The 144,179-nt window shown below is 39.5% G+C and overlaps 1 long non-coding RNA gene across 1 annotated transcript; it reads left to right on the top strand.

Moving 5' to 3' along the window:
- The first annotated feature begins 29,147 nt into the window (after window positions 1-29,147).
- Window positions 29,148-134,621, top strand: LOC308068756. The gene is made up of 4 exons (XR_013930120.1): window positions 29,148-38,547; window positions 38,597-88,349; window positions 97,822-121,410; window positions 132,459-134,621. It is a non-coding gene; the product is annotated as an uncharacterized lncRNA (long non-coding RNA).
- Window positions 134,622-144,179: the final 9,558 nt, after the last annotated feature.

Genomic DNA, 144,179 nt, shown 5'->3' with positions numbered 1-144,179 from the left:
CAAGAACTAGTATTTAGAAGAGCTGAAGACTGGTGGCAGACTAAATACTGAAAAAAGTAATGCATATTGCAATGCATTCAATAAGCACTGCTCTGCTTTCCAAGTATTTCACTGGTAAAAAGACTAGAGCTGTTAAATCCTACAACATTTTAGGACAGAAAAGATGAAAAAGCCAGCAGTTGCCTAAGAATTACTAACCAGAAGCTGGAAATAGGACCTAAAATTCACAGGGTTCACAATTATACTAGTTTGGTTAGACATTTCCCCCCCGGCCTCTGTGTAATGTCCCTCAATGCCCCACGGCTACCTCCCTCCCTGAGAAAAAAACTTGCTATTCATCTTTTTATTCCAAAAACCAAATCTCTTTATTTGTTGATGTTGTTGCCTGAGTAACATTTCAGCAGGATCAGTTCCATGACCTGGCCGACGAGTACACCCCAAACACCGGCGCTGGCATGGAAAAGGGAGCAGCAGCTCAACCAATCACCCACACCACACAGCTCTGCCAGACCTACTTATTTCTACACCCAGTCAGCTGCCTTGTCACAGCTGAAGGAGTAGGACAAGGCTGAACCAGCTGGTGAAGTAGGAGCAAGTGGAAGGACATGGACAGAAGGAATCTCCAGCTAGCACTGCCACCAAAAGCTGTGCCACGACTGGGGCCTTTGGTGTTACTACTCTTTAAAGTGCAATCAGAGCAGAAAGAACAAATTGAAGAAGGCTTGTGAAAGCTTGCCTGTTTTTCCTGCTTTATCAGTTATCTACAAAAAAGTTATTACCTCCCCCTAAAGCCTTGTCTAACAAATAATATGTTCCATCTGCCAAGTTTTCTCCCCCCTCCTCCCTTCCCGCCCCCCCTTTTTTTAAATGCCTCAGTCATCCAGGGATAAAGGAATGGCAACTGTATTTATTTTATCTCCCTAAGTGTAATCTCTCTCCACAGCAGATGTGACAATTTACTGCCAAAGTAAGTTCATCACACAATTAGCGGTGTGAAAGGAAAGCCTATTGTGTACCATAATGGTTTTTCTCGCCATTAGCAGTTAATAATTACCGACACTGCTTCGGGGAGGGCTGAGCCCCCACCCCCACCCCCCCACCCCCCAGGCTTGGGCTCTGCATCCCCATCTCTCTGCAGCACTGACAGCGCTGTTCTGCAAACCCGGGGGACAGAGGCAGGAGAAGATACCTTGTGATGAATCCTGGTAAAGCCATCATTTTATTTCACCCAGACCTACAGAGCCCCCTTTTCTCAGGCGGCGTGCATGGCTGTGTCTGCTATAAGTCCCCTGAAGTCACTTGAGTCATCTGATGCAGATTACTTTTCCATCAGTGGTATTTTGGGTGAGCCGTTGCTTTATGGTTACAGTAATGACTTTCCTATAAACCTTTATCGCATTTTCTAATGCCATTTCGTAAATATTACTAGCACAATACTAAGTTCAACATTTTATGTAAAGCCCCATAAAGTCATAATAAAGATTGTCAAAGCTGGACCTTTAAACTATGCAACATATTTTCATACAAATCACATTCTAGCAACTGACCCTGCCTTGCTGTTTTGGTGTTATCAGCATTTCCTATGACAGGTACACTGGATCCCTGGTGAACAGCTGTCTCTTCTACCATTGCTAACTTTACTGTCTTTTTTTTTTTTTAATATTCTAATTTGATGCTGTTTATATTTTTGGAATAGGGGTAAGGGTTGGATTTTCACTGAGAAATCACAGAGATTGTTGTTTTCCAGCAAAACTACAACAAAGAACTAAAATAAACCCAACAGAACTCCCAACAGAGTCAATACATCAGAAATTTATGAAGAGTCAACTAAGAGTGTAAAGTTAATGAGCATATATCGAAGCCTGTTAATCCACCATGTACATACTTCTCATCTGGGAGTAAGGCAACCTTCAAACTACATTAACCTAAGAGTACTTTACCCCAAACAAGGGCATGCACACTGTAGATTAAAGGCTTTTATTTATGCCCATTAACTTTACTCGAGCTGTTTGCATTTGCCTGCTCCTCTCTAGGCAAGCCTGAAGTTGCTGTCTGTCTCTCTGCAGCTTTACACCAACTTCCATCCAAAGCAGCAGTTTTGCTTTTCCAACCAGAGCACCGCAGTTATCCCTAAGCCCTCACCACCAATTCACACTGTCCCTAGATCACTGCTTAATAGGGGACGGGGCACTCACTCTGGGTAGCCTGCCACAGCAAAGTCCCAATTCTGTATTCTGCTGTGGAATGGGCTCTCTCTTTCCATTCACTGTAGTGAGAAATAAGACATGTAGTTTTGCTATCTAATTCATATGCGTAAAGTGGGCGTACAAATAGCATCTCCTATCTCTTGGGACATGCTAGGGAACTGAGAGAAAAAGAAAGCAATAACGTATTGTTCAGTGAGATGGGTTGAGTGCCCTGGTTGATGTTCCAGGATAGTTGATAAGAACTCTATATTACCCAGTTTAGAAATGAGTAACATTTATTCTGGCAGCATTATTGACATAATGGGAAATTGTTTCTGTAGTTAGATCAGGAAATGGAAAGTAGTTTTTTAATGCTTGAAAATACATGGACAGTGTAAACCAGATGCTGGATACAAAGCAATCTGAATTCACAACAGTCAGCTTGTCACAACCATATAACTGGCAAATCTCTGGGAAGATTTTACTCGGATGCACTGTTTCTCAGACCAAGTCTGGATACGTCATGGTCACATATGAAGTTCTTTGCTGGTTCTGCGTTCCCACACCACTCTGCTCCAGTGGCGCCTCCACTCCTCGCTGGACTCTCAGCCTACGTGACTACGTGTCACCTTCCCTTGGAAGAGTTGTTGCAGAGCTCAGTCGTGTCCCTTTTCACTTACACCTTCCATGAACCAGCACGCCTACCGAACACATCTGGCGTGTTTATCCAGCCGTTATACCTCCACCTGGACCCTGCTGAGACCTTGGACTGCCTTACCAGCTGGGGAGAGGCAGTGCATAAGCAACGTGGTCCAAACATGCACGTGCATTTATACACATCCCAGGCCTAAATTCTCACTGCCAGCAAGCGTTCCCTTCGAGAACATTTTGTGGGCTGCCAAGAAAGACTGCAGAAAAACTTCATAAGAACTGCTGTATTTGCTGTAATATTAATGAGATTGTGTGATATCACAGGTGACTGATCATTCCCCTCTGATCAATGTAACTGTTGTGCTGAGTGGATGTGAGGAAAGAGCCTCCCAAATTCTGCCTCTGAGTCTTCCAACGGTCAATCCTATTCTGTGCTCAGAAAGGCGATTGCAGCTGGTGAGAAGGGAATGGTTAATCCCCTCACTTTGTAGTGGTTCAGAACAAATCCACTCTTTTGCCCTGTATCACTTCCCATACGAAGCTGCACCCACAACATAGCTGTCTTCATCAGCTGTCTCTCTGGTCCCTGCACTTTGCCTGCCAAGCTGGCAATACGCTGTGTTCACAGAAAAGGCTGGAAGACGTGGAACAGGACTGGGAATAACATTTCATCAAGAAGATTCATTCATCGTAGGCTATTTAGGATTTGAAATTGGCACCAGCTATTCTTCAAAAGATAGATTGCAGAGCTGCAGAAAACAGGGTGAAAAGAAAATGAGAGGTCATCTAATCTACCCCATCTCAAAAGGGCCATCTGTGGCACATTTGTCTGACCTGTTCTCAAAAGTCTTCAAAGATGAAGTGCCTGTGATCTGTCTCTGGGAGCTTTTAGAGTGACAATCTCTGGGATGTAGAAACAGGTGTCTCTAGCTCCTTTCAGCCGGCTAGCAGCGCAGTTGCCGTGCACAGCTCCCACTTGTGTTTCCACATGCTGGGAAGCACTATCTGACGGTATGGGAAAGTTGGCTGCTACATTTCTCCATGCCGGGTTGTATGAAGCAGTTGCAGCAAAGAATACCCCTTCAGAGCAAATCCTCTCTCACACACAAGCCCTTAGAAGATTTTTTTCTGGCTCACAAGAGTCACTGCGGAGCCTGGAGCATATTGCATCATGTGGGAGGATTTCGCCCCATTCTAAGCTTCCTCATAATTTCTGTGTCAATTTCAATACATCGAATTAGGGATTTCTAGCAAAGCTAGATGAAAGAAAAAGAGCTAATTTATACTTTTCAGAACAAGGGGTTATTGGCCAAGAGTTATACATTAAAGTATCATCTTTTAAAAAAATTGTTCTGTAGGTTCTTCCTCCCTCACACCAAACCACCAATACCTGTGCAAGGAGCCTTCCATACCTTTTCCAGCCTTTGCTCGCTGCATTATTACCTGCACATCTCATCCGTTTGGGTATTTAAAAATGATTTTTCTGTGAAAGCAAATTGCTGCTTAATGTTTTCACTCTTCTTACTTTGCAGGACATCAGCTCATGACCAGGCCGCATTTTGCTACCCTGAGCACTGAACTTCATGGTCACTCAGAAGTAAATTTTTCTGTAACACTTCTGTACCCTTCTGTTATTCTAGGTTTTTCATCAAACTGAATTAGCTTGTACATGGTGATCTATTTCCTTTTAAATGATACTGATTAAAAAAAAATCACAATCTGATACCACGCCACTTGGCAATGGCAAAGGGTAGCTATGTTCTTCTGAATGTGGACTTGAACAGAAGTGAGAAACAGAAGCATTTCCCCCCTTCATTGTTGTGTCTCAGTTTTATACAAATAAATTTACATATTTATCTATTTATCTATAAAAACCAGGCTTCTCAGTACCCCTCCTGAATAGCTTCTTGACTCTTGAAGAAACAGAACAAACCTCCTTGCAGACTCTCCGCTATTAGTTGTTTATAATGCATCTATCTGAACAAAACACTTACAATGATATCTCAGCAAACATTTCTTATTACTTATAGCAGTAGGTGCTCTAGGAAGTTTGCATGAGCTGTTCCCTCATGGCTGAAATAAGCCTACTTCATACTTTTTAATACTGTACTGCCTTGGGACTTAGTGTGGTAGACTTACATTTTAAAGTTACATAAGATTAATTTTTTATGCCATTGAAGTGAATTAGCTTTGTAATTAAATTTACTTTCAGTTGTCTTTGGTTTGTTGTTTTTGTTTTGTTTTGTTAATCCAGAATGCTACTTAGCTTACATTTGCATTTGGAAGCTGAAATATTAAAGGACTTTATAATATGGGATGTGAGAGCTGTGTTCAAATTTATTTTCTAAGAAAACTAAATTCTTATAATTTATTGGTAATTATGTAAAATGTTTTATAATCAAGAGAATTTAAGAGAGGAGGAATTCCCTGTCTCCTGAATTTTTATCTGTTGACGGAAAGAGAATTCATTAACATAGAAATAATATCCATAAGTAAGGAATAGATATGTCTCTATCTCTTTTGAGTGTGAGCGTTGAATATCATATGAATTCAGTAATATTAAAAGAACAGACGATGTGATGGCTACATTATGCATGAACCTGGTGTAGCTTGCTCCTTCAGACTTTGTCAGCTTACTTGTGCTTTTTCATTCCTTTTACAGCAGAGATCAGAGAGCAAAAGATTCCCTTGGCAGGGGAGCTAAAATGGATAATAATATATTAAGGGTAATAGGAAGGGGGAAGGGAAGAGGGAGGGTTTCACTCAAAAGCCTTCAAAGATCATTAGTGGAAAGTTAACACTGAAATAGCAGTGAGTTCACAGTTCTGCAAATTCCAGTTTGCTTTCCCAATTTTATTTTTTAAGTGTACCAATGGAGCGAACAACACAAGAAAATCTCTGGGGTCAATGAAGTGATTTCCCTGCCAAGCTGGAATTATTCCCAAGAATATGTTTACATTATCATAATTTGTTACTTTAGAATGTCCCAAGAAATTGTTCACTTGAAATAGCAAAAATCGTATTCTGAACAGATGAAATGTAGCTTTTTAATGTTTACATCTTCCCGAGTTATTCCTGCCCTACATCAGGGACAAGGTGCTAGATACATAGACTGCTACCAGTTCCTTTGCTTTCAACTCAGGAAAGCATTCTTATTCTGAGCAGCACTTAAGTAAATGTTTAAGTGTTTTCTTGAATCAGAAACAAAATGGTCACTTTTTAGGTGGTATATATTTGGCTGTTTTAAACTTTACCTTTTTTTCTTCCAACTCTTCTTTCCCCCTTCCCCCCTTTTTTTTTTTTTTTTTTCCTCTATTGCTCCTCACTGAGATGTCTCAATCTCTTTATTATAAGCATTCTGGTGAGTGCATTCCCAGAACCACTTGTATTGTGGTTGCTACTCTCATATCCACCCACTTTACTAAAAAATGTGGAGCTATTTAATTTTGCACTTTTATCCACTTAATTATGAAAAAATTAGTGTGTGAATTTGGATCAGATCTCAGCAGTCACTGTTCATGTCAGTGCAGCCCATGCTGACTCTCCTTCCTGTTCTGTCAGACACAGGACTGTCAGAAACATCACCCAGGTGCTCTCACAAGTGGTGAAGGAGATTTCAGAGCCTTTGGTGTGAGAATAAGTGGAATGACAAAGAGGATTGCCTCATGCTTATGGAAAGCACAAAGCAGAATAACAGAACATCCACCAACTTTCCCTTCCATCATGTACATTAACTGAGGCTAATCGTTATTCACAGAACAAAGCCAAACCTGTTCATTCCCACCTCATAGCTTATGTGAAGGGTAAACTTGGTCTTTGCCACCTCCTACTCTGCATCTCTAATGCAACACTGGATTCTGTTCTTCTCCACAATTTCAAGTATCCATTTTCGATTTGAGTCAGGATCATCTGGATAACAACCCCTCTGTTGTATACACTTTGGTTTTTGTAAGCTTTTTACCTGAGCGAGTGCTACCACAGCCATGATCTCAGTTTTCTAATGATATTCTACTATTTCATTTGCAAGGCATAAAGTGATTGCAGAGTTAGCTTAAAATAATGACTGTGAGAAGGTGGAGCAGGCCTGCAGTCCTGTGACTCACTACCTTATGATTATTTAAAAGTTCTTGACTTACTCTATGTATTGACATGCAATGCTAAGCTCCTGAAAAATTAAAATTTTAGAAGGAGAGTGATTTCACATTATATTATTGCTTAATGAAATGACAGAACCTTCAAATTCAATTACATAGCTTCTTGCTTTTAGCCAAAAATCAGGCCAATAAGAGAAACAGCATGACTTTGAAACATCGCTTGTTGATGCATTTCATCCTCTAAAACTATACAAATTAAATGAATGAGAATCTCTTTGTCTCCTTAGGGTTGGTTATGTAGAAATATAGAGATATGAAGCAAGGACAACTTTTACAAGCCTTTTTCCTGGGCATTTAGAGTTCTGAAATTCTCACTTCCAGCATCCAAATCGCCTTTCCCAAGTGTGTTCCTCGACAGGAGCAAGAATCTCAAAACCATCCAGAATTCAGAATAGTTTACAAAGATTGTATCCTTGAAAGGAGGAAGTCACTCACACATTTGACACAGTTTGGAAAACCTGTCTCAAGAGGCATACGTAATAGACTATTGATGATCTGTTCATTTTCCACCTGAAACCAGGCTCTGCTATGGTTTCCTGACTGTAGCGTTAGAGCAGTGTAATTATAGTGCACATATATCTTCAATAACATGGATTATTCACCAGCCTCCAACGTACAGCTTTTACAAACAGTATATAGAAATCATTAAGGATTATACATATATAAAGATACTAATTACTAAAAATGCCTGCTGAGTTCTTATGACAAAACTTCAGTTGCAATCACTCAGAAACAAGGTTTTAGAAATGGTATCACCACCTCACTACATACAGGCTTCTGTTAGCAGAAGCTGGGTATTACACAAAAGCATTAATCCTTGCTGAGAAAAGGAGACGAGGATTCTGCATTGACCTCCTGACTGCTGCTCCTGGTGCTGAGCAGCAGGTTTGCAGCGACAAACCCAAAGTTATCTATTCAACGGCGAATCTAAGTCAAATTAACACAGCACACAAAAATAACCCCAACTGTCACTTCAGAAATAATGCCTTTGAAATGAGAAGTGGACACTTCAAATCAATTTGGCTTGCATGAATAAGTGTCTTTTTAGATAGTAATAGGGTGTCTAGACTCTCATTTCAGCTATGGAAGTTCAGGAGTATAGCGAGTTCGTAAATCTATAATATGCATGCAGACTGCATTGGAAGATTCATGGGGGAAAAAAAGATGACCAAATTGTGTGTTTTCTTGTTTCAAAAGAAAGCCAAAGCATATATCTGCTATGCATTGCCTCAGAGCTAGGGACAGCTTATCATCACACACCAGATAACAGGCTGGTATACTTACTATAACGCATTTAACTCCCTATCCAACAAAAACCTTTGTACGTGGTGTTTTGAGGGAGGAACTCAACATTTTCAGCCCTGTGCCTGCTCCCTTCAGAAGCAGGGGGCACCTTCTCCTCAGCTGTGGGGCTGGGCCCCGAGCAGCCACCCGCGCCGTGCGATGGCCAGCACAGCTCATGTTGGAAACTTGTGTCCATCACGGGTTATAGGAACGGGGCAAATGACCAAAACTCTGAGCTTGTGTCAAAACTCTAAACCTCCACCTCACCATCTGCTCCAAGGGTTTTGGCTTCAGCTCCACGCTGTATCTGTACACCGGCCTGGGCTCAGTACTGCTCCTGCACAGTAATGGCGCCCTGCGGCCCCTGAGGGGAGAGGGGCACAGCTGGCTTCATTAAAGCCCATGGGGCCTTTCATTTACACACAGTATTTACCTTTATAAAAGCCATGGTGGGGGTGCCGGCCGCCTGCCACTCTCGGGCTGCCTGTGGGGAGGGAAGGACTGATGGGCAGTGGGGTCAGGCCACCCCCCTGCCTGCCCTGGGGCTGCACAGCCAACCCAACAGCTTGAGGGCTGCAGGGTGACATCCCTCAAAAGAATTCCTGTTTTGTGAGTCAGTTGGGGTTTGTGGGTTTTGGTGGTGGTTTCTTTTTCTTGAGGAGACTGTGCGCTCCTGACAGAAAATGGTGCCTGCCCACCACAGCTACAAGGCTAAGGCAGGAACCCAAGGAGAAGCACTGCAGCTGCTGCCCAGGAGGCCTCCCAAGGGCTGAAATAGCTCTCCAGGCCCTGGGCTCCATGGGCCTCCAGCACCTGGAAGCGCCCTAGCACCTCAAGGTCACGGTGGATATTGTAGCTGCAAGTGTGGCGGGCTAGAGCAACCCTTAAAAGAAGTAGCCATATTATGAGGGGATCCCGAGAGGTGGTGGGGTGGCTGGGAATGTGAGCAGGAGATGGCTAAGGCCACACTGTGTGGCCTCACAGCCCTTCTTAAGGAGAATGTAAGCCTGAATTCAGAAGGAGAGTGGACCCTTGTCTATTCTTAGGGCAGGAGGAAAAACCTTCCTGTAAAGCGCCTCTGCATAAGAGGTAGATGCTCCAGGGCTGGGCAATGTGGAGCACCTGGGTAATGACCAGGACCCAGGGGAAGCCCACCATGCAAAGCTGGTCCGGCCACCCACTTGCATGACAACCAGTGCCACCAGCAAAGCACAGAAAGTATCATTTATTAGAGACTGCTGACTGAGAGGGACTGAAGCACCCATTTACCATCCAGACAATTCCTCTAGAGAAGTTTGCTGCCTCCCAGGAGCTCACATTTGCGATGTTGCTGAGATGAGCCTGGTGGACCCTTATGGGACATCACCTGCTCCCACTGTACAGGTAGGGTCTAGTGATACTGCCACAACACAACTTGGAACCAGCAGAAGAGACTATGCATTCCTTGGAGCAATGTTAAAAGGATCGGGAACGCATGTGGTGGTCTCCTCTACCCTCCCAGTCAAGCCAAGTAGTGCAGTAGGTTCTCTAGAGGGAGGGGATGTCACCCAGGGTGACCTGGGCAGGCTTAGGAGTGTGCCCATGCAAACCTCCTCAAGTTCAACAAGGCCAGTGCAAGGTCTGGGTCCTGCACTGGGGGCAATCCCCAAGTTTGGTACAGGCTGGGGGATGAAGGGATTAGAGAGCTATGTTTCAAGTGTTAATAACAACTGGTAAGATCTTCTTTGAGTAGGGGCTGCCCAATAAATTGCACGTGTGTGTGTGTGTATGTGATTTGCTATATCTAAGATCAGTTCGTAATGAGTAGGAAACAAGGTTTTTGTTGTTTCTGACTAAAAGCTTTGTTAAAACAGTGATACACAATTCCTAATTACAATGATTATACAAAATAGTATAATAAATCCTATTAGACAAAAAAGTCAGGGTGTTCTGTTTTTAAAATCCAATTTAGTCTAGAGAATGAGAAAAGTTATATTTTGTCTGTAACAACTTGGGGAAAATAAACTGGATTTTAATTACGATAGAAGTTTGATGAAATTAAGGCTAAAACAAAACTGGCTAAAGAGTGTTCTTTGGGGGGGAGAAAAAAAAGTGGTGCCAATTTTTTTATTGTAAATTGAATTAAGGAGCCCACTGTTGTTATGTAAGAAAGATAATTACAGAAAAATGTTTGGCTTGAGGAGTGCTTTAGAAGCCAACTGGGATATATTCTTCAAGTTTAGTTTATTCCATGGAAAGCATCCCCAGTTGCCTGTGTGTGTACCGAGGAATGATCCATGCCTGAGCTCTAGCATGGGCAGCTCCTGCCAAATGCCTCCTGCATCATCGTCTCTCCCGTGGCTCAGCGGTGCTCAGCCTCCTTCCCCTGCCCGGCTGTTCCTCCTGCGCCTGTGCTTGGGGACAGGAGGTAAAGCCGGCTGGAAGAGGGGGACAGTGGTTTCAACAGCAGATATGACAAGTGGGGTGGGGTGGCACAGGAGGAAGTTCAGCAGGTTGGAATAGAGTTAGGCATGGTGTGACAGTTCGGCAAAGAGCTTCAGCGAGAGAAGATGAAAGGAAAGAAAGCCATTATGAGAGGTCACAGTGCCTGACCAGCAGCACAGGCTGATAAGGAGGGCGGCGGCCAGATAACGGTGCTTATTTGTGCATGCACATATACATGCCTGCAAAGCACAAATTCATGTGGCACCAATTTCAGCCTCTTCCCGCACTAGCATTTCTGCTAACACTAAAGCCTTGATCTGCCCAGAACAGGACAAGGCAGGCTTGGAGCCATGCATATAAATCTCCTTCTGCCTTTGCAGAGGAGGGGAGTGGGGGCAGAGAAATAATTGATTTAAGTTGTTTTAGAGAGGGGTCATTGGAGCAAGGACCATTTACCCTTAGGGCTTCAGAACTGCTTAGTCAGACAATCAAATAGAAGCAAAAGTCACATTTAAACTCTGTATCAAACAACTAAAAATATGGAGTTATATTTTCTTACATGTTTGACTTCTTCAGGAAATAAAACCAAACCCCACACCAAAAACCCCTCAGAGCTAGGAGTGCCTTTTGTCCTGCTTGCATGAGTGGAGGCCCCTTACCTGTGGATTTGCTGACTTTAATATTAATTTTACCATGAATGCTTACTTACAATTAATAGAAATCTTTCTGAGGGCCCAGTCCCATGATCTGCTTTTCTGTTGCCATACTGACAGGATTATACGTGCCCTTTAGCTTTCTTTCTGCTAAAATGTAAAGACTCCACGAGAACAGAGCTCCCCTGAAAACAGTAGTCACTGTCAGTTGTAACGTTCTTGCATGGATGATTTCTGCCAACGAACACAAACACTGTCCAGAAAAAAACCCTCCACAAAAACGAAGACCAGCCACAAAACTGACACATTCTAGCAGGGATGACATATACTTAGCACAGCAACCTGGCCTGCCAAGCTTCTGGTGCTAGGAGCTCAGCTAGCAGGTTTGCCTGCAGTACCAGCACAGGCATTTTTGCAGTTGGTATTTTATTGTTTTCCCAGCTGAAGCGTATAAATAGTTTTCTGCTTTTCTGTCTCTCCCTTACAAATCAGCCTGTGTTAATTTGCGCAATTCTGATTTTTTGTCGGTGGTTTGTCACCACGTTGTCATCAGAATACTTGAGAAACATTAATGAAAGACAAAAATGTGCTAGTTTGTGAAAATAACAAGCATGCTACTTAGAAGGAAAGGAATACATTTTTGCTGGTAGCGATGCAGACATCAGTCATCATCCTGCCTATGAGTACACCCAAACTGTGGTCTCCCAGTGTTAAAAAAGAATGGGACACTCACCATCAGATTCATTAAAACATGTCCAAAGATCTATTTTCATCTCTTCTGATGGGCCTTGCTCCATTTAACTTCTTGGTCAGCCATTCAGGAAAAAAGCATTAGTGCTAACTTCCACACTGCACAGAGTTTATAAGTTACAGCTCAGGGACATCAGCATGCTGCACTGCATATGGCCAGAGAAACTGCTGGTTCTGCCAGGAACCGCGAGCTTTGCTAAGTCATCAAAGTCTGCTGTCTTCAGTGTGCCACACCACTAGCACTCATCTTCCATTAAAAAAGCTGCACTTACTATGTTCCAGCAGACAAATATAACTGGGATTGACATTAGCTTTTGCATGGTCCATTAATGAGATGCAAGCCTTTGCCATCCATGCCACAAAACCGATGCATGCTCCAGTATGCTAACACCAGAGCTGATGCTGCGTAAGGGAGAATCTCAAAGTAGTTGCACATGGTGAAGCATCATTCTTGCTTAATTACAGCTCAACATTAAAAAAATTGTTGTGGAGAAGGGAAAGGGTTGTGACAGCTACCCAGACAGGGTAGCAGATGGGAAAGAACAGAGCCTGTACAAGGTCATGCAGAGCAGGTGGTTGCTTGTTTATAGATTCCTGTTTACAGGAGAAGACATATTTTACAACATGAATTATGGAATATCCTCTTTTTGTTGTAAAGGAGGACTGGAACCCCTGATCTCCCCTATTAGGTTTCATAGAGGAACCTGTAATTGGAGTTTTAGATAGAAAATGATTCTTTCAAGTTCCTGTATTCCTAAAGAGAAGTCTTAAAAGAAAGGCCTGTGACTCCCAAGACTAGAGGTCTGATACGTCTGTTATCACCGCTGTGTGGCTGGCCTTCTCTGTGTCTCAGATCCACACATATCCACTGCCAGAAGCCAAGCTATTCTGAACAATGCACCTACATACCTAAGCTGAAGGTCTTTTATCTGGATCGCAAAATTCATCTACAGCCTCATGTGCACAGAATAATTCCTTATTAGTGTTAATATCAGTACAGCACTAATGACTTAAGCAGAACAACCTGTATTGCCACTAGTTTAAACTTTTATCATTTTGAGGCTAGAAGGAGCCAATACGTAGGTCTAGTCTTATCTCTTCCGTAACGCAGGTAGATGAATTTCCCCCAGGAATCCCTCCACCAGGAATGAAGTGAATCAAGCAGAATATGTTTCAGCGCAGCTTGAAAAATTACTTCATGAAAACTAAAGCATCCTGATCCTAGTGATCAATCCAAACCCTGCTAAAACATCAAAACATCAACTGCTTTCACACAGAACCATCTTTTTTCTGAAAGGCAGTACAGAACCTTAACATGGAGCAGAAGTTGCTTATATATATATATATATATATATATATATATATATATTATATACAACGAATATGCACAATGACCAAAGGCAAAATATAGCTGCTGGATCATTGGACCTGTCTAATACATATCAATGCAACACAACAAAATAGGTTATTTTGCACTTTTCCTGATAAAATATTTAGTGCACAAGCAATACAGGAAAAAATTAAACTAGATGACAAACTGAGCTGCCAAAAGAAAAGAAGAATACAGGACATGTGCTACATAATTGCCCGTATGTACGCTGCTGCTGTTCTTCACAGCAATGGAGTTCCATTACCTGAACACAGCAATCCTCCCTCATCCTTCAGTAATTTAGAGCTAAGAGGGTTTGCTTTCTCAAAATACTTTTTCTTCAAAGGACTCCATAACCAAATACTATATATAAAAAATATAGATAAAATTTACATAGCAAGAGCACAAAATAGAATTTAATTCAGTGAGGTCCAAGCTCTGCATATAGGAGTGGGAGGCTTCCTTATAGCTGCTCTCAATGAAATATCCTCCCTTCTCTTCCATCAGCTCTTCTTTTCCCTCCTACTGCCCCCAAACTGGCATATCCTATCCACGGGCATTTCAGACCTTGCTTTACCTTCTCATTGGTATTGTCTTTCTCCATCCTCTTTAAGATAAGATTATCACTCATCTCTGTGCTTCCCCCCACCCCCCGCCTTGTTTGAAGGACAAATCCTCCCAGCCGACATAAATCCATACAACTTCACTGAAATCAGAGAACCTTAATCAGTTTAATCAGATGAGGAACTTATGCTTCTGTCTGCTTCTTCTGTCTTGTCCTGTTAATTCATGCTTTTTGAATGGACAGGTCCACCCTGTCTTCTCTCATGCTATTTCTGAAGGAGCTTACCAGTATTTCTGTTTCACTGGTATTTTTTCACCTACCTCAAAACCTCTTCTAAGCCTTTCATTTCATGCAATCCTCTATTCTGCAAAGACTTCATAAAAATATTCTGAATTATAATATCAATTTCTCTAACTTTTTTATTTCATTAAATTTATATCATTACAGAAATGCCTTGTAGGAATTGTATACACAAAAATTAGCTTTTAAACAAAATACAGTAATGGAGTATAGTACTATACTGAATTTTTCCTTTAAGATCCTAAGAAAAGAAGTGGTATGGGAGAAAGAAGCAGCCTTTCTCCATTGTTAATGTGGGTGGTAGAACTGAAAGAAAAAGAGAGCTTCACCAATCTGGAAGAAAAACTTGTTTGCCATCCTGAATGAACACACATGCTACCAGCAGTTATTTTTACCTAGCCCATCATTTTATGGCTAGGAGAGGCTGACAAAATCTACTGAGAATTTTGGTTTTAGGAGATAGTGGCTGCATACTGTAATGTTTCAATAAGCTGTATCTTACATAACTGACCGTACAATACAAATCATACCTTCTTCTGTGGCTTTGTCAGAGATAGAAAGCCAACATCTCAAATCAGCATGTTGCAGAACACTTTTACAACCACGAGTAAATTTAGTTGCATGTGCTGGTGCACCCCAGGTGGGAAGCCAATAAAGCATCCCCCGTCACACATGCATGCAGTCAAGGAGGGAAGCGTGGCATTCACACAGGGCTTAGTTTTACGTCTGTAAACATGTCCCAAAACTCGTGCTGGGTGCTAGCTCTGAAATACTTTTACGAACAGTTTCTGGAAATGCTGTTGTTTCAGTAAATAGCACGAATTGGGCACTGTTATTACCTAAACCACAGGAAACCATGCCTTTTCAAAGCTTGGAGCTTAAGCTGGCACAACTACTTTATGCAAAGACAGTATTTTTAAGGATGGGGGTTATTCACCTAAATGTTAAAAGACACCGTGAGTTTCCCATTGTAATGAAGGGTCTCTGTATCAGGGTCTACACCCCCATAAACAATAAAATAACCTCTGGAGGGAATTTCAGTACACTGCTCTTCAGCTGATGCCAAACATTCACAGGCTATGGATTTAAAATGTGACCTACCAGAAGAACTAGCAGAGGTCAACATTTTTATTCAGACAACTGTAGTGAGCAGTGGCTAGCACAGCAAGGCGTTAGGCAAGGATAAGGATAAAACGTAGTGCGCTCGGTCTTCTCTTCTCTGTGTGCCTGGAGGGAATGAAGACACCTACTTTTGCAGCTCCAATGTTGAAATCCTTTTTGCTTTCATGTGGTTACTGTGAATGTTCTCTGGAGTATTAAATGAGAGGAAGGCATTATAGTTTTTAACTTTGATGCCCCATTAAGATGAATATGCACCTAATGAGCTGAGAAATTACCATTGCTGCTTTTTTTTGTACTACTGTACAAGACTAGCTAATCAGGACGGGGGCATGCTCTTTGTGTTCTTAACCCAACAGCGATGAAAGTTAGACGATCATATTCAAACATATGTTTAATGCAGCAACAATAAAGGCAATAATAGCTCCCGCTATGAAAGAAGGACTAAAAGGGCATTTTTCCTTTTTTATTTTTTTTTATTTTAAGAGCTGCAGTAACTATCCCTTGCAGTTCAGATGTTGTTTGGCATAAAACTTAACAAATAAAGATATTATTTGTAAGCCAGCTGTCCCCATCAAAATTGTCAGCATTTGAATCTCTTAAGACAAACAGCAACAAAAATAACCATTGCCACTGAAACCACTGATTATTTTGGGGGAGATGAAAAAAAAAGGCAGTTTTACTTTAATAGCAACAATCGAATTCTATCAAAGCCCCTTAATATAGTGACTCAATCCCATTGGAATCTGAGATATGTCCTTGTTTCTCAGGTCAGGCTCCCTAAGAATGAAGCTGTATCTAGTGACACAACATGAGAAGCTAAAGCCAATTATATTCCAGCATTATTGACTAATATTCCCCACCTGCCAACTGGAGTGTGGCAAGTCTTATTCATTCTGTGATATGTGAGCATGGATATGAAGCTCTGTTTTCCCCTAAGGGAAATCTTCTAACAAACAGTTGACAGAGCAACACACAATTTTCAAAGTAACAAATTAAAAATCTAATAAATATGATGCAAATAATGAACATGGGAATTTAGGCGGGTTTTTTATGCCTAAAACAAAATGCAAGTTTGGTTTCCTTTCAGAGATACCCTAGTGGAAAAGTATTAATGAAGTAATGAAGAGAGCACCACCATGCTGATACTTTGCCAAGGTTCATGTCCTGGAAGGTTTCAGTCCCCTCTTAGCCCCACAAATATTTTATCACGTAGATTTACTCAGGTGGCAAAATGTTTGTGGGCCTGAGCCCAGTGACAGCTCTGCTGTCCTCACTCAGTTGCAAAACAGCAGTTTGCAAGATGCTGAGTAATTGTAGCTTCTTTGGTAGCTATGATAGGCCAGGAACTCTCTTGATCAAACTTATATAATAGTTACATTGTGTTTTTGTAAACAAAACCATAGAGAAGTACTCTAGTCTCAACAGACAGACGTTCCTTCTTCTCCTGCAAGCATTCATTTCCAATACTTACAAAAGGCAAGGTGTTTTATTTTTTGTGTTTAGTCAAGATGTTGCTCTTCTTTTGTACCACATTTAGCCTGTGGCAGAGGTGACATAAGAAGTTGTTTCCTAAAATTTCCCTTTAAAATATCATCAAAATCCCAGAAGATCTAGTAACCTCATGGGGAAAATAACAGTAGGGATGATTCATCCTTGCATTTCTTTTCCTTCTAAAAGATGTACTCCAACATTTTGCAAGAGTATTTCCCCTTTAATGCAAAATGTGGTCCAGAGAACTGTATTTTTAGCTACCTCTAGGCCACTGGTTCTTTTTTTTCACTTACATTTATGATAGCCCTGCAATTGTTCTTTGCCTTTTGGTCAGCCGCACCAAAGGACTCTGGCCATAGGACTAGTCCTCTGTATACATAGTCACAGCACATCATCTTGGTGGGTTTGCTTGGGCAGGGATTTTGAAGAACATTATTTTATCCCAGGTGTGCAATGGAGAAGAGAAAACCACTGCTGCTATTAATGATCAGCTGCTGATTTGCGCAGTCACTTTTCCCAGGTCAGGGTTTGCTCACAGCCTTGCTCTCTTGAGGTGCTCTGCAGCTGCACACTGATGCACATGGAAGAGAAAACCTTGGGAGATCTGCAAATGGTGGCAGAGGCAGAGGAAGCTCCTTGTCTGGAAATGCAGCACCGTGAGCTCTCCGTCTATGCAGCGGAGGAGCAAAAGCAAGCTCTGCTCATTCAGGGTTTCTGCATTCCTCGTCACACTAACTCCTGCTGCTACAGCAGCAATCAAAAGGAATCCCGCAGGGGAATCTGAACAGAGGAAAGTATTTTCTAGAGAGAAAATGTCACACAGAAGGAAAGGGAGAGGAGGAAGCAGCGTCTTCAGGGTTGTATTTAAGCTGTGATTCCACTTTGAAGATGAGAACTGGCAAAATCTCACTTTCACACAAGTAATTTGCATCCCGCACGCACTCAGTCACGTCAGCTGGCTGCACAGGAAAAATTAAGCATGATTATTGCTTAATTATCACACGATCTGTGCAGCCAGAGATCAGCAATAATCCCACCTGATGCATCAAAAATGCCAATTAAGGATTAGAGGGTCATGAATGATTTTAAGGGGAAAAACAATAAAAAATCTAGGTGCATTTTGGATAGTTAAAATATTTATTTTTTGCAGTTTTCTCACCTCTTTTCCTTTTCCTAATTAATGGCAAAGTAGAAAGGGGGAGAAAATGGTGGAAAAAGGAAAGAGAATTCAAAGTTTGAGATTCTTCAGTATGTATTTAGATGCAATAAGTTTCAAGTGAAAAAAGGGAGAATTTTCACAAAATTTCATCTTTTATCTGAGTTCATATTGTTTTAACTATAACATTTCAGCGAGCCTGAATTCAAGTTCCAACAAGCATAGCTGCTGATGAGCATGCCACAATCATGGCTATATTCTGTTTCATAAAACTATGACTGGTTTGCTACAAGTAACGCAGGAAAAAAGAGGAAAACCCTATTTTATCCCAATTTATTGGACTACTGTGGAGAAACAGAGCAGGAAAGGGGTCACTTAATTCAGAAAATGAACAGGATACCTGTGAAAGTCGCAAGATAAGTACAGAAGTTCTAGAGCCCATGTCAACCATTTCCAAAGCCATTCTTCTAAGTTACAGTATGCTTTATAAATCAGCTTAAGATTTATTAAAGTTGTTCAAGAATGTAAAAGAAGAAACAATGAACTTTGAAGAAAATTAAATAATTTCACATTGTCAGTGTTATGAACTTAGGAAGCGAGTTTGTTACTAGGGATTGAAGAAAACTGCTTTGTAGTAGTCAGCATGGGGAAATTCAGCAAATGCAATTTAATAAGCAAATCCACTGGAACATGATTATTTTACTATCCTGCTACAACATGATGAGTCAGAAGGCATAATTTCCTTGCACCACTTTATAACGGACATTAGATCAGAAACGCTGCTGCATGCATCTGTGTTAATGTGCAATGATTCTGCTAAGTACCTTTGTGAGCGAAGCCTTCAATGGCCACTAGCACTCTTCTCTCCCCAGTGGCTTGCTACAAATCATCTCCTGCACCACAGCACAAGGCTAGAAGCTAAAAAAATGAAGACACCAGTAATTTCTTTTCGACAGTGATTTGACACCCAGCTGATGGAAGGAGCTAACCATGTAACCTCTGCACCGTAAGTTCTGCTGAAAGAGATTCTCTCAAAACACCCATGGGGTTATGGATTCCTGCTAATAGCAGCAATAGGATAGATGATAAAATTATGGCAGTGTAGAAATGCTCTCTCAATTAATTTCCCATCATGTTAAGGCCATTATCATTGGATGTCATCTAGCGAAATGGAAAAGAAAAACACAAACCCAGAAGCCTTCAATACCTTTGAAAGTTTCACTCACTTAGCACATGATATAATTGCAGGGTAGAGCAGGCCAGCCTCTTGAAATAGTTTACCTTCAAATAGAGCTTTAATGATATTGATTTAAAGCACTGACAGGCAGATTTTCTTCAAGAACATAAGCATAGATGGAAGAAAAAAAAGAAACAAGTATGCAGCCGAGAAGGAAAGCAGGCAGAGATTCATCTCTCCCTCCCCCCAAAATAGGTTGATTCAAGATTTCTAGATGTCAACATGAGCTTTTTTCAACCAGCTTTCAACACAAAGCTCACAGATTATTGTTTTATGGATCTTTCTATTATATAATCACCTTGTATAACTCAGCTGTTTCTCCAAAGATGCTACTTCTAACTACAGCTCTTCTTAGCTGTCATCTGCAGTTTTTCTGTGGGAAGTCGAGAGAACTATGGACAGGAAGCAACACAACGTAAAGTCTATGGGAGGGCTCTCATTTATATCTACACACAAATATACATACACATATATATATATGACAGTATGTATGCATTCATGTATGTATGCAAATATATTCAAATATATACCAACACACAGCCATATATAGTAATTAACTAGAACCTCTTCTTATTTTGACAAAATGAAGACAGAGAACAAAACAGCCAGGTTTTGCTCTCTTTTCTTTGCAAGCTTGCTGTCTCCCCCTTGCTCACTACCTGCCAGTTTAGTCACTGCCTTCCCAACACAGACACTACTGTGCATCAGCATGAAGCGGAGATCTTGGCAATGGCGAGTGCAAGTGGTGGAGGGGCAGTGCTGTGGGGACAGTTGAGCCTTGCACAAAGAAGAGATCACTAGTGTGTGGAAGGTTCCTTCTGTGTGTCGATCTGGAGACATGATTTCCTCTACTATAATTAAGGTACAAGACATATGATTAAGAATTAAAACTCAGCCTAAGAGAAATTGTGTGCCAGAAAGAAGTGAGTAGAAGAACATTTACAGTAAGACAGGCAGCAGGAAAGCAATGAGCTGAAGCCAGCTGGAAGGGTTAAAGACTTTCTTTAACATAGCCAAAGAAACATCTACATCCATAAATGAGGAAGAGGATAGAATCCTCCGGGCTGTATTTCTGCCTTCTCCAGTTTTGAAAATGTACAGGATACGTATCTGGGAGGCATTTGTGCTTACCATGCAATTGCAACAGTCTTCTGGATATGCACATGCAACTACTCATTGATGCACAAAGCATCCAAGGCAATTTTTATTATAAAGGTCAAAATTCCTCTTAGCTGTATGAGAATCTGGTATGGGCCCTGACCTTCAGGGGAAAACTTAAAGGCTGATACAACATGAAAATGTATCACAGGGTGCCTCCGACTATGGTCCTGTGGCTTGATTTCAGCCAAATAACATCAAGAGATGACTACCTCTACCTACCCATCACCACCCCAGCAGAGTTTACAGCCTACCAGGCTTGTTGCGGCTCCCCTTCCCTTTCCATACTGTCACAACAATCTAGATGGCATTAATACTCAAAACAGGAGTTTTTAGCAACATAAAGTATTTTGACATGGTCGTATTAGGCAATCGCAACATACACAGGTCTAACAGGGTGGTGTTTCAGCAACAGCTGGAATAGGGCAGGACACAGCTTGGTGATATTCTGAGCATGAGAATGTCTTTCAATGTGGTTCAGAAGGCATTAACAAAGATGACTGAACTCTAATTCCAGATTTCATAGCTCTAAATAGAAGCAGGTGGCCAAATGAAAGAATGCCCTTTAGCAATGGTTTCTACTGCAAATAAATCACAAACCAAAGTCTACATCAAATTGCAAATAGCTACATTGATTTACTTTTTTTCCCCCCTCAAGCATTACAAGAAACAGCTCTAAGCACGGCTGGCATCTCAAGAAACTTCATGGAGAGAAAAGCACTGCTCTGTTTGTAGAGATTGTCGAATAACATTCAAAACAGGAGAAAATACCTCATCTTTTGAAAACATCTGCTTCTCAGCTCGCTCGGGCAGCAATTTTGCCTTTATTGACAGCTCAGCAACATAGGAGATAAATTGCTCTTTTATGTCCATTTGCACTCCCCAAAATGGAGCAACTGGCAAAGGGCCTGGACTGAAACCCCCGAGACTCAGGCTCCTTTCACCCACCATGGTCATGGCCTGGCATTACCACAGCAGTTGCCTCATTCCAGTCTTTACCCACCTGAAGGGGTTATACAATGGCAGCAAAATAGATGTCAACCTTACTCCTTGGGTAGATTCTTTGTTTCGGCTGCCAAAGTCTATAGCACCACTGCATTAAGGAATATCTGTTCTCATTTAAAGGGGCTGTTTTACACAGCAAAATGGAGAAATGTAGACTTTATGTCTACATCAGGGACATCTTTGGCTTTGAAGACTGTGTAAGTCTTTTAAGCATCTCTGGATGTCAGCCATGTGAAACTGTAAGTTACCATCTAGGGCATGAGAATACTTTTATTTTAAAAAATGTCACCTGTAACAGAAAAAAAGCACCTTTCTTCCTCAAATGAAAGCTATAAGAGCAAAGGCATTACAGAAATAAACACAACTAGGAATCACTGATAGTAGGGGTGGGGAAGCCCACAATTCCATGCGCAAAACCCCCTCTGGCCTTCATGTCATGCAGAAAGAAGACACAGTGAAATTTTCCCAACAGTGGATCAGCACTATGTTTTTTTGCCATAGCAATTGATGTTTAATTCCAGCTTTTTGAAAGTTAGATCATTGAAAATGCCTACAGCTGCTCTGTATCTGCTTCACTTCAATACCTATCTGGTTTGGAAATCTGCCTTTGTAGCTAGTTATCTAATGTATTTTTTTTTATTCTAATTGAAAAATACATAGCACTGAACCCACCACCTCTCAATACCTTGTACGTCCCTTTGTTTTGTGAGGCAATTTCAGCCACCTCCAGTAGCCCCAATTTTGACTTATAGTCTTCCTCTGAATATCTAAATCCTGTGAAGAAAGTGATGGCACTGACTTTTCAACATGACAGAGCTTTGGCTTGAGATACAGCTGCAATTCAAGTGCAGGCGGCAGTGTCAAGGATCTGAGTCACGTGAGTTAGCAGCTTCCCCCAGTTCTGCTGCAGCCCGAGGATCTGGAGAAGATTGCTCCTATACCGTCACTATAACAAAACATGGTGAGATTCCTGTTCAGTTAAGACTAGAAGGTTTTGGTGTTTCATCCCAGTTCTGAATGGGCACAGTTTCTGAAAGCTGAGAATGTAACTGAGTCAGAATCTGGTGTCCGAGCCAATGCACATAACATCATTTAAAATCAGCCTTCACTGAGTGGTCAAACCCAGTCAAAATAGAAGAAACAGACAAATACAGTAAGAATTTAACATTTATTAGAGGGTAGACTCCATCCCAATGACTCCCTGCTGTGGAACTGGCAGGCTTGTTACAACCTCATGAGATATGTGAGGTACAGAATTATACAAATTCCTTATAGGGTTTGACAAGTCCATTACACCTTTGATGTCTTTAACCTTGTACTAGTTTACTGTACTGAACTTACGTCAAAGCAAATATTCCAGAATAATTGCCTGATAATGTTTGACTGCTGTGGCAACACTACAGAGGACATAATACCATACTATTCCTCCAGCTTGCAGATGACAGTACTTTGCTCAGCCGTAGGTAGGAGACAAATTAAGTGAAAGCTGATGCTGACATTTTCCCAAAGCTAAACTGAACAATTTTTTTTCATGACTAATAGCTGAAATCACTTTTGATCTGCAAATTTTTAATTATTGCTTGCTTCTGTATTCTAGTCCTGTTGGGGAATGGAAACAAAGAGTACAAAATAGCAGAACGCAGTGCTTGTTATTTCTGCTGTCATTAGGGAAAGAAATTTCTGGAATTTTCTAGAGGCCAGTTTCTAACACTTCCTTTTCACCTTTCTGGATAAAAAAGGTCTGCAGTGCTCCCAGACAGGCCCAATAAGCAATAGCATGTTTATAGGCTTTCTTGATTGCCAAAAGACACTCGGCAAGAGCCTCAAGCTCACACAGGTACGTGGAAGAAAAGAACAACTTGTAATCATGTTGCCAATTTCTTGTTGCTCCCCACAAAGCTCCCCACAACAAAAAAGTGTTTCATTTGTGGAGCAGCTGTATTCAATTACTGCATAGAGCCTTTCACCCTGCATCCAGCTTCGAGTTGTTCCGATCAGCTTAGATGACTGCTGTCATAAACACAATATGGGTATGATAATAATAACAACAAGGTCCCGAATGCTCTAAGAGTAGAGTAGATGGTGTGGTGGGTGCTAAAAGCTGCTAGGAAGTGGCTGTATTAGAGGGCTGCTTAAAAAGCAAGAGGCATAGACAGGTAGTTATAAAGTGAGCCGTCTGCTACTGCAGATGAATCCCTAATCATCTGAAGTCACTGCCATGCACTGCGGACTGCTTGTTAAGTTAAAAAGGAGGAAGAATTACTCACTCTCTACAACTGCCTAATTTCTTTAATTAGCAGCAGGCTAACCTGGAGATGCTGAAGCTGAGTGCTCAGCACACCGAACTTGAGTTCTTATGCTATGTCCAACTTTTTTTCTCCCTAACATCCTGGATAATCAAAGTAGGATGAGCCTACCCATAAGCCTGCAAACATACCTTGAATAAAATCATAATATATACAATGTACAAATAACACGCTATATTCTAAGTCACGCAAACACTCATGGTTTAAATATTTAAGATGCTAAAAGACAATGACACTTTCCCTGAAAAAGACAGATTCAATAAAAATTGCTACCAGAGTATCTTATTTAAAGAAGTGCAATGAAATTATAGCTAGGTGACTGAATATTGCACCCCTAGGTACTCGTTAAGATCTTGGTCAGCTGTTTTATAGCAATATTGTCATTCTCGACTGAAGATCTCAAAGCCCTCTGTGCACTGGTTAATCACAGAAACACGAGACTGGAAAGACCTGCATTATGTTTTGAGGCAGAGAAGTATTAACATCCTCCGTACACAGAAGGGAACATTGCACAGTAAGGGAAGAGTGAAGATAGACTGAAATTGAAGCTGGAGTTCCACCTTCCTAGGTGCTTTTGAGAAATCCCATGTCCAGCCCCACATGATTTATTCAAGTCAGAGGAAGAGGAACATACAGCAAGCAGAGAGTCCTCCTGAATCCCAGTCCTCTGCTCTAATTAGTAACACATGTACCTCTGCTCTCCTCCAGCAACAATTTGCTCGCGTATAATTTAATCCATTTTTAAGCCTTGATTTAAAAAAAAAACCAAAACACCACCACACCAAACCTGAACAAAAAGCTCTGAATCACTCCTCCCCAACCTAGGCACATTACATCTAACATAGATCAAGACAGAATGTACCTTTTTTTCTGTTATCTGAACATGCAGCAATGCTTTCATATCTCTCAGATTATGCCACTGCTGAATTCAACTTTCTATATAAAAACCAAAGCCAAAGGCAAGCTTCTGGAACTGCACCTACCAGTCCTGGGTCGCAAAAACCTCAAATAATTTGCCTGACGATGCTGAAGAAGTGGTTAGCAAAAGGATTAAATGCAGCAACCAAATATAAAATAAACATCTGTATTCAATCTTGAAATGTTTCAAGTTACCATACATCGCCCCAGTTTCTGAAAACACTCCCTGCCAGAGACCTTCCTGATTAATAGCCTGGAATCCCTTTCCGTGGCTCCAGGGGAAGGGGGGTGGATGTACCAATCTATTACACACCTATCTTTGTATTATGTAATAATAACACTTATTTTATCCGGGAAGATTCATCACTATTGACACCATAATGATTGCAGCTTAAATTGCATACCAATGAACTCCTAATGCTAGCCCTAACTCGATCTGGTAACTAGAGTTGAATCAAATTTCTTTATCAAAAGCTAATCAGGAAATTTCTAATTCTTTCTTAAACAAAACAGCCTTGTTATAAATTCATATTGAACCTGAACAGTTATATTACAAATAACTAGCTAAAAAAACTTTCTGCTGTGCAACCGTGCACAATAAATACAAACAGACAGAATTTATTCATTCTTTGCAAACAAATTTTTAGTAGGGCCTGTAGCAATAGAACAAGGGGGAATGGTTCTGAACTCAAAGAGGGTAGATTTAAATTAGGTATCAGGAAGAAATACTTCACTGTGAGGGTGGCGAGGCGCTGGGGCAGGCTGCCCCGAGCAGCAGTGGCTGCCCCAGCCCTGGAAGGGCTCAGGGCCAGGTTGGACAGGGCTTGGAACAACCTACTCTAACGAAAGGTGTCCCTGCCCAGGGCCGGGGGCTGGAACTAGATGGTCTGTAAGGTCCCTTCCAACCCAAACCAGGCTGTGGTTCTGTGATTCTATGAAATACACTTCTATATAACCTAACTACATAGCTGGTTTTTGTAAGATGTGACTGTAGGCTTACATAGGTACAGAAACAGACATTCCACCTGCCACGAGTCCAATGCAAGTTGATGTAAAAGAATAGTGTGGCCAGAGTTATACCTTAAGGGCCATCTAGGGTTTGAATGACAATGAGCCTAACTCAAACTTTGGGATTTTTTAGACCATATAAAAGTCTCCAAAAATCTCTTTGTTACATGGGATTAAGGGGAAGGATTCCTGGCCTGTGTGGGAAACAGCATGGCCAGCAGGGCCGGGGCAGGGACCGTGCCCTGCGCTGGGCACCGGTGCAGCCGCCCCTTGAGCCCTGGGGGCATCTTCAGGCCCCTCACGTCAGGGGGGATGCGGAGAGGCTGGAGCGTGTCCAGAGCTGGGCTGAGGGCTGGGGAAGGGGCTGGAGCACAAGGCTGATGGGGGGCAGCGTTGGGCACATGGGGCTGTAGGCAGGGGGGGTTGGTCTCTTCTCCCAGGGAACAAGGACAAGGGGAAACAGCCCCAAGTTGTGCCAGGGGAGGTTTAGGTTGCATGTTAGGAAAAATTTCTTCACTGCAAAGGTGGTAAAGCATTGGAACAGGCTGCCCAGGGAGGTGGTGGCATCACCAACCCTGGAAGTGTCCAAAAACCGCGTAGATGCGGTGCTTAGGGACATGGTTCAGTTGTGGGCTTGGCGGTGCTGGGTTAATGGCTGCACTTGATCAACTTAAAGGTCTTCCCAAATTAAATGATTCTATGATTCGATGACATTTTACAATACCTCAGAGCATTTCTTCCACCCCCAGAAGGAGAAGAAATTTCTGTAATTGTGAGCTCTTTCTCTGTTATAAAGACCAATCTTTGAAGAAGTGGCTTCCAGTAGCACACATTTGAGGACCGTAAAGTCCTAGGTTCATGTGCTTTTCATTCATTTGTGGATAAGCACTGGCTACCTTTGGTTTCTGAAAGCAATGCTGTCATGGACTGACAACATTGAACTAAACTCCTGTCTTTCCTCTTATTTTAGACATTTTACTTTAAAGAAAAGGCGTATGCATATTTCGAAGAATATTTGTGCCATAACCAAGTTCCACTGCTGCAGGAACATATCTGTTCATGTTCAATTCATGCATAATTGGCAGCTTTTAACCATTTTTTTTCCAAGAAAAATTCCTCTAATACACACGTGGGCTAAGGAGAAAGTATCCCATCTGCTGACTGGCTCTGCAGGCATCTGGTGAATACTGTTTTTTCCTGTGCTTAATTAGCTGTAGAAGCTGGCATAGCCAGCAGGATGAAAAATAGTGTTAGTGCTCAAATAAATCCTCCTATTGTTCTTCCTCAATCACTTTCAACATCGGCAATGCTAGCATACCTGTCCTGTAGCGGTTTTACTTCAGGTGACTTCTGTCTAGCTGGAATATCCTATCTGGAAGTTCAGTATGGCGTGGCTTAACCGAGATACACATCGGGAGCACTGTAGAACAGAGCTTATCAAGCAAGCCTACCAAGAATATGAAGTTCTTTCTGATCGATTTGAGGCTTCAGTAATTTAATCTTCTCTTTCTTCTTTGAGCATTACTGCTTTTGATGAAGGTATCAACACTGCATGCTTCGGATGGGGCTCCACATTAGACTGATCTTCCAGATTAAACACAAGTAGGCCTGTTGTTGCACTGTACATTTGAGAAAGAACATATAGAACTTGCATTTCAAGAGATGAACTTGTTTCCTGGAGTTTGACCTCAGTATTCAGTGTGCATTAAGGGACTGTCAGAAGTCCCGTGCCCAACTTTGTATTTGGGAGCAGGAGGTGCAACTTCCCACTGAAATAAGAAGTCTAACTTCAGAAGAAGAAAATATTTCCATGACTCTGAAATAAGCCTTCTTCCTGGGTCTCCTAAAACCAGTTTTCAGCTATTGCAAAAAAAGTGAGCACTAAAACTAGTTGCTGCAAAATTTTATCAAGTTTTTATTATGTGAAACTGAAAGATGTTATTAGGTGGGATCTCAGACTAGGGAAAAAGTGCGTTAAAGCTTTATTAGTTAAAAGAATACATCATCATATCAATGATGTTTTGACAAATTTTAGATATTCTAAAGATACTCTTCAGATTCTGGGAAACACTCAATGCTCTGGAGAAAGGCCAGTGAAATAAAGTGATGTGATCAATAAGTAGTCAGAAAACATCTCAGTATGGTGTTAGCAGAGAAGCTTCCAGCATCAGCTATGTCCCTAATTACCAATGGGCCAGAAATACCTAGGTATCAGGCTGCTTCAGTAGGACTACATGCATCCACTGCCATCTGACATTCAAATTCTTAGTGAAGACTAAATGCATGGTACGTGTCTACACTTCATACTTGCAAACACCCCATTCCTTAAAGTGATATTTATATCCATGCCTATGTTTGCTCTGGCATTAAGGAGAGATTAAAAAACCACCCAAACAACAACCTGCCAAAATACTGTTTCTCTCTCTCTCCCCCAGCCTAGCAAGCACCTAAGTCGAACACCACAATGTTGGGGTTCCTCAGAAGACAATATCGCTTGCCACAGAAGTATGCCTGAGTGCCTGTCCCAGGCCAGTTTGCTTCTAATAGTCCCACGCAGAAGTCAACAAGAGCACCGTTCTCAAAGCATACATATGTCATGTGGGCAGAAATCACTGTGTAAACTGGGGGGGAGCGAGGGAAGAAGTCACAAGAGAGATATTTTTGCTCTAGAAGTAGGTTTCTGGTTTGTAGTAACATCCCACTCTAAAATGCACAAAAATTTGGATCATGAACTTTTATTTACCTTTCTGATTTTTACTTCCTTCTAGATTACTAAATTAACATTAATAATGTATATATATGCATATATATACATATTCATATACACATATAACATAACGTATATATGTGACTTTATGCCCAAAACAGCACTATTGGTACTGTTCTTCTGCTTTTAGCTATAGATATATGTATTTGCAGTACAGCATTTACATCATTATCTCAAATTATGTTATACTGGGAACAAATAATAGATTATGAATCAACAGAATCTTCATTTGTTTTATTGCACTTGTGGATAGAGGGACTTTCTCCCAAAGCAACAATAGTTCAGCAAACAGACCACCCAAGTGACAACTCAGAGCTTTAAATTCATCGTTTCTCTGAGATGGACCCAAGACTTGAACCTGCTTCTCCATTAACTTGCCAAGCGCCCCAGGCACAAGGCTACCCTAAGTGGGTCTGCTTCTGAATGGTGCTAGCTTTAACCAAAGCTAAAAAAGAATACTGAATTGTCAAAAACTTACCATGGCTGGTTTAGAGGAATCATTTCCCATCCTGTTCTCTTTTTTTGAGGCAATGGCAGGATGCCACCACCGAGTTAACTGCACAGTCACATGTCATTTTGCTAGGGATAACTAAATTAAAAAAATAATAGTAGTCTTACAGATAAGACTGAAACTCAGAGCTTAATCCAGTGTATAATAATAAATTAACTAGCTAAATTAATAAAAGGTGTTTCCTCTACCTGCAGACCTTACTTTGCCTATGAAAGCTCAAATAGTGACTTTTGATTACATCTGCAGCTGCAACCTGAAAAAACTAGTGTCATATTTTCCATGCAGAGTATGGTGTAGTTACTCGCCTTCAGTCTATTTTTTTGTAAGATCACAGAAGTAAGTATCAGGGAAGTAATTAGAGCAATTAGAGAGGTTATTTGATGTCTCTCTGTTACAGAGGCTGTCAAGCCTAGTCCTTTCTAGCTCAAAGAAAACATTCCCTGCATCCGTTACAAAATACAAAGATCCGCATTCTGTTTGAGTTTTCTAAAATCTATGCACAGCCTGCATGTGGTTTATAATCTCTCAACTTGTATTAATCACCTGGGCCTGAACGAGCATTCTGCAGTGTTTTAATGTCAAGTCCAAGACAAAACTGTCAACAAGGTAGTCAGAACATATTGCTCTTGCCATAAACAGTCACATCACACTTGATTTTTAGTATTACATCAGTAGAATATCATGTTTGCTTGATACAGGGATCATACAAATTCATATTGAACATAGCAGTTACACCTATCTGGAACAACATCACCTGATGCAAGAATGTCATTGCTAGTTGCATTAAAGGAACATAGCAAGTGCCCTCAGAATGAAAGAAAAGATGTTAATACCACTCATGAAACATTTATCAGTAATCGTAGATACTGTTATGTACAGGGAGGCTGCTTGGATACCATTTGCCTTTTTGGACACACTTCTCAAAAAATAATACAATTCAGCCAAGCATTTATAGTGTTCGGAAGTTTTCCAGGTGAGGGGTTTACACCTACCTGCAGCAAAGCACAAAGTTGTGGTGTGGTGTTCTGCTACCTGCCCTGTGTCCTTCCCCTGCATCACCTGGAGGTATGTGAAACTGCAGTTAATCTTAGGGAAAAGAACAGAAGTGGATGCTTACCAAAACCCCACTGCAGGAGGTCCGATCTCACACCACCTAATGAGGAGCTGCAGGAGAGCTCTGCAGCACAGGGCTTTCCCGAGACCTTTTAGCAAGAAGCATGCAGTACTGTACTTAGTATGAAGTTAAGAGATATCAAATAAGCTGAAAGCCTTCCCCCCACTTTCTAAAAGGAAAAGAAATTGTTGCTTTTCTCTGCTGGGAGCTTCCTGGTCACAATAAAGATTGCCATCAGAGGCAGTTTGCTCCTTTCCTTTGCCCAGCATCCCACCGCTGCCCAGAAGGTAGATAAAGCCTTATCTGTTGCTCTCGCTGCAAAAACTCCGTTTGGGAAAAGTAGTGCCAATAATGGGACCACACGTTTGCTGAGATGCATCAGCATTAACCTAAAGAGATACACGTTTGCTGAGATGCATCAGCATTAACTTAAAGAGATTTCTTGACAGTTTCCCTTCTAACCAAATAGTTCTAGACATGTGCCAGTATGTACACAAGGGCTTGTAAATGATATTCCCCCCCTGTCCTTCATTGGTCTGTTTAGCTGGTAAATACTATAGCACTAGTTACATGGCACGATTTTTTTTATTTTTTTTTTTTTCTGAAGAATTAGTAAGGCTTTTCACATTTCAAGCGTATTTCACATGTAGTCTTAAAGGCTGGAAACGTAATGTTAAATAAAATTAAACCAGAGAAATTTCTGCTGGATTTGCAACAGCAGCTCCATGGCTCAGCTCTTCTGTCTTCCCGGTCAGCCTTTGCCCAGGGTTTTTTTCACGTCTGCCATTCCAAAGCACATTTTGATCAGCCCTGTAGGGCTCCCCTGCCTCATCTCAGCACAGGGCAGCCCAATGAAAGCACTACCTTTGCCAAACTTCCCTCTGCCCAACCCCTCAAACACTCAAGCACAGCACACCAAATTACATCTGCTAGCTCAACCACTCTTAAATCTTTTTAACATTGTGCAAGAATGATGCACTGACTCTTCTGCTTTCATCACAAACCTTCCACTTAGTTTTGCTGTCTGGAACAGCTCAGGTATCTTGAAACATTTGTCCCTACACATTCACCCTTCAGTGAAGGAAAAGAAATAACATACTATAGAGCCTTACACGTTACCAGCCACTGCAGGGAAGTGAGTACCTTTTCTTCCCCAGAACCTGCCTCTTCAGATATGCCCTTCTCCAGAGTTAGAAACTGCTGAGCAGAGCTAGGTGTGTTTAACATAAAGAAAATGAAGGGCTCCTCTTCTGCTGTGGACAATATTTTCACTTTAAAAGATACAGCAAAATACATGCTATCACAGAAAGATGTAATCAAAGTGGGAAAAAATATAATATGCTTTCTATTTTAGAAGATGATCCTCAAAAGCTTCACATCTAAATTTACTTTACTTAGCTTTTGACCTTTCCTGCAGCAAAGCACCTGAATTCAGAGGCCAGTTCAGTAACTTGTGCACAAGTGGAAAGTTAACACACATACCCCCTGAGAACTTGACAATCAACTCTTTGGATCTTCAGAAAAAGGAATAGGCACCAGATGAAGCCTACAACACCACAAAGAAAACCCAAACCAGAATTAAGGTCTCAGATCTGACAGAATTTTTAAAAGGGTATAAAAAGGACTAAGCTGCAATGAGTATTTCAGTACAGTGTATCAGTTTTTTGGTTTTTTTCCTCCAGAGAATTATGGGAAGCTGTGCACATCGAAGTGCTGGCAAGACCTTTACACGCAGTGCTCCCTCAGACTGTTGGGACTGTGCTTATGCCAAGCTCTAGACAATGACAATGCACCAGACAACTCAAGGCACGTTATGGAAAAAGTTCCCAGACTTCATCTAAATTGCATTACGTTGTCGCCAAGCAGCTCAAAACGTTTGCCACAATTCAAACTGAGGCATGGTTTGGTAGGAAAACACACACAAACACACACACGCTCCTGTAATTTTGATGCTACAAGATACTCTGTACTCAGAATATTACATAGTCTGTAGTTTCAATAATTCAGAATGCTACATCATTTATGCAGGGTCATTTAAGCTATGTTTGATTAATGATAGAATATGGTTATAAATACAGTTATTTTAATTAAAACCTTTGGCTAGACCTTGAGAAGCAGGCGCCTGACCTCTTTACACCTGTGAAAATGGTAATTTTCAACGCATATATACACATAGATACACGCACACATAAATTTCTGTATCTATGGCCTAGGAAGTTCCTAATCGTGCATGGAAATAAAATATCTTGGAATACTACAGGTTCCACAGATTTGTCTAAATTCTGATACGTTTCTTGAAAAAAATTGAAATACTGGAGGAAAGAACTGATTTTACTGCACTCACAATGGATGTAGAGAGTCAGATCATCTAAGCATAAATCAGCATAAATCTATTGAAGATGGTGCTAATGGAAATAGTGATTTATACCAGCTGAGGTTCTACCCGTACTGTTTAGAATTGTTTGTAAAGACTTTCAGTACCAAACACTGTCTACATTTATTTGCTCAAGCAGTCCTGCTATTTCTAATTGAATCAATTCTTTAAATTGAGTAGGGTTTAGCCTGTCATCTTCTTGTATGACTTATGTACAAAGATATCGTTCTGCAAATACATCAAATAGCAAAACAAACACTGATCAATAGGAACAGAAGCATGTATTTGTTTAATTTTGGAGCCAGGTAGTTTGCATTACTTGTAGCTTGTAGTTTATATGATAGCACTTCTGTTTATACAAACTTCTGTTAATGTCTGAGAGAGTTGTTTGGGTGATTTAGGAAAGAGACTGTTTAAAAATACAAACATCCATAACTTCTCTGCATTCCTACATGTTTTCTTCTGAAATGATTCATACCTCCTTTTCTAAACCTATTTAGCTTATGCACGTTTCTTTAGCAGTGTTGAGCTCCTACAGCTACATTGCTTCTGAAGCTTTACATTCTTATTTCAGAAAAAGTCTCATTAAAATAAAAACTTACTACTCAGACAGAGACTGTTCCCAACAGCATCCACAGTTACAGGGCAATAGCTTAAATAGTCTTTTAAATACACGCCACCCTTGTCTCTCAGCTCCTCTCAAATTTGAATTGTGTTAAGCATTTTTGTTCTTGGGATGTTAACCTTGAATTGTATGCACAAACCAAAATAGAAGCACATCATAAATACTTTTCTTACTTTTCTTTAGACTTTTACATAGCTCATAAGAAATTAGAATTTAGTTGCCAGCTTCAAGCAGCATAGAACAAAACCTGAACACTTTGCCTGAACACAGGAACACAGTGTTAGTGTAGCTTTCACACCACAGCTCTACCAAGCAAAACTTGAATACCTCCCCAACCCCACTTCTCCCACCCAAACATCTGGAATTTGTCATGCATTTGGCAGAGCTATCTTCTACACCAGAAAACCCCAGAAGAGAAACTGTCTGGGATCATGTTTGTTCCATGCAGTTTCAGTGGCTAGCAGGAATTCACTCAAGATCACAAAGTCCATTGCTCCTCCAAAATTCAGAAACCTATTTTCAACAGAATGACTCAGCACTGCTTCCAAGGTCTGAGTTTTCAGTGCCTTTCCCTTATGGCATTGATGCAATTGATTTTTCTATCTTTTAATATGTAGTTGCAATGACAGCATGCAAAATTGAAGGTAATTAAAAAGCAGCACAATGCTCTGAAGTGTTTAAACAAAAAAAACCCAAACCCCTACTTCTGTGCAATAACTTCCAGGTGACTGACATACTACAAACTCGGGATAATTTCTTCACAAACATAGCTAGACTTTCTTAACATTTTTGTTCCACATCTACTCCATGTGCAAAGCACAACTTTCATTTTGTGTACTGAACGATGGAAAATGATTGCTCTATTATAAAGTGGGAGGGTCTGAATTGACTGCTGAAGCTGATGAAAAGTGTTTTAAAAGCACATTATATTTTATCATGTTAATGTCTTGATCACCTCCTGGAATTGCAATTTTAAGTGAGTACATTAGGAGTAGGTGGAGATTTTTAATAAGAAAATATGTTTACTGCTAGAGAGTCACAAAAGACAGCTTTAGCTATCCAGAAAATTAAGATATGTCTCAAAAGTTACAGCAAATTTATAAGCCCAAATTGACACCTTAATACTATTATTAGTTGTTCAACATGACAATAAACCAGACTGACTGAAACTCATACGAGTGAAACTAATAGAAGACAGACGAGTCAGAAACAGACATATTTATACACACATGGGGATTTACTTTCAAAATAAATTTTTAAAAGAGTCCCCAAAAGGCTTTTTTTCAGTGCATCACTGTTAGCCTCAATCTCTTTTTCCTACCCATTAGAACTGGAGTGGAGACCAAGTGAAATACCCTGTTCAATCACTCTGTCATCTCTTTCAGGGAGCATCCAGATCTACACAGCACACTAGCTGCAACCATGGCCCTCAATAGCGATCTATTCTCTTTGTTAAATTCTTATTTCTGGCCTTCACTGACAGTCCTTTGGAGACAGAGTTTCTCAGGCAGCTGTTATTGTAGGCACAGGAGTTGAAGAAATAGCACCTTATTCCCTTAAAGAGAAAATACCCGATAAAAATTCCAAGGCAAACTTTCTTTCCACTGTTTCAGCATAACACCACTTTAACTCCACTGATATTCTCAAATTATTCTCTCAATGTATATTAGCAGAAACCAAAACATTCTTCTTACATTATTGAGTGATTAAGTAATTAGACAGATCAATGCCCTGGGCTTAGGAAGGTGTTCTGTCCTCAGAGCTGCAACTGACCTTTTTGGTGACCTCAGCAAGGTCACTTCATTGCTGTCATCTTGTTCCTCCTCCTGCTTTTGTCTGTCTGTCCACACTGACGGTAAGGTCGGTGCAATAGGGGATGTCTCTTACCATACATTTATACAGTGCCTGCCTCACTGGTGTTTCTGGTTTTACTGGACATTAAAAAAAAATTACAAAACTGCCCCAAAAAAAAAAAAAAAAGAAGCTGTTACAAAGCCGACTTTTTCTCTGCTTAATCTAGTGTGTGTATTGTACCCTAGACTACACTGTTGTGATTTGGTCATGTGCATTAAGAATAAAACTTCCCAATTTGATACATGCAAGAACCATGGGCTCAGAAACACCATATTGATCAAGTCGTATTGTAACTGTAACATGACACGGAGTGCAGATCAATATACTGCTGCGCCTGCTACTAGAATGCACAGTACAATCAAATCATTATTTTTAGCTCTTAATAACTACAGGAGCTTAATTTCATCATTTTAAAGGTGAAAAGAAGTGTTTGAAAAACAATCTCATTACTGGCCGCTGTGTGAGCCTGTGTCAGCATGTGGAGGTGGCAGCCAGCCAGCCAGCCATGCACCCCATGAGCCCCTTTTCTGTTCTCCCCACACACAGCGGCTCTGCAAAGGCAGAACTGCCCTTTCTGCTGAGCTTTCTAGAGCCACAGAATGTTTGGGGAAAGTTTTGGGTGGAGATTTACCCTTGTCATCATGGCGCACGTCACCCTGTGAGGCAGGCCGAGTGCAGCTCCTGCCCTGACACCTTGCACTCAAGACGCCGAGCCTCGATGAATTTCTCCATGTAGCTGCAGCCAAGATGACACAGGGATGGATTACAGCGCAAAGAGACCAAAACTTGCACCAAACCGTTTTCTGCTCTTTCTCTGAATATCTCCTGTTTTCATCCTTCCCTTCCAAATCTGAGAAAACTCAGTTAAACTGAATGGGACTCAGGGAACTGCATTTCCTCTACTGAGGGCAACGAATCAAAGAAATGAACAAACCGACACTTTATGAAATGGGGAAAAAAAGTAGCAAAAGAGAAAGATAATGAAGATTAAAAAAAATAAAAATCAACGACTTCATAATACCTATGAAATGTTTTCTAAAGAGCAACTGCTAGGACAAGTTTATTCTCTCCCATGCTGTTTTCTCCCTTGAAGTCTGAGGTTGTCAAGGCCCAGGGCTCATGGCCAACCTTCTGACAACCAAGGTCTTACCTAGCCTGCTCCTGAACCCAACTGCACAAGCTGCCAGAACTTCATTCAAAGATTCATAGAAACAATCACCTGCAAATGTCCTTTCTGACACAGAAGGCACTGCTTTTACTTAGTTAAAACTGGCCTCAAGTAATTGTCTTTTCTGTTTTCCTAAACATCCATTTCTGGTGTTTGAACTTAATTTCCAATGTTCTAACTTCAGTAATTGCCGCTTTAATCTTTTGCAGCTTCACATGTTCTTGGTAATGGAGAATAATAAATGTAAATGTAACATTTAGGCCATCAGTAATTTATCCTGGGAGAGCAGTTCAAAGGGAGCATCAGCTTGAAACTATTGGTTCGTTTGTGAAGTTTGAGGCAGGAGACCCAACTGTCATCTGACTTCAAGGAGCTTTTGTACAGGACTAATTATAAAACAAAGCCACCGGACTGGTACTGATTAGTTATTTATATTTTTGATGAAGTAATCTGCAGTTATTTTTTGATCTCTAATTAGAGGTGACCTCTAAAGCAGGGTTTTACTTCATTTTCCAGAAGAGTGGTTCAGGAATCATTCAATCACTCACTTAAAATAAATACCACAGTGATCTTAACACTCCCTAGAGTTGATTCTTAGTTAACAAGAGAAGAAAAACATCTGATTAACTTCACAAAGCTGGCTTTCTGAGTGACTGAGGGCTTTTTTAAAATATGTCACACAGATGGAAAATGTTTTCTAGTAGTATCTACAGCGAGTCATGACACTCTCTTTTAAATCCTTCATAATTTGTGACACAGAATTAACAGCTGTTTTTAAAGTAAAATATAACCCATGGGGAATGGGAGGAGAGGATGAATCCTGACTCTTCACTTTCTGACATTCTCAGACCAGGAAAGGAAAGGTTCCATTTTAGTCATTTAAATGCTAATATAATTTCATGACCACCTGTCACTCCATAAAATGTTTTCTGTTGCCTTAATCATATTCTGCTCTCCTCAGCAGAAAATTAGCTGATGCTAAAATACCAAAAGGTTATTAGGAAAGTTTTATTTTCCCTGTATAGATCATTTGGTATATAAGAGTGATCTACTTAGGGCAATATCTTAATCAAATGCTGATGTATGCAGCAGTCACTTGCAAATACTAGGGAAGAGAAGACAACCTGATGTGTTAAAACATCTGCAACAGAAGGGTGTATATAGCTCTTTATTCCTAATTTCCAGTACTAAATGCCAAGTCCATGGGCTAGAACAATATCCCTTTAATCACAGTGTGTAACATGATTGACTGCACCTTAGAGAAGCTTCTCCAGAACTGGAGAAGCTTTCTTATATTTTAGGATAACAACATACATAAGCTGTCTTCTCAACCTGTTTCTTCTCATTACCAGTAAAGTGCATTTTCAGCTGTTTTGACTAGAAACTTTTCAAGTAGTTAAGCAGAAGAAGATATTAAGAAATTTAACAATATCTTTAAGAAAAATAGGAAGTAGCAAATACACCAAAGTGTATCTGGAAGGAGGCAAGTGATAAAAACCTGGAGGCAACAGTCCAGCAGATACTGGAGAGATCTGGTTTTGTAACACAGTAGAAAGGTTTTATCTGATAAACACTGATGGGTAGTTTTGTCCATGGAGGTTATCCAATTAAAACAGAAATGCTGTGCTACGTCTTATCATTTGCCTGAGCTCTTCCCGCATGACTGCCTTATTCAAAGAAATATTTGCCACCAAGTCCAATAACAGTAACTGTCAATAACATCCCCCAGCAACATGCTTTTTTGGAATTGTAGACTTCCATATATTACTTCCCACTCCTCTTATGTGTGGTTATAAAGCAGGAAAGTACCTTTACCTGAATCATCTCAGAAGATGACATATAGTTCTTAGCACAGTAGAAAAGTAATAAATATTATCCTTATTCTTAGCAAAAATAATCATAAATTCAACTGTAGAATTATAACCAAAAATGTAGTCATATTTTTCCAGTGAGCTCTCTGACTGGACAGGTCAAATATAATAAAATGGATTAAATAAATGCTATTAAATTTATTTTAGCATTGGGATTAACCATATAATGATTACATGGTTGACTTTAATCCGTTAATACATATAAAACGTTACTTTCCTAACGTATACTAAAAACAAAGTGATACTTAACCTTGTCTATTAGTATCATCTAAGATGATGCTATTTCCTGGTACAGAGAAACTCAAAGGCTGAAATCTAATTTTCAGATTGTCGTCCTCCTCAAATATTCTTCCTACAAATATTAGCTCAGAATGAGTCTTCAGTCTTCCAGGTACGTTTTCCTGCACACACAAGTAGCATTAATCAATCTCTATCAAGCACTGACAGCAGACCTGCCCAAATTCCTTCTGTCACCAGCCTTAAACAAACAGCATGGCTCAAGCAGTTGTGACCGCAGCTCGTGCAGGCAACACTCTGGTTTGGGCTTTGATCTGTAGCAATTCAATGACGTGCAGGCAACACTCTGGTTTGGGCTTTGATCTGTAGCAATTCAATGACGTGGCCTTATTACCCATGCAACTATTCTAGTTCTTGTTAAGCTCAAACCTGCTTCATTATATTTGAGTCAGTTATTATTTTCTCATATGAACTTTAAAGAAAGAGGACTTCAGAGGGACTGGATTTTTTCTAAAATCATACACTGGTGCTTAAAGATGTAAATTGTTCCCAGTTATTTCTGAACAACCCTATAGTTATAACTGCAACTGTTTTTTATGTCTACGTTTAAAAATGGCCTGTAAGATTTCTTTAGAGATTTTTCTTTATGTTTTAGAGGAACCATGCACTCAGTGTGCACAAAATAAGGTCATTTTCCAGTCTTCTTTGGACTTACATTACTAACAATTTGTCTCCATAATTATTACAATGAATCTGAATTTTCCAGTGAAAACTGCCCTATCAAAGCATTGCTAACCACCTTCATCAAAAAATCCTGACTATGCAAGTCAAGTAGGTTTTGGTGGGCTTTTTTGGTTTGTTTGGTAGTGTTGGGTTTTTTTTAATTTTTTTTTTTTTACATGCTACAAGTCTTGGATTGTAATAAGATTATTAGAAAAAGCTCATCGCTCAAACTTTTAACACAAAAGTGACTGTGCTCTTGAACAAAGCTACACAATTCTTGCAATAGAAGCTACTTCAGTTTTGGAGTTAATACTTGCTTGAAGACAACCTGACAGCATTTTGACAGTCCCTTTGACACCGTAGCTTCTCATTCTAAGATCTCAAAACGAAACGTAAGGAACCACTGAGTGCTGCAGAATCTTCTACTTACAGTTTTAGCAAATGCTGCAGACAGTTTCATCAGTGTCTTTCACACTACTGGGAAACAAACAAAGGCTCATAGTATCTTTTTCTTCCATTGGTAAAGAAAGCAGAAGTTAAGTTTCATGAGTGCCTGAGACCTTTGGGATCCTTTGGCAACGATTCTGCGAATGTAAGATGCTGTGATCGTGTAGTTGTATGACAACAGATTTTCTCAAGTGATAACACTGTTGTTCACAACATGTAACGTCTCAGTATCGAGGTGTACCTTCTGCTTTGTTATTTACCTTTGTTGCAGTGCTTCCCATCCTTAGGAATAAAGTGGTACCAACAGAACAGGCACATAAATCAGTTGGGTGTTACAGTGGTTGATATTAAAGAGTCAACGTTTGCCACTGCACTGGAGTAGTTATCTCCTATTTATAAAATGCTGGTGCCACTCTCCTCCCCTATGTGACTGCTGGAGTGTAACCTCTGGCTATTCTGGACTATAACTGTAATTGTAAATTTCCAACAATTTCTGCAGTATACTTTGAACAGGTCTTTATTATGCAGACCACACACACTCACGCTTATATAGGTGATGGTGTTGTACATAAAGTATTCATATCTGTGAGTGTCTGATGGCTGCAACATGAAGAGGCCCTCATATTCTCTTTGCGTATTATGTGGGAGAAAACAACATAACCTATCTTATAATAATCTAAAATAACTCTTCTGTCCCTTAAAATGAAGCTGTAGGACACGCTCCAGCTTCTAAGGCTCAGAGCTAGTGCTTGACTGCACCAAGGCAGCTACCATCTCCCTTTTCAGAGGTATCAGGCAGAAAACCCACGTCAAAACAAGCTTGAACTGAATATCTGAGTGGAGGTGAGCTGTAGCCTAATATTTCCCAGATCAAAATTGCAATCTGAGGACAACACAGGTTTACTATTTGCATACTAAACAGATGTTGGTATTAATTATTTGGTGAATCCTGAGAGATATCAGCAGCATACAAAAAAGTCAACATATTTATGCTGTCAGAAACACCTCTGAAAGAAAAGACAGTAAACATAAATTAAATTAATCTGGGAGGTCCATCCAGCGTAGTCAAATACAGCACACAATTTGAATGAGAATGCCTAATTGACTGGTATTGAAGACTTAAACTTTTGAATTTTTTTAAAAGGACTATCACATATACCCAAGTTTGCAGATTTAGAAAAACTAAAGCAGTGCTAGTCCAGGAGACCAGGACACAATAACCCAAGGTGATCAGGGAAGTGCAATCAAGGTTCAAAGTGAGGTAGTTTCTATCAGGACCTGGGGTTAGCTTTACTGAACGACATTTCCTGAGCTAAACCTTTTGTTGAACCTGTGCTGGGAGGTCCAGCAGACTTCTAATTGAGGCTGTAAGAAATTTTTCCTGGGTTAGCAATTAAAATAAGATTAATTAAAATAGAGCTCAAAGTTTGAATGGTAATGAGACTACAGGGAAAGAAGAAACAGGTACTTTTTTCACATAATCTCCAATAAGGGTTCATATTTTGCTTCCTCAGTGAACGCAGGGTATCTTTTAATTGATTTGACTGACCATCAGAGAAGTAGCCAAAATTAGAAATTGTGAGCAAAGCCTATTGCAAAATATGGAAAAAACCCAAGAGTAGCTGAAATGGTTCATAACCAAAGGTCCAACTAGCACAGTCTACTCTGTCTTTGACAGTATCCAAAAATGGATACCCAGAGGGGAAAAAAATTACACACATTTCCTCCAGCATTCAAACATTTTAATTCAGGGGCTTTCTTGGCCATAGATAGTTTCCAGGTATTGAGTAATCCTCAATGGATTTATCTTCCCTGAACTGTCTCAAAACCATGCAAACTTCCAGCACTCCTGAGTAACCTTTAGCAGTAGCTTCCTAAACTCAGCTGCTTTTTACAGGAAGAATTGTTTTCATTTGTTCTGAGAACGACTTCTCCCAGGTTCACTGGATAGCTCCATTCTGTATGGGAAGGGGAATGCCCTATCCTGCTTCTCCAAATGACTCATCAATCTGGAAACTTCTCCTGCTTCCCTAGGTGTTTCTTTCCCAGACTGAAAAACACTAGTCTAATCAGTCATTCTTTAGAAGAAGGCCACACATTCCCAGTATGTCTGACTCATACTTTTGATGTGCAAAGGAAGATCAGGGCACAGTTTGTCTATTCTAAATTCCTCAGAAAAACCTATTTTGAATCATTATATCCTAAGCTGCTCGTGTCTTGTGAGGCACTCACTATTCTTCTACATGATGCAAAGCATGCAGCCCTAATACCTGGGTTATTTTACCCTACTGAAACCACAAAAATAAAGTAATTCCCATGTAACTCCCAAAACCACTAATAAATCATTTGCCCTGGTAGAAGTGATTTGCAAACTGTCCTTGTTTGCTGTATTACCAAGCTGTGACAAATATATTTGCTATTACATTATAGAGTGTATTTCTATGTTCCGTGGAGCTGAATGTTTCTGCACAAAGATCTTCAGTCAATAGAGTACCAACATCAGCACGTTAACAGGTTTTTAACTCACGCTCTCACAAGGGTGTGTGCTCTGACAGGGTTTTACTGGCAATATCACACCCAGCTCTCGCTTTTGCCTCTGTCCAGATCACACCGGAGACTCAGAGAGGGGAACCGCCCTCTGATACACTGTCGGGGCTCGCATGGAGGGGAAGCAAGTACATCGGACCCATGGTGCTTCACTCCAAAGCGCATAAAAGGTGTCCATGCCCTGCCTTCGCCTACTGCCCTTCCCAGTGACATGGACCAATACACGGGGCCTTTGGAACAAATCCATATAACAACTATAAATATTCCAGGTGGTGACACAATTTCCCCTAAGTTCCAAATTTCTGTTCTGAACTCATAAAGGCTGTGCCGCATCTGCAACAAACAACTATGTATTTAGAAAAATGCTTCCACTGGAGAATACCTTGGATTCATTAGAGCATCTGTACGGGGTGCTATTAATGCATTGCTCTCCTCACATGTGGAATTCTACATTTCCAGCTGTTAATTAAATCACTGTATTCTCAATTTAAGCTATCTTAACATAACTGACTCATACTTTCAGTGTGCAAAGAAAGATCAGAGGACAGATTGCCTACTCTAAATTCCTTTGAAAAACTAATTCAAATCATAATATCCTAGACTGCTTCTCTCCTGTGAGGCACTCGCTTAACAATCTATTCTTTTACATAAGTCAAAGAGCAATTCAATTTTAAAATCACAGACCTTGAAATTTTACAACTAGCCCAATTATAATTTTAAAAACTCATGATTTAACCATTAAAGTATACCTAATTAGAAATGTCACATGTGCCTAATTTATATAAATGCTACTGAACTTGTAATGAAATGGATTAGTTTTCAAGATAATTATATGTAAAACATAACTTAATAATTTCAAATACTGAACTTTATCCCTGTAACTCCCCCTGTTTACTCTCCTTTCCTGGCTTGAGATGCATGTTGGCCACGTTCTTTTCTCTATCAATGACAGGTTGAAGAACAATATTTTGTGATTAATGGAGAATAAACCCAAAATTTCTGTAACATGGGGATGGGAAGGTGCTCTGGCTCCTGTGCATACTTGTCAGGAACGACAAATACTGTCAATACTGGTTTTAATACAAAAACAGAGGTTAAAGAGATACCATTTCAAAAAAGGCACTGTGAGGATAAACCCATGGAAGTCTGTGCATGTTATTTTTTTTGTTTGACAGCAAAAGAAACTGCCTGGCTTTTGCTCTGCACAGTTAGATGGCTCAACTGACTACATTAATAGCTTCACTTTTGTAGGTATTGCTGAATACTAAAACATATTACATCATTTTGCTGCCTTCAGAGTAACATTTATTACAGACAACATTGGAAAGCTCTTAATATTTTTGTGAACAAAAATGTTAAGATATTTTCACAATTACTGTATAATAAAATAGCATTTCTTCTGCTTTGGGTGATGATTTTCTTCTTTCATGTAATGAGCTGTCATGATTTTCTTTATTACTTCTTTTTTACTGAGCAGGAAGTTGCAATCTAGTAGGTGCCTAGGTTGGCTTGTCCCCAGAGCAGTATTTGATATGCAAAATATATCTTATTAGTTTTCAATTTGCCACTAGCTTAGTTAGGAGATGCAGTTAAAATTCCTTAGCAGCAGGTAATACTTTTGCATTATAAAATAGTGTTGTAAGTGATGTGTGAAGAAAAAACATGATGCAAACTTAGCTTCATCAGGTTTTAGCCAATTTGCAGTTTGTATCACTTGTGAAAGGCAGTAGAAAGAGGAATGTAATTTACCCACAACTCAGGCACCAAGTTAAAAAAGCACGGATAGTTTATTGTGAGTACATTTAACCTGTCCCAAAGGCTGGAGTGGGAGCCTGTAAGGAGATGAATTTATAGTACATTGGTCCCTTTTTTCTTTGACAGTAATCAAGAGGGAGAAGGTAAGGATGGCTACTAAGACAATGGTTGGGGCCGCAACACGGATATTCAGAAGCTGAAGCACGTTCACTATCCTCTGACTATATTACAGAAGCTATTTACCTGTGCAGTAGCAAATAAAATTGCTGGGAATTAAAATCAGACAGAGGCACAAAGATGTAATTTGAGAAACTGGGGCAAAAGAAGGATAAGGCAGAGGAAGAGATCTTCCAGTGGGTGAACAGTTTTGCAGTACTGCAGAGTAAAAAGGGGAAATGAAGATAACATGTAAAGACTCAGAAAACAGTTTTCTTCTGTAAGGTGTGGGCTCATCAATTAGAAGTCACAGTACAAAGATATGGGTTCCTATTTAGTAAATTATTCAAAAAATATAATGGCCCTTCAAAACTGGGGCAAATACTCTCCAGAAGTTACTCTGTCAAGATTTTTGTGATAAACAGAGGAGGTTTCATGCTACTGTGCTGGATACAAATTTCCTCTGGAATACTCTTTGCAGTTCTTGTCACACTAGAATAGATTAATTCAAACTGGGAAAAATACAGAATGCTTGCCAGGACAAAAGGAGAATGAAGAGGCTATTTTATGAGAACAGACTAAAAGAGCTTGCCTTTTTTAGCCAAGGAGAAAGCTGAGAAGGCTATGGTTATGCACTCTGAATAAATCAAGGGGGTAAAACCAAGGGAGCAAGAGGAGTTATTGAATCTAGAATGATAACAGTAGCTGGACAACAAATTATTAAAACAGGCCACAAAGGATCTTAAGTTAGAAGTTAGTGATAAAGAACCACCAACAAAGTATGGGTTTGAGAAAGGATATGTCAACAAAGGGGTCCACTGATACAGGAGCTCCTTTCTGGATCTAGATCTTACAACTCATCTTTGACAGGGGAGATACAGCTTGGCTGAATTCCTGAGAAAAATTTTCAAAGCATGATTTGATTTTATCAGGTGCCAACAGTCTAGTAACATCCACAAGATAACACTTTTCAATAATTACATGTTTTTCTATCCTCAAACCCAGAAAAATACCACTAAAAGCAAAGCCAAAACCACATTTGTGTGCAATCAAGCTCTTGGTCCCACCAACACTGTCAACAGAGAGACAGACTTCCATGAAGATCCCACTATGCTATATTTGTTTTTGCAGGGTCAGACACTGGTTTCCCCCATGCCCAGATGCTACCAGAAGCAACTTGATGACATCAGTGTCCTACCACCAGAATTTTGTCAGTTGTCTTGAGGTGAATAACTATTTCTAGTGCACAAAATACTTCCCCAGCCTTTGAGATTATACACAATATACCTGTTGGTCACAGAAATGTCCCATTCTGTGTGGCCTACTTTATATGCAGGTATATAGCATTATTTTTGTTTAAATGATGACACAATAAGCCATAACGGTACAATGAAATAATGCCAAGCATTGCATAAAGTCAATAGGCTTGAAAATGGAAAAAAATATTACTGGAGCAACTGACTCTAAGGCACAGGAAATACATTCCTTTTATTAGTTGTTTACAGTTGTGGCAATAACACGGGTGTGCTATAACATTGTATATATTTATTTGCTGCATGGAAGATGTATTGCTACAAGCTATTTGCAGCTGACAGTCCCAGCAAAACAACATTTGTAATGTGAAAACGGCATCTAAAGGGGCTCATCCTCATTAAGTATGCAACAAGGCATGACAACTCAATAAAATATAGGGACGCTCTCAGCAAATGTCAGATCTGTCTGCCTCTTGACTGATTATGATCTGTACTCTTACATGTTTGTGCACCTGTACGGGGTCATTTTTTTGATGGTATCACTCTAAGACTCGCGTTTGGTGGATGATTTGGCTCAGTAGGCTAAAGCCAAGAAGATTAGAAGGGACATGCTCAGGGGGACTGTTGCCTGTCCCTAGTTCATTTCTTTGCGAAAGAGACATTTGCCCCAACCTACAGTGTACCAGAAACAAAAGCCTATAACTGAACAACATATATCTTTCCACTAATACAACAGCATACTACTTAATAGGTGCTTTTTGACTTACTTTAGAATGTCTAGACTTTATAATCTCTGGAGGTGAAGAGTGAATGATTTGCATGAAGCGATTCAGTAAGTCAGCGCTGGAACCAGAAGGAGAATAAAGCAATCCTAATTAATAGGTCACAATTAGTCACTACACACCAGAAACTTAATAGGAACATTTTGCAGTGTGTGTAGTGAAGACAATGGATCTAAATTCTAAGCTGGCCACAGTGGGAATATTTGGTAGCTCCATCCTAAAAGAAGGATTCATATATTTGGTGTACCAAGGACAAAAGTTTTCAAGAAAATACTGGTTCAGAGTTGTCAGGTTTTGTTTAGTTTCTTGATTTCAGCTAATTCTTCTCTTCAGCCACATGACCAGTTACTGTAATTTTCAATAATTTATAGGCATTTGCAATACCACTTCCATTGCAAGTCTTACTCCCTCTGTTTTACCATTGGGCATCACAACTTACTATGGATCTTGCGAGACTCTGGAAAGAGAGTAGGTTACATGGATATGTCCTTCGACCTGAGGAATTCCCATCATGTCTACTCTTATGTTTTAGGTAAAAGCAGAGATGAAATTTGGCCTGACCATATTTACTTCTGACACATGCATTTCTATTTTTTCTGAGTGAAATTTCAATTAAAATTACTTTCTGACAGAGTAGATGGATTTTTTCATTTTGAGACTATCCTGTTTTCATTGAAATATACTGCCTTGCATAAGCTGCACACATAGCTCATAATTACTCATAACAAGCTATTTAACCTTTTGTTTGCTTCCTAAATACTTAGGTACCAAACACCTTGTGGTTGTGGCTTTGCTATAAAAGTCTGACACCTGTTATTTGGGTGACTATTGTCAAATATTGCTACACATTGAAAATTCGGCAGAGGACAACAGGTGCTTGGCGATCTGTCCTTAATCACTTTGCTTAGAAGTAAAGCCACGTGCTTAGCCTCATAGCCATCAAATTAGCGATAGCCATTCCTTCAAGTTTAGAGTTCCTATATAACTCCAGGTAGCAAAAAGTTAAAATAAAATGTATGTCCTTGCAGGGACAAATGGTCCCAAGTAATTTGCAGACACACATAGAAGCTTGCAATGCTCAGCTCTGTAGACAACAAAAGAAAAAATGCTAAATAATGAGTTCAATGATATGGTATAGGTCTCTTGATATATACCTCTTGATCCCAGCGTCTCTATTCACTGCATAAGAATAACAAGAACCAATTTAATGGCAAAAATCCTACTTCACAGTAGCAGTGGAATGGACTTGGATGAATAGGAAAAATATTGTGGTAGAAACTATTAGAGCAGATATATTCTCCAGCTGATCCTTAAGCGCGTCCAAAAGGAGACATCTGACAACAAAGACCTAATTCTAGAATTCAGATGCACAAACTTTGTTGCATAAAACAGCCAGCATACATTTGGAATGATAAAACATGAAATTAGTTTTAAAGACTACTTACCAATATTTGGTCCCTGAATAACTGATGGAATCATCTTTAAAATAACACTTTTATATGAGTCATTTAGAATGTAAGCTTTTGCTGAAAAAGCTTCGTGAGTTAAGGCTTCCAAAAGTTACCAAGATCTTTTTTTTTTTGTACTTATACACTCTTGTGAGATTGAAAGTAACACAGTCATGCCTGGCCATTAATTATTTTTTATTATACATCATACACTTTAAAACATTTTCTGATTCACTTTTCTTTGTAAGGAGATGTAGTTCTCAGAACATATTTTTTTATCTCACTGCAATTTTCTTTTACTTATTAATACTGGGAACTCTATGTAATATCCTGGCACTTATTATTTTTCTTTTTGGTATGGGAAATTAAATTGTGTATGAGATCATGTAAAAGCAAACGTGAATTTTAAAAGTAAGAGTACTACAATGACTACACGGAAAGTTGCATTTAGTTAATTAGGTAATTGGGAGTATTTTACTGATTTAGAGGTACATTGAAAAGTTCTTCCACACGTGTGCCTCTTCCATGGCACAGTGTATCAGTAGCAATACAAATCAGGGTTTCTAGTGCATAAAGAACCTGACAGAGACAACTTGCTAGTCAAGAGTATATTCTCTCCCAAATATTAACATTCAGGAAAAATCCCAGCTGTGAATATTTCTTCTTTGCATCTTAAATGGATTAAACTTGTCTAGCATTGCAGCCAGACTACCACCCTAATCCGAAGGGACAAATAGCAATTTCCTTTGTCAGTGGGCTGGGCACTGATTTTTGTGTAAGGGAACACACAAAAATTGGAGTGGTACAGAGTGACCTTCCAAAACCTGACAAAGATCGGAGTCCTCAGAAGGCAGAAATCTCCTTCCTCTGGGGTGTAATGCACACCCATTCCATGGGGGAACACTGCAGCTTGTCTCCCTGGATCTACATCAGAGCAAGCCCTAGTGAGGCAGCAAACTAGAGCACTGCCCAAAGGAGTGGACTAGAGCGGCAATGTGGGGTGCGTGTTGGGGGCTGAGCAGCTGACCCTCAGCCCCTCTTGCAGCCCCTGCTGCCAGGGGAGAAGCAGAGCCTTGGGCAGGTGGGAGCTCTCGCAGCCAGGTCTTTCCCAGAGGAACAAGGTGCCCTGTTCTTATATCTTGTTCCTGAATGCCCCTTCCACCTCCCAGGTGCTAAAGGACTCGCTGCAGAGGGGACTGAGTGCTTTTTGCCTGGCTGAGGTTAAACCTTCTTCGGAATTGGCAAGAAAGAGAAGGGAGGGAAAAGGTTGTTTCCCTTTATTTCAGTATCTTTTATAGCTTGGCAGGTTTTTCCCTAACAGCCAAGACAATGCTTCCTTCTTACCTTAGCAAGGACACAACACGTCTAAGAGCTTACAGTGGATGTCAAATAACAACATTCTCTAGAAAATTAGAGAGGTCAGTAATCAATCTGTGTTACTCTGTTCAAGTAAAGAACAGAGTACGATAGATAGCACACATGAATTACGCCACTTTTTGATGAAATGATTTAATATTTTCTCATTTTTATTGTCATATCTTTCAATTAAAGCAGTATCTTTCCATGAGGAATTAGAACGATTAGATATTTGGCTTGCGGTCTTATTTCTAACTCTTTTGTCTGCTTTTCTTATTAGCTGATATACTGATGAGCATTACACTTATAAAATTATATGACATGGATCCTACCATTCCATTACTTCAGCGGAACAGAACCTGAGCCAGCCTTGTTACAGCCAAAAGTAATAAGAAATGGCTTTCACATTTAATTCATTAAAGTGGTGTGACAAGCACCTATTTAACCAACTATGGTGGCTGACTGTAGCGTAAAAGCCTTTAAAATAGATAAGCTAAATGAGTTATATTTTATATAGACTCGTGTATGGCTAAAATTATCTATAATATAGCATTTGGAAAACGCTATACTCCACTGCGTCAGTGCTAATTTGAAAGACCCTCATAGCTAACACTCAAGATTCGTGTCTCCAAATATGCGTGAATGCCAGTATATTAAAATGAGATCAGGTTATGTTCGCTTCTGCAGAAGGGCTAATAGAAGGGCTTCCTAGCACAGGGAGGAGAGCGACCACAAGCAGACCCATACTACGACTACTCTCAAACAGCCATTAACTACTGCTCCCACATAAAAAGGATTGACAAGGATCATAAATTAGGACCAAAACTATTTCAGTCGTACTACCTGGCTTTTAAAATTGCACTTAAGAAAATGCCGGTGGGATGGCATTTACATGGTGAGGGCCATATCCAGAGTCTCCTAACCCTTGGAGGTCAAAATGCACTTCTGTTCTCAGCTTTTCCTAGTTAGGACAGAGCTTCACTTTGGCAGCTGAATAAGAGAGAAAGATTTAAAAAGCTCTTGCCTTCTGTCATGCCAAGCTGCTCATTTTTGTCTGTATAGAAAAGCTGAGATAATCTGCGATAACTTGAGTATCTGTGGGCTTCACTGCAAACACAAGATGTGAAATGACCCACGTTAAAAAAAAAAAAAAAAAGGAAAAGTAACCCTTCAAACAAACAACCCTTTGGTTTAACTCTTAACTTTTACCTGCATACATGTGCCACTTCACTAGCTATCAAATAATTACATACACCCCACTGCCCAGCAGTCTGGATTTTTAACCTGAATCAGAAAGATGCCTGTCCTTCACACAAAAGACAATAAGAAAAAACATTTAACTAAGGAAAACTGCCTAAAAACCTGCTAGGTGTCTTCTTGCCTACTTTTACAGCAGCTAATTACTTGCACAGTCAATAGCCCTTCCGACTATGTTAGCTCCCAGTTTGGAGGAGATGGCAGTGGTTAGCAAACACGTTTTGTAACAGTCGTTTATTGGATGCTAGCAAATGATCTGCGATATTCATGGCAATATCTGCATACTCTGAGTGTCTGAGGGGAGACAGCTGGGGCTACAAAGGGAAGACATGAGGCTTGTGTCATCGAACTTTTACTTTGACCTTGATCACACAGGAATAAATTTGAAGTTCTGCTTTCAACACTTTGATTCTTTAGGGAAATCAGCTACTAAAACATTTGAAATATGTAGAGAAACTCAAGCCAGAATGACATAGATGCATTAGATGGTAAAATATAAACATGCTAATTTCTGCATCTTCTGAAATTATGGACTAAATTACTTGATACAGTGGATGAGTGTTTTTGGAGAAACTATCCTCATATTTCCTGAAAATCGGGGAAAAGTCCACAATTAAAAATATGTCTGTGGTACACTAACTTCCACTGATAATTTAGAAAGGTTAACTGAGATCGACAAAATTTCAAGACTTTTTTTTCAACAATGCAGTAAGTACTGATGTTCCTGGATGTGCCAGGAACAGGCAACAAATCAAGACCAAGTTTACTATTTTATCTTGAGCTACACAAGAAGACAACTGCTGGTAGAGTAAATATATGGAGCTGGAAATGTAAAGTGTTAATCTCCTTGGTTTTTTCTCCATAAATAAGTATGGCCTGTGGAATACTAATCATTGGAGAACTTCTAGAAGTTTGAGAAGAACTAGAGAAGAACTTCAACTTCTAGAGAATTTAAAATGTCTCATGTTAAGCCATCACACTCAGACATCGTTTAATTGGAACTTCAAAAACTGTTATGGCTATTGACCTCGTTTGATTGCTTGTTCAAGTGTGCACTATCCAAGCAGGAACCATGAGTAGTATCGAACACCCCATTATTCTGTGCATGTCCTGTAGACCATGTGAGTAAGAGGAGGAGGAAAGGGCACCAGGTTACTCAGGAGAAATAGCTTCATCTGTCATAACCACCAGTATCGCTGGGGTTGTCTAGGGATGCTTAAAAGGGAGAAAAAAGAAAAAGAGGCCTGCAGCACAGAGGCCATCATCTAACATGGGTCAAAGGAAATAATACTGAGGCTACTGATATCTTCCAACACAGGGACATGGTCTCATGGGACAGGGAAATGTAAGAAGAGTCTGATGAAAAAACCTCAGTAGAACAGAAAGGGGTGGAGATGAGGAAAACCTAAACTCCCCAGGGAACTGATCAGGGGAATGAAAGAGAAAAACAAAATCTCAGGTTGTTACACATTGCTGAGAGATCAGAGGTAAAGAAAAACAGTAACTTGCAGAGGGTTCTGTGAGATGCAAAGAGAGACAAAAAAAGTAGAGAAATACAGATGTGAAAGATGTACCGTAAGTTTGTGTGAGAAAGGGGGGAAAAGAAAGCAAAAAAGACCACCAAAGGATTAAGGATTGAGAAGGCTTTATTAAGACAATGAGATGGGGGATGGCAGGCAGGGGGAAATAACAAAGAGCTCTACTGATCACCCACAAAGACAACAGAAGAGAAACAGGTGGCAAAACCAAACTGCTGGGAAGAAGCAGGGTGGCTATACAGTTTGCTTTGTGAAAGCCCATACTTTTTCCTCAAACTGTTACCACACTATTTCATTTCTCTTCTCTCCTTCTGTTTTAGCAGACTTCGGAAGCTCTTGAAAATAAACTTTTAAAGTACATATATGTTTATAATTCAACTTTAGAAACTCATTTTTCTAGGTACCATAGATTATTTCCACAGTATTTTGTTGAATGAAATTCTGTTTCTGCAGCAAACAATAGGCAGAATTCAAAAGAGTCATCCCAGACAGTTGGCTGCCACCGTATGGAGCATATCCTGGGCTTCCAGTGCTGGAGGAAACAGGACATCTCTGTGGCTGCCAGTCCTGGAGCTACAATAAATTATGCTGGCTCGTGTGTGACTCCAGGGCCAAAATTCACTGAAAGAAATCAATGATAAGATGCAGTTTTCTATTCTCACCTTAATCTATAAGAAAGAACACATGTAGGGCCACTCGGAAACCCCAAATGAAGCAAGAACACGTAGGTGATGCTACTGGGTTGATACCAGTTACAAAAGGTTCAAAATGAAGAAAAGAAATCGTGAAGAATTTCAGGAAACTAACACTGGTATTACAAGATAGTAAAACCCTAACAGAAGAAGCAAAGAGGGAGAAGAGAAAAGCTGCAGAAGACGGATTAGCCCCTTCCAAGAGGCCACAGGTTCCACTGGCCCTTTCCCATTGGGATGAAGGCTGCATGGCCAGCAGGTTATTCACCAGATGATGGCACCAAGAGTATGACAATATTAATACCCAACTGGACAACCGGTCTGGTTCAGGCCACGACTCTGTACTGTAGATAAATAACTGCGTGTTCAAAGGTTTTGTGTGTGTATGATCTTGCTCTGAAATCTCTGAGCCTGGTAAAATATTCCCAAATAGAGTGAGACAAAGATTTGAGGGCTACTGATGGGAGCCATGCATCAGTCTGGGATTTGCTCAAATTTGCTGATTTTGTAAAGAAGTAGGTTTTTTTATTATTATTTTGATATCTGAGAAAAAGCACTGATTTTTTAAATTCAATTTAATGTTGTTTAAATAAACCCTTTGTATCTGACTACAAAAAAATTAACTTGGCCAAGGTATATTTCCTCTGAAATTTTAGGAATAAATGTTTGTTGTTCTTTCACTTACATTTATCTACTATGTTTAACTGGAAATCTTCAGCAGACAGAACAATTTTTTCCATACATAGTCCTTGATTTGAAGATCTTTGCTGTATTCCACTATGTACATGCTTTTCTTCACATAAGAGTGCAATTTAGTTCTCCCTCCTTCCACCACCTATTCTATATCTAACCTATGCCTGTCATAGCCTAGAAATCTAAAGACGTTTTACTTCCCAGATGGACCCAGTAGGGCAACAGATTTTGTTGCCTCCTGTTCTGCTGTGTGATCATCACCTAAATGGTAGTTGGAGACCAAGAAACCTAACTGCCAACTGTGCACTCGACTCAGTGCTGTAAGAGGCACTAACACATTTGGGAAATGGCTCAGGTCTGAACCAAAAAATTAGAATACAATTCCCTCCTGCAAGAGTTTGGCCTTATGCTTGCATAAGGGTAGAGGGAAAACGTTTTGGCATTATTTTTTATCTATAGAATAAAAACACGTTGCTTTCCACCTAAATTTTTGTGTATATGAATGCTGTCTGATTTCCAACATTTTTGCATTTTTGTCAGGAAGGCTAAATGTCCAACTGTAATACTACAACATACAAATAACATCATTGAGCTGGATGTGTTGTCATCATGGGCAGACTGAAATTTGTGAGACTGCAAGTAAGGAACTTTTTAAATCACATGCCAGTCATTTGCTTACCAAGCAGATAGTTGTGATCTCACAGAAAAAGAGCAGTCACATGCAGAAAAGCACAATGTGTACACTGTGTTGGACTTGCAAAGAAAACAGCTTGATGTCTACAAGATGACATTAACCATAAACAAACATCAAAACCAAAGGAGAATTTTAAAAGCTCCAAGTGGTCAAAGAGTGACAGGGAAATATGACAGTTCTTTTCTGGTCCCCCAATTCTTATGAAAGCTTATTTATAAATACTAGATAAAAGGCAAATAGCCTGCCAGTATAATACTCACTCTTTTTTACAATATAGTTCTCAGGTACTTGGAAAGCTTTTTGAGCCATTGTCCTTTTCCCCCCTCCCTTTTACTTTCCTTTTGTACGATCTGCCCTTAGCTCAGATCATGAAAGATTTTGGTTCTACATGTCTATAGCCTTCTTGTAACAAGATATTTTTGGACTTAATCCCAAAAGCCGGGTATCCCAAACAATAATGTTCAAGAATAGTTTGAGCGAGATAACCTAGCCCAACAAAAAGGACTGTAACACTGCTGGGATTATGCTGTCCAGTGCCTTTTTAAAAATTGGAGGTACATCATGGAAAAGACTGATACTCCGTCTCAGTGAATAGTTTCGGGAGGGGAAGCTGGTTTGGTGTTTAAATGAAAACATGACCACAGGTACGCAGCTTCACTGTGCTTACTGGTGCATTGTTAAGAGAAGAAATAGAATTGCTGAGCACAAGTGGATTACCTCACCTCACCCAACAGTGACATCAGTAGAGGCTTTGCCATGGGCTTTAACGGGAGCAGGAAAAATGTGCTTTTGGAAAGGCCATGTGAGCTTGGTTCAAACCACCTGGTTACTGGGGATTGGTCTTAGCAAACTTGAGGAGGCACGAACCTCTTCCCTTTGTAAGAACTTTATTGGTTTATGCACTGGTTATAGTTAAGAATCATCAAGATTATATGATGCAAACTCATGCTTCTCATTAATTAAGGTGCTGAACTACTGCTGGTATGAGAACTGGGAGAAAACCAGCAAGTTAGAAGTAAAGGTGAATGGAGAACTCCAAGAAATACAAACTCTCCAGAAACGCAGCAAGCCACTGAAAGAAGTTCAGACAGGAATATTATTTAACTGATAATTGAGCTCCTGAAATGAAAGATGAGAAAAGAAATACCAGTTTATTTTTATCTTGCAAGTTAGGGGCACTGGCTTTACTTTGAGAAATCTGTATTTTAAAAGATAAGTGAGAAACACCAGTTCAGTTACCAGATGAAGGCTGACTTATCAGTTAAAGATCGAGTTATCGGTTACAAAAATTTGCAGAATGTTGCACTCCTAAAAATAATGTCTTCTGGAAGTTCTCATTTCATATGAAAAACCAAGAACAAGGAAATTTAATAGATCTGATTATGCTGACACAAACATGTTGTTTTAAACCATTTGTGGAATTGCTCATCCAAGGCCAGATGGTAAAGGGGATCAAAGATGCATAACTGAAAAAGATCACTAGACAGCTTAAACTTATGGAAAGCTATTAAAACATGAAAAAAATCAGAATGAAACTGGACCAGATTGTAAATTTTGAAAACTAAACAACAGAATGTAACATTAGTCTGGGTTAGCAAACACCCCCACCCCCACCCCGAACAACAACACTCCCCTGCCCCCCCCAAAAAAAATAATACAAAAAAAACAACAAAAGAAACACAGGGCAACACAGAAAGAAAAAAAAAAAGTGGTAAAAATACTATAAAAATATTATGGAGGAATCTGCATAATGAAACCAGACTGAATTTGAGGCAAGAATGCTAGAAGCAAATGAAGACCTAAGCAGTGTTCTGCTTTTGGAGACCTGCTGTATCTGCAAGCAACAAATCCATTTTGCAGAAACCTACAAGAGGCTCCGAACTTTTAAAAAAGAAGGGGATATATGCCTGTTCTGCACAGTGAAAAGGACTTTTTTCCCATCAGCTCTGAAGCCTGCTGTGATATTTCTGCTCCCTGTTCTTAACAGTTTCCAAACCTTTGGTATGCTGCAGATGCGCTGCTTTTTTTTTCTTCCTCCAGCCTAGTCTGGAAAAGCCTCTCCTGGCTGAGCTTTTCCTTTGCTGAAAGCGACTGAGCACTCCCTCCAGAAGGTCTGCATGACCCAGTACAACAGCCAGAACCAGGCAAACAGTTGGCTTCCTTCTTTGCTGTACATTCACATATTTTAAGAAATATAACAGACTGTAACACACAGCAGATAGTGAACAAATACGACATGTGCACTATTCATGAAAATAAGTAAAAGGAGAAGAACTAAATTCCCAATGAGTTAATATATGTAAAAATAATATTATCAATTTCTGATATGTGCACAAAACCAGAACTGAGAACAAGAATTTATGACTGGTGTCTAATACTGTGCTTTAAAATACAGTAAAGAAACTTCAGCTTCAAGACCCCCAAAATAAAGCAGACTTGGTTTTATATACTAGAAAACAAGTTGAATTTTGATTCCAAATTACCAGTTCCAATGTCTGTTATTACAACTTTGTTAGAGAATAAATCTGCTGAACATTTAATTTCAGATATCAAATCTCTGCAAGATGTGACATACCAATGGAGATAAAAGGCAGACAACGTATAATAATTTGACTGTTATGAATATAAAATCTTATCAAGAGAGCATGATTGTAAAGGTTATATTAAGCCCAGGGTATCCACAGTGCTTCGGCCTATGGAAAATAATAGTTAAAAATTGTTGAAAAATGCTTCTAAAAAGAGCTTGGATAATTAATGGCAGGTCTCTATGTGACGTGATTGTAAACGAGAGCATCCCCCTCAGAACCAAAGTTGTCAGATGTGAAATCTTGTTTAGAATTTGGTGGGATTGGCTCAACTATACAGTCATTGAGGCAAACACAGCAGTCCTGAAATTTCTAGAAATGCTTTACAAAAATCAAAACACAAAAATGCATCTTGATACACCAACCTTGCAGCCATGTGACTATATACAGCCGCAGAAAAAGGGGCAGAACAGCTATGTTACCACGTCAGTTTCATTGAGATGATTATTAATCAAAAGACATACCTGTAAAAAGTTAGGTGACACTTTTTTTCCCCCACTTTTGTGAAATAACCTGAGAAAGATTCTGAACTTCCAAGATCCAGAACGAAACAGACAGTTGAAAAGCAAGTACATTGGGAAACACTAAGGGAACGGAGCAATGCAGGACTAAAGTGAAAAGTCTGACAGCTTTTGATACATATGTGTATTGTCAGGGGGGTGATTTTTTATTCTTTCCCCCCGTGAGGAGAGAATTACGGACCTTTTACGAAGCCTGCAACATCCCTTGTGCAGTCTAGTTCAAACCAGTTGTTACAGAGCGGTGTTACCATAAGGGGAGTTATGTACCATTGTTCTCCTATTTGTTACATGAAAGACTGAGCTGTGCGCTCTGGTCTCTCATTAATAGCCTCACATCTACATTACGTTTTGAAGAACGGAGAAAACACTACACAACACAGCCAGAGAAATAAAAATACCTTTGCACAGGACAGCAGTAATAAACCTAGATTTTCCTGAAGGCAGAGAGGAAGGAGTCGATTTATTCCTTCGAATACAAGGAAGAAATAGAAATATTTATATTTTTTATGTAAACAAAACTTATGAATGCTCAAGGAGTCTTGATAACTGCTCCTGTTTTAGTAGCTAACCTTTTGAGTCCCTAAGTCTGATTGACCTCTGTTTTTGACCACAAATGAGTAATTTACTTTAGGTTGACAGCCTTGGTCAATTTGTAGGTATAATTTATGTACTTAGATTTATGTTTAAATTTTATTTAAATTTAAATAGATTTTTCAGTGTTGCCATGGCTAATGGTAAGTAACACTCTGGAAGAGAGAGAAAAGCCCCTGCACCAGGACTTTCACTGAACTGTAGCAAGAGAGATCAGGATGAGGTAGGCGAGGGATGTGCATCCTTCTGTGATGTATCTGCAGCTATCCACTGTTAAACAGCAGTTCTTAAGGTCACAACTTTCTACAAAAATAACTATGTCTGAACAAAAGTTCCTTCTAAAGCAAAGGGCAATAAACACGCTGAAAATATTTCTTCCTGATTCCTCAGATTTTGGGATTATTTATGCAATGAAGCTTGTTTCTTGAGCTATGCTTTCTTAATGGAACTATAATTTTTGGACTTTTAACAAGGGGTTTTCAATAATTTTAAAATTTATTTTCCTCTTTCTGTTAAGTCTTCCTCAGCAGACACATATGGTTTTGCTCCACAGTATAGTAACACTTAATTTTTTTTAACCTTCCTAATTTTTATAAAAGTTACGGTTCCTTTTTCTTTCTTTGCTAGGACCTTTTCTTCTGCCTAATAGTTATTCCTTGTTTTGAACTTTGGTCTTTGTGCTCCTTTTCTCCCCTTTCCACCCTGTATTATTTTATTTTTATTTTTAATGTTGACAATGAGGTTAACATTCAATTAGACTTAAAAAGAGAGAAAAGCATCCCCATAACTTGATGTGAACTCATCCAAGGCCTATTCGTTTGCTCAGAAACATTACCGGACAGAGGAGAGCCTTCAGAAATAAATCCAGGTCTTCTGAATGGCTTTCTCCAACACTTAGCTCTACTCATTCAGTGTGACTTTTCTGTAAGACCTTTAATGTAACCTTTTGAAATGTTTAAGATAATTTCAATTTCCCTAAGCAAGAAATTCAAGTGTTTCAAGGAGTGTTAGTAAAAGCATATATCTGAAATTATCACCTGAGCTTCTTGATTCAATTAAACAACTCCTAAATCATACATGAGTACTTTCTTGAAGTAATTTAAGAGTAATTTCTGCCATATATTTGTATGTTACTTTTGCAACCTATAAATTCTGGAAAAGGTAGTCATCAACAATATTATTCTTTATCAGACAACCCTGAAATACAAATATACAAATCTTTCTCTCTTTCAGCATTAATACATTCTAAAATGGGACACTGAAGCGTACATTAACAGCTCAAATCACCCAGCGCTGCACAGACCTGGCCACACATGGACTCAGCCAGTGCTTCACAGCATCTACTTCCAACAGTCTATTATAAGTGTAACTACTTGTTCTATATCCCAACACAACTCAGAAAAAAATTCCTGGTATCCTCGATAACTGACCCTGGGGAAAAACATGGCCCCTGTAAGAGCTTTATTTCAGAGCTTTATTTCAGAGCTTTATTTCAGAGCTTTCCAGCTGTTGTTTCCCAGCTTTCATTATTTCATTGCCATTATTGTCATCATCACTGAGAGATACAGACCTTTTCAAAATAATCTGAATGACCTCTATCTCCAGTCTTCTTCAGAACACGATGTATTCATTTCTTTTTTTTTAACATCTTTTCAGTTTTTAGCGAAGTATTCATTTAAAACATGTGCACTGTCTGGAAGTAAATTACAAGGGTAAAAGGGCATTTCAAGAGGACTGAAAATGTACCTCTCAAGCTGTTTCTTTTTCTATTTCCCAGCTAGTTTTGCTGAAAAGGTGGTTAGGAGAACTTATTTTAAAAGCAAACATTTTTTTTTTTTCTATTTCAGTGAAGTTCTTTGTGTGTCCATCATGCTGCACTCAGAAATCCTGATGAAAATCAGAGCTGCACTTATAAACATGAGATCTGGTTGTATAACAGACATTACTGTCAACATGTTTACCTGTATTATTATTAATTGTAAGTAGGTGTGCATTGTGGTATAGCATACTGCTACAGTGGCTGCAATTAAAAAATCCCCAAGTTTCATTGTGGATCAGCATTCCTATGGGATGAAGCCAAACCAGAAGGTGTGCTCCAGCCACTGGTGGGTATTCCGTACAAGAGGCCAGGCTAGACTTCGAGCAACTTGTTAGCAAGTAGTGTAGAACAGAGGACCTATAGAATGGACCTGATGATGAGGACTCAAGTATCTGTGTAATGTGTATTTCAGTGATTTTTGTTGTGAAATAGGTAACCTCATCTAAACTAGTGGTATCCATGGAGCCTGGCACCACAGCAAAGCATTGGTTGGAAATCCGAAGTAGGCTGTTTCCTAGTAGCTTCCCAAGCCTTCTGTACTATACCATTGTTTTCCGTCTTGAAAACAAGAGTTATCCTTTTCAGAGCATGTCAACACGCAGCTGCTCCCCCACAGCCTTTACCTTTGCATACCCTGCTACTTGGGAGTTTTACTTGCATCTTTCCACTTTTGCAGTGCTGCTGAACGTAACATTAGCACCAGGATACATTAGAACAATTTCAGTGTAGAAAACAGGCCTAAAAGGAGAAATTGCATTTGCAAATTAAACATTGTGAAGCATTACTTCTGCTGCAGGGCTGAAGCGCTGTGGCTACAGAGCAAGCAGTACCCCCAAGGTACCACTCCATGACACGTTTGGAAAGCTTGTGCTGAAACATCCTATTCCATCAAAGCCAAAATATTTTTACTTTCATAAATCACTTCACAAAAGGTAACGCGAATAAGACTTGCTTGACTTGCAACAATCCAGGATGACACATTATGCCCTGGATCAGGCAAGAATTTCAACATGTCCCAGAGCTCAAGTCAGTATCTGGGACTCCAGGTTATAATCACACATACCCACATCTATTTCTCTTGAGCACCGTTCTTCACATGGAAACACTGTCATCTTCAGCAGGCTCTAGAGATAAGTCAGTGCCATCGAGTAGGGGCTGACACCTCAGGAATACCCTAATTATAACAAGGTTTTGCATGTTATATTTAAGAGACATTTTTGTATAATCATTTACTAGTTCAGACAATAAGGGATATAATTAATAGTTAAATGGCAAGATTTCTGCAATTTGTAATTCCCTAATTGCTATTTTGGATTCCTAACTGAACATCAAAATGTCATAATCTAGTGGCACCAAACACAGAACACTTAAAATGTCAGTAAGCGAAGAAAATGACTTTAGAAAAGGGGTTCAGGAAATAGAGATCTGTGATTTAAAATGTACAATATCTGATGGTATGAATTGCATTATGCAGGAACGGCTCTTTTCAGTGCTGCATACTTGAGATTAGAGACTGCAAACCGCCTGTTTCAGAATCACAGCTCTCCGCTTCCCCTGCTGAGATGTCAGATAGGCTTGGGCTAAATTTGATGGCAAGTGTTCCAGGTCCCGTCTGTCAGGTTCTCCCATGCTTAATGAGCAGCATGCTCTTTGATGAAAATACTGTCTAAACAATGAAGCAGCACATTGGAAAGGTGTAAATGAACTTGCTTCTGTGGTGTCTTCAGTCAGAGCAGGGTTTAGGACTTCTAGGCAGGCCTGCAAAACCCTGCTGTGTCCCTAGAACATAATTGGCCATGAGAGCAACAGCCTATATTAGGCGCAGTAAAGCAGTTTAAGAAAGTAGTTCAATAGGATTCCTATAAACGCAACTCATTCATTTTTATACAAAGCCTGTGGTTCCAGTGGGTGGGCTGTAAGAAAGAGTTGCCTAAACCCTTGCTCATTTTATTTCCTACAAGTAACACCATTGCACTGTAGGTACAGTACTCAACTACTTTGGACAAAAGCATACACAAAGATCATCAAATATGCTTTTGTGCGTGGATATATAGTCATCTTCTAAATGACTATTCCTAAAAATCTCCACTCTGAAGGATATCTGTAGCACAGTTTCCAAGCATCAAAGAAGGGAACCCCACAGCTATTGGAAAGATTACATTTTCAAGGATGACAACAGGTTGATCAGCTAGTAGTGTGCATGGGAGCATCCCTCCTGGCTTCAGTGACTTCACATATCTAAGAAGTTATAGATTTTAAGTTATTTTGCAGCTTTGCAGTGGGCTGAGTTAGTCCCTGGCTTCCCAGCTGAGGTTACAAACAGCACAGAAAATAATAGCAACTTGCGATACAGGCAGTCACTGTCAGTCCTGTTTCCCCGTCTTCCCAAAACACCCGTGCATACTGCTGTAACATCAAGCCTTCTCAGATAGCCCTATTTGCATGAAGTGGACTAATTTACATTGTTTACTGCGCTGAAGTAGGTTTTAATTGACAACACCATAGCAGAAGCATTTTTTTCTTGCTATACCTACTTATATCAATCTAGGGTAGGGAGCACTGAATTTACTGTGTGATATGTATAGCATAGCACTATTGTAATGCTGAAGAGGTGCACCACACATTTTGGAGAATTGTACTCTAGATTATTGAGGAATAGATAAATTCACTGGCCAGATTAATTGTTTTAAAAACAGCAGTCAAAAAGAAAAAGCATTTGCTTTGGATGGGGGAAGAAAAAAAGAGAAAAAAAGAGTAAATACCACAGATCTATTTCCAGCTAATGTCTTTGGTTAAATTAGCAAAACATTAACATCAGAACCTTGGACAAGTAGCAAGAATATTGAGCTCTGGAATGAGACACCAGTCGATCAAAATTAACTGAAAAGAAAACAAAATTTTCTCAGTAAATAAACACATCATCATCAGAGTGTGTTACCACTTCAAAGAATACAGGTGTTTCTGGCCAGACAATTCACACAGCTGTTTTTCCATTCAAATCACTGTCCTTTACTATGTCTATACACATTGCAAGTGGTCAGAAAGGAATCCCAGGGCATCTGCTCTGCAGCTATTTTGGTATTGTTTCAGTGTCGTCCATAAGCAGGAAATTCAGTCTCATCGTAGTCCTTTTCTGTTTGAAGGGATTGGCTTTCACTGTGGGGGAAAAATCTCTCTTGGTGAATAAGAACATCCATCATAGTTTAAACAGAATTTCAGGAATGACAGGTACCTTATTTAGATAAGGTGACACATTACTGCTTCCTTTTTCCTCCTTTTTCTTATACAGTAAGATCTATATGGAGAGTAAATTACTCTATCACACCAAGTAAGTATCAAAGTCAAGCTCCATTTTCTGAGCTTCCTATTCCACATCCCCTTGAATTCTACATCTAGCTGTTTGAAGGACATCTGAAGTGGATTTCTGGTTCCACTGCTCTTAGCATCAAATATTTCTGTTGGCTACGCTGAGTGATAAAGCTTACTGAAATCCTTTTTCCTAGGAGAAGGTTACTGGCAGGAACTGTATTGCTACTGAATTGCTATTATTGGTTAAGAATAGGGACTTAAAAAAAAAGTAATGAAGCAGCTATAAATATCACTTATTTAAAATACTTTTTATATGCCTTCCAGATTGTTTTAAATTGTTTTCTTTAAAACTGGAAATGATTAATGCACTGAATAGAAATTAAGAAATTAAGATTTCTTTGAAGCTATGATTGCCATGTCTGTGTCAGAGCACGACAGCCCTTTCCTTGAGCCTCGACCAGTGGACTGCGAAGCAAGGGGCATGTGCAACTCGACCATGGGATTTAGTCAAAAGTAGGGCGATGCAGCACTAGCTACAGGGCTTCCTTGTTCTCAAATTGGATGCATATTTATCATAGAATAGGTTGGGTTGAAAAAGACCTTACAGACCATGTAGTCCCAACCCCTGCCCTGGGCAGGGCCACCTGCCACCAGAGCAGGTTGCTCCCAGCCCCATCCCACCTTGACCCCCCCCATGGCCGGGGCAGCTGGGGCTGCTCGGGGCAGCCTGCCCCAGCGCCTCATGCCCTCACAGTAAAGAGTTTCTCCCCGATACCTATCCTGTTTCAGCTTAGAGACCTCCCCCCTTGTTCTATCACTACATGTCCTTGTAAAAAGTCCCTCTTCAGCTTTCTTGTCAGCTCCTTTAGGTATTGGAAGGCTGCTACAAGGTCTCCCCAAAAGCATTTTCTTCTCCAGGCTGAACAATTCCAGCTCTCCCTGCCTGATTTTCTATGTTAATAGTTATTTTGCAGGTGAACTCCTCGACATGACTTAGATGGGCAATGCTGGAAACCACACATAGAGATACTTCTGCTGATTTCAGGAACACAAACTGTTAAATTAGACCAGTTACATGGCATATATCCTTACGTAAGGGAGAACTGGTAATTAAATGGATCCTGGTGGAAAAAGACTATCTCACCTGACCGGCTTCACAGACACTGTGTTTGAGATCCTCTGTGCAACCTGACCCCTATTTATTATAATGGGTACTAGCATGTGACTCTGTGTGCTTGAAAATGTAAATGGGGAAAGCATAGTAAAATCAACTTTACTAGGAAAATTACTAAAAATGGACTCGGCATTATATGCATTCATAAAAATGTGAAGAGAAACACTCATTGCCCCACTAATAAAAGCAAAGCTGTTACCCTATGCAAAGGGCGGACTGAAACAGAAATACATCCATTCCATAAAGCTTTGATTAAAGACTCACTCAGGGTCCCTGAAGGTTAATTTGTGGGGGATGGCTGGGGATGGAGAGAAGACTGAGAAATAAATGCTACCTCAAAAAAGGATTTAGCTGCAGACTACTGCTATGCCAGCTTATAGAAGAAGTCCCACACTGATGTAAACTCCCTGAGTCCCTATTAATGGAGTCCACAGCACCTTCTCATCTGGTTTATCTTCAGCAAACCTATATGAACGTCTTCAGAGCTATGAAAAATACCTCTCTCTGGTCCTCTGGTGCTTTCCACAAAAATCCTTCATACATCCTGTAGGAGCAATTCCTTTCATTTGAGTACAATTTACTCACAGGACAAAAATCGATTTTTATCAATACTCTGCAAACGGGCACATGGACTGGAAAGGAGATAATACAGATACATGAAAGGTCCAGGTAACCAGAAGCAGGAGAAATATTCAGATGAAAAATAAAGGCTTCGCATCTCATTGACAGTGCCTAAAATACAAAGGCAGGCAGCGCAGTCACACTGAATGCACATGCCATTATGTATAAGGAGCAGATACTCATCATGCACAGGGTAAAAAGTATATGCATCCAAAAGGGCAGATTGACAGAAAGCACAAGTCAGCAAGTTTCAGAGAAGGAAAGATGAGGCACCTGAGTCACAATTTCAGCTGTGGATTGAATTCTGACTTGTAATAAAGAATCTGATGGACTGAGTGAGTTTGTAAGAGCTTAGGGAACTAGCAGAGGTAAGCATCTGAGGTTTTTTGTTTTCTGGCTGCCAAGATGGTTTTCTCATATGCCTGTTGTGATCATCCTGCATCCGTGTAACCTGCAAGGCTAAGCAATAGAAGCATGAACGTGTAAAGACTGGGGATGAGGATGCATTTGAAGCTGTGTTTAAACAGAAGGAAAAGCAGCCATGTAAGAGTTTTCTGTATCTGTTGGAAGTATCTGCACGCTGTATTTCTGCTCACATGTGCACCTCAGGTTTTACTGGAATGGATTCTAAAACAACCAGCATCCCTTTTGGCATGATTTAGTTTCTGCCTTCTGTACCTACAAAATGATTGATGCACGGTATGTCAGGGGCTCTCTGAGCCTCTGGCCAAAGCAGGGTGCACGGAGCAGTGGAGAGGCTGGTTACAGGCTACGGGCAGGGCTGAGAGAACTGGGGAAGACCGCAGTCAGCAACAGGGGGAACCGAAAGGGTTAAAATTATGGAAGAGATGAGAAGGCTATCAATGGATACAGAAGCACAAACTTTTCTCAGGAAGCCTTTAGCACATCAATTATAGCTGACAATTAACACCCCTACTCAGCCAGCCAGCCAACCAGCCTACGGTAATTTCACAAGCTGCCCCCACCTGTGGCACGATAAAAGGAAGAGAGAAATAAAGGAGTTGGCAGTGAATTACATTTGGACCTTGTTGCTGCTGGCCTTTCTGTGCACAATTTATCATCAGTCCTTACAGAGATAGGTTGCTGGAAGAATCTTAATTCCAACAAATAATTTAAATTATTTAAAATAAATAAATAATCAATTTGTGTTATCCTCCATCCTTCCTAACTGGAAAGCTTTGAGGGCTGCCTTCAGGACAACTCTAAAATGAACTCTGAGATTTTTCTGTAAATGACCTTTCTATAAATCCAACTTAAGATCCAAGAGAGGCAATAAACAGTTAAGGAGCCCATTTTACAGGGCACTCTGTATGTTCCATTCCCTGAAAATACTCACCATTAAAATGTTTTAGCTGAGATTTTCAAAGCAGTGTGGGCAAATCCGCTGCACATCTCACATTAATTAACAGCAAGTGTGTGGGTAAGTCCCTGTAGTACTTTGATAATGTCAGCTTTTCTTTTCTTTTTTTTTTTTTTAATATCCATTTAGCATATCCATGTAGAATAGGATGGGGGAAAATGTGTATAGCAGTTCTAAACTGTACCTAAACAAAAAAAATGTGCAGTTTTGTTCTGACCTTATGTACCTCTGATCTGTTCTGGCAGAGGGATTCTGATCAGCTGTTTTGGGCAGATCCAGAAACATGAAATAAATGTGCTCCATCATTACAGAGATCCAAGCCTCATGAAGCATCTCATGTAAATAATATTTCTCTGTTTAGAGGGCTTGGGGGAAGGGTGGGGGAATAAACCTTTCTGTTTACTCTTAGCTTTGGAAAAATCCACTGGGAAGGACTGCACAATTAACATATTAATGAAGGCTGGCCTCAGATGTGATGCCTGAAAGCAATTATGGGCAAATTAAGAATATAAATGCAAGATAAAAGACTCATGCCTGTTTGGGACAGGAGGAACATAAGCTGTTCAGCACTGAAACAGGAATATGTTCTTTTCCTTGTCCTAGGGGAAGGAATCCCACCTCACTCTGCTTGGAAAAGGCAGGACTCTAACGCTCACCACATTACCTGCAAAAGACCAATAACACTGTGATACCTGTGCTAGTTTGTACAACCAGTTGCTGAGCTGGATGGCGGGGTTTAGACAGTTAAAACCTGCACACGTGAAAAGCCTGAAAACCTGTACTCAGCTAAAGTAGAGGAAATAACGTGATTTTCACAACATTGATGTTTGTACAATAACGTGATAGAGTTGGATCTACTGGTTATCATTTTTCTGTGGGATTTTTTTTTGGTGGATACCAGTCACAAACATTAGTAACTATTTGCATTAAGTCTTAAATGAATTAATGGTAATGAAACTTAGACTGGCCTTTTAGAAAATCAAATAGAAGTGGGTGTAAATGCCTCCAGCACAAGAGACTCCAGTTTTCTTTTCCTCATTAGCACCAGGTGAGGGCTACAGAAGAGCTGGCTGGAAAGCAGGGCTTCCATTCATGGCTGATTTTGTTTTACTCTTCTAAGTTACAGTCAAATCAGACCAAAAACTAACATGTGCTAAATTCCCCAGGCCCTGCAGCCACTTAGTGATATTGATGTTCCTGTCAGCTTTCATGACCAGAGCAAAGATGACAATTTCACTGAGAAGCAAGGGGAAATGCTGGTTCTTGGGCTCCAGCAGCAGAAGACTGACCAAAGTCTGAATCCCTGGCAGCTCCCTGCATCCATATCCCCTAGGACGACCCGTCAGGAATCCAGGCGTTCTTCACCTGGCACTCTGCTCTGGGCTTGGCAAGCCAGGGACATTATGAATGAAACATTTGGGGCTCAACATAATGGCATTTTTATATGAATTCTGTTGTTTTGTTGTGTTTGATAATACTCAGCCAGCTCTATTATCTAAAGTCTTTATAACTAAAGAAAAATATCAAATAACCAGAAAAACCTGGAGGCAGGGAAAACACGTGTTTGAATGCTTAGATTTCTCTCCAAAAAATTTCAACACACATGAACGAAGCTCATTAAACAATGCCACAGAGCCACATCTTTAGAAAGCAAAAGTTGAAAGTTGTTTCCCCACACCCCAGAAAAATAAAAGAGATTAAAATGAAATGAACTGGCTTAATTATTAACCAAGTGACTAATATTTCCCTGACTAGATGTAGAGTACTTATCTATTCTTATTGGTTTCTGCCAAATATGTCAAGTAGCAAGCTTACAAAATCCTTCTCCCTTGAAATCAAGTCTTAGAAAACTCACTGAAAAGATGAACCTTTATATTAATGCTTTATTTATTTACTTAAAACTCCTATAACTAATCTACTTTAAAGGCCAGGTAAATGTCATACCTGTTGTCCCTTCATCTATTTTACCAAACCTAAAGCTCCAAGCCCAAAAATTCCTTTTCTGAGCTTTGACCACCTCTACCTTATTTCTCAAATGAGCTTTTGGAAAATCATCAGAAGCGTGGCTGTCTGTGGAATGCATTCCCAGCAGCATGCTCCTGGTCAGCCCCAAGCCCTCTTGTTAATAAATGCTGCCTTGGCTCCAACATCTTTGTCTGTATCTTACTACAATGTAAAAAAGACAATGCTTTCAGCATCCATTTTTGCCAGTGAAGACTTAAGCTTTTCTTTGCCAGAATGTCCGTGTCTGTGATTCCCACTCAAGGAAAACCTTGTTTTCAAGTACACCTGTTCTTGATGCTAGCAAGCCAAATGTATTCTTTTCCATGCAAGGTCATTGAGATACCTTTTTTTTAACTCAATACATCTTTTTTTTTGCTGGCGGAGATTTCAGCATTCCCCCTTCCTACAGCCATACAGCCTGTGAATCAGAATTGCCAACAGGGTCTCTGCTCCCTACTGATTTACTCAAAGATCTCAACAGCCATGAAAAAGCCCCTGACGATGAAGTCATTTTGTATGTAACTGTAATACAACCTCCTACTGGATGGCTGCCGGGGTGCCTGGCAGTGCAACATCAAGGAACCAAAGCGTATATCTAACTTGAAGATCCATTTGCAGACAGCTCAGTCAAAAATCTTATTACCTCTGGCAAACTGCAGAACTGTTTGATTCATTTTTTTCCACTGTTAATGTGCCATACTGCATGTCTCGCTTTAATATAGGAAAAGGTACAGCTAGGCAGTAGAGAGGAAGGCTGCCTGTTTATCTCGGACACTCTGGGCCCATCAATGGCTTCTAGAGGGAGGAGAGACTGTCTCACATGTGAGCAGCACGTGAACACAGTGGGAAAAGCCAGGCAGGGATGAGCCAAGTGACTTGCAGTGACAATGCAGAATGGGATTGCACCGAGAGAAGACAGAAACGTGCCAAACCACCCCTGAGAAACAATGGGAAGATGCTTTCTTGGCATCCAGAAAACTTAACCTCCCCTGCAGGGGTTCAGCTGTGCGTGACACAACACACAACTTGCATAACCTTGGCTCAAACTTCTGAGGAGCCAGCTGTTAGAAAGTATGTAGGGAAGAGCCATGAAAGGTCAGGTAAAGGCAAAACTCCAGAGATTAGATAGCTGAGATGGGGACAGAAAGCAATTCAAGACAGAAAAACACTGATGTGAAAAAGTATAAAGTCCTATAGAAAAAACAGTTGAAGGATGGCAATTTAGTGATGCTGAAGATCCCCCCGGCCCTTGCAGGGAGCCATGGAGGCTGACCATTGCTTGCCTGACAACTTCATGGCCACAAGCGAAGCTGTCACCATCAGAAGTGGTGAGCAAATTAATGCCCACCTACTACCTACCCATTGGGTATATTAGCCAGTAAATATTTCTTTTGTATTTTTAACTAGTACATTGCTTACTGTTGTTCGTGATAAAAGTTGCCCAAAGTGATTCAAAGCCTTAGGAAGTTGAATGGCTACAGAACAGGGCTAGAGGAAAGGACCTGATGGGCTACGATGTGATGGGGAAAGAACACACTCATTTTTAAGACTTGTTTAATATACAAAGAGCAGAATCTGGCTTTTCTCTACTTTCTCTTTTTTAGTTATCTTACCCAAATTTATGTTTTGTTTAGTCTACTAAAACTTAATTTTATTAATTTGAGGTGTCTGATGCCTTTTGGTTTGATCCCTGAGAGAAAAGGGAGGTGGAATAATTTCACCTCTGGCAACCCAAAGTTTCTGTTGCACAACCACAAAGCATTTGCTTTTTTCTTCTACCCCCCCCCCCTCCTTGTGTAAAGACTTAATACTTCTCACAGATCCATTGCAGATTAGTTTTGTGATCACACCACAAAGAAAGGAAGATATACTGCCAGGATCTGCAAGGGTAGAGAATCCAACTGGGCCAAATCAGCCTATTGACTTGCACGAGCACCTTCAAAAACGACTTGTGAAATTCTGTGCATTAGGAGAGTAGGATTAGAGCTGTAAGTTTTTCACATTGAGAATGCTCCTATATGTCAAATGCACCAGTGGAATTGTGAAAGAAAGCAAAGAATACATTTGCAATAGAGATAAAAAATATTCATATAAATTGAGCGGAAAAATGGAAATAGCCTTAGCAAGCAGGAGTATTCAATGTTAGTATACAAAGCATACCAACAAAGTATACTGAGATTTTAGAGCTGTGAAAATGTTTTGCTATGAAATTTTATGCAATTGTGAATCATAATTGGGCATTATAATACGAGTTACTAGGTTCAGCCAAAAGGTTTCTATTCCCTTTTTTTTGCGTCTGGTGGAAGCGAACAATTGCATGATTTGTTAACAATTTAGGAACAGTAGGTAAGTAATTATGTCTCAGCAGCCTATTGATTCACCCTTTGGGGACATACAGAGAAGATTTTAGGGCTGGCATCTGTCAGAATGAGCTTTCAACAAAATCAGTAGAAGGCAGCGCTTGAACCTCTTTTACAGAGAAACCCAAGGACATGTGACACAACATATCCCTCACCGTTCCCTTTCTGTCGTCTCTCTTGTGTCAACAACGTGTTCACGCAGTAACACAGCTCAGGGAAGATGTACTGCACAACTGACTCCGTTACTGTGGAGCTGCCCCCTCAGCTGTGATTCTCCCTTTACATGGATGCTATATGAACCTAAGGTATTGTCTTCTGCCTTAGGCACCTTGCTTCGGTATGTAAAACTGATTTGCTAAAACCGCTCCCACAAACCCATCTCACCTCATCCCTTCTTTTTTTTTTTTTTTTTTTGTTTTTTTTTCTGTTGCAGCACAATCTGACGGCAAAATCCTCACAATGAGACTTTGTACAGGGATGTATGTATGCCTTATCTCCTGCACAGACAGAGATTATTTACAAAAAAAAACCCCAAACAACCAAACCCAAACCAACCCACTGTAAGAAAAGTTATGAAAAAGAAATGCTTGAGATATGAAAGGCCCACATTTTTCCTAGTGATTGCCTGTAGGACATGACTGTGTCATACCACTGATGTAGTTCCCAGCAGCAGTAACTCCACAGAAAGACATTAGGGCTTAGAGATAAATTATTTGCCCGTTGTGAGAAATATATCTGTTTATCGAAAAATTTAATACACTGTCAATCTCTCTTCTGAAATTAGGTATAAAGCATTTAAAATGCCACCATGCTGAAATCCTGGATGGCAAAAGACAATGCTGTGGGTAGTCTTGCTCCTATCAAGTCTTAAACAAATATTGGGCTTGGGAAATCATGTGTCGATCTGAAGCACTGCCAGTCCTAACAGTTGTTGTAACAGATGGGACATCCAAGGGATGGTCCCAAGAAGAGCTCTGGGGCCATCAGAGAGAGAACCTTTGGACTCTGAGACCCCCGTAGCTCTCAGTGACTGAATGTCCCCCAGCTTCCCAAGGAAATCTGTCCCTTGCATTGTGTAGAGAAAGGAAGCATTTTAATGATGTAATTATTTCTCTCTACATATAACCTTCCATCTGAGGTGGCCATTTACTACAATACATGCATACAAACTTACATTAACTAGCAAGGTTTTGTAGCATTAAACATAACCATTATAAACAATTGCTTCACTGATGCTATAATTTTCTTAACCCTGCACATTTCCCCCCCACCCCACCACAAATCTGAGGCAATAAATGATGTCAGAAGCGTTTGCAGCAATATAAAAAATATTTAAGAGGGATACAGATGTTATGGCAGTGGATCAAGCAAAAACCCGGTTGATTTTGATGTGACTTTCATCCAAGATTGATTATGAGATTTACTTACTCTTATTTACTTACTTACTAGATTTAGTTACTATTATTTTAAACCTGTATTTCAGAAGTCATAGAATACTAAAAATATTCTAGTAAACTTGAGCATTCCATGTCTTCTCCAAGGCAGTTATTCATTGAAATGTTGATCATTCACATTAAAAACAACGGTAAAGAAAGTACTTCAGCTGGTTCTGGATTCATTTTGAAGTTGCAGCTCAAGGTAGGGAATTCCCACACATTTAAAACACCTTTTTCATCTTCAGGTCTTCTGTTCAAATGACTGCATTGATTTATGTATGCTCTGGATGAAAGCTACTCCATATTTGTGTTCATAATTGTAATTTTCAGCTGACAGCAGTACCTTCTATAGAAAACTACAAAAGAACCCACGAAAGGTTATTGATGAAAAAGGCGATTGTGTGAATCATAGCCTTCATGAGAAGGCTGAAGAGATCTGGTGTTGTCTGTAGCTTCTTGGTACAAGAGACAGGAGGAAATTGTAAGAATTTATGTTCCCAGCTGTCTATCATCTGGATTTAGTTGTAGTGGTGAAGAAAGCAAATCAGTGCCTTGGGGAATTATTTGTCATGAGTTGTTATCTAAAGGAGCATTTCCTGCTTTGGGAGCATCTTCATACAGAGTAAAGGTCTTTAAAAAAATAAATAACAAAACAGAGAGAGGCAGGATTGCTTTTGAGAAGCAAATTGAAACAAAAAGTAAAAATCAGCTCTTACCTGCATTTTTAAAAAGCTCTTTGAAACAACCTGAAACGCAAGCTTGATATTGTTGAAATTGCCAAAGCTTGCAAATTTGAAGATCTGCACAAAAGGACACCATGTTTGTCAGCTCCTGAGACACAGTTGCTATTCCTTAAATTATTTGTTGTATTATTGCTTAAAGTATTCATGAAGGAGATATCAAAATGTAGCTTCTCAAATAAAGCCACATGGGACATGGGAAGCCAAGTAACTATTCATCATAATGATGTAGAAATAGCAATACCACTAATACTCTGCCTCTTGTGTATGTAGTGTTTCAATTGAAGACTTTCTGATTTTTGAAGGCATATCAAGATGTACAAAGATGAGGGGGAAAAAGCAATATTCATTAGTTTACTGGGGTAGTTGATGAATGGCATAGGTGGATAGGTGCCTCCTGTGACAGAGCATGAACAGTGCTTGGGAAACACAATGAATTTCTGATAAAAACTTGACTGGCAGTGCCAGTACTAAGTTTGCTCCCTCTCTATAGCATCCTTCATAAACAGCAGGTTGCCTCAGATTGCCCATCAATCTGAAAGTCATTCTAGATCAGGGTGAAAAGGTGGAAAATGTAATTAAACCACAAGTGACACGCTCACTTTTGTTTTCGGTTTTGTTCAGTGAAATGGGAAGTGATCACAATCTTCTCCAAGCATGAGTGAGATAGCTCTCATGTGGAAAAGTGTTGACTTGTCTCTGGCAGTTCTGCTTTATCTTTTTTGAAGGTAAAGCTTTTCATGGTGATTTCAGTTTTGAATGTGCAGAATGCTTTGAGAATGACTTGTGGCCATGAAGACTAGCCTGATAACTTGCTTGCACATCTCAATGAACTGAGTAGGCAAGAAAACCAAACTGAAAGCTATACCTTTTAATATTTCTGACAAAACAAGGACAGCATTAAAGACAGAGTAATTTATAAAACGCAAAGGAAATAGGGAAAATATGCCACATACTAAATCTGTCTCTAAAAATAAACTGAAGGTTCATCCCAACGTAACTATAGATATTGATGTATCACATATATATACATATGTGTACCAACAAATAAAAGCACTGCCTGAATTTGGGCACAGAATTCAACGAATGCTGTACTGGCAGTGAAAAAAATCAGAGCTGGATAGGGGGTCCAATTCTCACAGAAGATATTTTGCCACCTGGCTTCACAACAAAGGAAAAAAAGCTTTTGATTGAACTGTCAGGTGATGATGAACTCAAGTTCAAGTCCAACAAAGTGTAGCTTAGCAACTTTTTTGTGGTGAAAGAATGAGTTAAGCCTGGTGTGTGACTGAACCGTTAAGCTCCACATTTCTCTTCAAGACTGGCTTTCTCTGCCCTATTCACCACTGAAAATAAGTAAACCAGACTTTTAACTGAAGCTTACCAATATCTCAACTGACAAAAAGCAACTGTGGAGCAAGCGCACGCTTCCTGCTAGTTCCAGGCTTTGATTTCCCCAGGTGCTACTTTAAATCGCAGTTTTTCTCTTCATTTGAATTTTGTTGAGAGAGAGCAAGGTGAACTTTGATGTCCGCTCACTAATATCGTACTGAAGAATGGGCAGGAAGCTCAAACAAATTAAATAACTTAAAAAGGCAAACCACTGCTGTAGCTCAGCAGCATAGTGCAGAGAGCAAGTCATTTATAGCATTTGGATTGTTTCTTACAATTTAAGCAACATGGAAAACATTAATAATAATGCTTGCTTCATTGCGTTGCCTTTTGATATATTGTCTTCATACCTGCGGTGTTTAAAAAGGATGTTATAAATTGAACCGTTTAAGCTTTGGCTGGCATTTATTTCAGTAAAGGGCATGGAAACGCAAGTCTGCTAAAGGCGTAAGTGGAACAAAATGAGAGACTAGTTTTAAGAATACAGAACAAAGCAAGAAAGTTTGGGAACCGCTCCTTTAGAACATATTCCTTATCCTTTATGACTCACTTCAGCTCTTTCATCGCACATTTAATAACCAGAAGGGGAAAAAGCAGAATATCTAATTTTGTCTTGCATTTCCAACTGTGTCTGGCTAAAAGTGTTGGAATCTGATAATGCACGTGCACAAAGGGTGTCAAAATAGCAGGATGCTTACGTGATCAGGAACAGGCAATTACACCTGTAGAGGGGAAACCACCTGCCAAACTGCCCTAACGCAGGCTGTAAAGCAGGTATTTATACTACAGAACGGGCAGGTGCCTGTAGAACCGGCCATTCGCCAGCACAGTTCCCGTCCCAGCACCCTGCGTGCCATTGAACTGGCACAGAGCAAAGAGCTGAACCACAAACCACAGACCTCAGGTCCGAGGGTGATCCTTGTTCAGAAGGAAGCTGGGGTACCTGTTAAGGTGTCTTCCTTGAAGAAGCATTTTACAACATTACGGAGTAACCCTGTATACAATTATTATGTGCCAGCAGCTGCAGCAAGGGATGTCATCGAGGTAAGCAAACTGATCCCTTCTTACTGCTTTTGCCATGCAGAGGTGTTACCACACAGCCTTCTTTGTCTTCAGGCTTTTAAAACAAATTTAAGGCAGTTCCAGTTCTGTAGGCAGACACTGGGGATGAACAAACTAGAACCTGAATTTCTTTTAGGTTTGCTGTCCATTTTTGGCCCGACACCATTTTAGAACCGGAAAACAGTGAATGGGCAAAAACAGAATAAAGAAAACAGAAACGTATTAATTGTTTATATTGGAAACATGTCTGTCAGGTGCTGAAGGGGTAAGAAAGCCCTTTAAAAGTAGGTCTTCCAAAACAGAAGTAGAGTTCAGCACAGAACAGTGTAACGAAAATTTCTCTTGGGGAAAAAGAAAGAAAAGAAAGACAGGAAAGACCTAATTAAAAATGAAGGTCTTGCAGTAAATAAATGATTAAACTCACTTCAAAAGTGTGTAGAAGCATTATTCCCTGAGAAGAATACTAAGTTACAGCATAGGAAAAATCTCCAGTAAAATTAGTGGGAGATTCTATTTTTTTTTTTTTTTTTTTTTTAATAGAGAGTAGTGCTGAATTCCTACTGTTTTATAAACAGAGCATCAATGCACAGAGATGCCTGCCTAATCAGTTACATTAGGATCCCCATGGCTTTTAGGCGACACGTATATTAGTTTGGATAAAAAAAAAAAAAAGAATAAAACTAAGTTTAGTATATCCATTTTGAGGATCACCCCTCTTTCCAGTAAGAAAACTCCATCTCTTTCATTTCATAAGTAATTTTACATACAAACCAGTCTTGACTCAGTATCCTATTAAAACACATGAACAAATGTACCAGTGGGAAACAAAATTAAGCCAGCACTTACATGCTTTCTTGAATTATAGTTCCTATCTGAAATTTCCCCAGTCCACTAAGTTGACTTAAAATCTTCGGACAGGCACGCATTCTGTAGGGTGCCCAACTAAACCCAATAGAAACCCTGAGTATTTTGATGTTCACTCTTGAGAAAATTTATGAGTGACAGGAGAAAATATGCAGTGGGAGGCTACAACAATACAATTGCAAGAACATATCAGAGAAAAAACCACAGATGAAAGCGTAAGTTAACGTGTAGGCATCTTAAGAAAACAGTTGCAATTAGCTAAGGATGAAAGAGCAGAGGAACTAGGTTTTTGTTTTATTTTGTGGTTTGTTTTTTTTTTTTTTTTTTTCCTTAAGGTTTATAATTGTATGAAAAGTATAGTTGATATCTAATGACTTGCAACCAGTTGCATTATTTTAATTAGTTTACGGTGATAAGGATGAATCCAAAGCAGACAGCTGTGAAGATTTGTTATTTTAATTAGCTAAGTAAGCAGACAGGTAATCAAGAACAGTCCTGATCCACCAGAGCAGACTCTGTCCAGCAGGACCATGAGGAAAAAGAACCTCAACATCAAGACATCACGATTTCTGTACAAAAAAATGGGACTGCTGGCTGCTTTGGACAGGTAAAACACTCCAAAAAAACCAGCATCCCCTTCACAAGAGCAAAGCATTTCTGAGAGACCAAAACAATATGCATGACAAGGAACTGCAAAGACCAGAGCTATGAGGCTTATTACAGCAGAGTAACCACCTGAACGTGCTTGCGATGGGCATGATGTACAGATTTAGAAGCCTAAAGATAGAGTATAATTATTGATTACAGCTTTAACTGATTTGTTTTGGGGCTTATGGATAAAACAGGTATTCTTCAATCAAAAAAGTCAAGGGTTTCTGAGAAGTAAATTGGATGAGAGGTAAAAATAACTAGCTCCTACTTAAAAGCTGCTGAGTATTTCCACACCAGGCGTATGGACAGACCAACTAATGAAACAGTTTTGTGTCAGACTTCAAAGTTCTGTGAAGCAAGAATACAGCTGTTTGTATCACTGGAAACTCAATTAAACATAATAATAATAATAAAAATGTTTCCTTTACAGTGTCCATCACCTTGTCTCTATTTTTGACTGTATCTGCTGGCAGAAAGACATCTGGATTTATCTTACCGTAAGCATTAACGTCAAAATTTGTTTCCTAGCAGCTGCTGCACCAGTAGGAACAGCCTCAGCATGTCCATGACTGGCAGAGCACACTTCAGGTAGGCAAAAGGCGGAACTCTCCTGTTGAGCCCAGCTTCACTATTTGTCCCTGTGTTTGGAAATAACCAATTATTTCTGACTCTATTCTCCACACTCATTTTCAATCCTACTCAAAGATAAGTTATTACTATACACAAATTACAACACATAGAACTTATGAGTTAATAATTTACTTGTCTAGCTGGGGAATTTTCCTTTTAGTGCATTATAGATGAACCACAGACAAATTCAGTACTTTTTTGAATTAAGATCATCTAGCCAATCTAATTCTGAATATATCAAGCAGTGCTGTTCTCTGTGGGGACAATTTAGGATAAAGTGTGCTTCAGTATAAGGAAGAATGTCAACTATTAGCCAAGACTGAATAGAAATCTATAAAAGATGTCAACACCATTAGGAGCACGGTTTGGATTACTAATCTCTGCTCTTCCACAGCAAACATTTTTTTTTTTTTTGGCCTCTACCAAAAAGGTCATTGGTCCTTCACAGATGTTAAGAAGGATCTGTAATGTAAAAATGTTTATAGAAGAATCATCACAGGCAGATTTAAGCTAAGCTGTCCCTACCTTACATTGAGATATTACTCAAGGAACGATTAGATGACTTAAGACTGACAATGGCACACGGACACCTTCCTGAAGAGTGTTTGTAATGCAGAATTTTAGGCACAGAGTTATGGTATGTATCTTGTATGTTCCCTGTCTTTAGAAGTAACTTCCAGTGTGGACATCTAGTCTTAAATTTTTTAAATACAGCTGGATCAGAGAGGTTAGGGGCATAACTAGAGCCCACAGATTGGTGACAGACAGACCGGGGCACTGAGCTCTCACTACTACACTAACAGTATATATTCAGTATATGTTAGTAGAAAACCAGAAGCTTATAAAGTCATTTTCCCTCACCCTGGTACATCCTGAATTTGGTTATGAAAGTCCACTGAATACAAAGAGTTCAGGCCCACAGCATATTCTCCCTCTGAGTAGATCACTTTCTGTAGCCTCTAAAGCCTGATGTCACTTCTGTGTCTTCCTTTCATTTCTGAATCTGAGCAGTGCTGGATCCACTTATTGTTGTTAATTGTCCTTCATTAGTTACCTTGCAATTTTGATTGGTTTGACTCTTTACCCTAATTGATTTGCTACTGTAATTGACTTTCTCCTCCACTGATTTGCCTTGTGTGTTTTATCATTTCAAAGTGTAGAAGAAACACAGAATGGAATTAAATTCCCAGTAATTGCTTATTACCTTCTTTGGTGCTTTTACATTTCCCTCCCCTAAAACAATTACACATAGCTTCAAGTCTGTGCTGTGCCATCTTTTTACCAGTATCTGTTATGTTTCCGAAATATTATTCTACATCTTGGTCTTTCTCCTTTCCTTCTGCTTTTCAGTTCTGACATTTCCAGATTTTACTGTACCTCCCCACTGCTTCCCTGGAGCCTGTCCCAATTCATTAACATCCATAACCCTTTGCTCCATCTCTCCTACTTTGCTGTCCTCACTATGGACACAATGAGATTTTCACAGAGTACCTAATAATCCACACAAGCAAAAAACCTGCCAGTTTATATCCTCTGCAGCAGTAACAGACTGTGGACTCTCACAAGCCATAAAACAACAGAATTTGTCCAAGTGCTTGTTGTGATGTTTTGATACGGTGAATTGAGGAAAATCTCTTTTTCTAGTTACCTTTAATCTGTAACCATATATTTCCTGGAAACACCCAGCCAGAAACACACTAAAGGCCAAATTACATCTGATGCTCAGAGGAAGAATAAAGTGTTATTAGGTAAGGCACAGCCTTCATCAGTGGCAACACTACAGATGGGTGAGGACAAGGTTTCCCAGAGTCCTATGAAAGGAAGAGAAAGGAGAATCATTCAGTGCGTTGTTCTCTTAGTCCCATTTTACCCCCTTCTCTTGCTTCTCCATTAAAATCCCTTTTGTCTCAGGCCTGCAATATATAATTATCTCTCAAATTCCCTTGCATGACTGCTTTTATCCTCGCTCACAGTTTTGCTGTCTTAACTGCAGCTTTAACACTTTGTCTTCATTTTCTTTCCTTCTTTGCTTCCACCTTCAGTTCAGAAGTGTCTGATTTTCCTGCCTCCTGACTCCTTCACCTGTATCCTTGTTCCCAGCTCTCAATTTCTTACTCTCTCTTAGCTGATCTGGGTCTTTGTACCTACACTTGCTGCAAAACAATGATATTCTCTTGGGGTTTTTTTGTTAGGGTTTTTTTTTCTTTTTTGTGTGGTTTTTTTTGTTTGTTTTTGTTTTTTAAATCTGGATAATCTCATCATATCCCTCTCCTTTAATTTCCTTCTCTGTGACTATGGAATTGCTTTATTTTCCTGTAGGTGTAGACTTTTAAATGCCTTCCGAAGACACAGAAGCAATTTCCCTGCTCCTAAATCAGCTTTAGAACTCACCACATATGTGCCCCTCCCACCAAGCTGAATAACTGCTTAGTAGATGGTGCAAAATTTACATATGCATACACATATATATGTGTGTGTATGTATCTATCTGCCCATAAAAGCAAAAGAATTAAATCCAAGCTGGGTACACCCACAGACATGGGTATCAATGAACTGAGAAAACGGGCATGTTACTAATCACGTAGGGAGAGACTGATTGAGCTCAATGTAAGTTAAACTGCATGGAGAGAAGGAAGCAGAGAGTGAACAGCTGGAGAAAATACTGATTCGGACTGGACCTGGTCGGAAATAGCTCTCTTGAGTTATAAAAATTACAGTTTATAAAAAATAAAATCTATTCTGATCTGTATTGGGACACCCCCAAACTTCTTCAAAGGCTTTTTTTTCTTTGGCATGGAAGAGCTGGGTTTACTCTTTAATGAAGAAACAGAGTTAGAAATCTCTTTGCCAGGGTAATTACTCATTTTATGTACTCAGGGGAAATCACCCCTTTGCAGTAGAAGTTAATTTTTGTTGTCCTGTTCATATCTGAACGACAACAAGCCTGAGTTACAGGCAGTTGTTACACAGGCACCTTATTAACCAAGGGAGTCCAACCCATAAAGCCTTCCTAACACACTGCTGTTTATTGAAAATGAGGCATCTACAAGGAAAGGGCCTGAGGGATATAGATCCTAAAATAAACAAGACGTGATGATTAGCACATTAAGGACATGCACTATCTGAGTTCCAGGCTTCTTATCTAATTCAAATATCTTATAAACTAAGCCTCTGTTGTGGAGTTGGTCTTCTTCAAGCATATCTTTTACTAGAAAACTTGGGACTGATGGAGAGCTCATAAGAACGTTTTTTGTCTTCTGCATGTGACAATTAAAAAAATTAATTATTTGGGAATACTCCCTCCTCACAATCTTGACTGGTAAAAAACCCAGCATCACCAATTTGATCTAGGTCAGTTCGTACTGCTCAAAGATCCCATAAAACCTTAAAAATATTCTCTGTCAAAAAATGCTGTTTCTTACAAAATGTATCAAATACTTTCCTTGGTTTGGCCAAGCTATACCTAGTCTATCTTTGCTGAATTTGGTACCTGGTTATAGTGAACACCAGTAAGCTTGATCAGCTAATTGAATTAGTAAAATATGAAATTCAATGAAACAGGGAGAATAGCACAGATTGTTTTGATTAAATTGTGTATAGTTGTTTTATGACTAAGTCCACAAATAGTTATTTTCTCAGTTTCTTATTTTAATTACATGTTTATAATTTTCTAGATAGGTTTTGGAATCTGTTTCTGGCATGCTGTCTTTTTAGAGCTTCATTTACATTGTTCCGCTATATTACAGAATGGTACATATTATTTGAAAAGCAAAAAAGACAATTTATGGAGAGCCTCGGTTTTAATTGCATTTTTTTATTTTCCCCTTTTCTTAATTAGAATGCTTGTTAATTGACAGCTTTCAAAAGCAGAACCAAGACATTCTTATAGTATTCAATACCTCCTAAAAAACATTTCACTGTATTTATACTCAGGAGTCATGAAAACAGCAAAATTGTAATAAGAAATATACTTCAGTTTATAGTAAATTGATGTTTTTGGTAAGGTATAATTAAAGGTACTATGCAAAATGTGATAAATAACAAATCGCTGTGAAGCATGTACCACCCAGCGTAACACATATTTGCATCTTAAGCACACTGGAAACGGGGTTTGTAGTGGCAGCACAGCAGGTACCTTTGCCCCGATTGTTCTGCACAGTACCATTATTTCCCATGGAAAACTGCATTTTGGATACTCACAGTTACTTTCTTCATACCTGGTCTTCATTTGTTTCACAGTCATCATGGAATTAGGTAACAGCAGTGGGTAATATTTTTTTAAATTCTCAAACTAGATAATTTTCTCATGAGAAACATGGGTTTGGGCTATTTTTTCTGCAGAGCCTAAGAATGCCTGCAGATTAATTTTTCATGAGATCTATCCAGTACACTACAGCACATGGTAGATTTTGCTGTACCATGATTAATACCAAGTTATGTGTTAAGCACTTGTTAAGTACGAAATGCTTTCCCTAGTTGACACCACTGTTTCTCTGCTGGCTCATTTGGAACCTGACCCAAAGCCAGGACATTTCAGCAGGGATTCCTTCCTGTGAAACCTAAAGGACATACCACAGCATCCTTGTCTATATAGGGAGATACATGCATGTATCTAGGCACAGATACACACACAGACATGAGACCTTAACACTTATATTCCCAGTGAAGATGGAACACCAAACCGTGTCTCTTAATTCTGTACTATGACTTGCCTGTCAGATGACAGGGAACGGGCAGTTGTCTGTGCCTTGGTTTTCAACATGTAAACAAGATTCATGATAATTTCTTCTGATACTTTGACCTTTTCTGTGGATCGAATTCAACTCCAGCGTTGCTGGTTTGGGCTGGTCTCTGCTTTATGAAGACTTCATGTATGGATGTAAGACCTGATGCCCTCCAGCACTGTGCAAGGTGGGGCCACCTCTGCAGTGATGATCAGGCACGTGGTGCTTGACAGGAGACAGATGGGCTGCAGAGCCACCAGCCCCTCATGTCTCTCAGGTGGCTTTTAAAACAGGGCACTATTTTGACAGGTAAATGTGACCTCATTCACTACTTGCAAAACCCAATGTTAATTGCATGCTATTGAGAACCGCATTCTGCAATGACAGCTTCTGACAGGGTCTGTCAAAAGGAAATAGCCAAGAGATTGAAAGCCGTTAGGGAAACAGCCTAATAAAAATCAGTGGAAGAGTATACTAAAGGAGCATTACTGCTTTGTTTAGAGCTCCGCAAGAAAGGCAGGATCAAAAAACAGCAGGGGACATTTCTATATAAACCTCTCATTTAAGGATATAGTAAGTTCCCAAGTTTCTTTCTCTGATAAACTACTGCTGCTTAATTTTGTCCCGTGTGCATACCATAAATAGATAAAGACATTGCTCGTGTACTATGCAGTCAGCAAGACTTTGGATTCAAAGGCATCATACTTATAACCATTCATTCAAATCAAAGTTGTCATCACTGCCAATCTGTCATGGCCCATCAAGGTTTTGACCTGACCTTGAGCATAAAGCATAAGAAACCTCTGAAGAGCAAGTCAAACCTGGAAATGTATAGATCCATTAAGTTTGTTACCTAAAAGCAAATATGTGCTTGGGAAATGCCTGACTAATTCTGATAATGCTCACACTAGGTTATCAAAGTCATCCTAATCTTGGGAGGTCATGAGCCTTCTGCCCCATCGTGTCATCACGATGGTCATTATTCCCTTAAACTGCAGCCTGGCTCAGACACCTGACGTCATACGAACAGTTTGATACCGAGGGAAAAGCCCCCCCCGTGGAGAGCTGTGTTCCATAGCAATAGAGAACACTGGTATATTGCGTTGCTTTGGCCCAGATGGGATTGCTTACAAGCAAATAGCAAATCCCTGACTTCAGGTTTCTTTCTTTTTTAATCTCTGATTTAGGAAACCTTCCCTCCCCCACCTCAGTGCACTTCTTACGGGAAGTTTTACATTTTCAAACATTTTGGTTCTTTATTTGCTAGTGTTGCAACTGCAGTGTTAACATGACTGCTAGAAGAAAAAGCTGAGTATCTTTTATGCATATTTTTTTACTACCTGAAGATAAGGCACCAGGCCTACAGAGACAGCAATCAAACATATCGGGCGTGCGATCAAGGCCACTTTACAACACTCATCCTCTCTCACAAATTTCACATTTCCACTCACCCTCTCAATCAATCTGTTGTTATTCTATTTGCCTTATGTTCCAACTCAACATGTCATCACTGATCAAAATACATCATTTCTACCCTGGCAAGCTACTTTTGCCTGTCAGCTGTCATACAGAACTTGTGACCAATCAGTATTTTGCTTTCTTTGCTGGGGACCACTTAAAACATCATTCAATCACTTCCCAAGAGAGAAACTTTGTCTCTTGCCAAACTAACCCACCACATTTTTGCATGGGTTTTTGCATGCCATCTATGAGCCTGAGTCGGAATTACAGAACGTAACTTGCCAGTGGTGAAAATCAGGAAAGTTGTGTAACCTGATTAGATAAATTGCATGTGAACTAAACACCAGCAATATTGATGCACCTGAGCAAAAGACAGAATCTGACAAAAGGAGAGGGCTGGTAACATCCACTGCACTAACTAGCAGCCACCAATTTTGAAATATGAGAACAGCAGTTGGTGCAAGTAATCAGTAGAATATGCTGCATATGAAATACATAGAATAAATGTCATGTATGAATGGAGGCATTGCTATCAGACTTTGTGATTTGGCAATGAAATCATGTTGGATTAAGCGACCCTCAAGAAGCCATCTAGTTTAGCATCTTGGTCAAAGCATGCCCAGTCAGGAGATGGCTCAGGGACTTGTTCATGATACTATTATCAACCAGCAGTCTTCCAGCATTGCCGATGTACACTTTTCTGCCTTGATAAAGAAAAATTAATAGTTCTGTTATAACCTACAGTCCTCTTACAAAGGCTTCAAAGCAGACATAGATGGTGTTCTGCCATCACAAACCTCCTTGATTCTAGGACTTTTTAGTGGTCTTTATTATGCCTGGATTTATTTCTTGTATATTATTAACATTTCATATCCTTACAGAAGGATTGTCAGTGTTACTGTCCTGTAGGTCTTCTGCTTACTTGAATGTATAGTCAGCTGTACTATCCAAGGGAATAAGGGACTGGGACACAGAGTAATGGCAGGAAATTCATGTACTACTGAGTTGGGCTTCAGCCAGCTCGGAAGCCTTTATGCTACTCTCCCTTCTCCAGGAGGGTTTATTTGCAGAGGCACGAAAGCATGACTTGGTGCACATCCAGGAAGGCTGGCACCAAACTGAGGCCAACGAGCCCTGTTGAACCTGGGCAAGCTCTGTGGAGAGGCTGAATGTCTCCCCACCGTGCTCCTCTCACTCCTGGTTCTGGGAACACAGCCCAGACCCACCTGAGCAAGCTCTGCGCAATGCCAGGCTTGGTTGGGAAAACACACAGCCTGCTTCTGGGCCTCAGTTGGATCTGAAAACCACTTAACCATATTTGTATCGCGTTGCACCTGCCAGACCCAGACTGATTGGTGAGCCAATACAAAAATATCCTGGCTAGCTGCATCCATGGCATTGCTTACACAAGAGGGATCATGTGCCTATGGAAAACAGTGCACTACCTATAATGGCACATTATATAGCAAATTTATCCTTAAAGCAACAGTGAGTTTGCAACTTTAAAAGAAGCTATTCTAAATATTTGTAGACTACATTACCTAATTACAAACATAATAATTAATTTGTCTGAAGTGAGGGTGCCCCCCAACATAACGTAGCTCCTTTCTAGTTTCACTAGTATCTGTGAAAAGCACAGAAAAATGCTTTGAGCTGTCCAAATTAACATTAGTAGTGTTGCCCCTTCTGCCTTGATCAAGCACATCTAAACAATGGCTAATAGTTGACCAAAAAAAGGTAATTGATTTTTCTGACGTTTACTTGCCTACATCAAATAACCTCATTCCTTGAAATAAGTTCATTGGTATGCTGAAAAACAAGCTCTGACTTCTGGTATTTGAAAGCTTGAATGGCTGCTGCTCAACCTTATAAAGCTGGAAAAAATCTAGAAATGTAAGTATTCTGCATGACGGAGACAGAGAGAGGAATGACCGCCCAGCACAGAGGCAGAGATACAGCAAATTGAATTACAACATTATAATCGATGGCTACAGTAAGAAATATGTCTTATGGAGGAGTTAGTTCAGTTACCCTCCCACATCTTTGTTAACATAGCAGATTTTAATTTGCTGTAGCTATAGTTTATGAGGTGCTTTTACACATTACAAAGGGGTTAACTTTAAAGAATCAAACTACTGAGATATTTGGCCAATTCTGTACAAGTACAGCTGTTATACAGTGGCAATTCCCTGCAACACTTGACTCCTCAGATAGGCTGCACTCATCTACCACATACAACACCTATATTCTAGCAAAGTTACTAAACAACCCAGTTTGCTCTTCAGAAATATCTTCTTTGGGGCATTCAAGTGTGTTCAAAATAGAAATGAGCTCAGATGATTTAAATAGTTGAAATAATGGCAAACAGACTGGCTTTGCCAGGGAGATATACAACGTGTTGGGGAAACCACAGCATTGCAACCTTTTTACATTATTGGCTGTTTCTTGTCTAGCTTCCAAATATTGTAAAAACACCTGCAGGTATCACAAGAGAATCACTTAGAAATAATTTTTGTTTTTTGCAAAAAATTAGGCTAAGAGCACTGAAAGCCATGGTCCAAACTCACCTTCAAAAAATTGCTCAGAAAGACAGGCAGCAGGATACACAGCACCCATTTGTCAGAAGGTCCAATTTAAGAGCTTCCCCTTAATTCAAGTGTAACAGGAATTCATGTGCAATTTGGATACCAGATTCCAGTGCCAACTATTTGCTTTTTATGCATGCTGTTTAGTTTCACGTCCAACCTTTTTTGCACATGCCTATAAGCCTCATTATTTATAAAGCCAACCAGGGCAGCCTCAAAGCTTGACTTTCCCAGGTTATTTCTGCATCTCCTGATGATTTCTGGCAAAAATCTGATTTACACAGGCTATGTGAGCTTCTTTATCTTAACATACATAAGGTTTTCAGCTATTTTTCAGTGATGAATTACAAGGTATTTCTACTTCGCAAGGAGTGAAGTTGTCTTCACCTGTCAGTCATAAACAACATGAAGCTATCTTGCTGTTGATAATTCTAAACTTTTGGGGATCCTCTTGCATTAGGCTAGGAACTTGGTCAGTATGATACAGGTACAAGAGTTGAGTTAGTTGTTAATGCTTTTTTTGTCATGGATTTCCTGCACAAATATAGACTCCAAAAATCAGCTAATTAACTAACAGGCTATGAGGCCACAGTATTCCAATTTGAAAGGGTTCATTACAAACTTACAGTTTAGAAAATACTGGATAAAACTCAGCAACTTTCTCAGCATTTTAGTCTAAGTGACTTCATACCCAGGAGTAATTCCACCGAAACTGTGGGTGATCTTACCGACAGGAATGCTAGGATGCTCTGAGTAACAGCTGTAAGTGAGTTTCTTACTACACAGACTCTCTCACAGGTTAAAGTATCAACAATTTTAGCAGAATCCTTTCGTTGCCTGAAATAAAACACATTCTTGGTCCTTTGTCAGAGGAGGGTGAGAATGGTCAGTAACTTGCTGGATCATCCTCCTCTTGCTCCCTTTGCTCTTTTTTGTTTAGATAAATTGGAAGCTTAAGAACAACAATTACCCACCAATTGTAGACTAAAACCACACCTGATTCTATGTAATTGCAGAGTGGCTGTTATCCTTGAACAAAGCCTTTGAATCAACAATTCTAAAACACTAGCATTTGCAAAGTTGTAAAGATTAATTCACATGGCTGGGAATTGATTTATTCCTTACTGATTTGGCTATATTGATTATTCTGATGCCTTCTCAACTGACTTAACTTTGGATGTCATTTTTAGGTTATGTGCTTACCATACTCTTCTCATCTGATTAAATTACAGCTATGAATCAATTCTCTCTGCCATGCAACTGAATTCTCAGATATGGTTTCACTTAACTTTATATGAGGTTATTTAGCTTTTCCCCCCACAGACTTTCAATTCATTCTACAGTGCTGTGAATAAGAATAGTATTTTAATTTTACTAATTTTAATAGTGAGGCTCATGGGTAAATGTCACTCAGCATCACAGAAGAGATACGTTCGTTAACTCACAATCTCTCTCCCATTTAGGCAAGCTTCTCAGCTTCTTTTCTGAATGAAATCCCTGCAAACCGAGTTGTTTCTCATCCTTATGCTGTTTGTGTAATTTCCTTCCTCCAGCAGTAGAAGGCAGAAGGATTTACCCCAAGGACCTGCTGTCAGGGCTGCTGACAGACCCATGCAACAGCAGAGGGGCAAGAAGGGACTGCCTGGGAAGCTTTGCTATGCTGGGGGAGGGGGCATCAATCACCAGGAAAGGCAAGGATCTGCTAGACAGCAAACAGGTTCTCTTTTGCCTCTTCATGCCTGTCCTACTCCGACACCAAGTGTGCTCTGTTCCAGGCTAATCCCAGAAGAAACAGGGCATTAACATCAGCATAAGCTGTCCTTTTGTGAGCCATGGCAAAGGTAGAAGATGCTAATTAAGGGTCTAGATATGAATCGTGAGTGTGCATAGCACCCAGTCTCCTGTAAGGACCTTCTGCAAGAGCAAGACATTCTTGCAGTGGACCTCTTCACTAGCAGTTGGATCACTGTGCAAATGAAAGTCTACAAAATTGTATCTAGTCAAAGAAATATACAGGCAATCTTGCTATCAGTGAGTTTGTAAACTTGACTAGATGTGAATGGAAGAATAATGTGGTGGCTTCTGGGCCTGTTAATATTTACCCTCAACTCTTCCTTTCCTATTCCACCTTTTTTGTTTCATACCCCACAGGAGGAAGAGGAAAGAGATTTTTAGATGTAAACAATTAAAACCGACAACAACGAACCTCACACACAAACAAACAAACAAACAAACAAACAGACCCCCCCACCAAAAAGATTCTTGCAACAGAGAAGAGAAATCTTTGTAAAATGCTCTCAAGGTTGTTTTTGCAACAGTCTATATCCTCCACAGAGACTGTAGGGTCTCATGAGTGGGCAGCACATAATGTTGTAAGCTGCAGATGCAGCTCTATTCAGGATAAATATATGTTTTTAAAAGCTTTAAATGTCTTAAAGACCATCTCTCCCTTTTTCCATAGTCCCAATCACAGTTTTTAAACATTTACTTTATAACATATATGAAATGTAAAGCTTTTCTGTGAAATGCTTTAATATGTATTCAGTATGAGTGATGAAGGCTGTGCAAAGTAGCGCAGCACAGAGCGCTTTCATTTTATGTGAGACTTCCGTAAACGGGAAACACTCATGCCCAAGTGATTAGTTACTATGTAAGTGATACTTCTTCTTTGAGAAAGAGAAATTAAACAGAAACTAAAGGTTAGAAGCCATGCACCTGCATACATTGCTGTTCTTGACTGTGGACTATTCAATGAATTCTTCTCACCACTCATTATGTTCCCCATCTCTAGAGCTTTGAGAGAACATTTCCTCTGACTACTTCACAACGTAATCCCAAAGGTATGAACATTTTTTATGTGATGCTCAATAAATAACGTTGATGCTGTATGATTAAGCTCTACATTTATTTTAAAGAGGCTTTGAAACTTTACAGAAGAGGAAACATAACACAGTCCATCATCCTCTATTAATAAAGTCTCCTATTTTTCTTCTCTTTTATAGTGGAAGTCTTTCTACTTCACTGTAACTCTAGGGTTTTATGCAGTATGCTGCATAATCATTATGGAAATAAGTGCTTTGCAATTTGTTTTAAGAGAGATAGAGTACAAAGGCAGCTACAGAAAGGTGGAGATATATTGCAAGATTTTCTTACCTAGCACAACACCATGTAATATTAAAAAATCATGAGTTTTAAGATCTCTGCTGAACTTCATAAAACCCCTCCAATTTGGTTGTGGTGACTCCAGATTTTATTTTCTTCCCAAATATTGTTACATTCAGTTTCTGTTCTTATAAACCTCTATGTGCTGACAACCTTTATACTGATCTAGACTGCACTGACAGCAGCAGAGACCTGAGTGTCCCTAACTTCTCAGCCTAGAATATATCATCTTCATATCAGCAAAATTAAAACTACTTCCAATGCATTCACAGCCATCTTGGACATAATTACAACACAATTACAAACTTGTGGTTTCTTCATAGGCACACAGCATTATATCATTCTGATAATGCAGGGAAATGTTTCAATAAAGTTGCAACGCATATACTTTTATCATTAACATTAGATCTAACTTACTATTTTCACAAGCTATCTGGTGCTAATTACAGACATGGAATTGTGCTAAGCACAAGTTACTACTTTTTAAGAATACAGATTGATAGTCAGAAACCAAAATTCTGCTGTGATAGTACAATACTACAGTATTTATTTTTTAAGCTTTGGGAAAATTGTACAACTCCTAACACCTGACTTTGGTACGCTTCTTGTTATCACAAATTTATACCTATATAATTCTTAACAAAATTCAGTTGCATTTTAAATGCTATTCCTCTTCTCCCCAAAATACTTTTCTCCGATTCCTTTATGAGCTTAGTCTGCACTGAAAGGCCAGAAAACACGAGCTGTTGGGGGGACTCGCTGGGATCAATGGCAGCTTTAGTGTTTTTTAACTGGCAGGAACCTTCCCTCAGCATTAAAGGCAACAACGTAGGCACGGTGTATTTACGGTGCTTATTTACATCTCATATATTGTTCCTGCGCCTGTTGGGCAGAGCCAGGCTTAGTGCTGGCAGGTGTGCTTGCTGCATATGAAGCAGGGCAAGGAAAAAAGTGATTCTGCTGAGAATTACGAAGTTCTGGCAGGGAAAGACCCCGCTGTCACCAGCACCAGAGCCAGCCCTACCTGACCCTACCCCTAGGCTGCAACTTACGCCTTGGGACACCCTGATATCCATGGCTAAGGGCTGCACAGGGGCCAGTTCTCGTAGCTGGCTATCCTCATTCTCAGAGCTCTAACCTTAATCTCAGCCTTAACCCCTAGGCAAGTCCTAGGGCAGGAGCTCAGCCACATGCCCTGATAAACTAATTCCAAGGGGTGAATCCCACCAGCAGCTCCCAAATTGTTTTGCCCTCCTCCTTAAGCCACACTCTTAGTACATGACTAAGCTGTAACTTGCTCTTTCTTGGAACAGTAACAGATGCTGAGATGTTTTTGTGAGTAGGAGTCCTGGTGCCAAACCAAGCAGAAATCCTGGCTGCATAGTTTCACTTTTCTCTACCTCAATTAACCAAACTGCTCTTGATTGTGTTAAGCAGTCCTGCTCTAAGAATCTGTTCAGAAATATTCAGATTAATGTTAACTGCGCATGTTAACTGCAATCCTGAGCACTCAAACCTTCCTGACAATCCATGCTGTCAGGGCAGGTGACAGCAACAGAGCCAGATACAGTCACAGACCTGAAGGGATTTAGGATTTCCTGGGAATTAGGATTTCAGAATATACTGTGATGTCAACTTGTTATATATTTTAGATGAGCTGGCAGGGCAGGAGAGCTGTTAGCTTACCTTGGAAAAGCTAGAGGAAGACTGCTCATGAAGCCAACTGAACATGGCTTAAAGAATATAACAGTTCCCATAGTACAGCAAGGAGAAAGACGATGTCCTCTGCACTACAGTTTGTTAACTCAGGGCAAATGGTGACCTCAAGATGATGCCGTTCAGTCAACACATGTCATTACTTGAGGTGCTGAGCTCTAAAATCTAGAGGGAAAGTTAAATCTGTTGTAAGCTTCCTATTACAACCAGGTTATGTCTATATTCTGCATGAAAAATAAACAGAGCTGGAACAAAGGTGTCATATCACTACGTATTTATGATTTGCAACAACCTCTTAATGAGTTCACCATGTTTTCTCTTGTACCTGCCATCTTTACGCTGTGCTACAGAGCATGTGAATGTGTTTTTACCATCGGAGAGATAATCTTCAAGAGCTGCTTTTGCCTGGTTTGTCAAAAGTAATGCTTTGTACACCTCTGCTGGGAATGCTGAGCTGGCTGCTGAATACAGAGCTAAGAGGTCTAGATATTGGCTTCTTTCCTTTTAATTATCATCTCACATGTAAAGGAGACTGTTTTATCTTTCAAGAGCACAAAGGTCATATAAATAGTCTTTAGTACAGAAAAGAGCTAGACAGTTTCATGGTTATAATTTAGAATCTAGTTCCATTTCAGTTATTTAGTCTTGATACCAAATGAAGCAGAGAAATGTGAATTTTTATGATATTATCTCTTCCAAAAATATTGTTTTGATCTTATTCAAATCCTCCATCTTGATAAGCCAGAAACATTTTGTTGAGACTAGCTTTTTTTTATAAAGGTGAAAATAAAACATTCCAGCAATTTCCCAAACACAATTTGAAAGAAATGTCTGCATGCTTTCTGTTTTCCTGAAAGCTACACTAACAAAACCCAGTCCATCAAAACAATTGAATTAAAAGTTTTAAACTTCACCTGCAGTGTAAGTATCTTCATTTAAATACAAACTATCCGAGTGTTTAAACTTAACCATGAGGTTGTTTTTTTCTTTTTGAGATTATATTCATTTGATGAAATTCACTATGTAGATGTAATATAGACTTTTTTAAGTCACTTGACTGAGCATACCATGACATTCTGATTAAAAGATTAGCATCGTGCTGTATCAGTAGAACACATTTTAAATGGATTAAGAAGTGACTACTGGATAGATCTCAATGTGGAGCCAGTTACTATTCACAGGAATCAGGGGATTTCTTAACCCACAGGACTGCAAAATTGAGCTAAGTCTCGCAGTCCAAGACCTACACACAATTTTTGTTGCTCTGCACTTTGAAACAGAAAAACCTGGAATGATATGTAAATAAATTTGCTTCTAGTTCTCATTAAAAGAGCCAGACAGATCTTAATAGAAGACATTATCTGCATGAAACATCAGGAAGAGGATTCTTTTTTTAATGTGTGTTTACTTGTACTTGTTTACAAGTGAAGGGCGAACACCACCACCTTATGAACACCAGTGGTTACAAGACTAGATACTTTCTGAGCTGTTCTAACATTTCAGCAACAACTGCGTTTACTACATCTGCTCAAAATAGGCCTGTTTTACAAAAAAACCCAGTCTGACCCCATTGTGGTCTCCAGAGCTTTCCAAGAACCTACCTGAAAATGAGCCGAGAGGTTCAGAAACAATTCCCAGTTTGGTTCCATTATAAACTTTAAACCACACAGGACCAGGAGCACAATCCTAGCTGTGCAAGCTGTTCCCCTTGGCACCGCGGGTGAATGGCACATGATAACACAGCTGACCATCTGCAAGTCAGTGCATTCCTCTCCTCCCGTTTTGGAGGGGTGGGGTTACAAGACAGATGTTTTGAAACACTCGAGGCATAGCTCCCAGAAAAACTTTGAAATACTATCATACTGGTCGTGTCTCACAACATAGTGATACTATCCCAACCAACAAAGACAACAAAGTCATCAAACTTCACAGAGTCACAGACTGGTCGGGGTTGAAGGGACCTCTGGAGATCATCTAGTCCAGCCCCTTGCTGAAGCAAGGTCGCCCAGAGCAGGCTGCTACCTCACCTCATTAGTTTTGAGAGGGTTGGGGAAAGAAACCCTAGAGTAGTCCTGTTTATGAATCTCAAATTGTTAAGGGCTTGAAATATAGCAGGCTCAGAGAGGAGGGTCAAGAGAGAGAGGTGGAGTAGCAGTGTTGGTAACCTTCTCCTTGTCTCAGGTGAGCTTGAGTAAAGGAGGAGGGAGTCTCCAGCATGTGCCTAGTGGGACCCTAAGACACTGGGATCTTTTCGCTGTGTGTTTAAAAGGCTTTAACTAAGTCCTCTTCATCTGATTCCGCGAACCACTTTCAAGCAAGTAGCTTGTGGTTTGGGAAGGCAGTGTACAGTTTCTGGTGCTGAAGTGAGGCTCTTGAGGAGAAAAAGGTTTAAGATTGCTCCGGGAGGTTGGAACAACTCCACTTCCTTTGACTCCAAACAGAGAAAAACTTCCTTTCCTTTCCTTTAATAAGGACTGGGAAATGGGACTCACTGTTCCCACAAGAACAGGTGTGTTGGTTAGTGACATGAAAACTGACTGCTCGAAGGAGGCCCAGGGCAGGACCTGGGGAACAGCAGGAGCACATGGCCTCTGCCGCGGGCAGAAAGAAGGAAACTGCCACAGACGGGGGTCTCTCTGCAACACCTTCCCTCTCTTTCCGAAGGGAGGAAGGAAGAGAGGCCTGTGGTCACCAGCATCTTTCCTACCTCCGTTTCTAGAGGAAGATGATTGAATAGAGTGCATTACACAGCATGCCATTAGAGTATCTTTGGGAAAGTTTTCAATCTAGAGAAAAGAACCGGCTACTTAGTGAAAAACAACTAACCACTAAATACTGCCACCACCAAAAATGATTTGCCTTTTGGCAAACACAGATTTTCCCATCCTGATCGAACTTCATTCATTTTGATAATGAACACGGATACGCTTCTGTCTTCCTCTCCACATGCACACACAGTCAGGTAAATAAACGTGCACTAAAGCAACGTGACAATCCACCTTGGGAAGTTCCTTTCAGCTACTATTTTTATTTTCCCCCCATCATTACTCTTGCTGTTTCTGCAGCACGGTGTCACTTTCTAAGCACACCTCTGCAAAACCTGCAGAATTCTTTGGCTTCCTCATCCTCCCAACCAAGTCTGATTTATTTCAGCATCAGTTACCAAACCGGGAATGCAAACATTTTCTCTCTGACACAAGGAATCATATGATTTACATCTGCTGTTGGCTATGGGGGGAAAAAAAGAAGTAATCACAGGATTCACTTCTTAGGTTACGGTATCTCATGGAGGCAAAAGCACGACCCCAGATCCCCCCCAAAGTAACAAAATACTTACTCTGTTGGCACATACTGTAAAGTGACCTATGTTTGATCATTCAGTGGTCTAATGAATCAATCAAAATCAACCTCTCAGTCCCGGCAGTGGAGAGCATAATAAACAAAATTGCAAAACAGAACTGTTCTATTGATTGTTGTTAATCTAATCTCCCCCTTAGCACCAACCTATCATTAGAACCTTACACACACCACCACCCCCCCCCCCACGCCTGCCCAGCAGCAATGACAGCTGGGGCTGTCGCTGTATTGACAACATTCTCATTAAACAATGGCATCCATTATCAAAATACACTTATCAAAAAATGTGACAACTGCTGCTCATGACTTAAGGATTATATAACTGTAATGTGACTGTCCTTCTAATACTGCTGGAAAATCAGTACATAAGAGCTCTGCATTAAACAAGGAGATACATATTAATCTTTTATTTTTTGTACTACTTAATATACCATTGTTTTAATTATGGTCATTTGTTATATCTTAGCTCTACAGAAAACTGCTAGAGAGTGCTTTGTAAATCACGGTGTATCAAAAGAAAGACAACTGATTCAGCCTGCAATGCAGGAATACACAACAGAAAATCACTTAATCTCCATGTGGTTTAGTTCTACCCCACTCACTGTGATAAAGGTGTAGACACAGGAAAGCAGATTTAGTACAAATATCAAAAGCAAGGCTCAAATCCCTGGTCCCAGTCGGCCTCTTAGCGTACCTCTGAAATTCAAGGGCTGGGATAAGAAGGCTGCTTCAAACAGTCAACAAGAATTCCCTTCCATATAAACTAGCTCTTTATTCACTGGGAAAATAGCAGCCACAGCATTACTCATAACAGGGTTCCTACCCTAAGGGACATTATAAGGGCAAAACGTGCGCTGGCAGCTGTGCTACCCTTTAACTAGCACTTTCATCCACAAGTAATACAGGTAAATTATTTTCTTCTGCCCCAAAAGGAAAACTCTTTGGCTCTGGTTTACCTTCTGGAGGATCCTTTCTGTATCGTTATCAGGACTGTAAAGACATTAACTTCCTTGTTTCATTGCCCAATGTTTGGTGATGTGGAAACTCCTACGTGTCATTCAGTAAAAAGGGACAGGAGGAAAACCTGAGCATCCTCCAGGAACACAGCTGAAGGAATGTTCTTAGGCAAAAAGAGAATTTTATACTAAAAATAAAAATTAAACCCAAACTACAACAAAGAAGGTCAGTTCCACAAACCAGTTGAGTTGTGGTTGCCTTGTATGAAAAATCTCCCCTAACCATTCGGTCCTGCACATTATGTGCTGCATACATAATTAAAGCCTACCATTTTTTATTGCGCAGAACAAGTGACTAGATTTTTACCAGCGATATAAAAATAACATGCCATTTGCTTTGGAACGCTAGTAAAAATTTTGTGATCAAATGCAAGGTGTTTTATGGAAGCTTCCTTTCTCTATCATTATCTGTCATTTTCAGTCAAAACAGAGCTAATATTGGACATCTGGGAGAAAGGCTGCTTTTGCAGGCGCTGCTTCATGAGCAGAATATGGCAAATAACAGAGAATTTTAAAAGTTTTTTCCCTTTGTGGTCAGAAATAAAAAGCATAATAAATATGTTAAAAGGGCTAATGAGTCCCAAGCAGCAAGATCTTCATCTTTCAAAGACTTTTATGGATTGTAATTATCTAATTACTGTTAATTGGTTGAGTGGGATGAGGGAGTACTGTGGGTGTAGGAGGGCATGCATTGTGCTTCACATTTGGTACTCATTCTGACACCACTGGGTGTAAAACACAACTTGCTCAGGAAAATCAACAATTTCATTGCAAAGTTTTTAGGTTGGATTTGCAGTTTTCATCTGTGGTTTTAAAACTACTGCTGATTCTTCATGCTCTGTGTGTGCTAAGGCAGGAAAGCTGACTGGCTTCTCCTCATACTCATAAGATTTAGAGGAATCCATAGAATCTACATTCTTACCAGGTTTTCTGCACCAACATCTCTTTAAAAATTGCACACTATGACCCTGAAGTAACCACAGCTTCACAGCAACTAGTTTTTTGCATCCTGAATCCCAGGCATGTAGTAAAAGGCTATCTCTAATGTAACTAACCAAAATGGACTACGTGAACCCATCCTGAAGGAGTAATAATTTCTGAAAATAGGATTTTTGGTTCACAGCAGCTTTTTGTAAACACAAACTTAAGTATCTCCAGGATGCTGCTGAATGGAAGTCATTGTCACCTCCACAGTGAGGATTACAGCAGTGCTGTGCCTCAAGGATTAATCCTTTTAAAAGCAGTTCAATGGGGAGGAGATGATCAGAAAAGGATCAGTTATGCACAATAATACAGTTTTTGATACTCAGTTTTGAGCTAGAACACTTTGTACAGGTACGACTATTGAAATCTCATCTGAGCCCCATTCAACATGAAGAGCAAAATTATGTTCTTAATTAATTTTCACACTGACCTAGCAGAACTTCAAGCAAGTGACTGCATGGTGCACAGGACTATGGAGAGTAAAGCTTTTTTCCCCAGAAATGAAGAATGAAACTGTAACTCGCAATGCTAGACAAAAGGAATCCCTGAATAATAACTTGATCTTTAGTCAAATGCTTTCCCCTTTGGAGAAAACTGAATGTGAAGATTTTAAAATTTCTGGTGCATTAGGAAAACAAATGGAAGGGAAAACAAATGGAAGCACCACTATCTGGCACGCATCATTACCTGCTCACCCGGGTGGGCAAGGCACAAACTGAGCCTAATAGCCCTCCTTTGTCTTCTAAAGCACTGTGCAGGGTCCTAAATACATTACTTACTGCCTCCAAATCAGTTTCATTAAACAGCCACTTTGCTTGTTAACACCTACTGTACTGACAGTTGCCTTGCGACACTATAAACTACATAGCAAAATCACTGGCATTAGAAGATTAACCAACAGGCAAGAGTTTGAAGAAGAGCACAAATCTGTTGAATCAGGGATAGATAGACACGTCATTGCTGCCTACTCCTCACATCTCAAATAACTGAGCTGGTCAAGTGTCTGCTATGAGAGGCTGGCATGTGCATTGGCCTTCAAAAACAGGTTCCTCTGCTCAATTAGCAAAATGCTGTCAAGTGTGAACAGAGGCTTTTTTTGTAAGAAGGTAGCAGGGTGTGCTTCAGCAAGGGGAACTTAGTGGGGGCAGAGTGACCTTGAAGAAATGAGAAAAAAAAAATAAAATATTGCTGTCCACACTTATACTTAGCAACCCACAGTAGTTGTGAGAATAGCCACAGCGTTTATTCTGTTTAATTTCCCAGCATTAAGTAAAATTTGGAAGATCATTTCCATGTAGCTACAAAACATTAAAAATTTGTGTTTAACAGCATAATTTATGATTATTTATTTATTTATTTCTTTACAAAGAAAGCTGTTGTAGTAACCAACTTCTTTGCAAGTGGATTCATTTTTTAGGGATATGAAAAAGAAATTAATGAAGGTGGTTTAGGCACAAGCTTAAAGAGCAAGGGGAGTAATACAGGTCAGCAGTATGAGGAGGTGCACTTTTTGTCTTGCATTTCACTCTAAAGCAAGGTGCTTGTAATGAGACAGAAGAGGCCTCTTGAACTTTCAAAATACAGACCTTTGTTGGAAAAGCATAAAAATTATGAAGATTTGCTATTGTGTCCTCAAAATGCACTACTAGAGCTCGAAATAGCTGCATAATACTAGACCACACAATTATTTTCTTCACTTTCCTTGTACTAGATTTTTATTTCTGCTCACTTCTGCCTCTAAAAGCTTCCAGATATGCCTAGAGACTCTTAGAACAATTTCTTAAATACTGAGATTGCAAGATTAATTCAAGCTCAAACTCTTATTTTGTACTAAAAAAAAAAAAAAGAAAAAAAAAAGTAGCAGCAAAAAGCCACATAAGCCACATTACAACACAAAAATCTGTGTCAGCCTTTAGTAATGTATTTTGGACATTTTGCTTTATATAATTTTTTGCTGTCACTATATTACCATTACTGCACTATTTCACGCCATATGTCTCAAGCAAAATACTATACCCAAAAATAGTTACTCTCATATTTTGTTTGGTAACATCTTTCCCCAAAATTTCTGTTACAGGATGGCTGCGCTTCCCAGGGAAGAGAAATTCCCAGATGCGACTAGAACAGAGAAAGCTAAACAAACAAGGCGTTGTGGGTCCAGAGTCTCAGCAGTGCTTGTCAGAACTTCAGAGCGTGCAGACAGATTCAAACTGCCCATACCCTTTGGGCTTTGGGGATGGCCAAACATCTTTGAGTCTTCCACAGCCAAGAGAGGCCGTCTGAGCATCTAACAGCACAAAATCAGCCGTAACATTGGGTTACTCAGCCATGGCCTCTTTTAGTGGAGAGCAGGAATATCGAGGGATTGCCTGGGGATTTTTCTCAGCAATAAGATAAAAACCCCCAAACCCCAACCTCCAGTGTTATTGAGAAACCGCAACTGTAAAAGTAGTTCGGGTAACACTTAAATTTGTGTTCCCAACTTTCACCGTCAGCCTTGCGCTGTAGCAGCCTAGCATTCTGTAGCAAAGAGCACAGACATGCAATCAAAAGCTGTACAGAGCCAAATTATTCCACTTTATCCGTACCTTTTAAAAGGCTCAGCCTGAATTCTTCAACAAATCAGACACTTGTTCTCATTCTATGCACCAACCTAAACAAATCTGTGGGGATTTCATGCTTTTTCTACTTTTTTTTTTCTATCTATACGTTTACGTCAAGTTTATCACAACAGTTTCTAAGCATCTATGCTTAATTTTGTAACCAGCACTATAGGATGATCAACAACAAATTCTCTTAATTTTAGATCTGATTATCCAGCACCCATCATTTTCTCCTGAAGTGTTATCCACAAAGAAATTTAAAAGTAGGAATTAATATGGTCTCAAATTAATTTCCCTAACCAACCAGATGGCCTAATTATTGGCACCAAAAGAGCCAAGATGGAAGAGTCCTTGTACCAAATTCAAAAGCCTATGGCATATAGCATCCCTTATTTATTTTTCAAGTCTTAGTGGAACTCCGAGCATTAAAAAAACATGTGGAGAAAGTTCTTTTTAAATCCCAATACTATTTCTGCTCTCTTCCAAAATGCAATGTATTAAATAAAAAAATAATTTTCAAAATCAGCTGGTTTATATGAAGCGAATACAATAGAACCAACCTACAGATTTTTTCCAATGCAAGTTTTAAGTGGACAATTAATGAAAAAAGCTAATGTAAATACCACTCCAGTGCCCCTTTCCATCTGTGACTCACACTTTTATGCAGATGCTTATGAACTTCACATCTCGACATCCTGTAAAGCCTGCAGGTATTCTTCCTATTCTATAGATCTGAAGAGTCAAATTATGGTTTTCTCAAACCCCTCACCCCTTTTTTTTTTTTTTTTTTTTTTTTGTTGGTTGGCCTTTTTTGGTAAAATTAAATAAGACTTTAAATAAGAAAGGTTTGATGTTTATGTAAGTAATGAGGATTTTTGACATTTTTTATAGCCTTCCAGCCCTCTGCAGTCCAGCCAAACCATAACAAAATCTTCCAGTTAACACCAACACAGATGCACTATCTTTCATGAGTAGCACTGTAAAACTACAAATTAAGTAGAAGTACAAAATTAAAAACATCAGTTAAACATGTTACCTGCAACTTTATGTTTTTCATCTAATGGCTTTGAAATCACCAATATTTGTTTTAATCTCTGATTTTCCAGCAGGTTAAAGCACAGCAATACAAAAGGATTCTAGCTAATTTTACTCAGTCATAATAGCACTGTCTTAATTTAAGTGAAAAGACTTCTCCCGGCTGGGGTAAGGTAGCCTCCTCTACCTTTTCTTCTTGCTTCTTAATCGTTTTGCTCTTCCTGACTCTGACCAGATCCTACCAAGAGTAAGCAGGAATGGTGGCCTGCTGCTCAATGGCTGGTGTAATGTAACTGCTCTGATGCAGTTTTCGCTTCTCAGTGCAAAGCAAAACCAGTTTCTCAGTTTCTGCATCCTAACTTCTGGATAATATACCTCAGCATGCTGGGAGGTTTGATTAACATGTAAAGCCTTGAGACTCTTTACCAAAGGCAGCAGTGCAGAGTAGAGTTTTCCAAATTGCATTGCAGGTGAAAGCTCATAAGATTTGCTATAAAGCTACCTGATCATCAAAAGCAACAGCTCCCATTGGCTTTAGTGGATTTAGCTGTAGCCCTGAATGAGCACAATCTCATTTATTAACATCCTTTGTTCATGGCACCGTTGTTTTTCTCTCTGGCTAGTGATTTTCTCTGCTGCTTCTTTTCTGATATGTTCCATAGCAGGAACATTTTCACAGAGATAAAAGTTGTTATCTTGCCAAATTGAAACATTCAAAGGAAGTAATCATTTATGACCATAACCCATGAGCAAACATTTCATGATTCCTAGGTCATCTGCATTTGGGTTAACCTCGAAAAGCTCAGTTAAACTTTCTTGTGCTTATAAAGTTGCACAGAATTTTCATGTTAGGACACAGTACCATACTTTTCACTTCGTGGTTTGTCTTATTCAGAAACAGAGGATATTGCTTAGATCTTGCAAAGTTCATCTGAGTGTTTCAAGGATCGATACAGTTATATTCAACAGAGTTAAACATTTCCCCTCAAATATCCCCAAGGGGAGTGGGCTAAAAGCGTCACTGATACTCAGAAGCTTCCTGTCTCTCAGTACCAACATGGCTTTACTCAGATTTACTATTGACTCAACTACTGTGGGAGAAGACAGTAGCATGGTCTGGAAACCACCTGAACTACTGGGTTCAAAGCATAGAGACCAGCAGTGTAAATCCCAGCTGGAGGCCAGTGACTGGTGGTATGCCCCAGGTCGTGATACTGAGGCCAAATTAACATCTCCACTAGTGATGTGGACAACAGGACAGCATGTACCCTCAGCAAATTTGCAGAAACATGACTTGGAGGAGCGATTGATACAGTGGAGGATTGAGGTGTCATTCAGAGAGACCTGAACAGGCTGAAGAAATGAGTAGACAGGAATGTAACCGAGTTCAAAGGGAAATGCAAAGCCCTGCACCTGGGAAGGAATAACCCCATGCAGCAGTACAGGCTGGAGGCTAACTGTCCTGAAAGCAGCTTTGCAGAAAAAGACCTGGAGGTCCTGGTGGTCAGAAAGCTGACCACAGGCCAGTGATGCATACTTGTGGCAAAGAAGGTCGAAACTATCTTTGGCTGCATTAGGAAAAGCATTGCAAGCAGTCAAGGGAGGTGATCCTTCCCCTCTACTCTGCCTTGGTGAGACACATCTGGAGTGCTGTGCCCAGTTCTGGGCTCCCCAGGGTGAGACAGGTGCACAGATGTGCTGCAGTGAGCTTAGCAAAAGGCCATGAAGGTGAAAGGATGAGAACATCTGACTTGAGGGGTGGTTGACATTTCTGGGCACATAGAGAAATAAAAGACATTCTATTCAAACAATACTTCTTTACTGAGAGGGTGGTTGAACAATGGCAACTACCCACAGAGCCTGTGGGGTCTCCATCCTTGAGGATGTTCAAAATCCAACCAGATGCAGTCCTGTGCAATCTGCTCTAGCTGGGCTTGCTTGAGCAGGAGGTTAGACTAGAAGGTTTCCAGAGATCCCTGCCCTGTTTTGGTTTCCATCACATGATATTAATAAACACAGTAACTCCTTTTGCTGGAACAAATGTCTTTAATTAAAAAGCCTGAGATCAAAACTACCTATATTTTAATCTCTAAATCACGCTTTTCTTTGCAAAATAAAAGAAACTGAGGGTTAGAAGGTCTTTACAGTGAAGTATACATGCATCCACATAAACATGAGAGTTCTTGCTACTAAATTTGCTGTGATGTGCCACTGCATGGTTAAAGGCAGAATAAATTTACTATCTCTCAACACTAAAGAACGAAGAGAAAAATCCCAGACAATAAAAAAGCCAAAAATGTTTTCCTCTCCCTTCTCTTTCTGTTCTTCTCCTGTGAAAATTTTAATCCATACAATCATTTTGTGTTCAGAATTCCATCTCCCTTTCTCTCCTCTAATCCTTTATCTGTTTTCTTTCCTGAAAAATCTTCATTAGGACCTACCTAGGCTGACTGGTGAGAAGCTAATCAGGAAACTTTATCTGTGAGCTCTGGCATTCACTTTAGTTAATTGAAATCTTTCAGGTCTAACAAATCCACTTTTATATCTCAAACTAGCTAGGAGAAAGCCATAAAAGCATCTTTGCACAATAAGAAGAGCTAAATGTTAAGTCTGACAGGATTTGAAATGAATTAAAAAAAAAAAAAAAAAAAGCTGGAAAGAAGTTTAAAGTAGCCTCCAAGTATCAGTGTGTCATATTACTTAGTGTGACATGAGTACTTAGTTATACTTCGTATGAATACGTGGCCCTGGAGAGATGGGAGCACTCATTTATTATGCTGGGGAGCTGTAGCTAAACCTCACGCTTTCCATGGCAATAGACAGCCTTTCACTACAGTAATATTCTTCTGTCACGAAGTAGGCAGCTTTCTACTTTATTGCAAGATTCACTGGATTTGCAGTAATTTCTCTCTTTGAACATCTAAGTACTAATTTACAAAGGCTCTTGCAGAACATCATCCTTGGCACATCATCTTTTTAGCAGAACAACTTCTAAGAATTGGCTGCTCTGGTCTATCTCTAGTTGGAGCACTGGAAGTTGAGGATATCCACAATAATAAGAGGTAGAAAATTGCCATGTTAAAATTCAAACTGATGCCTACTTACTTCAGATTCCTGCCTGAGCAAATGCTTCTGTGGATGAGACTGGAATCTTTGCTCAAATAAAAGTAATTTTTGAAAGGTTAATGTTTTAAAGGTTCAGGCTGAAACAATAGCCGGTCAACCAAGAAACTATAACAATCCCTTCTCATTTGAATGTCTTTTTTTGGGTTAAGATTTGGCATGCAGTAGGCAATGTTTGCCACTTTGAAGTAACTCGGAGCTCAGGTACTCGCCAGTCTTACCAGACCATGCTTCCCTCCCTCCCCTCCAACAGAGCAGCTCTTCAGGTGTTTTACCTGTTCTTCTAGGCGCTATTCCACTGGGACAGGGGAAGGAAAAGGAGTTCCCTCTTTGCTAGAAGAGCTCAGCCAGTGTAGTTGGGCTCTTCTGCTCAGGCACCTTTCTGCCAAACTAATGACGCTGAACTTCACATTGGTCAAGTGGACAGGAGTAGGATATAACAACAGGTTTACTGTGGGTAACTAAATACAGACAAGTGAGATTTACCCTGTTCTTATCTATGGCAACCAGCAGTATTCACAATTTTTTTTCCCCACTAAGTAGTCTTACTGTACATAATCTGGTACTTAGACTTCTGTACACAAGACCTTTTAAACTGGTGACTGTCTTCTAATCACTTTGTTACCAACTATTAAAATTCTGAGTGCCACAATATCTCAAAGTTTCTTTCCTAGGGTTCCTATGATTGTATGTCTTATGTTTCTTTTTAAATTAGAAATTTAATTGCAGAGAAAAGTTTGAAAAATTAGCTTTAAAAATCTCAAAGGAAAATTATGGAACTGTGTCACAAGGGGCTTCCTTTAAAATCAGCATTTTTAAGCAAGTCTCAGCATTTTGAATGTCTGGCTTCAACAATATTGCTTAGCTGTACAGCATAAGAAAATTGAGTTTCTCTAGAACCAGCTCGATAGTTTATGTTTCAACTCACATTTTAATTATTAACTAACACGGTTTGGGAACATAGGTCACTTAAGTTTCTAATTTTATTTTTTGTAAAAAAATAACATATTCAAGGTTCTGATATGCCTACTATAAAAATTAAGGCTTAGCCCTATGAAGTAGTTAGTTCATCAGATTTTTTGGCGGAAGCAGCAGAAACCTGTTTCTCTCCTCGTGTTACTGTTGAACTTATATACCCGCTCATGTAAGAATGCAAGAATCTCTTCTCATCCACACCTTCAGCTCAGAGCCTATGAAGAAAGAAGACATCCTTAGGCTTGGCTGTGGTGGGTGAAGTCAGAGCCAAGCAGGGCTGGTGCAGCCCACGCCGAGGGGTGCACAGCGCTACCAGCGCTTCCCTGGAGCGCCTGGCTCCTCTCGGCGCTGCTTGTCATGCTGGTGTCAGAGCCCCGTAGCGCTGGCATCGGCGATGGAGATTCAAAAGGCAAAAGGGGGAGAAGGGAAGAAGAGATCCTCTATTTATTCTTCCATTAATTAGAAAGAAATACTCATTTTGCCAATTCTACATTATAAACAAAACTAAATGCACTTCCCACTGAACTTTGGAGAGCTGTAAACTACTAATATTTCAAACCTACAACTCACAGTGCAGTGAGCGCAGTGGAAAAAATATATCTGATGAAACAAGTTTTAGAAGAGTCAAATATCATTGTTTCCATGTAGAGAAAGAAAAGCACCAGCAGAAATAAAGGAGCTTGCCCCTGCAATAGTTATGGGCCAAGAGCTGAGGTATGTCTTCTTGCAGTCTAACTTTATACATATACTGCAAGAGCTTGGGGCACTGTCAGGCTTCTCAGGGCAGGACATTAATCTCTCTGCCTTAAAGCTGTACATCAGCAGTATCAAGTTTCCTTTGCACCCTAGTGTGCTCTTGGGGAAAGACACGCAGGTTGTTAAAAACTGAGGTCAGAGTAACGTGATGTTTAAATGTTGGGGGGAAAAGGCATCTCACACTACAGCTTTTCTGGAGGCATTATTATCCTCCATTTCTTAGTAAGACTTTATTCTTGTTTCACGCGATTAACGTTTTCAAACTGCCACAGCAAGCTTCAATAAATGTAGCACCAGTAACCAGCAAACCAGCCTCCAATTTAAGCTTATTTATTTCCCAGAGTAATATCTCCTACTACAGGACCTAGTGCAAAGCAATAGCAATTTCTATTCATAACAAATGTTTCTGTAAACTAATGTCTATATGTGGGGCTGTTTTGGTGCCTGTCTCCCCTTGCCTCTGTTCTTCCCTTTCTTATCTTTAGCTCAGAGTATCTGTAGACCATACCATAGGTTTTAAGAAAATATCAAAACAGGGTATGTTAAAATTGGTGGTAGAAATGTATGTGTGGAGGGAGAAAACCATCTACAGTAAGCTGATTTAAGCAATCCTTCTGTAAAAAATCATTTTTTCATTCTACTCCAACTCCAGCCCTATATCTTGGACAGATTTTTTTCTCAACAGATAGTAGTAAACAAAAAATACAAAGATTTTTTTTTTAAGCAAAATTTTACACAGCAAGCTCACTAAGTGGAAAAAACATACTTGTAACTTACACTCAAGTAGCATCAAGTGGCCTTTTAATACACATTTGATTAAGCGTATTGCTTTTTTTTTTAAGAAAGAATAACTGTTCCACCACACATGTATGCAATTCCAAAGCTAATGTACATATATTGATGGGAAAACCCTGGATGTCTACATGCCACAGCAACTCTTATTTGTAATAATGCTACTACGGGCTTTTTCCTCTTAGACAACTGGTTGAACCAGGTGGCTACCAGCACACTTACAAAGATTATCAAAATTATGGACTTCTTCCATAGTGAAAAACTGAGTGACAGCCTTCTGACACCACTAATGGCATTTGAGTTCACTTCCTCCAGTCTTTATAGATGCAGAATACCAACCAGCTTGCTGAATGAGAGGGTTTGGTTTCTGAACCTCTTCAGCACTGTCTAAGACAAAAAGTTGCCAAAAGCTTGAAACTTAAAAAAAGCAACAAACAAACCAAAACCAGAACAAAATCCCTTGTGATATTGTGTGTGTCTCTCTTCTTTGGAAAGAGAAGTGTAATATGAGCTGGAGAAAAGCAAGAGTTCACACCGTTACTAGCACTATGTCGATCAGATTCTAATTAAATTTTCTGTAGAACTGCATACCTAAAAATAAAAAAAGCCAATGCAAATTAAAGATACTTTATGAAAAGGAGCAATTTCTTTTGTTAGCTGGTACCCATAAATGAGCAAAGTTTACAAATAAAGGTGTATTTTGGTTTCACAGCTCTAAGAACTTAAAAATATCAGTATTTTATAGTCCCTGAGAAGAGAAAGCTTATAAAAAAACATTGCCTCTGAGCATCCCATCTGTAGCTGTACCTCTGCCTGCCCCAACATTCACTGAACTTCTAGCAAAATAGCATTTCTGTTTACAGACAGGCCTCTTATTAAGTTCCCACTTGTCATAGCATCTTTGTGAGAAGTCTGGAGTCAGAAGCACAGTAGAAAGTCAATGACTTTCACTGGTGTTTACGCCGGGGTTTTTTGTTGTTTTTTTTTTTAAGAGCACAGAATTCACCATTGAGTTCTTCCCTGTCCTATACCATGCCCTAGGTGGATGAGGTCCATCTGTCAGGCTCAAAGACATCCGCAATCAGCAGGCATATTTGAGCTGACAAAAGGGTCAAGGCTCAGGAGCAGAGTACTGCTCACAAAGGGAATGTGGCTCTGAATTTGCAGACACAGTTAAGGAAAAGTTCTGGTGTCAAAGATTTGTGCTGCTGCCCCTGTGGGAAATAAGCCAAACTAATGAGGAAAAATATTGAAAGATATTCCGTTCTCCAGGCTCTCCTGTGCATCCAGTTTTCTCTATTTCAGCCTATTAGTCTTCATTCTGTGTCTCCTGCAGCGGCCTTTGTCAGCACATGAATAATTAATGTTAATAGTCTCATCAACTTCAGGGCATAGTGCAAGACTCATTGAGCAAATGTTGGTTGGGCTTGTCCTGCCTCATGATGAAGTCTTTTCTTTCACAGAAGAGATCCCACAGAAGAAAAGCTGTGGTATATGTCTTCAGTATTCCTTAAATGGGTGAATGTAGCAATAAGCATTACGTGTATATCTCATGGCACATAAAAGTGGCCAGATCAGCTATTAAACGCGAACATTCAATGAATACTGAACACAACATAATAGCTGGTTTAACCTGAATTTAATGTCTTTAAATCCATCCAACAAAAAAAACATGATTGTTTTTGTTGTTGTAACAACACATGGTATCGTAATGCCATGGATATATTACGCTACCCAGCGATTACTTCAGAAATTTTAAACGGAAAAACCAGCGGAACTGTTTTGATCACAAAGCATTTCTTACATATGCCCTTACGGGCTTGTCCTCAGAAGATGTCAGCACAAAACAGATGAATGAGGAGAATGTTAGTTTTGTTATGGCTGACTACTACTGCTAACAGTAATACAGACTCTCACTATTGCCCTGGACTTTTTCTACTTTTTAATCCCTTCTTGAATCCGTAATGGAAAACTAGAGTAACAATGAATGTTCCCCTTTTGGCTCTGACTGTAAATGAGGCACAGATAAAGCAAGCCCCAAATCCTACTTCTGATAAACAGACCACCAAGTCAGGCTGCAAGAGGCAAATGCTACTAATAAGAGAGATCAGTGAGATACATCTCGTTTTTAAGTCCCAGTAGGCTTTCCTCCAAAGTGAAATACAATTATGGTTAAGTGTAACACCTGAAGTTCCGCTTAAGATGCCCATTTTATGAAAATGTGACAAGTTGTGGAATGCCAATACAGATGAATAAAATGCCATGTTATTCCCCAAACTACTGTGAATTGTGTCCATTCATTTTGTTAGAAAAATCTAGAAAATGTCAAAATGAACAGTCAGGAGTTTCATGGATTCTGATACATGTAAAAAGAACACCCAAAATAAATCTATTCTTACACCTGCCAAGAAACAGTAAATTCACTTGACCACAACGAGAATGCACAAATAACAAATTGCCCAAGACCCCAGAATTTCAAAATGGAAATAATTTAAAACCCCAGAAGTTTCTAAATACGTGAAACAAGTACATATAAATCTATTAATGAAAGACTTATGTAATATTATTGTGTCTTTTTCTTTTTCATTTAGCATAAGCATAACAACGTGATCTCTAGGTATGAAGACCCATTAAAAAGGCTTGAAAAAATAATTTGCTTTAAAAGTGATCTGTACTATTGGTGACACTTTTCAAGTATGGGTACATTCTTCACTGTGGAGTAGAATGAGTTAAACTCCCGTGTAGATTTAAAACAGGTCTAAATTTCAAGCAAAATACCTAAACAATCTGACCAGATGGCTATCAGTTGTAGTGGAAAAAAAAAAGTATATTCAACAGAACTGGAGGAAACGGCACATTAGCCCATTTTCTGGATTAAACTGGAACCTGCCTGGCAGTAGGACACACGAACATCAGACCCGGCGTATGCTTCGGTCTGTTCCTGAACTTAAAACCTTAGTCAGGGTCTTTGTTTTAATTTTGTGAGTCTTCACACAGTAGCAGGAAGAAGGAGACGAAGAGAAGAGAGGGGCAGCCGCTGGGCAGGAGCACTGCCTGAAGCAGCCTGGGGCTCACTGCCACAGCCCGGATCGACGGCTGGATTGTCACTGTCCCCTAACCCGGAGGAGAGCCCAGGCTCCTGCTTCTATGGTGCCTTACGATGCAGTTATGAACAGTCTGCTGTTCAACCCCACAAGTATTTGGCTGCTTTGAATTGCTTCTTTCCTACATCCCAGTACATAAATAAAACTAGCCCACCATAGGCTTTTCTGGTATGCTTTAACTGGGTAAACGTGAATTGGCTTAAAAGTAAGAAAAAAAAATAATTGAGAGGCAGGTGAGGAAATATATTGAAATTCACTTTGCCAGCTTAGTATATAATGAATGATGAAAGCATTAGCTTTAAGAAGAGAATTAGTTTCATAGTCCACTACAGTGAACATTTACTGGGGATACTTAGAAGAATTTCTTTGAGTAACTGAACTAATACATTTTAATGAAGACAAGTCTGATATTTGGGCTCATACAATTAAAAGCAAACATATAGCATATTTAGCAAATTGAAATCCTACTTGTTTGCTGTATATAATACACATTTGTTTTAGCAGTAGTTTGTCATTTTTAAACTATGTACCCACATCTACTTTTAATTAAAGTTCTAAACCTGTTTTTTTTCTAAATTTAAGCAGTAACCATAGCACCAAAAATGTAGATGTAAAAAATATGCCACAATTTATTAAACAGTCTAAATAATCAGCAATTTAGAAATAGACTCAAGCCTTATCCAGGAAAAACAGGCCCCCCTTCCCCATAATCTAACATCCCATTGAACAGAAGGCAGCATAGAAAGTTAGAACAAAGGAATTTCAAAGTAGATGGTCAGCAGGATGCTGGTTTGTCATCGACTGGACCATCAGAACAAAGTGGCTGATATTTCAAAAATACAATAACTACAAAAGGTGATCATTCTTTCAGCTGTTTTTATCTGCTTGTTACCACTTATCACGCACACTGGACTGTTATCTAGTGAAAAGTTGTGCCAGTTGGTCTCACGGTCTCATGCATCGACTTTGCAAGCACCCAAGCAAACAGACGACTCCCTAACCTAACTCCTGGAATGACACATTTGCTTTAACACTCCCGCAAACACGCAGGCCCTAACAACTAACAAAATAAGTAAAGGTCTTAAACCAGAGCATATTGGCACAGCACTGGTCCTTCAGCTTCCTTTCCGGTTTTCCATGCCAGCCAAGCACAGTGTGTAACACCTGTTTTTAACATACCTGATTGTTTCTACAGCCCAACAGACCCTTTACCAGCCCAAAGCAGCCTTGCAATCTAAAGTTAATACCCTTCCATTTCCCTGCAATACAGAGTAAGTGCCAGGCTGCCAGAGTTTCCCTGTAAGGACAGGATTTTCCTCTGAAGTCCCATTTATTTAGACAAGCGGAGAAAGTGACGTAGCAGCACGACAAGAAGAAAAATGATGCTAATTGGGTATATGGAAAAATCTCCATGCTGAGAACTGTAAGGCTTCATTATCTCAGAGCACTTTTCAAGTTCTAAAATACACTGTAGAGTATTCAAACGTAACCTGCTGACAGACCAGGCAGGTCTGGTAGAAAAGCAGGACGACAGCGCAGTAGGCAGCAGCACAGTTAGATTCAGAGGAGATGGATAACACAAACAGCAAACAAAAGGTGCTATAGAAATAAAATACTGTACCACCCTAATTCTATAAAAGTGCAAATCTCTTGTCTGTGCCCTGTTGGAATACTAATGGAATTCTAGTAGAAAGAGTGGCATAAATGTTGTCTTTACTCCCTACATTCATCTGCTAGTTAAGTCATGCTGCCTCATTCCTGTAAGTCCACCTATACCTGTTCCAGTCTGGCAGAATTTTTTTATATATATATATATATGTATGTATGTATGTAATGTATGTATGGTCGTTCCAAGTAAAATCTCTAGTCTCAATTTAGCAATCACAATCCTAAAGTCCTGTGTGGTAATTTTTGCACAGAATCAAAAGTGTTTCCATCAGGCAGGCAGTGGTATGAGCAGTTACCTGAAATCACAGGATTTTTCTTTAAGAGAAGTAAATAAGTCAAGCAATGTTGATTTAAGAATTCCTCCTTTATGCACTATAATAAGTACAATGCTTCAAACCCCATGTAACAGCACGGCTGTTGTGGATCATACATTGTAGTATTTTTTGCAAACTACCCATTGTGTCTGCCTGGATGATGCTAAGCCCCGTATGCTCGGGTTTGGAAAGCAAATTGCATTCAACCTACCAGATTAATGACACTTATAAATAAATAAAAATCTACAATTTACTGTTAATAGAAGACCAGCTGGCATCCTACTGTGGAGCTGAAGGTGTGGCATGCACTGACAGAGATTGGTGATAGGTTGCTGACTCATTTTTCATTTATTTTCTGGGTGGTTTTCAGCATGAGGAGCTTGCAGTTTATGATGCAGCTATCTGTGTCCAAGCGTTATCTCACCCTCATAACAGAAATCAGTAATTAAAGTTTAATATGCAGCTTCGAGACTATCTGCATCTCTCAAGAGGCCACTAGAAGGAAATTAGCAAAGAATGATGCAAGTTTGCTAGAAGGATTTGATAGCCAATTCTAATTTCATCAGCTTTGATTGGGAAATTGAAAAGGCACCTCTGGGGGCACTAGCCATGTGTTTCCTGCAAGTTCCTCATTTAATTAAACAAGGCACATGGCAGATTTTGAACTTACTCAGTGTAAACCCCTGCAATTGCCATGGATTTGTCCTGCAGAAGCTCCTTGCTCTATTCCAATATCCCAAACTTCCTAGCAGAAAACACTGTCACACAAAGCCAAGCAGAAGAGCAGACAGACAACTGAAATTATATGCTGATTAGATGCCAAGAGAAGATTGCTTCTAATGCCGTGCCATGCCAGCGACTGAACAAGATAAAGCCCTTTCAGCTGAAACAAGAATCAGTTTGCAGCACCTTTGGTTTTTTTGTGCAAGAGCAAGTTTTACTTGAAATGTTATTCAAAAGGTTCAAGTGTTTTGCAAGGTTATGGGCTTACAGAAAGCTCATAAGTTTCAAGAATACTTCACCAGCTCTTTGAGTCTCATTGAGCTCAAGTGATGCCAGTTTCTTACCTGCATTATTTATGCCTTCTGCTGCTACCAAGCCATTTCTCTTGATGCAAACCAAGCAATGCCAGCGAATTAGCTTTGTACCTTGCTAAGATGTCATCTTCCCACATCTTTCAGTGCTCTCAGTTTACAAAGCAGCAACCAAAGGGAATATTTCTGCATCCTGGGTATGGAATACATACCTCAGAGATGTACCTATGGGAGGTTTTCTGATGTGGTTAGCAAGAGGACAAGAAGGCTTCTTTAGCCTGTTTTATACTTCCATTTCTTCTAGTTCAGCCTCTGTTACGAACACCTTGCTGCTGCATGTGACTACAAGTGGCTATTTTAGTAGCTAAAGTCCTCTACAGAGGACTAATTTAAAAATCAGTTGTTTGGCATAACACAGAAGAGATGCAGCATAGGGTCTTTAGGTTGTAATCTCTTTCACAGAATTTTCTTTTCTGCAGGCAGGTTTAAACTTCTAGATTTCTGTTCCCTGCTTTTCTGTATATCAGGAAACAATGAAATCCAGTTATACTGCAGCTGCACTCTTTTCAAGCACATAATGGTACTTGGAATATAGAGAAAGAAGCTGAAATTAAAACAGTGCAAGACAGATTAAAGAAACAGGACTGATTTGAAATGTGTAATGGTCCAGCAGTCATTACTCTACCCCGCATCAGGTTTTGGAAAATAAGCTTTACTGCTGCAGGCCAGACTAGTAGTTGAAAGTTTGCCTGGTTTGGAAAGGAACTTATATTGCTGTAATGCAGATCCTTGGCTATGAAAAACCAGTTGCTAGCTTTACGTCAAGAAAGCTTCATTCTCCCAGGTAGCTTGAGTAAGGAAGTTTCAGGTGTCAGCTGCTAATCTGAGCAAATCAATGTCATTTTGATTAGCGCTATGTGAATTTGAAGAAAAATTGCCAGGTTAGCAAATTCACTTTTCTCTTGAAAGTCCCCATGTGTACAAGCTTATGTAAGCTTAATTAAAGTCAACAAAGTGCAACTTCTTTTTTAAAACAATTTAAGTACCTTTTATTGGAGTCTAATTAATGATTATAGTCACCAGGGTAAGTTTTCCAAAAAATCAACAAAAGACAAAGGGCCTTATGCCATTCGTTGTTTATAGTTATGGAAAACAAACAACAGTCCAGAGAGAAAGCTTCGTTTTTATTTGACACATGAAACTTCTAATGAATACAGCATTTTTGATTCTAATGGGGTCACTGATTTTCATTTCAAATATAAAAGGCTTATGTCAATACTATTAAGATTAAATGTCCCAGAGAAGTAGGAGCAGAGCAAGAAATTTTGTAAATTATTATTTATTTTTTTTTTAATAAAGAGACATGCATGCTGGTTTGCTTTTCTTTGTTCTGGTAAATGCTTCACTTTTTTCAATGTATTCTGACTGTAATACAATTTGAAGGAGGGAAGGGAATGAAATTATTAATTTCAGACTTTTTTTCTGGCTGAGGAAAGGAGAAAAAAATAAAGGTTTGTTTTGAAGAAATACTCTTTTCTCCAGCAAAGGGCTTCTCCAAAAAGTTTCTGAACTTCAACAGAATTTGTTTAAAACAAGTTATTTTCTTCAGAAAACACTAGTTATTTTGATGATGAAGGTGCTGCCTACCAGAAGTGAAGACCAAGGAAGATATCACACTGATCTGACTCAATTTATCTAAACGTGTTCATCCGTATATCTAAACAGTGAATCTCAATTGCTCCTGATGCTGGCTGAAAAAGCGAACCTTTCCTACTGTGCCAGGCTGCAGGATTGTCCGCAGAACCTGAGGAATTTCTTCAACATCCTTAAAGCATCAGGAGCCATGACTGGCAGGAATAAATAATAACCGCACAAAATGTTCCAAAAGACAAGCTTATCCTCCCTTCAGGCCTTCGTACCTCTCCTTTCTGCACTGGTGGTGGTCTACTCATTTCTGCTTGACATCCCTTGCTTTAGTCCCATGATTTCACTCTACAATACAGAGCATGGGCCAAAGTGGTCATTTGTATAGGGAGGGGAAACACTTAGGAGATTGTGATTGATTTTTTTTCCCTTGGCCCTTCAACAGGAAGGTGTTTAAGACTCTTGCCTTTAGTCTCAAATTCCTACCTTCCCTCTTATGTCTTCATAAGAAATTCTAATCTGACTCAACAAGATGTAAATAAGAAACGATTTGCATAGCACTGCTTTTCATTTCATCGTCTTACCTCTTCTAATTGCTTCAGCAATGATGACGTTATCTGTTGCTAAGCCCCTTGTGTATTTGCAAGCTGTCAGTTAAGCAGGCACAGCAAAGCCCACCCAATGAGCCCGGGTACCCAGGCATCCGACTGTGTTCAGGTATGTGTGCTGCCTGCAGCTAGTGGAGATGTTTCTTTCCATCAAAAATTTCTGATCCCTCAAAACTGAAGTTCACCAATTTTCCTTCCTCTCTCCAACATCATAAGACAATACTTTGAAACAGTTAATGTGCCAGAATTGATTACTGCTGTGTGCTTACTTTACACAAATAAGTTACTTAAAATATATTAGCCTATAAAATAGCTCTTGTCGTTCTTTCTAACTCTAAGAACCCAGCTAATCACACAGATTTATTTGCGCGGTGAGCCTTCAAGCTGGTTAATTAGTTCATTCTCCATATTTGTATGAGGGCACCACTGCAGGCAATAAAAGAACTTGCAATAGGTGGCCTTTCCTAGAACTTTTCCCCCCACTCCTTCTGGTGAGACTTATACTGTCACTTAATATTACAGTGTGTGTTAGGGGGTAATTTTATTGTTACCTGCTTCAAGGACAGTTTCATGAAGGTGAAAAACTCCATAACCAGAAAAGTTCACCAAGGGTGCAGACATTCTATTTAAACAGCAACATTATAATTACCCAAAGCTTGCTATTTCATATTTTTACTTAATGTTTGTCGATATAAGCTAGAAAAATTTAGCGTAAAGATATTTTGTAAAGAGCAAGATGACCCTTTGTGTTCAGAGCTGATCAATAACAACACTGCGAGAATGGTGATGCACGAACTCTTACTTCATGCCAGTTTAATAGGGACTAGGGAGGGGCTGTATCACTGTCACACACCGAACAAATAAGCTTAATGCTAAGTTATTAAGAATATTAGAAATAGAACCCTTAAAATTTGTTCTGAAATCTTGCTGGAGTAAAGCTGAAGTTACAGCATAATATTAAGTCACATCACTTAAAAATTGGTTTTCTTCCATTTAAGACTGGGCAAAATGAAATTTCATATTGCTTGGGAAGCTTGGTCTCTTTTTTAGGCTCTCATTTTTAGCTTTTTGTCTGTCCACTAGCAGCCAAACACACATGCAGAACCAAATTCTCTCTTGCTTACAGCATTTCCTTGCGTGTATCCAACACTTATCAGGCCAAAAGAGCCTGGTCTTTATGACAAGCCAGATCATACAAGAGAACCTGACCCACTATCATTGCTATTAGTGTTGTCTATTGACAATTCTAATGCCGCACTCATTATGCTGCAGTGCCCAAGCACCTCTCCCTGCGGTGATGTGCAAGCCCTTCTAGAAAAATATCTACCAATATTGCTGCAGGAGACTGGTTAACATCTGCAGAGAACACAAAAGTCAAGATCATTGCTTAATAAAATAAAAAGATTACTCTCAGAGTGAGGAAAGGCCTTTTCTACACAAACAGTGAAATAAAGCCTTCGCAAGCCTCCTGCTGTCGGGTACCATTTTGCGGAGACTGCAACATCTGAGGTGTTGGAATAGCGAGGACCTGGCAGAAAGTCTGACAATGAGCTACCATACTGTGGGTGTCAGGAGTCACACGTCAGCAAAGCAGCATTCACCAGCTGGAGGCCCACCAATGCCAATTTTAATTATAAACTTTTTTTTCAAATAGAGTTCACGGTTTATACAGGGTACACTTGATGCTATCAGAGCAATCGGTGGCATGTTATTTTCTTAAAAATAGAGCTGTAAACATAACATGACATATTTTATTAATTCAGAAGAACCATAATCTTTCACGGTCACTTTATCAAGGATTGTGTCATGCCTTATCCAGATGCACAAAGTACCTAATGATTCCTTCTGTACACATAGCTGTTATCGTCCACTATACCTCTGCCTTTAGGCTCATGATTATTACTTTTATGCTTTTAGTTCCTACAGATTTAATGTCCTTAGTTCTACAAATTTAAGTACATGCACATGGACCTAAACGTAGATTTGAGTGTTTGGTTTTGGTTTGCCAGAGAGGTTTTTCCTCCATTTCACATACCTTGATCCCATCGTACTCATGCCACAACTCAGGAGGCAGAGAATGCACGTGAAAGGAATTGGCCAGCCAGTTTGTGATTTCACCCATACTTTCAGATTCTCATTTGGCAGGAGTGCAATGTTTTACTGCTGCTCTAGACTTCATTTTTCCTTCTTTATTTTATAGCCATCCCTCTTCTTCCAAACCAGTGCTGTAGTACATTTAATTACGGAATCCATTCTAAGCTTTCTGTATGAACCTTAGGAAGGTCTTAAAAACATCAGCTCCTTCATATATTTACATGGGGTCTGACAGTCTTCTGTGTAAATATAGCTATATATGCCTATGTATATAAAACTATATATACATTCTTTTGAAGCATCTCATTAACATACTAATGAGACATTAGAAATAACAAATAAGAGCTTAGGAGGTATTGTTTTCCTGGCACACTGATTAATTCTATTCACCAGAAAATGTCTGCCCAATGTGTTATCACAAATTATATCAATTCCTCTTGCTACGGTAAGCTAGTATGAAATTGCAAGCAAAGCAGGCTGTAGGTAAGGTAGTCTCCTGACACAAGCTGCTTAGTAATACTTTTAGAAACTAGAATCCGGTGTAAAAATATAATTAGCATGTTGTACCCATTTTTCCGATGAATTGGAAAATGAACAGTGTTGTTCACCTACAGTGCACAGACCTCAGGCATTAATTAACCACTTCTTAAACTGTCTGTTTAGATTAATGGACAAAATTCCACTAGAGATGAAAACTAGCTCAACTACAAAATAAAGCGTATGAGTGACAGACTTGTAATCTGCATTAAAAAAAACGGAGGAGATATGAATGAAAGGACGAAGGCATATCAGATATGTGCTGTCAAAAATCTCTTCTAGAACTTGCTTCACTTAATTCCTTTATAACACACTGACAGGGATGATGTATCATTTAGTACTTTAAAAGATCCTTCAGCAAGCCAGAAAAGTGATGAGCAGTTCTTTTGACCCTGGCACCCAGAATAATTATGATTATCTGCACTATTTAGCCTGAAAGGAATCGGACACTGTTCATGGTCTGTTAGTTCAGCTATGATGTTGGATAATCTATACTCACAAGTCATTGAAGGTCACTCAACCTTAGAGTACTTCAAACACACTTAGTTAGCCTTTACTGAATAGTAAAGTGCAAGTGCCCCATTTCTATTGCTATGACACTATTGAAAGGCTGGAACTGCTGAAGGATGAAAATAATTCCATTTTATGTCTGCTCTGTAGAAAGATTTGAATAAACCCAGTTGTTTGGTTGGACAGTAAATATGAAATACCTGCTAGGATGTTCAGAGAAGTGAAGACTAAGCAAAAGGAAAATGAAGCTGAAGAAAATTAAGCTGATTCTGTGCAACTGATTAAAGTGTTACCAGAACCTCCCCCTTCACCCAAACACAGAAAAAACCCAATTTTATAAGCATTCTTTAGCTACGACTTTGTCTCAGTTGACTAACAAGGACAGCCACATCTGGTTCTGTATACGTGTTTTCTAAACATATAATAAAAAGCTAGTTTCTGGGTTGTGCGATGAAAGCATTTTTGTAAAACTGGAGTCACATAGGAACTTTACGGGCACCTTATAATTACAAGGGGTGTTTTTAAAAGAAGGTAATACAAGAAATGGACCACCAAACCACTAGTTTTTGTTTAAACATAAACAATTACATTTTAAAAACACAACAGACTGTCTATCTCTGTCGACCTACTTGATAAATGTCTGGAAATTCAACAGGACTTCCGCCTAGAAGAGAAGCAGCCATGGCATCACCACACGAGCAGGGAAGAGGCACACCAAACCAGCTGCTTTTCAATGAGAGGGCTGCCTAATTGATCCAAGCTCACTGAAAAGGACAATACATTTTGTGGCCACTTTGGGGAGAAGATCCACAGATCTTTCAGAGATGACATCTCTTTTTCACTGGTTCATACATATAGAAAGTATCATACTGAGCAGGCACACGAGTATCTATTCAAGACCAACTTTTACACTCTAGATTTGACCAAATAAAATTCAGAACCAAAGTTAAAAGATTACACGTACTTCTCCACTGCTACAGTGACATAGCCTTCCAACTCTGCCAGATCAATATTCTCACACTGATACAAAATTAACATTAGAGAGCAGAGACTCAGCCCTCAGTATTGATTTTAGTCCTCTCTGTGACTCGAGCCTGTTCGTAACAGCAAAAACCTTCTAAATGTATAATCTCTTTACAAGTACATTATAATCTTTTAAGACTGTCACAGAAATACATTTTCTTTGCTATTGTGTAGTCTGTTTCTACATGAAAAAAAACCCAACCAGGGTAGGAAAGATGCAGACTATATGCGATTTCAGGAGACATACCTAACTCCCCAGGTACTTTTCCTTCTGAAGTTAGAAATTTCTTACTTGAAAATCATTTTTATTACATGCACAACTGCCAACTTGCAATATTTTCCATTCTTTTAGCCTGGCTGAGCCAATGCTGAGATGAGAGCAAGCCTCTTCTTATTCCGTGTGTAACATCTCTAACGGCTTTGCTCACCAGGTTGTAACTACTGAAACCATTGTGGCAGATGTGAACAGCCAGGCAGCTCTCAAACAACCCTCATCTAGTGGCACAGAGAAAATTTCAGCACAACCTCAGTCTAAGTTGGAAGTGCCACTAAGAACAGTTTGAGGATGTTTTTGCTTCTCTCCATAAGTTTAAAATAGTGGAAGATTACTAGTTCTTTGTTAGGTGTCCCTCCCCCACCATTCCTTATATGTTAGGTTTATGAAAATCACAGTCTTAGAATAAAATCCTGAGCTGAATTTTTTTTTTTTATTTTCTTAATCCTATCTACATCCTCAACATTCATTGTAAAATTATTTCTTACAAATAACTAAACTAAACACACACGTAGCTCTGCTGAAGCTTTACAGTGGCAAAATGGTATATTTAAATCAGAGGCAAAAAAAAAAATAAAATCAATATACAATTATTTTTTTATACATCTATGTTATTCAGTTTTCCTTTGGATTTCTCTATTAATCTTGAGTTAATTTTCTTTATGCAATGGTTATAATACCATTATTGGTTTTGTATGTGAAATACTTTAAAACAGAAAGAGTATCAAGTATTTTAATATAAGGAAGTCTATAACCAGGTAACAGATCAGAGCTGCATATTTCATTTTTACAACCCAGTAAAATTACATATTCTTTAGTTTAGCACAAATAAATCATGCTGTGGTAAAGAATGTTACAAAGAGCTGCCAGACAAGGCTGTTGGCATTTCCTTCCCCCCGACCCCCCCCCCCCCCCCCTTCTATTTTAAGCAGTACATTTCCTGTTTTACCAAGGATCTGTGATCACTAAGGAAAATATCAATGCCTCAGCATTTATCCCACAGTGCCCATGCTCACCAAGGCTGCATCCTTATTAATGAAAACCCTTGCACCGAGCTCAAATTCAGCAGCATGGACTGCTCTTGAAAATTCAAGCCTAGACCCGTACTCATGACAACTTTCTAGTGAACCACCTTAGAATAGTGTTGGAAAAAGAGCTTATGCAGATTCACGTAATGCTTCATCATAGAAAGATTTTTTTCTTCACAGTAGAATAAAGAAGGAAAAAGTCTGTCAGTAAGAACTTTTCGGGAACTGGTCTCTGCTTCTCACTACTGGTCCAAAATGAAACTTCCTAGCATTAAGTGAATGGCTCATGGATATACTGAGTTTTCTGGAAGTATTATGATTGTTTTCTCAACTTTGAGTTTCTTACATGCCACAGAAATTTGACTGTTCCACCCCAAGTTTCAGTCACTGCAGATTAAGAACTAAGGTGAAACCAGTAATCCTCAAAACCAAGACCTTTTCCCCAAACTTAGGATGCAGGAGAAGCTCATGACAAAGGAGGGATTTGATTTGTTAACACACATTCTGCAGTCTTTATCTGAAGCTTGATGCTTCTTTTCCTTCCTCATTCTTGCTCATTAGAAATCTTCCTCAGTTACTCACTCCCATAAAGTTTCTTAACATCAAGGAATAATAAAAATTATAAACATCAAATGTAAGACACAAACAGAAATGCACCTCAGCACAGAGATGACAATTGTGCTATCCTTGCACTGGGCAAAACTCAAATCAGTAAGATCTTAAGCAGGGTTACTTTCTCATGCTTACTTTCCCATCATATTATAAAGAAAGGAATGTGGTTTTTCAATTCTCCTGGTCTATCAAGCACCTTTGCCAGTTTTTAGATGTGTAGACAAAAACTGTTAGGTCCCAGAAGCTTCCGTTATGGTACCAGAAAACAGAAAGCTCGATGACAGCAAGTTGATTCTGAGCATCTTTCTTCTCAGCTACCCTCAAAGAGTAAATGGTTCAGAAGGTACGACAGCTACTGAACACAGCGTGATCTTTAATCCCATGATGGAGCAGGAGACAGTTTTGCTTAAATATGGCTTTGTTTATATAGTATCAAACTCTTCATGCAAAGTTATAACCCTATAATTGCTCTAATGCCTTATTTTCCAAGCCACCTCCAACCTGAATATCACCAACTACAGTTGTTTACAGCAAACCAAGTTAGAGTTATTAGGATCATAAATAAAATTAACTAAGAGGGGAAAAAAGAAATCAGAAACTGAAGCAATATCAATGGAATCTAGGGATGTCTACAGTAGAGAAACAAAAACCGAGCCTAAAAAAATGAAGAGAAAATTTAGTTTAGGGTGGTAAAGCATTTGCACTACAGATACTAGGAAAAAATTCAGATTTACATGGAGAATTTGATTTACAGTCATAACTGGATAAGATTTACAGGCACCAAGCAGAGTAAACTGGATGAAAGACAGATATCACCCTCAGTCATTCATCCTATAAAGAGTATGATTTTTAAAAAACGTAAAGTATGTTTTTTGTTCCCTAAACTGATGATGCTCTAAGTGAGAAATATTTATTAAGATAACAATCTTATAATGGATTATAATCTGAGGGAAAAAAAAACCAAAACAAAAACCTCTGGGACACAACCCTTCTTAACTTCCTACATAGTCAATCATAATTTGAGAACACGTGACCCTCTTAGAGCAAAATGAGCTGATGCTGTCCTTTAAGGATGACAAAACTCCTGGGAAAAAAAGCAGCCTTTGATACACTTGCTATTTCACCCATTTAAGAGCAAAACTCAGTTTATTTCTAACACACTGCCGATATCCTTGTCAGATGTTACTGGGCATTAACATCTTAGCTTATTTGAAGAACTTTGTTTCCTCACTCTTCACAATACTTCACGTGGCTTATTAATGCAATTCATGATCATCTCTTTTAAAAAAAAGGAATTGTCAATTACTTGTGACTTTTGAGTAGACATGATTTTTGACTAAGTGGCCAGTGTGCAACAAGGCTGAATTTAGACTGTCAAGCAGTTGCATGTTTATCATCAGATTTCATAGAATCACAGAATACCAGGTTGGAAGGGACCTCAAGGAACTTCTGGTTCGACCTTTCTTGGCAAAAGCACAGTCTAGACAAGATGCCCAGCCCTCTGTCCAGCCAAGTCTTAAAGGCATCCAATGCCAGGGAATCCACTGCTTCCCTGGGGAGATTATTCCGAAGGCTGATTGTTCTCGCTGGGAAAAATTTTCCTTTTGTATCCAGTTGGAATCTCCCCAGGAGTAGCTTCTAGCATAGGAAGCAGACTAGAAGCCTGATTATCAAGAGTTATTCTGATGTTCTGAAATCTGCTACCTGTGTTCTATCAGACAACTTGGACGCCTTTTTAGGCAATATCAGTATAAAATACATTCTGAACTAGAACAGACAAGAAATAGCATAACAAAGAATCTTATATATGTTTGATGCTTGTAACAGATAATCTGCCTTCTCCTTGACTACCAAAAGTGTTGGGAAAAATGAAAAATCTTGATCCAGCCTTACACTGTGACAATTGCTTGCCGATACGTGCCGGACAGCCAGGTAGGCATACCTCACTGTTTTGCTGTCAGCGCTGCTTTATACCTTGGCACATTTTCCATTATTCTCTTAAACTCCAGACAGGGTGACCTGTGGTTTTAGCAGAAGGACACCTTCAGCTGGCGTTTGTGGCTAACAAAAAGCTGTCTCTGCACGCAGTATCACAGAAAACTTGTTTTGCTTTTTGCCTTACAGAGTGTTAGCTACAAACCCTGTCAACAAAAATTGCCTGGTTATCGCTAGCAGCACAGACACACTCGGGTTTCGCTTTGCTGAAGGGCTTGCCACATGGCAACAGAACGGTAATCTTGCTTGTTTTCGCCGGCGGGGGGAAGGAGGGCTGCCATGCCACATGGCACTTGGAACTGCTACCACACACAAGCCATTTACACTTAGTTTACTGGCTTGCAAGTTAAACTGTATTTTAATGCAAACATAAATGTAGGTTTCTGAGTTGTTAGGGCAGGGTGACTTGTTTCCTGAACAACTCTGCCCCAAAGCTGTCAAGTGAAGACTTTTTCAATTCAATTGTGCCAAGAGAGACACGAATCAGGTAAGCCACCACAAGTTTCCATCATTAAGAGTCAAGTTGCCCAACGGTTACAACATCCTGAGTTTCAGCCCCTTGCTAATTGCTTTGTGACTTAGGAAATTCAGACACTTTCCCTCACCGACGGCTGACACTGCGGACAAGCGTGGCAGAGCAGAGGCACATGGCAGTTCCATGGCAGTCTGTCAGCCGTGCTGTGTTCTCCGGGGACAGCAGCGCAGACCTGTAATTTTTTAAGCCCTTGACAGTTACAGAAGTCTTGTGCTTCCCCTGCTTCCTCTGGCAGAAATAATAACACCTCTAAGAATGGACAAAAGCTTGGAAAAAATGTTCTATATACTTCTAGGTTGATTAATCAATACTTAATTATTTAGATGCTCTAAATAGCTATCTTTGGTTGGCACCTGTACAAAATGTGTTATCATCTGTCAATAAGGGCCAACAAATCAGATTGCAAGCATGTAGCAGGGCATTGCTGTGTAGAAAGAGTTTACTCCATTTGCTGCGCTTCACCATTTCATTTCATCAAAGGTGTTTATGTCACGCTTAATGAGATAAGGGACAGCAGAGGCCTCAACAGCGGGTCTTAGACAGCACTGTCTGATAACTCAAGCAAACTGGGAATAAATACTGCTTTGCAGAAACCATTTTTTAAAGCCTTAATAAAGTAATCGTAGGCCTTAGTAGAAATTGGTTAATTGGATCATCTATGTTTTGTTCCAGGAGTAAAATTGTGTATTCCTATGATTAATTCATTAGAGTGTGTTTTTACTGAAGTTAATTTGATAGTTCTGAATCAAGGCATCACAATGCTGACTGGCTATTGTGCTTCTCCAGAAATTATGTACCAAAGCCTCTCAACATTTCTGCGTTGTAAAGTTCCCTCAAATGATCTGTTCCTCTGGATGTAACAGGGATCTTGTTGATTATGTCTACAAATATCTTAAGGGCGAGTGTCAGGAGGACAGGGCCAGGCTCTTCTCAGTGGTGCCCAACGGCAGGACAAGGGGCCACGGGCCCAAACTGCAGCACAAGAAGTTCCATCTGAACGTGAGGCAGAACTTCTTTCCCTGGAGGGTGGCAGAGCCCTGGCACAGCTGCCCGGAGAGGCTGTGGGGTCTCCTTCCCTGCAGACATTCACATCCCGCCTGGACGTGACTCTGTGCGACCTGCTCTGGGTGACGCTGCTTTGGCAGGGGAGGGACCAGGTGGACTCCAGAGGTCCCTTCGACCCTGACCAGTCTGTGGTTCAGCTTGTGGCCAGCACAGCCATCACTCCCCAGTGCTCTGAGTAGGGGCAGTGGCTATTGATTCATAGCAGTCCTTCTGAAGTGATGGGAATACCTGACTTGGTGTACCAAGTGTTTTTCCAATTCCTTTTTAAATCTGCCAAATCAACACATGAGCTTTCCTCCACATTTGCTTCTGCTTAAAAGGTTTAGAGAAATGGTGGCACTGGCCTCCATCTAATCAGTAGCTACTAAGGGAACATGCTCCACAATGGCTTCACAAGCCCAGACACAACTCCAGCTTAGATAATACCAATGTTTTTTTCACAAAGTTTTGGTGCTCATTTGGTCCCAGTTTGATAGCAATCTTCTGCTCTGACAGTCTCCTTCACCTGCTAGCACACCCCACCTACAGACTTCCAGGAACATGGTGTCATGTACATATTTCTACTCACAACAGACATATCATCAGTAAATACTATTGAAGTGTCCATATATGAGAAATCAGCTGCTTACCAGCTGTATGAATGCCTACACAGACTGCGTACTTGCCATTCACAGAAACAAGAGAGAACACAAAATTACATTTTGCTAAGGGAAAAAGAGATCATTTACTGTCTACCTCAAACAAGATTGTATTACCCTTTCCAGAAAGCAGTGTCAGAATAATAATGTCTTCTTATACCTTCTGAGATATCTAGATAAAAATTACAAAATATTAGTATTAGTTACAATGCAATGCTTCTCAAAGGCCCATGCTGAACTTTATTATTTACCGTACTGGGTACTGTATTAGCAGATAGCTAGAAAAACATCTTTGCCTTGAGTAGACCTGGCTTTAGACTAGGCTGCTGGGAAATCAACAAACACAGATATAGGGATAAAATAAACTCAATGAGTTTTTTCATCATGCTTATTCTAGCCCTGACTCTCTCGCGTGTTCCACGTAAGCCATAAATTTTTATCCCTGTAAAGCAGTGAGAGCCTAGGGTTAATTGAATTATTTATTAATCCTTAAATAAAATTATAAGGACAGATGTCTATTTACCTTTCTACATATCTTCCGTTCTTGAGATCTGAAGTGTTCTGAACAAAGAAAAGTGTTCTTTTATGGACTTGTGCTGGACAGGAAAACTTTCCATTGCTCACACAGTTTATCTGCTCATTAAAATAGGCTGTAATAATTAACTGCATACACAGGCTTGAATGATAAATTTTAGTACTAAGTGCACTGGGACTTACCATGACCTTATCAAGTAGGACTAGCCAGTCATTAATTCAGATAACGCAATTAATTATCATAATCTTTTGCTTAGACTATTGTTAGGCATACAACTTATCCTAATTTGCATATGCAGATCGAGATGCAATCATTCCATTAATTTTAATGCTTTTTCTTAATCCCATCAAGATTAACACTTTGTCTTAAATTTCTGTACAACACATTTGCAACTGCCCATTAACGTGTTATCCTCATATTGGTGTGGATGAATTATAATGAACAAAGTGCATTAATTTGAATGTCGTACTTATAGCTGAGAAACTGCACCAATAGGGTATACAGAATTCTCTTTTCCCATATACAGATGCTTGTATTTGTTGGGAGCATAGCAGTCCCTGTATACATCGCATACATCTTTCAGGCAGGCGTTCTGGGGCCCATCCAGTGAGGTTTCACAGCACGGTGATTCTGGCTGGGCAGGGCTGGAAGGCAGCTCAGTCATTGGCACCTCAGGCATTAGTGGAGAGGTTCTTTGTCACAAGATAACACTAGCAGCATCAAAAGAAATCCTCTGAATAATTTTAAAAGGAAGTGGAATAATCTAGGACTAGTGAGAACAGAAAAATCAAAATAATTTTAAAGCCAGCTCTAACAATAGTTTAACTTCTTATACACCACCAAGTATTTAATTTTCCTATTTTTCAGTGAGATACACAATGGCAGAATGAACCGTTCATTAATACTGCAAAAGTGACAACTCACAGAAAGCAGACACTTGAAACTTTGTTTACTAATACAGATTAGGAACAGATCTGTCACATTAATTCGTGTGCAATGCTCAACCAAATCATAATCTTTACTCCATTTGCATTAATTTAACCTAATACCATCTTCATTTTATATATACATTGTGCACACACAGGTATGTGACTGTATGAATGTATTTATTTGAATGCAAGCCAAGTAACTCACTTCATTCACAAAATTAAGAAAGAACATGAAGCAACTATAAAATCTGCTTGCTACAAGTCAAACTCACATTACATTAATTTACTAAAGCTGCTGAAGAGACACTAGGTAGGAATTTCAGTAATCAAAAATCTAAACATATAGCTGTATAATCAATAAAAAAGCCAAATTCACTTTACCATTATATTGTAAAGTAAGTTTGAGCTTTAAGATTATTGGCAGAAGAGAAATGCCAATTAAGAACTTTTAGAAAGATGTCTAGAGATGTTTCCTTATATTATTTTGCTTAATAATAAAGCTTCTGCTGTATTGCTTGGTTTCCTACATTGCCATAGATCAGAGTAAGCAGTTGAAATCATCCGTTTCATTATGCATTTATATTGGTGTAACTGAGTTCAAGATTTGGCCCGTTTAAGCATATGCAAGCGGAAATATATCAAGCATTGAAATATAGCAGGCATCCTAATTAAGCAGTGAGGATTTATCAGTGATGAGTAGGTTTTCATCAAGCAAGTAAATATACATTATGTCCCTAGTTCTTAGAAACCCGCTGGAGATGCTTAAGGTAACAGATTCGGGCCAGCATCTTTTATTCATGACTTAAAGCTGGTGTTGTTTTCCAATGGGAAAAAGTGATTCTGAGTTTGAATAATTACTATATTACTCTTGCAGTTTGCTGTTATTAGCCAGCTGTGATAATATTGAGGACTTCAACTTCACTCAGGCCTCCCCTGAGTTCAGAGGACTCGTCCTGTTCTCCCTGTTTCTTCCCAGATCATTTCTGAAACTTGTCAACTCTTTCTATCAAGGTTTCATCAAAATTTCACTCCACTGGGGAAACAGAGGATGTGTACATCACTTTGACATGGAGACAAGTACCAATGTCTGCAATTCTCACCTGAATGCATTTTTGTTAAGACTTTTTTTTCAGTTTTACTACTTGTATCAGCAGTTTTTGTTCTTCATTTTGAGTCAGAATTATCCAGTAAATACTTTTTTATTTTTTAATTCACTCTGCTGTTCCAAGGCACTCTTAACAGCCAGCTCAGTTGCAAGGTTCTGGAGAACGTGTAGTGGAGCAGGGTGGTGGTCGTGTGCATTCTCCATAGATCTTTGATATATGTTTACATTGTTGTATAGAAGCAAAAAGAACTGAGAACAGCAGTGTGGTATTGCAAAACACCTATACTTCGAAAGTACAGGACTGCGTACAAATTTATCTCAATCGTTATTAAAAATTGTCTTGTGACATCTGGAAGAAAATTTCATCAACATTGTTATTATTTTAATAGGGTTTGTTGGCACATTGTCTAACATTCTCGTGAGAGCACACATATCTCTTTCTATATGACTTTGGCAAGGGAGAATTTAATTCCCCATACATGAATCCTGCACCTAGATGTAGTTAATTTTGAGTTAAGCTGTGGCATTTTTCCTTGAGCCAGCACCTGGAAGCTGTGCTGTGTTTCTCATGATGTCTGTTCTCTACAGGGTATCCTGCGCCCCGAGTCACTCCCTCCCCGTTTCTGTGCTCTGCTCTGCAGTACTCCAGACTCCAAAGAGATTTGCCAGCTTGACTGTAACAGTGCAGGGCTGCCGGACCAGGAGGGTCCTGGCACGCGCAAATAAGCCTCTTGGTAACACCACTGCTGGGCAGGGTAGTGCAGAGGCATCCGGGACACCGCAAGAATGCCTGCAATGCAGACACATGAGTAATTAGCTCCTGTTCTACAGAAGCCAATACAAGTCTTTGCTTATTAGCACCAATTTCACCTCAGCCATGTCAAAACAAGTCAGCTCAATGCTTCCTCCTGCCAGACTCCAAACAGCACAGAGCCCCCTCAGCAGCTGCCAAAGGGATCCTCAGCATCCCTGTTACCAGCATTGATTCTCTGCTCACAGTAGCTCAACTACCAATTGACACTGGATAATGGAGGTTTTTTTGCATATAAATGGCATTGAAACCCTTTCTATTGAACCCAGAAATGCAGCGTATAGCATACAAACTGGATTTAAAAAGGTTGATGAAGATTTTTTGATCCAAGCACATGCAAAATCCTACTGATTAGCATCTTTTAGCATAAGGTACAAAACCAGATAATTGAAAACACCTAGATATAGATCAAACTCCTCCATAGGACATGATGACATACCTGAAGGAGGTGTATGAAAAGGACACATTTTCTACAGTAGAGTATTGATCTTTTTGATGTTAACTGCAAGCTTTTTAATTAAAATTTCAGATACTATTATCATGCCACATAATTAAAAAGAAAAAAAAAAACACTACTCAAGTTTAAAGAAGATATAAGTTTCATGGCTTGTTTCTTTGTTTTTACTTAAAGTAGGAACAGGGAAATCCCTTGCAAGCAGAAGAACATGCCTAACCCCTTACAAGTGGAAGAACATCTCCAACCAATGGAACGTTAAGATGGTTCTTACATTATCCTGAAAAAAAATTATTAAAGTTTTCTCCATAACACCCAGTGTGTTAATTTTCTCAGCTTTATGCCAGGTTGAACGCAAATAATGTAAGCTTTTCTTTCATTTCCTCAGTCAGAGATAGCTGTAAAAGCTTTTTTTCTTCTGGATCCTCAGAAACTTACACTATCGCCTTGCAGTATGTTTTATTTTATGGCCCTGTTATGGATTTTCCTGTTACAACAATGTTTATTTTCTGCTGTTTAAGATGCGGGGAAAAAAATAATCTCATCCTTTCTCCTGGATATTTTTTTTTTTTTTTTTTTTTTTTTTTAGCCTGGGAAGGTCTTCTCCTTGCATTACCTATGGACTTGGTGATAGACTAATAGCAAATTCTGAATTTTAGTGTCAGGCCCAGACTCAGTCACTAGCAGTTAGGAGATGCTTACATTCCCTTTCTATTTTTCATTATTCCAACATGTTCAATTTGTTTCTCAATATACTTGAAACCTAAATGTCACAAATTCATGAGAAAGTTCATCATTATTTCAAACACCACTTACTCCTCTGAAAAGATATATGACAAAGTGTGTTTCAAGTCCAATTTAAGCTGCCAAAGCAGAATGTGAATCAACACAGGCTGAGGCTCTGCCTACAGGATGGCACTAGGCTGCGTGGCAGCCCTGAACCATTTGACCACTGTCCTCTCCAGCAGAATCACAGGAGTTTTCATGCACAACCTGGGTGGGTCCTCACCAAAGTGTCTTGGATCTCAATAGGTTGTTTCACCCCTTCCTCCTCCCAGGGACAATCTTCGTTGTTTTTTTCTTCATTAATTATACAGTGAATTTAAACTTCTAATCTCTGTCTTCTGAATGACAACAAAATTAAACACCTGAAGCACCCTAAACTGGAAAAAATAAGCTTCCTGTCCTTGCCATACACGCAGAGGGCCTGATTCCTATCCAAATAATACCCTTAACTGCCTGATGATAGATCACTACAGACTACAATCCAGATTAAAACTAGGAATTTTCTATGTTAAGGTGACTGAGCAGCCTTTCATGCAACAAAAAAATATAACTTGGAAATAAGTGGAAGTTCAGGTTTGGTTAAAAACTTACAGGTGGGAGTTTGTTCACAATACTCAAATTATTTGAATTCCATTTGGAATCAGAAGTACAAACACTCTCTGATCTATATATTATTTCATACATACAAAGATATATACACAACTGAACCCCTTTATCTACAGAAAGGACTATAGCTGAAGTAGGCAGAGTTGCAGAAATGAATGACAACATGTAAGTTTCTCCTCAGCAGCAAATATCTTACAGAAAGTTTCTATTTCATTACCCAAAGAGTGTGGGTTCAGAGAAATAATTTTGAAAGCAGAATGTTGTATTCCCCCCGCCCCAACAAGAAGCTACCGAAGCCAGGAGACAAAGCAAGGATCAAAGCTCGCTGCTTAACTGGAAGACGACAACAGTATGGGGCAAAGCAGTTTGACAACTGTGACATGAGTGAAAACACACACACACACACACACTCTTTTTTTGCCAATTAATGCCTTTGGCTACTGTGCACAGACAGGCAAACCTATTAGTATTTGCGATTAATGCATGTGCTTTGGAGTTTGTTGATGTTATTTATTGCTGTGATTCTGTGTAGGAACTAAGAGCTTTTTCTGCTCAGACTATGCACACGGAGGAGAAAGAACAGTTTAATGCAGCAACATGATGCACTGACCTGGCCCACAGGCATGTACCCTGCATCCTCGCAGCTATACACACCATGCAGGAATGAGTCCAAGCACATCAATGAAACTCTCCACCTAGGCAGGAGGAGGGGCTGGAAGCCAAGTGTGGTAGGCAGCAGCCTGCACCCAGCACTGAGCCTGGGGAAGGGGTTGGACAGGTCTTTTTCCTCAACACCCAGCCCCAGGATCAGAAGTGTGCTAACCGGCAGTAAATTAAGCAAGGTTTCCTGTGAGTGCATTGCTAACAGCCACAGTTTTTAATTCAGAGATAAAAGAGCAGTGATTCTGAGCTCATTTACATGGTGGTGGCTTCTGGAGAATGGATAAACCCATTTATCAGTGTTCTACATCAAGACAGCATCTTAAAGAAAAAGGAGATTATCTTTTACATTTCTATTCAAAATGAGTGCTAATTTTATTTTCCCCCTTTAATGGAGTTTTTTCCAATACTTTCTTAACCGTATACATTTTCACCTCCCAAGGCTTAGGGAACTTCTGCTTAAGCCTATAATGCGAATCTGATCAGTCCTTTGTGTGGAGGTGCCAGTAAAGGGTTTTCCGAGTTGTTTGCAGGTACTGCTATTATGAAACTCAATAGTAGATTTTTACCAAGCAATTAAGTAGAAGAAACAGCTGCCCAGTGGAAGTGCCAATTAAAGCCTGTTCAACCAACAGAATGATTAACTGCTAATAAGGGGAATTTCCTTGAAAATCCCTGTCCAGTGTCTTCGCGCTGAGATCAAAGCACAGCGCGCATCATTTTCAGCATGCGCGCCCTCATCAGCATGAGGTGGCTCCACTGCAGCAGGATTTGTATCATCACATGGTATGGTTAGTGGAGGTATGGCTGATAAATGAATAATCATGACTCTATACAACATAATGTACAGTAGTCAGAAATACGCTTGTTGGCACTTAGATTTAAAAAAAATCTGAAAAGGGAAAACATGTTGACAATGCATTGTAGATGAGTTATTCGTAACAATTGTTTAATTACAATTGCAGCATCTTCAGACAGATTAAATGATGAGTAATAAGTGAATTTCATATCAAATTCTTAGAGCTGGACTTCACAGATAAGCTGCCAGCAATTTAGAAAATACTTTAAAGACCTTAAAGGATTTGAGATTTCTTTAAAAGTTCCCCCTTAAAGCCAGAAACAAAAGTTTATTTTTTTCTTTTGATCTGCATAGATTTTCGTTTCTCTGATTCAAATGGGCTCCTTTCAATTTTGAAGGATATGCGAGCGCATGTATGTATACAGAACATATAAAATATATATTAGCTTGTCTGCAGGCTTCAAAAAGAGCTTTAATTTGCTGCTGTTTCAAAAGACTGAGGGGATTGCCTTTGGTAGGCTGAGAAGAATGGCAAACACTACATCTTGCAGGGTTCTGAAAAGATGATGTGGAGAGGGAGATGAATGGACTTGGGATCAAGTTGCTGAAGCCAGTACGACGTCCTCCCTCCCCTCGCCCCATTGCCAGGGCAGCAGGTCCCAGTCTGCTACAGATAAGGGGCATATCAAGCCTGGCCTTGCCTTGGCAGGGACACGAGATCTTTCTGACACTGCCACGCCACCTCATTTCTCAGACGGCCCAGATCTGACACCCCTTCCAATCACTTTTTTTCTTTTTTTTTTTTTATTTTTTTCCATATTTCTACTCAAAGTGGTCCTGCAAGCAGAAGACACAAGCAGAGCAAGACACCCAACTACCACCCCACCCTGCAGGCAAAACAGGACACAAACGGCTCACGCCAGCTCCTTCCTCCTCAGGCAGGCACTGAGCACGGCTACCGCAGCCAATACAGGCACCAGGTGATAGTCACCAGACTTGAAAAAGTGGTCTGAAGGGGAGATCAAGCACAGGGAAGTAGGCTCAGCAGCTTTCATACTTCTGTCTTCATTAAATGAACTCAGATACAGAACTGGAGGATGACTGAAATTGACTTGCTCCTGCTTCTTTACTTTCCAACTCAAACCCTATGATTTTATTAAGAAATTATTCCAGCCTCGTAAGCTCTGTATTAGCATGAATTATACTCAAGTCACTAAATGTTACCGTCATTTTACATTACTGGAAGTTGCAAAGCCACAGAAAGATAATATACAGTTGTCTGAAAGTTTGGTATTGTGAAGGTCACGTGTTCAACATTAGTAATTATGATTCGCTTTGGGATGAAATTGCATTATTTTAATGTTGCTAACTTTTTCTCCTCTCTGCAGCATGAAGATTTACTCAACTATTTCACTGGCCGGTAATGATAGCTGTTCTTTCAATAAGAAATAATGTACTTACATAATCTATCTAATATGTACTGGAGACACTAAGTAAATCATTATCTGATGTACAGGACCATTATCACTGTGTGCCATAACAATCAGACTTAATGAGGCTTTCCTCCCGCTTCCTCGAGTGCCACCAGCAATGTTCTTTTGTTTACCAAGTTCCTCTATGCTGATTGTGTGTCGAAATTACAATCCATTTTTTCCCCCTACAGTACACCATTTATATTGGTTGCTGAAAAATAGATAAAGGGCATTTCTGTTCTTAAAGCACAAGGAGTATCTTGGATAATCTGGGTTTAAATGCACCTTCTGCACTGGCTTGGGCAAAATCCATAAAGGTTTTGGTATCTCCTTACCTATTCTGCATGGCATGCTTTAAGGGCTCAGTGTTGTAAAACACATGCAAAAATAAGAAGGCAGTTATGCAGACCCCAAAGATGAACCAGGACCTTCCCTGTCTACCTAAGATCCCAGCTGTCTTAGATTTTGCTCTAGAATATGATATTTTCTTTATACATTTCACCTTTCATTAAAACGTTCTGAAAGGACACCTTCATTATTTTCTCCAGTACAATAAAGACTTATGTTATTGTTTTTCCTAACTTTTACAGGAACGGCATCATCTCAGAAACTCAGTTGTAAGAATGGTCAACTGGACCGTTCCTGGATTTTAGTCATGTGGGCTGACACCTTCAAAGCTTCATGTTCAAGCAAGCCCAATATCTCAAAGCAACACTTAATTGAGACATTATCATTATCATCACATCACAGCTTTAAATCATTGCCAGCTGGACCAAGATGAGGCCTCACAGGGCCCCTTTGGAGCTCCATGAACTGAGTGAATTGCAGTTTGCAGTGAAATACAAATAAGCTCAAGAGGCTTTCTATTTCACAATTAAAACAAGTTACAGTTTTAGTCATAAGGTGAACTTTAAAAAATACCCATGACAGGATGCAATCTGAAATGCAAATACAAAGCCTGTCATCTTCCAGATTGTAAATATCAGGCATGACCTAAAAATCTACAGTTGTTCCCTGAAAGTCACTAAGCTTAAAGTTATATTGAAATTAATTGATTGAGGTCTGAATGTTAGGGAATGGGATTTTCAAGAGTTATGGATGACCTCAGATTCGCTATAAGAAAAAGATATAAATAGTTCCTCTAGAAAAATAATATCCTGAATACCTCTCCTATAGAAAAGGAGACTGGTCAGGATCATACCCTGTGGGGAGAACCAGTTTTCTCACACGATGTTCTCAGTCTATATGAATGGCATCAGCCAACCTTTGTTCCCAATTAAGCAAATAAAAAAATCTCCATGTTTTTCACTTATAGTAAAAATATCAAAGATCTAATACTCTAGATGGCCAAAATAAAAAAATGAAACCATATATACACTGTTATTAGAATGCTTGTTTACTTAAATACTAATAATACCAAGCAGGGGGATTTCCAAGTGAACTGGAAGACAAGAAAAACTTCAAAAGAAAGAAAAAAGCTGTCAGTTGCATGTGCTGCTATAAGGAGATGGGAATAATTGCCTACAAAAACAGCTGTTTGAAAACATCTGACCAGATACTGTAGAAAACTATGCCTACGACATCTCAAACTGGACATGAGCTGACAAAGGCAGCATTGTGAGAGAGATAAGGCATCCCTGTCCAGCCGATGGGACACATTAAGGGATTGACAAGGCCTCATCTGAATTATTATCTCTGGTTTTGCGTATTGTGTTTTCAAACATCTGAAGACAGTCTAGAGATGAGTTCTCTAATTGCTGTCACTACTCTTTGTGTCTGAGAGAAATCTGGAAGTGCTTGATTGTTTAATTTAGCAAAGAAATGAAGGTGGAAGAGAGAACTCCATCTCTGCAGCAACTGTAGTGTAGTTCAAAGACAGTAATCAATTCTCTATTTCCAGAACAAATAAGACAGGTTACAATTCAGCTGCAGTAGAGGATTCCTAACATTAAGTTAAACATTAAGTGCAAGAGGAGCGAACCACTGTTTGAGGAGATTGCCTGAAAGGCTTTCTGGAAAGGTTGGACTTCCATCAGTAGAGATTCTTAAAAAAGAACTTATGCAATTATCCGACAGATTTGATGTATTTGTAATTAAATCTCACAAGGAACTTGACAGCTAAAGATATCTAAAGTATTTAGAAATCTTTCAGGAGGAAACAAGAGGAAAAGAACAGCAGATTTCAGCCCACTACTGTAGCACTGGAATGAGTTTGGAGCAGCCCAGGGCTGCGAATGGGGTCTCTGGCAACTTTGTTGTTGAAGCAAGCATGACAGAAGCGACTAGAAGTTTCAATTTCTAAATCTGGCTTTTGTTAGAACAGATTACATTAAACTAGAACAAAACAAGGCAAACTGATGTGCAGCATGTGACAAAAGGTGTCAACGCAATTCTTCCCCTTGCCCACTGTGACCTTTTAGACTACATACCAATTTAATTCCACCCTTTCTTTTAACACAAGAGCTGCTAGAGGCTTTGTATTGCAGGAAAAGCTAAAAAGTGCTGTCACACACAGACACACACACACGCCCCAGTAAACCACAAGTCCCCATCACAAAATACAACTCCTAGTCCCCATCACAAAATATAACTCCTAGTCCCTGGCATCCAAATTAAGAGTTAGCAGGGGTAGGGTCTTGTTGGTTTTGGCTGGGTTTCTTTTGTTTGCTTGAAAACCAAATTTCTCCTTTCTGGTCAGATTTGGACTTGTATGCCTTAACTATGTGCTTTAATAAAGAATTAATTTTAACATGCTTAGGACTCAATTTTGGTACCTGTTAAACAAAACAGCCCCGGTACTTTGGATACTGTAACTGTTGCCTGGACAGGCAGTAATTTAAGAACATAAGGATTTCTTCTGTGGCCCTCAGTATAATACCAAGTTCTGTTACCAACAACATCGATGATTCCATCTGTACTACACTGACTTAATAAACAAGATCTCTGCTTTCAGTATTCCTGCAGATAAGTCACATCATTTAGTGCTAATAGTACTGAATAAATGGATTTAATATAAGAGTTCTCTGACCAAACTTAAAAAAAAAAACTAAGAAAAGCAAATATTTCCTGTGATTAAATTTAAGGTTCATGAAAATAAGTAGGTTTCATTTTCTCAATTTTGAGCCAGAAGTTTAGATCCAGCATCATCTCAGTCTTGTATAAGGGTATGCTTAATACGAAGGGAGATCTTTGTCTTCTGATGGTACAAGGCAAGCCAAGGAAGGTATTTGGAGTAAGTTTGGCTAAATATGGAGACAGGCATGCCAGAGCTCGCAATTGAAAGGGTTTAGGCGTTTCACCAGCGTTATGAAAAAGGAACCAGATAATTCCTGTCCTGCAGTGAGACAGTCAGCTTCTCTGAACCAGTCAAGCCTCATGTCTCAGTCACGTTGATTTGTTAGGCTAGTGACCACCAGCCAAGCCCCAGGGCTCTAATACAACTCTGTCCTCCTTACTGATCACTCCAGCAGCTACGTGTGCTTGCTGGGAGAGATGGCAACAGGGTGCTATGGCACCCATCTGCTTACACCTATGGTGAGCATCATCTTTGCTTAAGAGGTGAGAAAGAAATAATCTCTAATAGAGAAACCCTAAATCATATTGTTTGGAGTTGCATAGAAACCCTTGCCTCCTCACACTGAGAAGCATGAGGCTGTCAGGGAGGGCAAGAGTTGGGGTCAGTAGGTTAAACAAATGCACAAATCACCTGTGCTGGAGAGTGTCATAGCTTTTCTGCTCCATCCTAGGGATAAATAAGGTGTGAAGTTATTTCTGAAATTACTTTGGCTCAACAGCCATTGACTCTACTCTGGGTAATCCTGAAGCTTCCCCATGATGTTATGTTCTTTGGTGCAGATCATTTGTCATGATGAATAGTATTATATGAACAGTTGTATTTTTCCCTTTTGTCTTTGGATTCATAATATAAAAGAGATCATAGCACGGATTTAATGTTACGAAGCCCAAGTAATTTAAATCTTTAAGAAGCCTGAACAATTGAAAGTTTTCTATTTAAAGGGGTCAAAAAATGCTTTTCGATTTGCTATACTCATACAACACTTTCTTGATCTGCTTTACAAATACAGTTTAAAACCCCACACTTTTCCACACTGCAAAGAAAACCAAGAAACATTTCCTCCCCATCAATAAGTAAAAAAGACTAAACACTAAGCTTAAAGTGTTTTAGTCTTGATTTCAGAGTCCTTCCTCAGTACTGGTGTCTGACACTGGTTGCAACGTGCTGAACTTTCAGGATTCCCCTCTTTTTGCCCATTCCCTATCTTTCAAGCCTCATGCTTATGTACATTTACAATACTGAGTACTAGGGTACCTTTCCTTGCTTTTTTTTTTTTTAGTAGATATGCAGGTAGGCTGACTGACAGCATGACATACAATTGTGCTGTCATTCATCACACTGATCAAACTACAATCACTACTACTAGCCCTCAAGTGGTAACTACACACAGTACTACGCTGCATAAGCAACGATCACAGGCTGAGGCCAAGAACAATCACAGTGCCCTGGCAGGCAGGCACAGGGCTCTTGATCTCCAAGTTTCCTTTGTTCCCTCAAACTCGGTACAGAAGTCAATTACACATTTACTGATAACATGGCTCACCCTGCCAGAAGGGTACTTCCATTAATATTACATTGAGTATCAGAATAAATGCAGAATAAAGGTAATTTTCTGTGGTTGAAAACACGATACCTTGATCCCCACTTCTCTGAAAACAACAGTAAAAGGTACCTATAGCAAAGTACAGAATCACATGATAGATCTTCAGAGAAAGCCAAAGTGCTTTGAAAAAGATCAATTACTTCAAAATAGTAGTGCACTGCTGTCAATCTTCTACTTTTTTTATAGTGAAAAATGAAATATAAATAGCCTTTTGCAGTGGATAGGAGCACTCCCGGATTAAGGGGGAAGTTTGCAGAGAAGTCTAAAGCTAATTCTACTGACTTCCATAAGGAGTGCAATGTCATTATTCAGTTTTGCAAGGCAGGGATAAATAACCATCACAAAGCTGTCACTTTCAGATGCCACTGCTACCTCTTTGGTCGGTTCTAATCAGAAACCAATTCTTGAATACCCAAAATGTTTGGCAACCCATGATAAAACCCTATGCAGAAGCTGTTTCTGACATCCATTTAAAAGCAAAAGGCTATTTTAAAACAAACAGGAGAAAAGAGTAGAAAAACCAAGTATTTTACTGTTTCCTCACAAAAGCCACAAGGAACATACAAAAGTAACAGAAGTCTGAGAAAGAAGAAAAAGGTCATTGAACCACTACTGCGTAAGAAATAGAGATGTCTCGTTTCTATTAATGTCAATGCTAAGAGGCCCAAGTCTCTCAGGCTTTGCAAATGTCACCAATGTTATTATCTAGTTGTTGGATATTATCAGTATGCTAAAGGTACACATTCTTCTAGATGGCTTTATGCTGATCTTGCAGAATAAGTCCAATGAAGCATGAATAATATGTGAATTTATACCATCATGAAAAGTGCTCAGAAGTACTTCTTTCCCTTGATATCTTCATAAAAAGATATTTCATTAAAGGACATTGAAGATACTTTCCCAGCTCAAATTCAACTAAAGGGTAGAACACGAATGTCATTGCAAGCAGATGCAAGAGGCAAAACTGAAGCTGAACTGGGTGCAACATTAGGATAACCTGCTGTCAACTGGAATCTCAGTACAAAAGATGAGAGCACATCTTCTCCGCTGTTTCATTCCCGTGCTGGGCCATCCACCGGCAAGCAGAGCTGAGGTGCTGCAATTCAGGGCCACAGGATTCCGAGGAGAGCAGGGCAAGGCACCATAACCTGCTGCTTCTGCACTCCCATATGCTTGAATGCAGAGAGCACAAGCATATCTTATGATATTATGCATCCATTTGTTTTGTACAATTTATACTACTTGTTCATTCCACCCGAATGCCTTTTTTCAGTCGTCTTTACATAAGAATAATGAATTTTCACAGTGGGCAGGGTATGAACTAAACACGGGTGGTTTATTTAGAGTGCTGAAAACTGTTTGAGATTGATCGCAGAACTAATTTTGATTTTAACCTCTTTGTCCTATTCAGAATTAGTTCAGAGTCTCTGCAAATCTAGGAAGAATATTACAGACTGAGCAAAAACTGAATGCTAAATTTCATAACACTAAGAAATAAGTGTAAGTTTTCTCTTAAACTATCAAAGTAATTTAAAACCCTTGGTGAGTAGCTTAATAGACAAGAGCACTCTAGCTTCAAATGGATTTTAATGGGAGGGTAACCACAAGAATAAAATCAATTAATGAATACTATAAATAGGTTAGTGAAAACTCTCAGCTCTTTTTCTTTCCAAACATCCTCCTACAACACCACCCATGGAACTACTTCCAGAATAATATGATAAAACAGCCCACATAAGAAATCAAATACTGCTACCATTTAGAGTTCTCAGCACTGAATTTTCTGGAAAGTTTATGCAATTTTATACTTCCAAAAAAGCAGAATGTTTTAACTATGCTAACAATACATTCACCTGAACACACAGGTAATACCAACATTTTAGAATATTTTGACTGCATTTGCAAAGTTGCAAACAATATGTCTTGAAAGTCAAGCTTTTTAGGAAACTGGATCTACCTTGCTGAGATGCGCCGTTTAATAAGCTTTGTCAAGCTACATCCTCGAAAAACACCAAGTACTTTTGAAAACCTTGGCCATAAGATGTCAGTTGCAATAAACCTCACATATAATGGGAAGAAATCTGTACCTTCTATTGTTTACCACCACACATAGCCCAAGAGAGGGCATGTTATTTTGCACTTCAAGTACTGATGACCACACATGTGCCCCTTGTACCTTCGGAAGTGGTGAAAACAGAACATGCTTGATATATGCATTTAGAAATATGAAAATACAGTTTTTTCCTTCTCTTCATCTTTTAAGAATGAAAGAAATGTTAACAGAGATACACATGCCACTTTTAACAGAGATCACAACGCAAAGAATCAGGTTGCAGCTTGATATGTAACAATGCCAGATCAATAACCAGTAAGAGGGCATTGCATCCACATGAATTATATTCCAAAGTCTTTCTATCATAATGAAGCATGGCTGAAAGATAGATCTGACCTCTTTCTACTGATGTGGTTGTAATTATACAGTGTCACCTGAAAAACAGCCAAAGGTCTTTCTTGGAGTACTTAACCAATGAGCCACAGCTGTATTTTCCTTTGACAGCCTGTTAAGTGTGTTGGAGAAATCTGTAGCTATCCTCAACACCCTGAGGGTTGCAACGGGAAAACGGAATGTGACATAAGGAACAAGAATCATGTTGAGAGAGTGTACACGGCCCAGTGTATCAGATGTGAGACTCAGGATTTTATCTTCTGTCAAGGCCACTAAATGCAGATGAACAGAAAACTCCCGTTCATAAAAAGTATGTGTGGTGGAATTCAGTGAAATAGTGATCATAATAATGCTATGCATTGCAAGAACTAAGCAAAAACAGGAGATAAATACCTCTTCCTACACACTGTGTTTAGGTAGGAATTTACTTTTCTACCACCTATGCTATAAAATTGTAACCATGGGAATAGCCTATGAATGTTTATCCTTAGAGGTTCTTTGATTGTGTGTCATAGTTGCTTCATTTGTAGCCTTTTAAGAACATAATGTAACTTGTCCAGTTATATCATGTTTATTCCTTTAATTGCTTCTCTACTGGTGTGTCCTTAATGACACAGTTTTTGCACTCCAATATTGAAGGGAGTCATGCCATACAGAATTAATAATTTGGCAATTTGACCAATACAATTTTTCTGTAAGATGGCAAGTTAGGAATTTGTTATCTACTGGGACAGGGGAAAGAAATTAAAAGACAAAGAGATCTCAAAAGGGGAGGCTGGTCCTAGGAGAGCACCTGTGGACTGCCTCTGCAGTAGCAAGCAGGCCCTCAGCAGCTCTGGGGCCCCCACCATGAGCTGGTGGAAACACACACCTTATCAAGCAGCATGCCCTAGGCACTCTAGGAATCCAGATGTTGACTGACTTGGGGCTCTGAAGAGCTCTAAAGTTAAATGTGAAACAGCAGATATGCCAACAGAAAGAAGCAACCTCACTAAGCTTTTAGTGATTGCTAAATATTAAACTACTGCTCTAAGAGCAAGGCAACAAAATTCTGGTTAAAGACAAGGGTGAGCAAGAGTGCAACACTCACTGCTCCACAGAAAGACTCACTACATCATGAAATATGTTTCTCAGATGACAGAGACAAGATTCCTTTGAGATACTTGTCTACCTCCATTGCTTAGAGAGGAGACATTGATGACACTGGGAACATTCCTACCTGCAACGAATTCTTTGTGGTGAATGTCCGAGGAGCTAGAACATATTGAAGCAAGCCTATAGGAAACAGCAGACAAAATAGGTATGTTAAATGCTCATAATTCAAGCTCAAGTTAAGGAAATAAGACAAAGAATCTGTTTGAAAGGCTCTTGTGAATCCAATTAAGAACAAGCACTAGGAGATATCTGGATTTTAAAAGTCATATCAAATCATGAAGAAGCAGCTTCAGCGAGCTAAGCCTTCAGAAAGCAAGCAACACACATGAGCCCATGCTTGCTCTTCATCTTAGTCACACAGTTCAAGACAAAGAAAAGAATAATTAGCAAGAATTTAATTGGTTATAGCACGTGTTTGAATGAACCAGTATTCACTCAGATGAGTATATGTTTATTTCATTTGTTTTCTTTAGAACAGTTAAAAATTACTCAAGACATCACTGTACCTATTTATTTCTATATACTCTACAGTCAAACAATGAAAAAGATACCTTGCAACAACTGAGGAAATGGACATTTGGTATGAATTAAGATTGAAGTCTGACTTACAAAGCAGTTTTGCACACTGTCTGGCTAAATTGCTGCAGGAAAACACTGATTCACACCTTCAGTATCTGCGTAACTATCCCTGACTTACATCAGTTGTAAATGCTTAGAGTATGATAATCACAGAAAAATGCAAAAGTATCGTTTTAGTAATACAAATAGTCCCACAAAAGCTGTAACCACATCCTTGTAGTTAATCATATACTTAAGTGCTTTTCCTAGCTCAGACCCTAAACAAGTAGCTCAGTGCAGATTTATACTTTCAGTATGACACAAAAGCTCGTTCTCAGTGTTAAGACATCCCAAATGCACCTTTTTTCATCTGCCAAGGGTACACACTTCTACCTGTCACACATTCGCATTTAAAGTTGTTGTGCCTGTATCAGCCATTCTAATTTTAAAAAGCCTAGAAGGATCAGTACATACTAGAAGTCAATAAAATATTCAAAATCCATTATTTATATAGATCTGCAACTCTTCATTAAATCACGAATTGACCATGAATCAACTCATAATCACTACTTATATATTTTTATGAAGTGTAATATACATAAATATGTGTACAGCCATATCAAAATATACAGAGGGAGAAGGAGCAAGATAAAATATTGGCATGATCAGTTTAGTGCAAATACACAGACATAATACAGGGAAAAAACCCTAACTCTTGTATCAGCAGCTGAAAAGTTTGAAGGTGTGGTGTTGAGGGGGTAAGGTGAAGGGTTTTGTTTATGTTTCTTTGGTTATTTTTAAAACACAGCCTGAGCCTGATCCCACATGGGTCCGACCGGACCCCCACCCACAAACAACAAGCTGCCATGCTGCTCCAGCAGGAGCATTTGCCTGAAGGCTGGATGAACCACATGCATACCCCTCACGTATCATTATTCCAATTACATCAACACCTGTGCCACAAACTTCATCTAGATCCACCATGAAATCTGTGTGCGGCAGACTGGAGCATCTTCTGTTTTTTACCTGGGGTGCCCTAGCTAAGAGGTTATTATTACAGTCTATTAAAGCTATTTATTTAGAGTAAAGATCAGTATTACACTGTAGAAAGGCTGACAAATATGGCACACCTGGACTCTTCATTTAGCTGCATTTTGCTGAGCACAGAAAACAGTTTGTATTATGTGACAGTGAAATAACTGTAAGAACAAATTTGGCTTTGAAACTGAGAATCATTCTTACTGCAGCTAAGAGCAGTGCCAGGCTGGGACAGGTGTACATTAAATGAGGAGGTGAAAAGTAAATACAATTGTGAAAAGCTTGAGGATGCTTATCTCACCACAAAGAACACATGTGTCTCTTGTACTAGTTCAGTTTTTCCAGTGATTAAGTTTGTGCTGGAAGACACCACATGAAAATGGGAGCTCAGAGAAAAGCAAGCTTGGAGCCCTCCCCGACTTTTCAAATTAATGACCATTTTTGAGGCAGAGCTGTCTCTTCCTTCTGAATCTTAAGTAGCTCATTAGATTTCTGATCAAAAGTAATTCCAAAAGTAAAATTAAAAAGAGTAAAAATTGTGCCCTCGAGCCAGTGGGAAAACATATTTAGTGAAATGGTGTTAGAATAAAAATGCTACTTGTTCAGATCTTGCTCTCAAATAAGCCGTGAACCAGTAAGATAGAATCAAAGCCTGGAAAGACTCAGGGTGGTCTTCAGGGTTTAGCTCGCTCTATAGTCCAGTGCTCCCACAGCTAAGGAAGGATGGGAATTCATGTATCATAGGAAGATTCTGTGGTATTATTTCTCCAGACCTGCAGTATTACAGAGACAACAGAGGACTTGCTTGGCACAAAGGACATAATCAGTTTTATAGCTCCTGTGACCATGTTGAGGTTTTGCCTTTCAGTCAGCATTTCTCCAAGTCACACTTTGGAGAGGGAAAAAAGCAAAAAGGCAGCAAGTAAAAATCAAGAAAACATATAGCATCATAAATGAAAGGAACATCCACACTCCCGGTTCTTTAAACATCTAGAATTCTCAGAAAGGGTAGAACTGAATACCAAATATTTCATAAAATAGTCAAAATAAGATATACGTTTTTTGTCCTCATTCAGGGTAGTGAAACAGTGAACTCCAAAGCAACTAGTCTCTGTAACCAGTTTCAAACCAAGTATAAAGGCTGTCTGTCCATGTTTTACTAGAACCAGCTTCCCACTTCACTGAAATTGGGTGCGAACTCTTACAAGACGGGGCCTCAGCAGCAGACTGTTTTCCTTAAATGTCCTGCACTTTCCATTATCACTAACACAAACCTTAAACACAACAGTTGCCATCATCTTTTTTCTTTTATTCACCTAAGGCCTAGATGAGAGAATCACGGTTCATTTTGAAATCTATCCCTTACAGATTAATTACAGAAACTTTTTGTGACTGTAGATTTGTCTCAAGCAGAGATGAACCATGAATTAAAGTGTAATCACCTTAATAGCAATTATATATGTAAGTTTCATCTTCATAGCACTTTAGAAAATTTCCCTAATTAATAACATGCTTTTCTGCTGTGCTAAATGTAGCAACTCAGAAGTCTGGCTCCCAGCTGCTCAGGAGAGATGAACATCCTGCAAGCATTTTGCCTCTCTCATCCACTACAGTGCCTGGCCCAAAGTCTCTCATTTAAAGTCCAGAAGCACACCTATCCCGCAAAATGACCTGCTATAACAGGGAGAAAAATCATCCTTCCCCATGTTCATTCATCTCCTGGCCTTTCAGCAGATGTCATGTGAATTCCAGTTCAGGATAGATAAGTGTGAACATCTGAAACCCTAGGAATGGGGCTGTACATTAAACAGGGTCCATATATAACTGAGCAGCAGTGTGTCCTGCACATGCACAGCATGTTTCTCACCTGGGCAGGCAGTACTGCCAAGAAGCCACCAGCTCAATACAACTCATCACAAATTAGGAATTATTTGTTAAAAGCAGGACTCTCCAAATAAAAATATAATAACGCTAGATTATTTACTGACTTCAAGTTTCAGGGGAGTTTAGTGGTTTGGGGTGGTTTTTTTTGAAGAAAATACTACCAGTTATTTTTCTTGCTCACTCTTCAAAAGCTTACTCCTTGTGTCTGTGCTTAGATACAAATAACAAGGGAAATAGTGCTAGGTTTTAACATTGTACAGCAAAAAAAAAAGCCTTCTGGAGTAAAAACCTTCACAATTTCAAAATTTTGTAAAAGTAGAGATTGACTCAAAGCTCAGAAATCAGTAAGAATGTTCCCATGGATTGCTACTAAATATTTTGGATCAGGCTTTTAGAAACTCTCAGTTCCTGGGTAGTGCTTGAGAACACACATGAATTGTTCTTTTCCTCTATTTATACATTCCGGACATAGCTACATCGTGCTTGTGACTGAAATCCCCGTATAAGAACCTAATTGTTAAGTGACCTTCTCTATTCTTTTAAATGTTATT

Source organism: Falco punctatus (assembly GCF_963210335.1).
Source record: "Falco punctatus genome assembly, chromosome: 8".
NCBI lineage: Eukaryota > Metazoa > Chordata > Aves > Falconiformes > Falconidae > Falco > Falco punctatus.
This window is presented reverse-complemented; position numbering and strand designations above follow the sequence as displayed.